The sequence below is a fragment of the Photinus pyralis genome, unplaced genomic scaffold (genome assembly GCF_008802855.1).
Source record: "Photinus pyralis isolate 1611_PpyrPB1 unplaced genomic scaffold, Ppyr1.3 Ppyr1.4_LG2, whole genome shotgun sequence".
Lineage (NCBI taxonomy): Eukaryota > Metazoa > Arthropoda > Insecta > Coleoptera > Lampyridae > Photinus > Photinus pyralis.
Window position 1 is genome coordinate 31,551,323 of NW_022170403.1, and position 144,179 is coordinate 31,695,501.

The window sequence follows — 144,179 nt, forward strand, 5'->3', positions numbered from 1 at the left end:
GATTTACGTTACCGCTTATTTCTTATTTCGTACCTCATACCGTTACGGAACTCTGAATCGGCCTTAAGAGCTGGCTACGGAAAAAAGTGACTTATCGCTACATGGCTGATTTTTTGTAAAGTATGCTGATATATAGTGAAGTAGAAAAAGTCACGTTTGTCAGCGAGATCCCGTGGTTTAAGGTTGGGAGGGGCGGTCAAATATGTAAAATTTTAATAAAACTGCCGATTTTCCGACTATATCTACGTCTGGCCTCTTTATTTGTATATCTGACGCAAAAAATGGATGAGACTTCTTTGTACAACTCATCAAGGCACATCTTTTTATATTTAACATTTTTCGCTATGAGGCTTACTTTCTGCGAAAAGTGCAAATTTAGAAAAATTATAAAATGAATAGTTTAACTGTTCAATTTAAAATTTCTCAAAAACTAAGAAACTCACAAAATAATGTTTATGGACTTTTTTGTAGAGTTCCTTGTGCCACATTAGCACTATTCTCGAAAAGTAAGCACGATAGCGAAAAATGTTAAATACAAAAAAGATGTGCCTTGAAAAGCTGTACAAAAAAGTTTTATCAATTTTTTGCGTCGGATTCCAAATAAAGGCGCCAGAAGTAGATATAGTCGGAAAATGGGTAGTTTTATTAAAATTTGACATATTTGACCACTCCTCCCAACCTTAAGCCACGCGATCTCGCTGGCAGATATGACTTTTTCTACTCCACTATGTATCAGCATACTTTACACAAAAAAATCACCCATGTAGCGATCAGTCACTTTTTTCCGTAGCCAGCTCTCCGTCTATAAGCGACTGCCTATCCTAGAAGGGTGAGGTGTGGGGTGTGCTGCCTAACCGTAGTGTTAGATGACATACTCTACTCATTATCTTGCCACGAAGCCTAATGGTATCATTTTCAAAAATTCCCGTTTCATCTAAAAAAACAAATTGACACAATCTTGTTTTATTGCCATGTCCCGTTTCAAAAAGCAAACTCTTTGTTGTCGCCAATTCTATTCAGTCTCTTCGTGGATCATCCTTTTTCATTTAAACCTAATTTCTCCTAATATTGTATACAGCTCGGCTACGTCAAAAATTGTATCTAATCAACTTTATTGTGGACAGATGATAGCCATGACTTTATCGCGTATGCATAATTCAGGTCTGCCAACCGGTACGGCTAAAGATTACTATAGGGTTTTCGCTATAAAAAGCGTTGCACGTCATCAACGGAAGAAAATGGCATGCCAATTTAAATCAATATTTGGCGGATTTATATTCATTATTATTTAGTTACTTTTTGGGAGAATAAGTTGGCAGATTCGGAATTTTTTTTACAATGTTGTCAAACGTTATTTGGTGACATTTGACACTTTAGTTCGGTTTTTGCGTGCGAAAGTTTTCGGTTATTCTTGTGGTTGTTGTTATTATTCATCTTCGCTCTTAGTGCAAAAAAATGTGTTCTTTTCAGAACAAAATTGCTGTTTGTTAGGTACATTCTACCGTTATTTGCATTCGTACTCGCCACAATGCCGAAACATTTGAACAGTAAAGCGAAGGAACTCCTTGCCTCTTTAATTCAATATTTTGAACAGGAACGAGATAATGGGGGTTCCTTATTACCATTAGGTTCAGTTCGAGAGGTAAGAATGGTTTCAATTACTTCTGACTACTTCTACTATAATTGTGATTACCTTCAGCGCGTTGCGGCAGTATTACGTTTAAACATTTCTACAGTCAGCAGAATTTCCCAAGCTGTTAAACAAAACGAAGCTTTGATATCGCAGATCTCGTTATTTGCATCTAAAACTACTGGCGATTACCATGGAGAAATGAATCGTGAAAACTTTTTACATTGGTTTGAAAAACAATTATCAGTAAATTTAGAAGAACCTAGTGTTATCGTATTGGACAATGCTTCTTACCACACCTTATTGACATAAAATCCGAACAACACGTGGAGATTTTCAAGATTGGTTACACAATAAACTTAAACTTGTAGAAGGAAGCACTTGAGATTGTAACCTCATAAATGTGGAAAAATTCAATTAATCACACCGAAAAGATAATAAAGGAATGGTATGAACGCGAAAAACAAGTGGATATTGCAGAAATGGCCCCAATCATTATAAACTGGGTGAAAATGATAGTTGAGTGATGAAAATAAAACTGAAATTACCTAAGTCACGAGAACTGTGTATTAAAATTTATTTTCTTTTATGTTAACAAAATGGAATGTTACGTAGTCTGAAAAGTATCTTTCACCTTTTTGCGATCATATCAGCTTATGCTGATTATCATTTTATGTAGTTCAATAAAATTTCTGTGTTTTAGTCTCGGTTGAACTTACTAGTCTCAAATTACACTACGGCAAGAGTTGGCCAAATAACGTAGAATCAGTCAAGATTTCAAGCAAGCATTAACTTGATATTTATTTGTTGATGGCCTATGCAATGGGTTATAACTTCCGAAACATTTACATAATGCCGCAAAGCCCACATTCCTCATCTTTCTGCTCACAACGGCAGCGATACGTTATACACAAAATGCTAATAGTACTACACACTTAGTAAACTGCACTTTCCTTGAACCCGTCACTGCACGGTAGGAATGGGTTTTATTTATGCACAATAGGTTGGTTTCACACAGAGAGTCCAAAAAATTATCTCTGAATTTTCTAGTTCCTCTGGATGGTAGAAACATAACCTAAAAGTGTTTCCTAAATAAAAGATTTATATATTAGCATACCTTAGAAATATTTGGCAATGTCGTGTATTGTTGACGTCACCAAATCAATGAAGTACAACGCTTTTTATAGCGAAAACCCTATATATCCACTATATCATAAATAATAATTAATAATAAACATATAAAATAGTTTTGCCGAGAAAAAAAAAATAAAATAAAATAAAAAAAAAATAAACTGCAAAATATTTTAAATTTGGTATTTCAATTTAGTTAAGCGAAATAAAAATTTCATATTTTTAAATGTGTAGCGTCGGAACCTGGTAGTGTAGCTTAAGTGAGAACGCATTCATTTTAAAACATGAAATTTTTTAAAACGACACTGCAACGCGGCATGGCTTCGCATCAGCGAGCTGAGTGCTGCGCAAGTGAGAATCGACCTTTATTTTTCAGCAAAAGTTGTCAATCGCAACAGAAACTTTATAATCATGATGCTAGTCCAAGTGTTAGTCAGTCACAATATTTTACTTTTTTTTGGAAAGTGGGATTGAACAGTAAAATGGTGGCAGAGTAGTAAAATAATTTATTCGAAAATAGCCAACCGCTAAGACTATGTAAAGCAATGGTATAGTTATTTTAGATTATGCATATTCCAATACCGCATTAAGTAGGTAGCGTTAGGGCTTCGAATGGGAACACTTCTGTAGTCGAACTTGAAACATAAACTTGCAAATTGCTTGTTTAACTCAAAGGTTGCGTGTGTATATGGGAACATCAAAGTATTTCCAATATCAAACTTGAGCCAATTTCAACCCGATATAAGAGCACCCGCTCTGATATTATGTTTATTAGACCCGCAAAGTTAATGTTAAAGATCAATTATTAGTGACTTTGTGTATATTGAGAGGTATTTATTTAACTATCACCGTAACCATTTAGCAGCGAAACATTTTATTATGGGTATGTAAACAAGCTCAAATCCTCCCTTTGCAGCTTATATTTTCTCTACATCTAAAAGCCTCTTGTGAGTACCAATTAATGTAAATAGGGCCAGCTTATGTTTTGTAATACTGGTCAGAGGAACTGAAAAATGGATGCATAATATAGGTAATAATATCAATTTGTCGTGCATTTTTGGAATTTTTTTTTTAATAAATAATTAAGTTTGATAATACTTGGATTGCACATACATAGGTGTGTCAAATACATAGTGATTTCAATAATCGAAAGTGGCGCGTTGTTATGTTTGTTGTAGTTTGTTTTGCGTTGTTTAAAAATAATTGAAGTTTGAGTATTGTTGCTTTGGCTTCTGTATTTTTATCATCGTTCGTATGCGATGTATGCAACTGAAGAAAAAGTTGATGTTGTCGCTTGGTATAGTGTCGGTAACACTAACAGTTTAAGGAGCCTAAGAGATTGATTTTCTGTTTCAAAGCAAAAATATTCAAACTAATTAATGACAACCAGATGTTTATTTGTTTAAAAAAGTTATTTTGGATGTTTAAAGTTAGGCGCCCTTCAGAAGATATTTTGTCTTTTGAAAGTAGACATAGGGAAAAACAAAATACATAAATACTACTGTATATGCAAGTGTAGATCTAGGTAGGTACCTACTTAAAACTGAAAAGGTAGTAGGTATATTTACCGTTCAATAAACACCACACTCAAAATTTTTGATCAAATGCACAATAAAGAATTGCATTGGCATTGCTTTGCGTATAGTAAGTAAATCTCAACTACTATAATACATAATTGAGTAGATCTTCGGGCTGGTACCTAATCACGGCATTTTATTTTTGTACCTACCTATTTTTTTAAACGCATTTTTTATTAAACTGTTCCAAGGAAGCTTATATTTTTAGAATACGTACGAATGTGGCTTTGTAATTATATTTTTTGTAGGCGATATCGGCACTAGTTCAAAGTTTATGGTCATTTGAAGAATTTTGTTGTAAATAAAATTCTAGATTTTTGACCGTAATTCGATATTTTGTCCGTAAAGATAATTTTTTTGTTTCAGAAAATGATTGGCCATCTTTTATTTATGCGAAAATGATACCACACTTGTCCTAGTAGTTATAATTTAGCAGTTATGACGACCAATAGCGCGCGCGGCGTAAGAAGAGTTTACCCCCTCCCCCTCCCTCACAGCAGCGTGTCTCCCGCTGCCTCCCGGGCGATTTCCATTCGGGTCTACTTAAGTAACAAGTGTACTAAGTCTGGTACTTTAATGACAAAAATATTGGTTCCCATATATTAAGTGCACATAACAACCCAACTAACAGAAATGTCCAAGTTGCTTGATGAATTCCTTGTTTCGAAATTCTTCAAAAAATGACAGGATTTTTTGACAATTGTAGAAAAACTCATTTTGAGTTTCATTTTAATAATTTAATAATTATAAAAGAAACCCTTTTTTGGAGGTTTGGGCCGTTTTTGAGTTTTTTTGAGTCGAAAAACAATACCGTCCTTTATTATATCCCGAAGAACATGTGTATCAATTTTCAAAGCGATCGGACGTCTCTACATATAGTTATCGTGCACACGGACAGACAGACGGACAGGTAGACGGAGAGATAGACGGACGGACGGACGGACGGACGGACGGACGGACAGACATACGGACGAACAGACAGACGGACGAACAGGCGGACGGACAGACAAACGGGCAGGCGGACGAGCGGACGGACAGGCACTAGGCAGACAGACGGACAGGCGGACGGACAGACAGATAGCAATACAAAAGTATAAAACGATCTCGTGGATCGTTAATAAACACATATTAAAACGCTTAGGAAAATATTCACCAAGTTTGACTAAATATTACCTAATAAAGACAAGGTTGCAATATGTCACAATAAATAAACGCATATTTGATATTTAATATGTGTTCAGATAGGTAAGTATCCAAATTACACATAATCAAAACTGGGAAGCGATATACCTTTTTCGATCGATAATTATTTACTTTATTGCTCAGATGCAAATATTTACGGAAAGTTGCCTAACATACATCAAGAATTTCTGAAGCAATTTGGCCACGGACATGAGATTTAGAAGCATTTCAAAATCACGGACAATGATTGATGACCATCAGAGTATTTATTGTTATTCATTTGATGTAATTTTAGATAAAAATATGGATTCCGCGTACTTCCGCTGTCTGTGAATCTAGAACAGGAAATATGGCTGTCGTATGTTTACAAAAGGTCCCATTTTAAGGAAACCATGAAACTTTTATTTCATCTTTTAACATGAATATCTTGGCGATATGTATTTCTCTTAATAGAATAACTCTTTTATAGGACAACGAATGAATCTCTGTATTAAAGAGCTCTTAGCTCTGTGCGGTGTCTGTCCGTCCGTCCGTCAGCACGATATCTCGTAAACGAATGGACCAATTACAATTAAATTTTGTAGGTGGATTCTTTATCAAATTTGTAGATTGGAGTTCATGAATTGGCAATGTAGACCAAAAAATAAAGAAGGTCCTTTTGACATCTCTGTTAATTATGAACCGAATTGCATGAATTCAATATGCGCATAGCTTTAGCCATATCAAACGCAATTCCAAAGGATGAGCCTAATCGATCAACATGCACAGTGCTCTTTTCGCATCTCGACAATTTATAAACCGAATTGCAAGGTAAGGTAATGAAATTTGATACTTATTTATGGAGGGATTTAAATGAAATTTGACGAACGACCTTGGGGAAAACCTGTTGTCAAAGTCCAAGGCCACGAGCTTGTTTATGTGAACTTTTAGTTATAGTATAGCCCCCAATTTGTCAGTGATTTTTGCCATTTCCAGGTTATTTATTTTTACCATACATTTTATTTGATTTAAATTGTAGGAGATGGATATTGTTTCATAATAATCCCTATATCTTTGATATTTAACGATCTTCGAGATCGTTTCTAATTTTGTATTGCTGTCTGTCTGTCCGTATGCACAATAACTTTGTGTAGAAATGTCCGATCGCTTTGAAAATTGATACACATGTTCTTCAGGAATCAGGATATATGAAAGGTCGCTATTGTTTTTCGGCTACGTAGACCAACGGGCCAAAAAGTTACAGCCTCCAAAAAGGGTTTCTCTTGTTACAACGAACATATGAATGTCCGGTTTTCTCTATTAAGCCCCCCATTCACACGCGAGCGCGGTTCGCCAACATGGTTGGCATTTTTTGGCGCGTGTTGACCGTCTCGGGAACACACGTACGAGCTATATTAGCGAACATTCACTGTTTTCACTTCCTTCAGTCAATATGCGCGTATCACAAAAAAACGTTGCAGCGGCCGTACTTATTATAATAAATAATGAAAAGAAAACCGAAAGAAAACGGAAGAAATTTTGGATGAAAACGTGGTTAAAACAAAGAGAAAGATATTCAGATATGAATTTGTTAAATGAATTAAGAACGTCAAGTCCTGATGACTATAGGAATTATTTGCGGATGGATGAAAATTCATTTCAAAAGTTATTAGAAATGGTTAGACCATACATTGAAAGAAAGAATACAATATTCCGCCAAGCTGTGTCCGCAGAAGCCAGATTAATTGCTACTTTAAGGTAAGCAGATATTTTAAACGAGCTAGTAAATCACTAACAATTTAATATCAGTTTCACGTTTGTGAAGTCCGTTAAAAATTCGACCTCATTATTAATTTTTTGAGCCATTTTATTCGAATTTGTAATAGAAGTTCGCTGTTGCCACCACACACGTAACAACAAGTGATGAGCCTACTGAAAGCACAACAAGGATTTCAAGTTGGACAGAAAACCGCCGAGCATGGTTGCGCTCATGTTGGCTCCAGCCACACACCAACGAATATACAGCGAGCGCAACCATGTTGGCGGACAGCGCTCGCGTATGAATGGGGGGGTTTAGTCAGGCAACTGTTCAGATGCAAAAAATACTGCGCATGCGCATTCCAACTTTTGTATTTGCGCAATCCTAATTTTTAGCGCATTTTTTAAGAATTAAAAACAATGTGCTATTGTTTGCGTTTTGTCCGTCCGTCCGGACCCACTTCTACCGTTTTGAACTACTTCTAGGGGAGTGGTCCTAGAGTCCTGGAATTTTTTGCAGTAGGTAGCCTATAGCTTGAATGTGTGCCAAACGGATATCAAATTTTGCTGTCTAAAAGGGAGGCCCCCCCACGAATTATTTCCTGAGATGCTGTATTTGAAAGTAAAACGTGCATAACTTTTACGACACCCAATTGGTCTCAGATTTTGCATCGCATGCCTTTAGTGGTGGTGGTGCCAAGTTAAACTTTAGAGAATAAAGGGAGGGGTAATCACATGTTCAACCCTTCATGGTATTCTAATGAAAGGTCTCATCGAAATAAATTGGTTTGTGCTCTTATCAAAGTACGGGGTGGAGGGGAAGGGGGGGGAGGAGTGGAAATAAGTTTATCCTTCATGGTACTCTAATGAAAGGTCTCAACGAAAGGAATAAATTTATACTCACCATAGTCCTCCTCCTCGATCCCTTGTCGTGATCGGTTATAATTCCTTATATCTTAAGAGTGAATTGTCAAAGGAAAGTACCTACAAGGGCGATTGGGACGTTTGGAAGAAATATAACCATTGGGCATTTAAATAAAATTTGATACATAGCCACTTGGAATAAAGGCAAATATAACGCCAGTTTCAAAATTTGGTTTTGCGCATGCGCAGTGTTAACTTTCTTATTTATGGAGGGATTTAAATGAAATTTCATACATAGCCACTTAGAATAAAAGCAAATGTAGCGCCATTTTCCAAATTTGGTTTTGTGTAGGATATGCACTGCCAACTTTCTTATTTATGGAGGAAATTTCGTAGGGGTGTTTAAAAAATGCGCTTTACCTGCACAAGGGTTGTGCACAATTTGCACTTGTTTTATTTGTTAATATATTTAAATGAAATTTTGTATACCTATAGGCAAGTAAAACTAATGCCGCTTCCAAAAATTTGTTTTACAAGCTATGCTGATCTGGTGGTATAGAATCAACTTCTTAACGTACTTATATTGTAAACATGATATATTATGTGTGAAAAATTGAAAACCTCGAGGATCGTTCGGTATTCAGTTGTATCGGATTTTTAAAAGCGCAAATTTTAGTTTTCAAACATTCATACATTTTATTAAAATAATTTGTATAATCACATATGAGAAATCCGTAAGGTGCGTCAATCAAATCACCACGAGTATGGAGTTACGTGTTTGTATTGTGTTACTTAATTTCACTTTGAGAGCTTAATCTAGTTTTATAAACTAGAAATTCTAGTCGCCTTCCAGTGCATTGCTAGCTACATGCACATTGCACGCTCCTCCTTCAAATCCACGTCAATTAAAGTACCACGTACATTTAGAGAATGCTTTTTATAATGCCAGTGAAACGGGGATGCAGCAAAAAAAAATCCCGTTTTAAAGTATAACTAGTCAGGCAGCCCATTTTAGAAGCTCATTCTTATTTCTCCCCCTATATAAACCCTCGATATTAGATTTAGAAGCGCGCCCAACTAACGATCCACAAAATATTCGGTGGAGCGTCGCGTATTTTATTTTTAACAAACAAACATAGTTAAAGTTAGAGTATGTTCCCGAGACCGCAATAAAGAACTGTGCCTAGCAGAGCGCTTTGTTTCATCAAAGTGTAAAATTTAATAAAAAGTAGACGACACCGACATCGTAATTTTGAATTATGACTTGAAATTCTATCTCAAATAAAGTTTTAATTAAAAATTTAGAGATTTATTTTTCCTACCCGTTATTTAATTTATTTGGCCGTTTTCAAAGCCATTCCAAAAAGATTTTCCGTTTCCAGACTTACTGGGGAGCATTAATCACGAATTTTAAATGCAAACCAATTACATTCACAACTTTTTATGAGAATAGACCAATTCCTTACTTACATCACGCCTTTGTTTCACACTAAACATAACATTCCTTTAATACTTACCGGCCCACCTTCGCGATGATCTACGGATAGGGAAAAAGCAAGATCTCTTCGTTACAAATACTTTATTTTATTTTCTTTCTTTAAGTAACAAAATTTAATCTTTTCACGTTCTCTCAAAAAAGTACTTTTAAATAAATTTTTCCTAACTGTAAAAGTCAGAAATGATCACCTACAAATAAAAACCATAGAGGTAACACCACCAGCAACGTAAAACATGAATAGGGGTTTTCTGTCTGGGCTCACAATAATAAATTAACAATCGTGAAGGATTAGTTTATCATTAAACGAAACGATTTATTTACCTACTTTCATTTGCAAGGATTTTGTACACATTTTTGTAAACATTTACAAATGATAAAAACATGTAACAGAGTTGCGAATATGTAATCCAGGCTTTTCAGAAATCAATCAATTATATGTACCAGCCTAATTTTTTTGAAAAAAATGACCTGCCCAGTGTCCACTCTAAGGCTGATTTGTATTTATTTTATGAGGTGATATCAAATCATTTAAGGAATTAGTTACCATTGTTTGCCCTTTCAAAGTAAAACTCTATTTTCTTCGTCACGTTCATGTCAAGGCAGCTCCGATCGTTTTAGTTGTAGAGTTTTATACAGAGTGGTACAAATTCGTGGCCCATCATTGGGAACTCCGTAACGTCGAGGGATACAGTGTATGTTAAATGGCGGCATCGTTGCCCATTTCTGGGATGAAAAAAACCCAATTTTTGTAAAAATTTTGAAAATAACTCATATATCAACGAGAATCTGAATATGTTACCTCATAATTGGGACACTACGTGTGCGTATCTACATGGCGAGTTATACCCCTGCCTACAAGCAACCACCTGAAGTTTGTGAGGATGGTACCGACCACGTGTGTGTTTTACTTAGACCATATAGTAGTACATGGACTGCTATTAGCCCTATGCTTTCAATACAAAATGGGTGGTCACGGATAGAGGGCACCGTAGTCTTAAATATACTCTTGATCATCTTCTATACGTCCACAAATAAGAAGAGGTTTGTGAATTTATAGGTTAACAGTGTCAAATCGTTTCTAATCGGACAGCTTCGTACAGATTCGTTTACCCTGAAACTCACATACCCAGGCGATGTCCTTGACCATATTTTAGTTACAATTAGCAGTCCGGTCTAAGGTGTTTTACGAAAGGTATTTAAGGGATTAAAAAATGCATGTCGTAGGTTGGTGTCAAAAGCTGTCCGATTTATTATTATATTTATTACTTATTAGACTGTCAAGCATCGGAAGTAGATCGTTGTGTATTTACTTACCGTATGGAAAGGTAGCAGTCTAATAATCAGTGGCATCTGGGTAGGTGACTTAGTTGTCATCAGCAATTACTCTATTCTAGAAAACATGCGCTTTTGTATGTAATGTAATTTCGCTATGTTCGATTAAAAAAAAAACGCATCATTCTATGAGGTGTGCGCGGTTCACATTCCCACCAGCAAAACGCGCAACTTGCATGACTGAACAGCAACGGTTTCTATAGTCTTGCCCCTAATCATGTTATACACTTGATTTAACGACGCCTAGAGAGCCTAAATTAACAGATAATTGTTTGTGTCTAGGTTTAAGTCATATATATATTAATATATTGGTAAGTATTATGATTCATAATTTCAACAGTTCTTCGGCGATTAATATGGGTTAGGCAAAACCGAGCCGCTGAATATTTATATTGCTGTGTTTATTTTGTCTGGCAGGATGAAATTTTCGGACATCTTAATTAAGATGGACAAGGGCGGTCTCCTTTTTATGTAATTAACTTTTGTAATTAAATTTTATTAATTTGTTGTTGGTCTATGTAACGGCATGGAGATTATTATGGTATACGAGAAAGCGGTCAAGGTTGATTTTGTTTACATTTTTATTTTATTTAACGTAGAATTTCCGGCAATTTTGTTCGGTTTATGTCTGTTATCAAATGTAAAAACTTAATTTAATTGACAGGTGGATGCGATTTATCACCTTTTCTGTGTAGTTAAGAGAGATGAAATTTTATTTTTCCTAGAATTTTTGTTTGGATTTTGCAACGGGAGGAATTACAAAATCTACAAATAAGGGACAAGGACAATCCGAGGGATCTTGATCTAAAGTAACTGTTACTCCCCAAGCTAGCAGGTATGGGTTTAATTATAGGGTGGAAAGGATCAGGGCGCCAAGAGCGTACAATATCGAGTAATTCAGTTATCGTGGTGACTGTCTCCGCTCTAAAAACAATTGTTTGTAGGACAACTCGGTTATTACAAACAAGAAATAAAACAACAATACACGGGAGGGTTTTTATATTGGCAAATAAATTCCCTAGTTTAAATGAGGAGTGATAAAATAAAACAACAATACACGGGAGGGTTTTTATATTGGCAAATAAATTCCCTAGTTTAAATGAGGAGTGATACATCAGGAGGCAACGGGCTACACAAGGTTCTATAAAAAATAGTTACTGTACTGCAAGGGCACAAGGGGATACGAGAAAGATCTTTCTTTTATCTTTGCTACCCAATATGTCACCTAACCTAGGGTATGCTAATGCAAAGCAAAACTCTTGTTGACGCTTCACAAGTAGGTGATTTGACTATTATACGTTCGAATGAGTCGCAGTAGTTCAGACGGATGACTATATAAAAGTTGTAGTTTTGTGTACCTTGACACAACCTCTTAAAAACAGGTACGTTATAATTGAAATTTACATAAACATTAACATTGGTAAATAGGAAGACACGAAATGGGAACAATAGACGACACAAACAGGAAACTTCTGACCTTTATTGGCTGATCACCTTAGCAGATGGTACTAAATCGAGGGGTAAGCTTTATCTGCAGCCTCCTACTCTTCTTATCAAATGTTGTAGCGGCCAGATAGAGGATCAGATATGCCTAAGGGTTTGTTGATCAGCCGAGAGATGTTAAATGTCGTTGGATATTCAGCGTATAAAAAAGAAGCTAAAAGGTAAGTCAACTAAATGTGGAACAGGTTATTAAATATTTACCTCGCAGGTGTTACGAGCTTCTTAACATGTGCACCGATATTTAATCCGTCGAAGCGAAATATAGCTCTACCAAAAATACTACTAAAGGGTAGCAACTACTGAGCCAACTTTCCAAAATTATTAATCCTTAATCAAGGTATTCAATGCAAGTTTATAATAATTGCGAAAAGTGGCAAAAATCGTGTGCTTGATTCTAATACTTAATGCAGAATGCTCTTGACCCACGGGCAAAAATGTGACACAGATAAGGGGAAAGGAATGTGACCGGGATTTATCAAATGGATTAGGGGTAAACTTCACGAAACATTCAAAATAGGAAAGGGACAACACAATTAACATACAAGGATTTAATGAGATTAACGTTACAATTTATCTCTTAATGTCTGATAACAAATCGAATACTAAAAATTATTGGACCTCTATTTTTTCAGTTATTATCGTACGTTGAGGGAGGTCTTTGTTGTCAACTGCGTATGATTGGTTGTTATATTTTTGATTTTTAGAAGAAGGGTTTCTTCTTAAATAGGACGTCCAGAAAAAAGCGCCTCCTTTTGCCACGTTGAAAGTGGAACTACGTTTAGTTGAAGTTTTTAAAATCGGCTTTACACCAAGTTTAGGGCCAAAGTGCGGCCAATTTAATTCATTTTTGATCGCAAGTTTGCCTATACCGACAAGGTTAATTCCGGTGACGTCGTGACGTGTAACCTATTACTTTAAAAACCTGCATTTTGACACACTAATAATACAAATAAATAGTACAAGTAAAATGCCAGCGACTGCGCTGCTTCTTACTTTATTAAGCGAATGCTACATCGAGTGTTGGGTACAACGTGAAGTGTACTGTACGGGCGTACACACAACAACATCAATGCATTAGACCGCGGCCTGGACAATCTTATAATGATAACTTAAACGTTCTACTTTCTACTACTATAGGTTCGTGTTTATAATTCAAATAAATTCCTTGAATGATTGGGCATCCCTCATATTTATATAGGCGAATAAAGATCTTTCATAAACGTATTCGGTCAATCAAATATTTGGGCAATACGGATATCGCAATAAAGCACATAGGCATAATTCACATAGTCGGAGATTTTGGGATATTTTCGTTTCGTCCCATTGTAGTTTATTTTTTCTCACGGACAGTTTAGTTTAACATATTTGTATTGAGTGTGTTATCAAAGAGTATTCTTTGGTTATCAAAGAGTATACTACGTTATATACTCTGTGGTGTTATTAAGAATTGATTCACAGAGTAGGGAAATAGATCATAGTATTGCAGTATTTTTGCAACAGGGTACGAGTATAACGTTTTGGTAAAAATAGATTCAAAATATTGTGATAAAACAATAAAAGAAAGATTCTCTTTTCTTCCCTAATTGAAAGTGAACCCTAAGCTAACCCCAGTTCATGTTACGCCTTAACAAAATAATAACGATTTATAAATTTTTCTAATATAATGTGCTTGTCTCTAATCATCTTAATCACAATGGCTGAATATTCGATGTGTTATAATGGGCAGTCGTACAACGATCTACATAAAAATTTAAATAAACTTAAGCACGAAACATAACCGTATTGTTAAAGAATACTTTTCGGCAATGGCTTCATATATCACATGAAAACAACTCACATATTTCATATTCGTAGCACCTTCACACGGGATGGTATTTAAAAAAGTTCATTTTTATTGTACACTAAAACTCTAACTTCCGCGTCGATTCTCAGGTTACGTATTTGGCTTTCTTGGGGTAGTGTAGAGGCGGACCAAGTGCCGGGGGATACTTCGCCGAATTGCTGTTAGCTGCGATATCATCTCGAAATGCTAAGAATCCTAGCTGGGCGTGCGATGCCTCGTTCAGTGCTCTGGAACGGATGCAAGCTCGATACTGGTCGGCCGTTAGCTTTTGTCCTCCCGGACTTCCGGAACATACCTTCAAGAAAAATAAATATTGTTACTTTTCTCATATAGAACTGGAGATAATTGTATTTACTTGGCTAAAATAGCCGTGAGCCACGCTAAATTGCAATCACAAACTGTGGACGTAGGAAATCGCATTTATATGGTCCCTGTAGGGAATGGCCTCAAACTAACATCCATTCAGTATTGATTAATCTCGATTACTTAATTTTTAGCTTGGGGTTTTCGTTCGTTACATTAGTTTACTTCAAAAAAGAAATGTGAAGTTTTGGTGTATATGTTATGCACAAATATCGAAAACGCCAATGAGCGAAAATAACACACACAACGCGTTATGACCAAAGCCACGGTCGTATACACAGGTCGGGAAATTCTGTTGTTTTAGATGAGGCTCTACGTGTCGTCAAACTCGTAGTCCTTCGCTTAGCTGCTACCTACAGGTGGCGTATGGATCTAGGGATGGTGATTATTTTGAAACCGCTTATATCCGTATAAGTATACGTAAACATATGTCCCGTTGGCATTTAAGCATTCCGTATATGTATTTCGCACCTAGGGTGATGCAATTGGTCAATTTCAAGTCTGCAGCCAATCAACATCAAGAGTGCGAGACGGATATACGGAATGCCATTTGGTGCGAAACACAGGCACATAATGCTCAGGAATATGATGTTTTGATTTTTCAAATCTTCAATTATATGAGTAAAAAATATGGCTTCATAGGAAGCTTAAATTAAAAAAAAATTCAAACGTAAAGAAACCTTATTTAATAATTATTATCTATCATATTTCTTTGTTTATACACATTTAGTTACCTCACACCTCACCTCAGTAAATAATAATAAGTATTTAAGTATAGTATTGTGTGTCATGTTTAATGGCATTGGGCTTATTGACTTTTACGTTTGCCGTCAAATTTCGCGCTCGTTTCTGTTCTCACTCACTCACTTTCAAGGTTTTAAGCAAAGTCATTTTTGAGAACTTAGCAGCTTATAATATTCACATAAACAGTGACTGATAACAAGAATCATGCTCATTTTGCGCTTGAGCATTCCGTGTCTGAGTTTCGCACTGAATGGCATTCCGTATGTGCGTTTCGCACTCTTGGCGCTGATTAGCCGCAGACTTGAAATTGATCAATCGCATCACCCTAGGTGTGAAATACATACGGAATGCTTAAATGCGCCCCTTGGCGCAGATGGTGTAACCGTTGGCTTACATCGCGACAACCCAGGTTCAAATCCGAACGTGTATGCTTTTTTTTTCTATCGTTCATTAAATTGATGCGACTTTTTGCATTATTTATTTGAATTCAGAGGAAGGATAATAGTTATAATGTCACAATGGAAAAGATACTACGGGAGGCTTAATATAATACAGTAGATAGAATAGGTACATTCAATTGAGAAAATTTGATTCGAATTATTCTCTATCTGATTCAAAATGCGCTGTCAAAACTTCGGGCGCGGTTAACGGCAGTTTTTTACCCAGCAAATCTGAAGAACGGCTACGCTAATAATCCGCATTTTGGCCAGCAGCTGTACGCAATATAACGCGCAAGCAGCAAAATGCAAGGCACTACAAAAATACCATGTGCTTCATAAATAAAACACACGCCGCTGACCGGCCAGCTAGCTCTGTTGACCAAATAGCAAACAGCGGAGAGAGAAAGACTAATGTACAGGGTTGTGGGTAACAGAATTAACTTAATTGGTAATTTGCACTTATAACTCCTCGGTCCAGCCTAGGTCGTCAGTACTTCCTTTTGGTCGCTTCACTTAAAATCTCTTGGGCGCCACCTAATTCCAAGTTAAGTTTCGCTTGCCACTACCGGAACTAGGAAAGGTAGCTTTAGCTTTAAAGTAGGCAACTGATAACCCACAAAAATAAGTGTTTATTGTGTGCAATTGCACCTGCATACGTAACCACAACACAGAAGTTATGTTCCCCAAATGGGAATCAAAAATCAATAAAGTATAATAAACACGTTATGTAAAAACTAAACAACCCCAAGTATAAGTGTTGAAATAATTATCCCAAATTCCAAGGTTTACATAAAATTCCCCCAATGAAATATTACATAAATTTAGTAGCTGAAACTAGTTCACACCAAAAATCCTGAAAGTAGGTATAGAACACCCACTACCGTTGCACAGTGATTGAGTTTAATGGGTTAAATTGACAGTGGATTGAATACCTTGATTGGTAGCTTGTAGGGTATCGAAGTTTAAATCATAGTATAGAGCTCTGTCCTTCACAGGTGATTTACTTCACATGAGTAAATGCAGTTAATTAAAGCAAATTAATCCCTTTCAATTTCAAGCGTACTAATTAAGAGTAATATGGGTGGCTCTAGTGTTCGGCCAGTTAACATTTACCACATAAGTATGGGTTAAACGAAATGCAAATACACAAAGGCAATAGTTTAAACAATAATAAGATATCACCACTACGATAGGTAGGTCTCTGGTTCCTAAGATTCCTGGTGTACGTGTAAACGGCTAACGGTTTTCTATGTACCGCAACAGGTGTCAAAAGGGTTGGTGTCCGCAGTATCTGTTTGGCTGCGCCTTAGAGATAGTAACGTTTCGATGGCAGATTTTACAGTACACGGAACTCCTGCATGTTGTCGTTTAACGTAGATGTGTTTCGCTTAGAGAGTAAGTAGAAGCTACGGAATCGTTGGACTTCAACTCCTTACAAGGACTCTAAAATATAATGTAATTATGGCCACGGTTAACCAAATATAATGCGCTAACCTCTTAAAGCAGAGAGTACACAAAAAAAAAAGAACTTCGTTAAAGTAAGGTAGCCTTCTTATACCATAAATACGATGGATTCCCCCTAGAAATAGAAAGAAGGTAAAGTGGATTCGATCACACGGAGTATAACTTACGATTAAGGTGGCTTGAAATTTCTCCAGTACAAAAAAAAATTCCTTACAGAAGTTTGTCCCCAAGCATTAAAACGAAACTGCTTAGTGCAAACATTAATTTGGGTTGACTTGGTTAAAAGATGCTTTCACAAGGGTGTTCGATCCAAAATCAACCACTGGAAGATATAACAAGCACCCCCAACTCGGGATCATAAATCGACCGTCTTTCTAAAGCAGATGGCGAGAAAAAAAGACGCTAACTTTCTTGTTTCCGGTCACGATGCAACCGACGACGAATAATTCCAACCAACCACGAGAGCCGATGGATATGTCAATACCATAAATGGTAATATCTAAATGCTTATCGATAAAGGAAACGAATTTAAAACCAATGACAGCAAGGTATCGAATTACAGTAAACTGACGTCATTGATCGGTAGATCGAGAAACTAAAACGGGCAGGCGACACAAAAATATAAAAGTAACTAGAGAATTGACATATTGGTTGCACTCAACGATGCGCGAACATGTAATACAGGGTAATGGAAATAGAAATATGACTACAAAGGTTAATACTATTTTAAACTGTTACAGCAATTTACTCAACGGAAATTTCTTGTGCTTATGATGTGTCGCTGTCCTGGTCGCTGTTGTCCGCTCACCGCGCTAAACGTTCAAACAACTTTTTAGAATCGCATTCATCGCAAGCATCCACTTTTCACGCATTTCTGCATCTTTCGGCACTTTAAAAACAGAAGGTTTTGTTTAACACTTTTGTACCCCGTTTTACATTTCGACACAATGCACTGTTTCCTCATTTTTGTCAAAGCAGCGGTTTTTGGCGTAGCTGTAGAGGTTCAAGGCGGCGGTAGTCCTTGTGTTTACAATTACAGATGATTACATTACAAGTCAGCCATGACAGTTGTCAACGAACATCCCTCGACTCATGCTCCGCCCGTGACGGCTTTACGGTACTCCTCGATCAACGACGCGTAAGAGCCTCACTTCCCATATAGAAAATAGGCTCGAGTTTCCAGACCTGTACCTATTATACGGCCGTGGCCAAAGCTAAATGACCAAACACCGAAATTAAATATGTTGACGTGTTATGGTCGTTAACTTACGCCCACAACGCGTTGTGGTCATTTTAAAAGCGACCAAAACGCATTTTGTTCGTTTGAATAATAATAATAATAATAATAATAATAATAGCATTTATTCCCCATAGGTACATTATCTCATGTTACATACACATATAAAAATATAAAAGACGATTATAATTCTAACTTAAACCATTGAATAAGTATTATTCAATGCATAAACTTAAATTCTGAGATGTGAGGTAGGCGTCAGAACCAGAATGACCATAATACATTGAATTATTTATTAAATGACAACATATTTAGAAAATATAATATATTTTGAAAATAACCGTCATCTACACGTTGTTTCGGTCCAAACACCAAAAATTATAACGGGCCATCCTGTATATTCACACTTATGCGCTTTGTGAGAAAGCGGCATCCGACACCGCGCGTGCCTTCATTCAACCGTTAAGTGAAACCATTGAATAAGTAATGATTACTTATTCAATGATCTTACCGATGGTGGAGTCAAAAGTTCAAACCCGAACTGCGGGTGAACGGGACGTCGGAAGTGAGGATCGACAAAGGGAATGTGGTAGTCTTCAACAAGATCTTATTGATGGTGAAGTCAAAACTGGCTAATGGAATACTGATCTGCCACACCAGGACTGATCATTTTTTATATCATTCTCCAACCATCTTCCGAAGAAATATTGAATTTTTCTTTGTCTCTGTTCATTTTCTATATAAACACATACTAAAATATACTTAATTTCAGTAGCTCAAGGAAAAGCATATTATTATTCATGACCGACTGGATTTGAGAAAATTTTAAGTACAAGGGGAAAAATTAAATTTTTTTAATTTTCTTTGAAATATAAGAGTGTAATTAACATTTACTTATAATAAAAGTTTGTGCCCAATCGCACTTATTTCGAAATTAATTAATTGAGTGTAAAATGCAATTCCACTACCGACTTTCCTGAAACCCTTAAAGTATCCAACTTGATTATCTAATATCTTATAATTAATATTCAATTGACAATTATAATTAACTTCTGAAAGGTGAGTATTTGACACACATTTCATTCAACATGAGAATTTCATAGGTTTGTATAATAAATATTGGTTTTGCCTTATAATAGGTACACGATAGGACTCTAGCGTAGAGTGTGTTGCCGATACGTCAGGTGTGATATTATGTGTAACCGTTGAGTGAAAAAATATCGTTATTCAATGGTGTAACAAAATCAGTTTCAGAGAATGTGGTATCCCCCGACAAGATCTTGCCATTGAATAAGTAATATTATACTTATTCAATGGTAAGATCTTGTAGCAACAAAGGGAATGTGGTAGTCGGCGACAAGATCTTGCCATTGAGTAAGTAATATTATACTTATTCAATGGTAAGATCTTGTCGGCGACTACCACATTCCCTTTGTTGCTACCCAGGTCCGACGTCCCGTTCACCCACAATTCGCATTTTAGTGGATTTCACTAAATACTCGCCACAAAATAGTACTCACTTTTTGGGTACTTCTCATAGCTTGGCGACACGAGAAGAGAGACCGCGATTAGAACTCTAAGAAACTTTTGGCCGCCCAAAGTCGTACCCCTCGAAGACGCGTCCGAGGAGGACAAAATGTGGCAAATTGATATTATAATAGACGCACGTAGTACCAAAGTGGTAAACGACTCGACATTGACAGATTAAATGCAACATTTTGCTCCCTTATGCTGCAGACCCGTCGAGTCCGTCCTGCTTCACAGAAAGTGTATATCAAATCTTCGTGTAAACAAGTTATTCCTGTTAAAAGTATTCCGGACACCGGACAAACACATTTTTGGCTGGATACGTATTTGATCAGCTGCTCAGGAGACTTCTTAAGTTGTAACGAATCTTCGTTTATACCGCAGTCCACATATAAATTTGGGAGAAAATTTGAATACTCACTTGTGAGCAGAGTTGGACTGGGTCACTGGGTCAACTGGGTCACTGGGTAACGTCATACTCACTTCAGTTTGACCCAGTTTGCCCCAGTTTGACCCAGTGATCCATTTTGACCTAGTGACCTAGATTGACCCAGTGACTCAGTTTGACCCAGCGACTCAATTTCACCCGGGCACCCAATTTGACCCAGCAACCTAGTTTGATCGAATAACGCAGTTAAGTCAGTGACCTCGGTTCAAGTGTACAGATTATGAAATAAATGAAACCGAAGACTGGTTTGTTGAAAATAATACTTGGTTGCTTGACAACTGCCATATCTGATGTGTTGTTTGCTTTAATACTGCCGTATAAAAATGTCCATGTCCCGAATGGTATTGTAGTAATCTTATTTCTAAACAGTGCCCTCCTTCATTTCTTTGCTTCAGAGCTTACCAGTTGCTTACAGGTGTTCATTCACATTTAATTCTCTTTTACTAGTTAGCTTAATCCAAATAAATCTATTCTCTAAATACTTTCATTGACTACTTGACTACAAACTATAAACAATTAATGCAGTTGATTTTTTAGGTATTAGTTCTCTTGCATGAAATCGATCAATAATAATATTTCGTGTGGGGGCTGTGCAATGAAACACTACAAAATAATAGTATATTAAGATACAAGTGTATAATCAAGTCTTTAAAGCACGCGCAACGAGTTTAAAGGCACGACGCAAAGCGGAGTGCCTTTAACGTTGCAAGTGCTTTAAAGACCAATTATACACGTGTATCTTATAGTATTTTTATTATACCTGCAGTATAATTTAAAAATAGGAAATACAATGAAATCATATTGACGTTATACTCGAATACATGTCTAATTAAGTGGGCTGGGTGTTCGTAATTTCACGATTGCCATGGAAATGTCACTTGACGTTTTGCTTATAAAAATCATTGTCTTTGTGAATAAAACGATTTCCGTTGAAAAAGATAATACACCGTCCATTAAATCGCTTGTTGTAAAATCTAAACAAACGTTGGTAGGTGTAAAATCTCAATCCAGTAAAGCTTATTATCAAGAATATGAAAAGTTGTTTCCATGGATGAATAGGAAGTTACTTACGAATAAAGTCTTAAATGCATCGATAATGCTGGCATATATGAAGGAAATGTCAAAGGTATTTAAATATTCTATCTTTTGGTGCATTCATTGAAAACTTCACTTATTGCTGGGACTAAAAAGTGGAACAGATTTGGAAGCATACCCTAAATTACGCGCGTTTGTAAAAGCTTCAACCAAAGGATAGGTACAAGCCAAAGAAATGTTCTGCATTTATAGAAAGCGACCTAAGAGGATTTTTTATTTCAGCCTCAGATGACAGTTTCAAAAGTCATACTTGAAGTATCGTTACTTAGCAACTTTAAAGCACGTGTGTTTTAAAGGCCTTTTTTCGCACGCATTTGAGTGTTTAAAACGGAGATTGTGATTCAGGTATAATAAAAACATTATTCTGACTACTTCCAAGAATGGTTAAAAACTGCGCTGTAAACAATAATGCCTGCAGCTTATTGTATATGTAAGTGATCTTTAAATGAGTGTAGGTATCTATACCCAATTTATTTTTACAGAAGTCATAGATTAAAAAACAAAATCTATGCAGCAGTGTATGTAATTGCTTCTTCGCAGTGCTTTGTATTAAAGAGAACAAGATAACCATTGCTTGAAAGCCATAAAGCTGAAAACTATAAAAATTCATTTTATTCTTAACAAGCTACGTAGTGAGAACCTTTTGCTCATTGAAATCGAAAGTGTGTAAGTAGGTATGTACGTGGATTGTGCCCATATTTCAGAAGCAGCGAAATATTTTGAGTTTTGAGAAAACTGGCTGTTCAATCCTGAAAAGACAATTATTCTTACGCCCTACTGTGAATGATAGCACACGCATGTTTCCTCTGCGCTGACAAATCTTAACATTACCTAAATGATAAATTCGGGCGATTAACCTTCGGGGACACACGGGCAGATTGACACAGCAGTGTGTTTTTTATATGGATATTTTCCAAACGCGAAGGGGACGGGATTGCCCCGGTGCAATAGCTGTTCGTTTCTGCACACCGAGGCTTATAGTCCAGGAGGCAGCGACATTTTTTGTGCACTCATTTCTACAAAGCTGATATTCTGCCATTTTATTGTTTTTATAGTACAAGTAAACAAAACGGTAGTCTACCGCGTCGGCGGTGTTGCCTAAATTTGCATCAATGTTCTGAACATGTTAATAAATAATATGTATATACATGCCTCATTTCTACAAGGAAGAAAGTTTGTACAGTAATTAAGTATACCTAAAAATGAAGTATGGTAATAGTCCACCGAGATGGAAGCGTTGCTATCACAAGTCTACCACCCACGCAAGATGCATAAAAAATTATTCGATTGAACTTATTTCTACAAAGATGAAATTTTTGTTGGAAAAAGTTTATGTCATAAGAAACAAAAAAAAATGGTCTACACCGATCGCGTGAAGTTGCTAAGGTCTCGGTAGACACGCTGGAAGGTACGATTTTCCGAGCGCAGCTGCTGCACTGCTCTGCTAAAGGTACCTCTAAATTATTATATACACGGGCATAAAATAAAAATATTTCAAAAACGAACACAGGCAATTAACATGGGAGAAGGTTTTTTGCAGATCGTTGCTCCCCATGATAATTTAGGTCTTGGTGGGTTTATAATGACACTAAACCAAAGAAGATTCTTTTTCTTTATCTAATGATATACGAATTAGTTCATTTTCAGTTGTACTTCTCATTATTAACGATCCTCGAGATTGTTTATAATTTTGTGTTGCTGTCTGTCTCTCCGTCTGTCTGTTCGTCTGTCCGTGTGCACGATAACCCATAACTGAATAATATCATTGACATTCGCTATTTTGTGTCAAAATGTAATGCTACTGTTCATAGAAATTCGTGAACAAAAGTACCAGTTTCCATACAATTTTTTGACAAAAAAAGCCCGGTAATTTGATAACTATGCAAAAAATTTAATTGACTAACCTGTTGAGGAGCGAGATGTTTTCAGTCTCAATTTGAACGTTTTTCCTATTTAGCTTTTTTCTCACAGTCACTTGTATGTAATACTCATTATTTCTAGGTAATTTTTGTGGTGATGGCATTTTCAAAATTTCTGCACATAAAGTCGAATTTGTGGTTGAATTGGAGTATTCGTAAAAAATGTCTGAATGGGGTGGAATACTTCTCGTTTCTTGGAACGTTTGATTGCAGTATGAGGTAATCTTCTTTGTAATTTAAATTTTGAAAAATGTATCAGTCATTTTATCGACAAAAAATAACATGGTTACCTTGTTTTGAGTAAGGCAAAGGAATTGAATTGATTCTCAATAACTTTCGATTGCCGCTTTTCATAAACTGATATTCATTTCCAATTGAATAACGAATAACGAATTTTTGATAAAAAAATACGATACAACTGAACACCGAACTATTCTCGAGATCTTCACGCATCAATCATTTTTACAACGCGCCTTAAGGGGTTGATTCTGTCCCACCAGATCGGAATAGCTTGTAAAACAAATTGTTTGAAACGGAGTTAGTTTTACTTTTATTCGAGGTGGCTAGATACAAAATTTCGCTTAAAAATCTTAACAAAAAAAACATGATTCACACGGACAGACGAACAGACAGACGGAGAGACAGGCAGCAATACAAAATTATAAACAATCTCGAGGATCGTTAATAATAAGAAATACAACTGAAAATGAACTAATTCGTATATCATTAGATAAATCTTCCGATTGGTGTCATTATAAACCGTTAAGACCTAAATTATCATGGGGAGCAACGATCTGCAAAAAAACCTTTTTCTCATGTTAATTGCCTATGTTCGTTTTTGAAATATTTTTATTTTATGCCCGTGTATATAATAATTTAGAATTACTTTTAGCACAGCAGCGCAGCAGCTGCGCTCGGAAAATCGTACCTTCTAGCGTGTCTACCGAGACGTTAGCAACATCACGCGATCGGTAGACCATTTTTTTTGTTTCTTATGACATCAACCTTTTCCAACAAAAATTTCATCTTTGTAGAAATATGTTCAATCAAATAATTTTTTATGCATCTAAATGACGATATTGAAGCATTCATTGACATCCCATGCCAGTTGTCGCTGCCAATAAAACCAATCAACCTTTCTGAAGTTAAAACAGAAATATCGAAACTAAAACATCATAAAGCCCCGGGATACGATCTAATCACCAGCCAAATCTTAAAAAAGTTGCCACACAAAGCTCTTGTCCTCCTAACGACTATCTTCAATCGAATACTAAGCCTCTGCTACTTTCCTACTGCATGGAAATACGCTGAAATCATCATGGTGCACAAACCCGGTAAACCTCCACATGAAACATCTTCATTCAGACCTATTAGCCTGCTGCCTATCCCGTCTAAGCTAATTGAGAAACTAATACTTAAACGAATTCAATCAGACCAAGACCTAACAACCTTACTGCCTGATTATCAGTTTGGTTTTCGAGAAAGTATGTCAACACTCCACCAAGTCCACCGCATAGTGAATCAGATATCCAAGAGTTTAGAAGAAAAACTATACTGCAATGGGGTCTTTTTGGATGTCTCTCAAGCATTTGATAAAGTTTGGCACATAGGTCTTCTCTACAAGCTCAAAAATGTGGTTAGTAGCAACTATTACCTTCTCCTGAAATCTTACCTCACTGATAGGAACTTCTCTGTTAAACTCAATGGCTCTATCTCTCCCCACTATCCTATACATTCTGGGGTCCCTCAGGGAAGTGCGCTCGGCCCGCTCCTTTACCTATTATATACTGCCGACCTACCCGTCTTGCATAACATAACCGTTGCGGCATTTGCGGATGACGTTGCTATTCTCTCCTCTGACCACGATCCGGTTACCTCCTCCGTAAACATGCAATCCCAACTCGACATGCTCAGTGAATGGTATTCCAAATGGCGAATCAAGATTAATCAAGCCAAATCAGTTCAAGTCACTTTTACCCAACGCAGAGAAATCTGTCCGGCCGTATCAATCAACGGTTCTCCCATACCTGTAAACACTGTAGTAAAATACTTAGGACTCCATTTAGACCAACGACTGACGTGGCAGAAACACATCCAAACGAAAAGGAAGCAGTTGGATCACAAAATCAAACAAATGTACTGGCTCATGGGACGTAAATCTAAACATTCTCTCAGAAATAAACTCCTGCTGTACAAAACCATGGTGAAACCCATCTGGTCTTACGGTATCCAGCTTTGGGGCTGTGCCAAACCCACTCGTTTAAAACCAATCCAAAACAAAACACTCCGAGCAATCGTTAACGCTCCATGGTACGTTAGCAACTTCATACTCCATCAAGACCTCCAAATTCCATATGTCACGGACGTAATCACCACTGTCTCTGCCGCCTACCAACAACGAGTTACAGGTAATCCAAACGTCCTCATAGAAATCCTCTACAGGGATGGACCACCCATCAGAAGATTAAACAAAACCTGGCCTGCTGACCTACCCCCCTAACACTAAGTGATAGTGAACTATAAGGTGAATTGTCAGTGGACACTTCCCCTTCCAAGTCAAAGTCATATATCACATTTACTTAATACTCTAAATGAAGTAGATTGTAAATTTGCAATAAAGATAAAAAAAAAAAAAAAAAAAATCTTGCGTGGGTGGTAGACTTGTGATAGCAACGCTTCCATCTCAGTGGACTATTACCATACTTCATTTTTAGGTATACTTAATTACTGTACAAACTTTCATTCTTGTAGAAATGAGGTATGTAGGTACAGTTTCTGACTTATTAAATGTCCCTCGAATGCCTCATACCTGTCACATAGGCAACCAACATTACATACTTAATTCATTCGTTTGACTTCGGTTTTTAAGTGGAAGGGATGCCGTTATTTGTAATTTATCCGCACACCTTTCTGCGAAAACGGGGAGCAAAATATTCGATTTACCTGCTAGAGAACTTACGCACAGGTAACCTCGCTTCATGGCATATTTATCAAATTGGCGCGTCTAAAATTAGAAAAAGGCGATTCATTTGACAAATACCTATTAAAAACAAAATCTTGTTGCAATATGCGACAATAATAACCCCCCCGCCGTATTTTAATTCAATTCTTCCAAGTACAATTTTTGAATTAATTAATCAAAATTGTAATGTCTAATTGTTCAACAATCCTACTTTTAATTTTTATGGGGAGAACATATACAGCTCTCTGCGTCTCAAAGCAGTCGGGATAAGATAACATATTTAACCAATTCAACCTTGGGTCTCTTTTCAGGATTGCTTGAAAACAGGTTTATTAATTACTTAGTAATTAACGGTTACCTACTCATGTTATAATAGCCGTAGAGGTATTGTAAGATTACTATATAAATGCGGGTGGAAAAATTTTCGATTATTCGCAAGTCTGTAACCTTCTCATGGAACATTTATTTCAATTGGCACATCTAAAATTGGGAAGGGTAATTTACTTCAACTTGATTAAAAAATTAATTTTTTTCAGTTCAATTTTTCGAGCGTTAATGTTAAATTAATTAACTAATTCTTAAATTCACAAAGTTGCTTAAAAATAATATTTTTTACTTATACTGCGAACATAACTTGTGTCCTTCCTTGGAAAATAAACTTTTAAAATAAGTAAATTCTAACTTTATCTAACGAAACACGATGGATTAATGCGAATTAATGATTTGAGGTCTATACCTTCAATCAGTTGCAATCAAGATATAATGAACTAATAAAAGAAAAAGAACTGCTGGAGAAAGTCCTAAAGGACATTAATTAAAATTTGAGCACTCATTCAATATAGCAATATGCAATTCCTGAATCATATCTTCAGATTGGTTTCATCGGGACCTTATCAAAGTTGTTACCTGAATTCCACCAAAACTCCAACTAAGGATTACAGAACTGACCCCGCATGTTAAAACAATTTCCGAAATCAAAAACCTAAGTAATTAGATTTTTATGGAAACCAAAACAATTCTTTCCAATTAGAAGGCATTTCAATTTTGTTAGGTTAATCAGATAGAGAAAGCGATTTATAGGAACCCAGAAGAAAAATGAGGTAAATCATTTATAATGACTTTTTCGGTCAGGAAATACATAATTTGTAATGTGCCAACATATTTATACTTACTAAAAAACCTTTTTTCCAATATTGCATAGTAAGTGACGATTTACGAAACTAGCAAAGTAGATTAAAACTGCCTTGGTTACCATTTCGGTTGACTTGACACTAAGACTATACCTACCTATATAGATTAAATTAAAAAAAAATATGTTTAATTACATCGATGAGACAACATTACGAATTCTTTTATCAGGTAGAAACTTCAAAATATTGGATGGAACGTTGTATGGCATACGTGAGTAAGGCTCTAAAATAATCTACTGATACAATAAAATACTAAAAATCAGAGTTTATTTATTTTACATAAGATCGCTTAATCGCTCCCTCAACATTTAAAAACAATGTGTAGGTAACTGTTAATTACTAAGTAATAAATAAACCTGTTTTGACGCAACCCTGCAAGGAATGTTGCCGAAATTGAAATGGTTAAATAGGTTATTAATGTTCTTATCTTATCCCAACTGCTTTGAGACGTAAGGAACTGTATAAATCCGCCATATGAAAATAAGCGCTTTTTTGTATTAACTATGCATTACAAATTTGGCAAATTAAAATCTGTAACTTAGGAGAATTGAATTAAAAGACGGCGGACGGTTTACTATTGTGACATATTGGAACAAGAGTTTATTTTTTGTCAAATGAATCACATTTCCTAATTTTAGACGTGTCAATTTTGATAAATATGCCATGAAGCGAGGTTACATATGCGTAAGTTCCCTAGCAGGTAAATCGAAGATTTTGTAGCCCGCTTTCGCAAAAAGGTGTGCGGAATTACAACTAACGGCATCCCTTCCACTTAAAAACCGAAGTCAAACGAATTAATAAGTAAATGGAATGTTGGTTGCCTATGTGACAGGTATGAGGCATTCGAGGAACATTTTTAATAAGTCAGAAACTGTAGGTACATATTATTTATTAACATGTTCAGAACATTGTTGCAAATTTAGGCAACACCACCGATGCGGTAGACTACCGTTTTGTTTACTTGTACTATCAAAACAATAAAATGGCAGAATATCAGCTTTGTAGAAATGAGTGGACAAAAAATGTCGCTCTCAAAAATTTTTACTTTTGAGCCCTGTTACCTAAGCGCTGACTCCGTTGACTTGAATGTCAAAAAGTTTTCCTAAATCAACAATCTTGATTTGATACTACATGAGAATTATTTTACAATTGCTAAAGCATCATTTTGTTTACCTAAAAATTGAGAAAATCAAATTGAAACAAATGGTAACAAACAATCGATTGGCGAAGGTTCGTGATCGCTGTCTCTTTTCGTTCGCGATTAGACGAGCAAGAGACAGACATACGGACGGATAAAATCATCACTTTAAGGAATTTTCCAAAGAATTGCCCTGAAAATCGAACGTCTGCACTATAAATTCTGTTTTGCTATACTATACGCTGTCTCAGGATATCTACACGTCATGATACACAAATTGTGCAGACTCCCGTTTCTAATCCATAAGAGAGAACACATAAAACTATGACTTGCACGAAATGACGCGTATTTTGTTACAAATCCTGTAAGTTTGTGACAGCTGGTGAGAGACATGAACAATTTTTGAATATAAACTGCCACTAGCTAAATGATTTTGTTTCTCTATCTATCTCTAAAGTGAAACCATTTCCTCCATAATCCAAATTTCAATTTGGTATTTTATTATTCTGCAAAAGTAGGTATAAAGCAAGAGTAGGTACAACCTATGCGGAATGTTGTAATATCGTATCATATAAATCCCGAATCAAACAAAATGGGCGAGGTTATTTCGGAATAGGTATATAAGCGATGAAACTTATTGAATATTCTAAACGTAACTTCTAAATTTGTCAGGTAACATCTACGAAACTACCACGGGAATAAATGACTGACCTTAGGGTGCCAGATGTGGAAAATGCCAGGATCGGTAGCGCGTATCACTTTCATATGGCTCCGCACGTACTTGCGGTATAGCATAACGTCTTCGCCACCCCATCCGACAATTTCTTCGTCGAACCCGCGAACACGCAAAAAATCCGACCTGAAACAAAAAAAAATTAAGGCTGTAAGATAAATTTACTTATAACCATATATCAAAATATATAAGGCAGAAAATTGCGGGTTCATTATTATTTATGTACCAGTTTATTAGTTTCTCTATAAATACGTTGTAAATGGGGTGTATATCAGTGAAAGTAACACTTTAATAATTTTATCAGTTAATTTATTGCCTTATACTATGCATAAAATATGCCGTAAGTCGATATTTTTTCCTTAATTTTAACACGATTAGCGCTATACTTTTTTTTAATTCAGACGGGAATTTATTATCCTTTTCACTAATGTTATGCACACAATTTTCTGAATTTACTGACCGCAACTGTGAAAAATATAATACAATACAGAACAAAACATTCACCTTTATAAAAAGAAACTGATTTTTTACAGCCATTCAACAGCTCCAGAAAGCACTCTTAAGGTGCAGATACACTAGCAAGTTACTTGCGACAATCTCGCGCGAGAAAGTTCCACATGTATTTACACTGTGAGCAATAAGTGTCGCGATAAACTGCCGGGCCAGTTGGGTGAGCAATTGTGTTTACACTAGCACCTCTTTTCACTTCCGCAAATGCGGCGTTTTAGCGCCAATAAGACATCGGTGTGTTTTCGCGGCTGTAGTAGCTTTATGCAATAATGTGAAACACAAAAGAAGTGTTGGGTGAGAGAGTGTATCTCCAGAAGAGAAAAGTATGGGGCCTACCATAAATTAATTATTTGATTTGAGGTTGATACCTGAGAATCGGAGAATCAATCCCAACAATTTAAACATTTTATTCGTATGTCAACGGTAGACCTTGAGGAAGTATTATAATAAGTGGGTAGCAAAATTAAAAAGCAGGATACTCATTCACGTACGTGGCACAATATAAATAAACTCGCACGTTTACTTGCCGAAATATCGAAACGAAATGGAGAGTTTGCGAGAACTTGGTGAGCTGCCCTTTTGCCTGTTTAGACTGCCGAGAAAAGTGTCGCAAGAATTCTTCCGCGAGTTCTGTCAAATGCTATTTACACTTGCGACAATAGGTAGTGTCCCACAGCAAATCGCGCGAGTATTCTCGCTAGTCCAAAGGCACCAGTAGAAGCCTCTTCTATAACTAGATCACATGAAAACAGCTTACCTACTCGATACGGGTCAGCGAAAAAAGTAGGACGCATGTTTATTAGCGCTGGAGTGGTGATTAACATGCACTATAGCTACTGTAGTAGCTACTACCTTGTACAATTGTACATATTAAACAATGCTATTAGGTATAAATAGGACATCGTCGCATGTGCTTGCCCAATATATTTAATCCTCTAATTGTTACAGAATTATCAATTAATCAAGCAAAACTTAAACGGTATAACAAGCTACGAACATGTGAAACTGGTAGATCACCTGTTACATTATAACAAGTCAATATCATTGTGGCATTTGAGTTTCATTATATTATTGAAATTAATTACGTACGTCAAATTTCTAGTTAAATTACTTTTTTTGTCCGAATTTAATAGAGTACTATGGCGCCTATGAACTGAATCTGAAATGACGAATAAATGGACAAAATATTTTTTATAAAGATTACGGTTTTACAATTGCTTTGAAAATTAAGTCGATATTGGATATAGTAGGAAATATGGTACAGATTATTCGATTCAATATTTATCATAATTTTGGCCGTTGGTAAAATGAATATAAAGGATTACTGGAGTTCTATTTGCACGATCTACATGGTTCTAAATCGAGGTTACGCAGCTTAGGTTTAGTGGACCTTAATTCATTTTTCAAGGAATCTTTTGATTTAGTGTTATGGTGTCACCCTGTATTTGACCGAGTATGTATAATTTCACTTAGAACATTGAATAAAAAATTATATTCAATGCTTAGAATTTGTGAAGGCCAGTTCCCCCTCCGGGAAACGTCCGTTCCTTACTCTTTCCTTTAAGTTTGAGCCAGCGTTGCGGAAGGTTGTTATAAGAATTATGTGTGTTAAATTTATTATGCAAGAGAAAGGCATCACGCAAGAGAACATTCGCTAATACCGGCCGGCACACGTGTTCACTTCTCCTACGGCGAGTTCGTGATAAACAAGGCCACCAGCCGCAGCCACAGGCCACCAGATCAAAGACAAACCGCCACCAAATCGAAAGATGAACCGCCACCTCAGTAATTAGTCCAACAAGAAGCCGCTGAAAGGTTTGCGTAAGAAAGCTCCAAGCACGACGTCACTCTCCGTTCAACATCCTACCTTATTTGCATTTTCCTCCCAATAAACCCCCCCCCCCCCATATATTATTAAGTAAACTGTAGTATTAGTTATTTGGGTATTTTCGAGTTTATCCGTTTATGTAATAAATAGAATTTCATTGTTATTCTCTTTTAAATTTATGCAAGAGAAAGGTGAATTGTAACCGCGGCCCTTCAGACCCAGGATCTCATGACAGCCTGCTTCAATGCAGAATCTCACTAAATTTATTTTAAATTTTCCAAAGGTCTAAATTTTTCGGAACCCGGCTTTTTTTTAATTTCACGCTTCCACGTGAAGCCGGTTTCCTTAGGTAATTACTTTCGTAGCTCCAATAATCAATAGCGGTTCCACTTTATTTTTTTATTAAATAAAATATAAGTTTATATATTAAAACTTTGGAATATCTTGGGTTTCACCGCGTGCGACGTCTTCAAAAAGTGCACTAGGGAAGCCTCTCATGCAGTTCCGATGCCAGTAGGTTAGTTTTGTTATCACAAATGAATTCCCTGACCCCAAAAACATATGTCTAGACACCTTACACGACCCGGTGTGCCTTAGAAATATAATTCGATCAAAAGTCTGTCATTTTATAAAAATGGCGGCTTTTCACGGACTTCCTGTATCCGGATTACATTTTTGGCGCTACCATTGGATTCCTCGGGTTAAAATCATACGCAATCGACACCCAGATCTCGTCTCTAGGCCATATTTAGTTTTTAAAAAAATGTTACAATAAATCACACCCACCCCCTCTAAAATCTACCCACACGGAAAATGTCACGTGTTCTTCGGGCCAAATTGTCTAAATGGCTCTAAGGAACAGCTGTACCAAATGGCACCTTGGTATAAGAAAATGCAGTATCTTTTGGTATACCGCTAGTACTATAGATGTTGGCATTTCACACAACGAAACCAAGTGTATTCTATGTAGTTCCCTGCCCGGAAGCTCCCGGAACAAAACCAAGAAAAAAATGGAAAAATGCGGTTTTTTTCGCATTTGACTTCCAATTATCTCGTCAACTATTGCTCGAGCTCATAGAAATGAATTTGTTTAGAATCGAATTTTCAGTTGGTACAGAACCGTTCATTTTTAAATGTTATTGTTTTTTAACATTTGTTTTTGTTGATACGCCCTTCTCGATGCTTTGTCTTTCAAACTGGATGACTCCCAGAGCGTTTTCAATATTTTTATGGATGGTGGAACCGTAAAACAACCTATTCCAACAATTGTTGTCCCGATGAGTTTTGCAAATCGACGGACTGTGGAATTAGAATTAGTTTAGTGGAGACTCCAGAAATAGAACAAGAAAGTAACTTTATAATAGGCCCTTGGCACTCTGTTTAATAAAAATCATACCAACTGTATCTGATAGAAAAATCGATTCTAAACAAATCGTTCTCTTCATTTTTTCCGTAAGAGGAATAGTTAACGAGATACCTAATTAATTCAAATGCGAAAAAACGATATTTTCCCATTTTTCCTTCGCTTTCTTGTGTATAGCAATATGTTCCCGGAGTTTCCGGTCAGCTAAACTGTCATTTACGGATTCAGGGGATTTTTTTGCATATAATACACATGGTTTCGTTGAGTGAAGTGACAACACACTAAACCGGCAGACAGTAATAGATACAAAACTATAAACCATCTCGAGGATCGCTATTAAAACTTTGCTTTGTAACAATTTTCGTAGGTAATTGCACAAGTGCATCAAAATGCTCTTTTAACAAATTGTGAAGTGTAACTTCAGCGCATTTCCCATAAATTGATCAATACTTCCCCACACGCCATACCTATGTGCGCTACGTTTTTGATTACTAGACGCATATATGGTTGAAATTTTAAGAAATCTCTATATATAAAAATGAACCCCTGTTTTTTCTGGTCACGCAATAACTTTAGAACGACTTTACCGATTTCATTCATCTTTTTTTTTTAAGTTTTCTAATACTGTGTAGAAGGTTCTTATGGCAAGAAAAACTAACAAAATCGCGCAGAAAATTGGAAAATTGGAGAAAACTTATCGACTATTTAAACATCGCGCGTTTGACCGTGCGACGGCAATTGTTTTAACAGCTACAGCCATTGAATTTTACCTCCTCAAATGAGAGAGTTGGCACCGCGCATGCGCAAAACGAAATTTTGAAACGGTCGTTAAATTTGCATTTGTTCCAAGTGGCCGAGTGTCAGGTTTATTCAATGCTACAGCGATCGGCAATGGATCGGCATATCCGTCAAAAAATTAATTTATTCATATCATAGTGTGCTGTCAATTCGATCGGATAGTAGATTTCAGTGAGTTTTTTTAGCAGTTTCGAGGTTATTTTACCGCAATCACGCCTTTTATATTAAAAGTTTGATATACCTAATATCCATTTTTGGTAAGTGTTGAATGTTGATAGACTATAAAATAAATACGCGGTATACATAGTTATACAGAAATACTAGGGAGCCAATTTCTATTTTCAGTTGAATTTTAGTTTTTTCAAGATGCTACTAATTAGACGTACCAACATGGTACCAACTTAAGTCGTAGAATTCGTAATCCTACAAGTCAAACATATATACGAGTACTTAAGTCTAACTGGCGAGAAAAGCGAAACGCGAAACGAAGTTAACGGAATCGATATGAACAACACAGAAATGTCCCCTTTAATCCCTATCGAGTTAGCATTTAATTATAACGTAGCAATCGATTACAGTTTTCAGTAAATCGTTGCTATTAGACCAAAGGATTTTGTGTGTCCACATTGCAAGGCTTCTAAGATTAAAACTACGCCCCGGGATTGTGTTGCATCAGTGGCCAAGTGAAATTGACGCCATTGGTACCGCTACCAGAACCACTATATTCTTTGGTTTCCGGAAATGGGCCAGATTCTATACATTTTTTTACTCATATCCAGGAATACAATAATTGCTTTAAAATTACGGCATTTGGCGCAACAAAAAAAAACGTTGCTAGGTCTCAATCGGCAAAAGCAACTAGAAATGAGTGCGTTTATTTTTTATTACTTTGGGGAGAGATGGGGAGATTTTGGGGCAAGTGTGTCAAAAGCTCTTTTCCGGCTAAACGGTTGAACCGATTTAAACCAAATTTGCTACACATATTCTTAGATATAAAAGGGCAGATCGCGCATGCGTAGGTGGGGCGGGTGGTACCTGTGCTAGCCACAGCAAATTTTTTGAAATAATTTTTTGTAATTATTTATTCCAATCCGAATTGAATAGGTATTCATAGCTAAGAAAGACGAAAGCGTCCGTCGGGTCAGCTAGTATCTTCATAAGTAAGGAAGTTGACACTTACTGCGCAGTTGATATTGCGCGTCCTGCGCATGCACTTATTAATCTGATATTTACAATATGCAATATGTTTGCTTTTACTATAAGTATCTTTGGTTAAAATTTAATTTCAAAGAAATATCTCCATAAATAAGAAAGTTTGCATTGCGCACATCTGATTTTTACTATATGCGATATATTTGCCTTTACTACAAGTATCTGTGATTAAAATTTCAACAAAATATATTAATAAATAAAAAAAGTTAACATTGCGCAGCCTGCGCATGCGCAGTTCAATCGTCAAGATTTTCTTTGACTCAGGTGCCAGAGCGATACGCTACCGAATGCAAAAAGAACGAATTAAATATCTTGAAAACTGTAGGAGTAGTTAATGCCTCGGACAGACGGACGGACAGAGAAAGTGGCTGCAATAGCGCACCCAACTTCGTTGGAAAATGCGCTAAAAATTATCAGGTTTATATTTTGATGCACGATTGTAATTCGGGGGAATATTTCCCGAATAAACATTACAAACTCACCTTACCTACTTATACATGAAATGTGCAATTATCGCAGGGCTGTTTCGTTTTCTACAATTCCCGCTGTAATTGACCGATAATTGCACACCTCAAATGGGATTTATTACATATGAGGCAAATATTCATTCGAAAATTTGCTTACGTTTAGGTTTTCTTTATCCAAGTTAAATGAAGTTAAATTGCTGATTGCAAGATTTATTCCACAAACGGAGAGACAAGTAGGCAAGTCTGGCAGGTAGAGTACCTAGATATATAAACAAACACGGAGATTACACTTTTTTCGAGAATACGAAAAGTACCTAATTGCGAATATGAAGTGATATTTGCTTTGTATGTGTACCTGCAAAGATTATCAGCACTTCGCCCAGATGTAAATTATGGGGATTTCTTGTAGGACAGCTTTCTAACAATAAGTATCAATACTTCTTTCCCTAGACAATTTGCAAAACCATTCCAATAAAAGAAATCTGTAGAAGAACCAACACATTGTTGTATGCGCTAATAGATGGAGCAAAATAGAGGGATAGCAGGTTTTTAAATAAGGGGACATATGAAACAAAACTAGCGTGCTTTTTCCCCTTAAGATTGACCGTCTGTAGTATATTTTGTCTGTGCCTAATCAAATAATAACATTAAAAATATGAAACTTTTGAAACCGTAAAATATCATTGTTCTCTATTACGTTAGTTTTGAATAAAAAATGTACCTTTAGTACGTTTGGAGAAAAATATCCATACTTGAAAAACTCATAGATTCCTTTCATTAAAAAAGCAAATACGTAAACTAATGAAATTTTAATTCCCAGTAGGGTGTGGATTTATAATATCAATAGAAAAACCTCATTCAGAAAGTGTCATTACAGTCCTCGCGTTGATACTTGATACTTTGACATATGCCTGGCGTCGCCGCCTCTACCAGGATTTAGTCGACTGTCGTGGGATGAGTCCCTGCCATGCGCAATGCACAACAAAGCTGCATCCAACACAGATTTCTAGAATATGTGCTACAAGCTACAATATTTCCATACAAAGACTTACTACTAAAGTCTTTATAAACAATCGACGAGTGCGGCATGTTGTTTATAACAATAACGGTAACCTCTGTATAAAAGGAAACTGGCGATTGCGTCATTAAGTTATCTCTATTTAATTGATATAGCAATGATGGAGCTATAATATAATATAAAATAAAGCATGGAAAGGTACAAACTTTGATAGAGTACGGTCAAGGGAAAGAAAAATCACGTGGTACCTAAAAGAACTATCATTAGTGTACAGTACATGTATTGTAGGACTAAGGGCATGTTAGAAAAGCACGACTGTGTAGATTGTACCTATTGTCTGAGTAGTACAGAGCTCCGCAAACACGTGCGAACAGCAAGGATGACTCCAGCAGAAGGATATATCTACAAGACAGTGGATAAATTTAAAATACGTGCTTCAAATATAAATTGATTTTCGTTGCAGTCATTTCATATGCACCTCTTGTAAGTGCAATTTAATTCATCGTTTCGCATTCCGTGACCGTTACACTTTTTCCAATATATACCTATGCGCTCTTATTCCCATGTGTTTTCATGTAGTTTAGCGTTTCAAATCGAGTCTTTAATACCGCAATATTGACTATCAGTAAATATTTATCATGACATTTTCGTTTTCATTGAGTGATTCAGAGTAAAATTCACACTATGCTTTATGACAGTACTAGCATTGAATAAAAATCGTGTTTTTATTCAATGGTACTAGTTTGTGATGTGGATTGTAAAATAACGATTTGTAAGTTACCTACATAAAAACGATTATATTACATGTAACTTGCAAAAGGTCGATTTTTTTATAAAATTTATAGTCCAATCAAGATGTACATGTGTGCTTGCAAAAGGTCCCGTCGTTCTGAATTGTTTGTATGTTGTTAGTACCTAAACCAACAATAAAAAACCAGATTTGTAATTTCCAAAGTATTGTGCGATCGGCGGTGTATCCAAAAAACCATGCAATTTTCGGCCTTTTTTCGGTTTTTACCAGGGTTTTTACTCAATATCTTGGTAAAGGAAGGGTCTGATCTGTATAGTCATTCTATAATCTTTTAAAGTAGACTAAATTTGACACAATTTGAGACTAGGGCGAGGTCTGTACAGCAATTGGTTCCCAAGATACAGTTCTTCGAAAATAGGAATTTTTTTTTAAAATTATTTTTTTTTCAAAATGACCATTTTTTTAGAAATATCTTCTAAAACACGAATCCCCGTCAAATATTATATGAATTAAATGTCATGCCCTTTCATTTGAGACCAGACTGGTGACTGTAGGCCTAGCCGTTTTCTCAAAAACGGCAGATAAAACATAAGTCATATGTGGGTTTTGAGGGGAAATGCAAATAAACAGTTCTCACGTCCTTTTATGCTTTTATTTATTGAGCAACTACATTTACGTCGACCTGCTCGTTCTTCTCAATGGTTTAGGCGCTGAAGAGACAAAGGTCTACCTTCAGAAGAACACGAATGGCGAAGATGGTTGCTCTCACTACTCTACGACCTCCTACAAGCACCAGGACTCCCACCGATCACCAGGCACGGTACCCGCTCACGCGTTTATCGGCTGCGATACCACCTCAGCACCGTTTGGCTAAGGAAAGACCAAAATCAGCACTCTCCTGAGCAAGATCGAACTACTTGCTGAGCAAGTGGAGGCCTTCCTTCGACCAGGCTCCAACTCAAAAGCCGTGAGAGAAGCAGGCATCAAGTGTTTTGTGGCTCTGTATGGGGGTGACATCGCGAGGAATACTTTGGATTTCCTAAGGTATAAGACGTTTGTCACTTCAAAGAGCACAAATCTCGCCCGTTTGCCACCGACGGAAGATGCAGCAGCAGCAGCTCATGTGCAGAAGTGGCGGGGAGTCATGTAAATATAAAACCATAAAAGGACGTGAGAACTGTTTATTTGGATTTCCCCTCAAAACCCACATAATATGACTTATGCTTTATTTGCCGTTTTTGAGAAAACGGCTGGGCCGACAGTCACCAGTCTGGTCTCAAATGAAAGGGAATGCTACAACTTAATTTGATATAATATTTGACGTGGGATTCGTATTTTAGAAGACATTTTGCAAAAAAGTAGGCATTTTGAAAAAAAAATAATTAAAAAAAATTCTATTTCCGAAGACCTGTATCTCGGGAACCAAAAGCTGTATAGACCTGCAAATCTGGTTTTTTATTGTTGGTTTAGGTCCTAACAACATATAAGAAATTCAGAACGACCGGACCTTTTGCAAGCACGACCCCTTTCTCATGTTTAAATTTACAGGACTATTATCATATTATGCCTTTTATAAAATTTACGTAACTTACGTTTTTTTATTTAAAAAACCGTAATTTTTGTAAATTTACATAAGTGTAATACCTATTTGATACATTTTGATCGGTACTACCACCGACCATCAACGGTACTACCAACGTAAACGATTCGCCGTTGGTTTAATGAAGATGCTACAGCATCTATTTGGCGATCTGGAACTTCTTCTTCCAAACGACGCGTGATGGCGAAATACCTACTGCTTGGGTATTTTATTTAATACACCAAAATATATAATTTAACAAGTGTTTTTGTTTTCAAACACTCACAAAATTCAAAAAGGTTTATGGAATATTAAAAAAAAACCACAAATGACAGGTAATTTTACAAGAATATTTGTAAATTACGTAAAAAACATAAATTACTGGTAATTTTACTGTAAAATTACCCTCTACAGATATGAGTGAGTATTATTCTTAACACGTAATTTGTTTAGGGCTTTCTGTTCTCTCACGTTTTTGCGTAAGTTCTCATCGTGTTCTCTTTTGAATTACTTTTTTGTTATTACCTACCTGACTATTTTGCCTTACACCGACGCAGTATCTGGATGACTTCCCATTTTTACCTGGACCCGCCGTCTTATTGAGATTGACATTTGGCGATACTTCTCTTTTTTTGTACGTTATACTTTTGTCACTCAGAAGATTCATTTGTACCAGCTTAACTACAATATATATACAATCCTGTCGAAATCTCATGAAGCAACCGAAAAGTTGGTTCCTAAGAAGTCGGCCGCAAGGTATGAAAAAGAGTACTAAGTGTTTTGTCAATTGAGGAACGAAGATGGGGCGAAACAAGTAGAGGAAAACGTCATGTTGGCATACTGTTTGGATGCAGTAAGTTTTTGAATTGAGATTTTTTTGTCTGGGTTTCGGTGTTAAAGCGTCATGGGGCATGGAAAAGCTCATCGACGGCAGAAAAATACATCGAAGGCTCGGTAGAAGGAAAAGTTAAGATTGCCCGTATGATACAACTGATACAAGGCGGCGAAAATTTCATTGAGGTTCTACAGCAGAAGGAATCAAACATTACTAACTCGACATCCAGTAATAACCCAGGCGTTAGTGTTGAGGGCAATACAAATTGTTTCATTACAATCAATGTTAATGTTTGAAATAAAGAATTACAGCCAAATTTATGTTGGGGTTTTTAATTAATTGTGTGAAGATGTCAAATTTGATGTATACAAATAACAGTCCGGTAAGTGTTGCTTAGCGACACTTACCGGCTCTGATGCTGTAATAACTCGCCTACCGGACTCAAAATGATAGTGTAATCGAACATCTACCGGACAGTATGAAATAAAGTAGTTTTCTTGAATTAAAGGTACAATTATTTTGTGATCGCCGATTTGTACGGACGATTCACGGTCGAAAAAAATATTGCTTTGGTTTAGTTAACGTAAATTGAAATATTGATTCTTATTGAGTGTTTTACGATTGTAGTTTTCGAGTTACCCTAGTGTCAGACGTTAAACATTGCTACCGCAACATTTATTTGCGCCGCTATTCACTATCCTTCTTGTTTTTTTGTTTGTGTTGTTATCTGTTGCAGTTAAGGCAGACAAAAATCCTCCTGAGCTCAAAAGAACGTTAGGACCAGAGTTTCAAAGATAATCTTTTATTTTCAACGACTCCTTGCTAGAACGTTTGATTATACATATTGGTTTTCGATACACTCGCATTATAATTACTACATTTGTTTGATAGTTAACAATTATAGCTCCGTTGTTTTCTGTGGAAACCTGTTTTAATATATATAATATATAATTTTCCAAACTGCAAAGTGATCCTTTTTGCTAAATTTGAGTTAAATTTAAACATTGTTCAATTTGTAATGTTTTGAAATTATTTATTAAATCACCCTCTCGATTGTAACAACATGTCGGTGTACTTACTCGGCCCTTAAAGTTTGTGGAAAAGGGTTTAATCCCAAGGGAGCAGCGTGATTATTTCGAATAGCCTATTATAGCGTTGCAAGGATAAATTCGATGATGTCAGTCTGAGGGAGGGGCGTATACAATTTTTAAAGCGAATATATTTTTTTAAAAACATTTATAATAGGAACGTATAAAAATAGAACATTTTTGGCATAATTCATAATATATTGAACAAATAACTAATCCTTCATAAACTAAGAAAAGAACAAACCAAAAGATGGCTAAATGGTCGAGCTTTCTTTTTGTCGGTGCAAATCGAGTTTTTTCCACTTTCCACGAATTCCTACACGATTAGGACATTGTTCACAGGTACAATGCTACTCAATATAGTATCTACTTTTTTTACGGGCCTTGTAAAAAAGTAAAGTTGATAATGATTTTTCCGATGAAACTTCTCAACGTCTCTTGTAAAACTCAATAAGTGGCAATGAGAAAAAGTTTTTTTTTGTATCTGCTCAAATAACACCAGAAAAGAATAAAAACGAAATCAACAAATTTCTTCCCTATTTATATGACCACCTTCATATCTTCTATGGTTTCTGAAATCCCCATGATAGACATCCTCATCTGGGACACTGGTACCTATAGCTGCACTTCACCCAAAAGTTGTGCTAACGACGCCTTATCCGTACTCGTTTATCAATTAAAATGTTATCATCTGCAGCTGCCAGAAGAGCATTAGGTATTATTATGTTTAAGTTGAAATTTGATAATTTTTTCACTAAAACGGTTTTTTAAGTCCGTTATTAAATGATCAAGAATTGGAATATGTGTCACTCTTTTCCAATAGTCACTAGGTGACCGCCTGTGTCATTTCCACTGTCTAGGAGTGTCTAGGAGGGGGGGCGCACCCTCTGTGCCCCCCCCCCCTTTAAATTAACAAAGGTTAAGAATATTTCACTGACAATCTATAACAATATGGAAAACGAAGAGTCGCAAGAAGGTACTCTCACAACGAAAATAAAAGGTCTGGACGAGACGTATCTCTCCTCGTATCTCTCTGTGGGGTCAACTAAAATAATGATTTTCGAAATATTACATTTTAAATAAATGACTTTATAAATGAATTATTTTGACGGAAATTAATTTCTTAAGGCCATCCAGTATATTACTAGCGAACATTTAAATTTGTCACTGCATTGGTTCTACCTCTCTCATTTAGTTCAATGTACCATTTACGTTTCATAATATTATAGTTGGTTGGCTATCCTTCATTTGTCAAAACAATATCTCGTTTTTGGGTTCTATTTGTAAATCTGTCATTTTGACTTCAACAATTTAGAGCTTTATAAAACCAACAAAACATTTGATTTAAACACACCTTGACAGATTCTCGTTAAAAAGTGGCGGCAACGTAACAGCAGACAATTGTTGTGACAGTGCATTATTTTCTTTCATGGCTAGATGGATCTAATTTTAATCTCCCCTCGTAAATGAAAATACCTTTCCTCTCGTTGTTTGAGAAATTCGGTTTTCACCATTAAAAGCATTTCCTATTTTCAATTGTTATGCAAACACAATTTCGATGTTTCGCATCTTTTCAAACACGCGTGTTTGCCATATTGCTAAATAAAAGATGTCCCATAAATGATTTTCAGTAAAAATGATTAGATGGCTCATAAAATACATCCCCCTTTTCAAATATCTTCCTCTGCCGTCGCTTTTATAGTTTTATTTCAATTCGCCAGGATTCCTCAATTTAGTGAATTGCTGCGACCTCGCATTTGGGTTTATTTAAACATTGGGGGTAGGAAAATCATTTACTGCGGATATGAGAGAGATAGGTATTTTAAGTATTTTCTATTTTGAACAAATTTATTACGTTTTCGGTTTCTTTTTACCAATACATAAATTCACAAAATTCTGCTATTATTTAATTTCACAAAAAGCCGTGCAATTTTCTGACTGTGACTACGAGGCAAGGTCGAATTAGAACTTCGAAATGAAAGAGTCTTAATTATTAGTCCAGGCGAGATCAATATGAACAGTGAGACCCAAAATAATATACTTGAATCGAATCGTACGTCCGAATTTCAAATCCTCTGTACCCGACGTGTTACTTTGCAACGTTGCGTAACATGTTCGTTGTTACGATACGAGTCTTTTGTTACAAATGGATACCCGACTAAATGAATGCAACAGTATGATACGGCAACCGTCCCAAATAATCCCCGCGTGTAAACTTTGTCATTTCTTTGGTGCGACGAGTAACCGAGAAATGGTGGTTCGGCTGCGGTTACGGCCTTACGGGTTAATAAGCATCAGTCGCCGTCTCCGTATCGTAACATTTTCGTACTTACGTTACGCGTCATTTGTTACAAATAGATACTCAGCGTTACTCGATATAGTCCATCCGTTATTACTATTCCGATATGTAATTAACCCCACTAACTGCAGCGTTAACTTTTTTTCTTCACGTCGTCGATTTAATATACATAATTCTCTCAAACAAACTGCAAAGCGTTATTGTTGACGTGCAGAATAAGAATAAACATCGTAAGGTACCGCACCGGTTAAGCGATTCTAGCTCGTATCGCTTACGTTAATAGTTATTTGTATACTTAGGCCGCGAAGTCATTCTTTAACGTACCGAAAAGAAGATTGGCGCCGAGGCCGCTTGCGGCCGAGGCAAGGCAACTTTGAGGACGTTAAAGAATGACGCGGCCGTGGTATACACAACATTTTTTGTGCAATTGTGTAGAATCGTCAATACATAAAAATGAGATTTCAAAAATAATAATTTTCGTCACAAATAGAAAGACGGCCAGTTTTCATTTTACCATGGAAATGAGATAAACAATGAATAATTTTTCGTGAAAGAAAAGTCAAAATGTGTGCCTCCGAAAGTGATTCTTCGATATCCGGAACCTTGTCTGAAAATGTACTATTAGCGTACCTTATGGAAAAATCGAAGACCTTAAAAAGTTCAAGCTTATGGAGTGTGTATTCGATGCTAAAGTGAATGCTTAATATAAACGAGTGTATAAAAAAGTGTACCTGTCAGTTTGAGTTCTAATGAAAATCAAAATGTTACAGTTTCAAAGTATAACGCTTCTAACACTTTAGACTTTCTTTCAGGAGTAAGTATAAGTAACAATACGAACTGTACGATTAATATTAACATTTATCCAAAAGATTTGTAATTACCTACATGCTGATTGTCAAAATATATGTGACATTGTTTTACTTTAACGGCCGTCACTATGACAGCGGCCGCGAAAATGAATTTCGCGGCCGCCATGGCGAACGCGAAGTTGTTGTTTCTCGTCCAATTGCACAAAAAGAATGTTTATTGAAGCGAATTTCGCTTGCATGGCATGGTATCAAGTAGGTGTAAGCAACATTGCTGTAAACAAAAACTGGATGCCCACGAAATTCAGTTCAATTAATATTATTTGACGTAAGCAGTACGATCTAGAATCGATTAACCGTTTCGGATGCGTACTTTGTTCATTCTTATTCTGCACGTCAACAATAGCGCGTTGCAGTTTGTTTGAGAGAATTATTTATATTAAATCGACAACGTGAAGTAAAAAAAAGTTAACGCTGCATTTAGTGGGGTTAATTACATATCGGAAAAGTAATAACAAATGGACTATAGTTGTTACATATTATTCAGTAACGCATAATGTCTTATTTATACTAATTATAACGTAGCGGGAGAACCGGATGGGCGTATCGAGTTGCGGTTTTGTGCGTTGGCCTCGCATCAGTTCGATTGCCCTTCCAATGCGTCGGGTCGAACCCCTTCACGCCTCCCACATTGCTTATAGATGGCAATTTTGCCGTTTATTTGAAAACAACGGGGGCTAGAAGCTTGCCGTTTTTTACGTTGGATTCATAGATCGCTCGGTCGCGTTCTAGAATCGACGGAGATTTGAGTAAATGTGGGAGGCGGTGCAGTCCCCGACGCCTAAAGATGTCTCTTTGAGTGTTTTAATGTGCGAAGCAAAGTCGAGCAATGTGTGAACGGTCCTATACCAGCGTGAGACTCATTTGGGGTTTGTAACAGGTCTTAAACATATCATTTTAAAACAGTCCACTTTTAATAATGTGATTCAATGTATTAATAGGGCAAGGTGAAGCCGAGGAATGAAAAAATCTTTAATCGAAGCGAGGCAAGGCGGCGAATCCGCAGGAGCCGAGCGTGTGTCTTATGAAAACTTAATTAATAATTCGTGAGTGCAAATGTTTGACAGGGATTTGATGGCTCTAGGCAAGTAGAATCTCAAAATCCATTATGTGCACATACAGTGACTACGATTTGAATCGAAATTACCAAAAAAGTTACTGTATAAGTGATGTCCAAAAAACAAAAATACACCCCTTAAAAATTCAAAAACATTACCCATTTGATCTACCCACATCTTGTACGTTGCAATTTATGACGAAGAACAGGTTACAGAAGGTTTCGTCGAAATACGAAGCCTACTTCAAAAAGCTATACGACGAAATTTAAAACAATAAAATTTCCTATAGTCTTGTCACGGAAAAATCGCTGAAAAAAATTGTCAAAAATCGTCGCTTTTTTATGTCATCTTATACATTTGGCCACGGGGATTGCAAAAATGAAAAAAAAATTATAAAATCAACGGCAAAATGGGCACTTGCCGGTGGAATTTTTGGACTTCTTATTCCTAAACGATTACTTAGAGACTGATGTACATACTTACCATCCCTACAACACAATCGCAAGTTCGTTAAATCAGAATCGATATGAATACGTCGACTTGTTCTAGAATTTTCATGAAAAATTTAGTAATTCTGTATTTTGCTAAAATCGACGTTAAACTACAAGATAAAATAAATGCAAAACTTTGGCGGAGATTTCAGGTCCCTAAGTGATCATTTTGGGGACTCAAACATTGATATTGGTCAAGAGTTGCACAATTTTTGAATGATAGGAAATTGAAGATAGTTTGACGGAAATAATCAATCGTAAAATAACCAACGCAATTATGTGCAGATACGGAGACAGTTATATGCCAGCACCCCTAATCACGTACACGCCACTGGAGGGATCCCATTCCACATTGATAAAACCAGAAGAACCTCTAAGTTGCACTTTTCTCGCATCTAATCTTTTTTCGCCAAATGTTATATAAGTGTGATAAATAACGGTGTTCCGCATAATTGCACTTTTTCCATACTTTCATATTTAGATATTTTACGAAAACTGTTAAATAAGTAATTATCAAACTTTATCTTTTCATTCCAATAATTACCTCTTAAATAGTATATAAGCTTACTTATTTGAAGGAAGAGAATTTTTTTCTAAGCTTCAGACCTGCGTTGCTTCATTAATAAACGTATTAAAGCAAATGAGTAATTAATTCGGAGTTGGAAGAACGTCAAACACGTAATTAGACAACGATTTGAATCGAAATTTTTATAAAAAATCACTTTATATAGGTGATATTTTCAAGAAACAAAAACACCCCTTCAAAATTCAAAAAAATTGCCTATACGATTGACTGATATATCGGACGTTACAATTTATTCAAACAACACGTTACAGAAGGTTTCGTCGAAATACGAAGCCTACTTCAAAAGTTATACAAAAAAATTGAAATCGATAAAATTTCCATATTGCCTTGCCACGAAAAAATCGAAGAAAAAATTGTCAAAAATCGTTGATTTTTCGATGTTATTTAAAATATTTGGCCACGGGATTGCAAAAATAAAAAAAATTAACGGTTTTGATCGCAGGCGCCGATTTTGATTTTTCGAATTTTGCATACATTTACAAAAAAAAATTAATAATTGTGCTAATATTTAAGGTATTCGAACGGTTGTCAAGGCGATCCAACGAGATTAAGTGCGTGTAAAAGTTTGGCGTAGATTTGACGTCCTTAAGTGACCTTTTTAGGGCCTCAAACACCGATAATTTCTAAAAATGGCATTAATCTTTAAATGATCGCAAATTGAAAATAGTTTGATGCAAATAATTATTACGATCAACACATGTTATCAAAATTAAATAACCTTATCAATATCACATTAACATAGTTTATTACATTAAATGCGTAAAACGCGTAAGTAATAAAGAATTGGAGTAAAATTGAAACTGTCGTCGAGTCGTCGTATGCCATTTATAGCATGGAACAAAACGAGATAGCACACAGTAGCCTATCACAAGCGGCTTAACGAATTGTTTTGTACTAGTAAGTATCATGGATCTTAGAACGAATAAATAAGGGAATGTTTAGAAATTTTATATGGCAATATGTTTACTAAAGGCGTTACCGGACAAATGAATTTGCTTTATTTACTAACAACGCCACGTGCAAGATAACAAAGGCAGAGGTTTATCAATACGGGTGACGAAGCGGTATTTCGAGAATCGTCGGTGATCAACGATATGGAACGGATGAGTGGAGGTGACTTGACCTTTAAAGTACGAAGAATGGGAAATAAACGAACCTAAGACGGATGTCTCGCCGTTATCCTGATTGCGGATCGTTTGAAAAAGCGTATGTCATTATTACGGACAAGTTTTCGCCGATTACAGAAGTTGAAGTTTTACGCATGCCATTCCATAATTGAGAAAATAAAGCCATTGTCCAGTTTCTGGTAAAGTGTTGTTAATTAAAAGTCTTATCTCTCGAACAGCCATCATAATTATTATTCGTTAACTATATCCAACAAGTTATTGGATTATGTGTTAAACAAAAGTGAGATTTAAAAGCTGCCAGCTTCGTGTAAAGTGTTTGGTTTGTCGCTCATCGTATTCCCATTGTCCAGACGGGTTGTGTGTGTACAAAAGGGAGTTTTTAGCCTTAACGTTTTCTTACAGGTTTTTGTAGGTATTTGTTTTTTTTAATCATGTGTTTTAGAATAAATTCTTGTAATTTCTTGGTATTAATCAATTCTGTGTCAATTGGAATCCCGATTTGAAATGCACATAAAGCATACTCTTCTCTGCTTGATTTCACGACTTCTTTTAATCTGACTATTAATTTCAATTCAAAATTTCAGTAATTTCATTGGAATTTACGGAATTTGATTGATGCATTCGTGTCTATTTTATAAGAATTTTAAGGTCAATGTTAAGATTTTTGTTTGTGTCGAAACCCAGCCATGCTGTGAGAGAAATTTTGAAAAGAACAGAAAGTGATAGTACTTTGAGCTAGTTAGGTAGGTGTCTGCTGGGGGTGGTATTGGGGCCGCGTATACTACTATTACATACAACAATATTCATTTTGTTGCGGGTTTGAAATGTAATTTTATTATGATTTACCATACGCAAATGAATTATTGTTCATTTATTCACATACCTAATAATTATATAAATATACAAATCATTTTACCAGTGACATTGATCAGAACATATAGCAGGAAAGCAATGTGTCATTAAAAATACATTAGAAAATGTTAGTGATCGTAGCTAATTTTGTCCACTAATGCCATTGGAACCAACTAATATACAGAAGAACATGTCAACATAAAAAAATGCGATAAAAGGGATGATTTAACACCGACTGCTACCCACATTCGAAAATGCCGCGAAACGTCCATCGTTTTGACATAAAAGTAACGGCGGTTCTGCTCGTGAGTATGGAGTAAGTCAAGATTGCAGTTGCTTCTCGACTTCTGCTGCTAAATACTGCGAGCGTTGTCAGTACGAAAAAACAATTAAAATGATTTTTTTTAATTTTTCCTTTACGTCCAACTGGAACTGGAAATAATGATGTTCACCTTGTTACTAAAAGAGCGCGACATAGACAACCTGTTACAAATAACTACCAAAACATTTTTTTAGTAATTGTCCAGTAGAGGTCGTTGATGTATTGGGTATCCTACCCACAATGCAGTACTGTTTGTATGGCTGCCTATATACATATTCTCTTCCATTGATTGCGTGGTGCTATGTAAACATACTGAGTGCTGACGTCATACACCGATGACGTACGCGTAAACTATGAAAAATCCTACTATATCGTAGGTATCTTTGCTTAGCATTTAAGTTTGGCATCAAAGAATGAATGGAAAGACTTTACGTTAAAATTCTTATACACATACTAACCTATACTGACACGTCATTCCATATCCGAAATCTCTCCAAAATCCCGTGTCTCTCGATATTACTAATTGGTCCGTTTCGGGTGGAACTTCTCTCCCTTGAAGCGTGTAGACCACATGCGGATTGTATAAACTAAACACAACGGGATAGTATACTTTCTTTCCCGGCCAAGTGTTCCATCTGCAGCGATCCAAAAAACGCGCACTGAACACCACATCAACGTCGCACATAAACAAAAGCACGTCTTTAGTTTCAGAACGACCCTCTGGCCCCCATACTCGTTCAGCACCAACGCGCAACCCCTTTCCCCTAGAGAAAGTTTCGTTAAGCGCCAGTAGCCTAAGGTTATTTGCGTTACCGCCGCTGTTCTTTGTGATCAACACCCGCGACATAATGGTTCGCGCCTCCGACAACCCCTCCTCGCCAAAATATACGACCGTTAGATGCACGCGTCTATCGTTCTTTAAACCTATTTTAACAAATTTGTCCATAAAGCTTTGAAACGTAGTCGTACGTCCCGATAATGGAAGAATTATGTGTATAAGTTCTTTTTCGCGCACATTGGCAAGCGCTTCCGTTTGAATCGTTTGCACAGGTGCGAACGGTCGCATTAGCACAACTTTGGTAAACCCACTCGCATGCGAATGATGATTTGTGGTAGTTTTATTTACACTTTTAGTCCTAAAATATAATTCATACTGAGTACCTGTCGTCGGCTCCGTGCGATATAGACCTTCAAGGAAATCGTCCAAAGTATACTTCAGAGTTTTCCGAGTCAGGGAGTCGGGTGTGCTCAAACTTAGATTCTTGTTGAGGGTTTCCACTGCTTTCATGAGAACTTCTAACAAATCTTTTCGTTTAAAACCGATCGGTTTTTCTACCACGCGCTTCCCTAAACCAAGATCTATGGGATACACGCGGCTGAACGTAAAATGATTGAATGGAATTAATTCGTACTCGTTGTTGAGAGGAATTCCTTTGAAAACTTCGGCGGACATTATTTGTTTTCGTATGTAGTTGACACACTCCCCATTTGGGCTAGCTGGTAACGGAGCCGATGACGACGAATTAGGATTTACGTTTATGGCGATAGATGCGGATTCCTTCTGCTGTGTTTGGCCTCCATTACCTGAAATAAGATTTATGTATAAGTACATGCTCCGCAGTTCATCAAGATTGCTGGCGTAAAGGTGAGAGTCATTTTGTGTCTACAAACACCGTAGGCGCAAAGTTATTCACGTGAATACAACAACATTTGAATATTCTACCCTTAATTTATTACAAGTTGGCGAATTTGCGTGAATACATACCCACGCGAGCGAAAGGCGTAATTATGAAAATGAAAATCTCAGTCTTGCTATGCTAACCTTCGAAAGGGGTGGCACAAAAAGGAATTCAAGGGTGTTAATATTATATTAACTAAGTAAGATTTCTCGTATGAAATATCGAGAAAATTAAAACTGCCACTCTTTTGTGTATACTTGTTGCTACCCGTCAACAGCTAATTAAGGTTCAGATTAAATTCTCGTGCGAGATATTTTGATGGGTATAAAAGACGAACTACATCTAAAAGCCATAAATCAGTGGAACAGTGTAAATCCACAGCTGTATTATACAGCAACCTATTATTAGTTGGAGCGCATCTTAATTAACATCAAAAGCCCTTCCAACTTTTAACATCTCTGTATAGATTACACGCATCAGGATAAGTTATGCCTTATTTGTCGCTAGTTGGTAAGCTAATTTAATCCATTTAAACCTTCCTCTGTATGGATTCTTTGAGGTCGTCTTAGCTTGGGGAAAGTACTGCGTAGATGCTCCATATAACGCGCAAGCAACAAAATGCAAGGCACTACAAAAATACCATGTGCTTCATAAATAAAACACACGCCGCTGACCGGCCAGCTAGCTCTGTTGACCAAATAGCAAACAGCGGAGAGAGAAAGACTAATGTACAGGGTTGTGGGTAACAGAATTAACTCAATTGGTAATTGGCACTTATAACTCCTCGATCCAGCCTAGGTCGTCAGTACTTACTTTTGGTCGCTTCAATTAAAATCTCTATGGGCGCCACCTAATTCGAAGTTAAGTTTCGCTTGCCACTACCGGAACTAGGAAAGGTAGCTTTAGCTTTAAAGTAGGCAACTGATAACCCACAAAAAAAATGTTTATTGGGTGCAATTGCACCTGCATACGTAACACCAACACAAAAGTTATGTTCCCCAAATGGGAATCAAAAATCAATAAAGTATAATAAACACGTTATGTAAAAAAACTAAACAACCCCAAGTATAAGTGTTGAAATAATTATCCCAAATTCCAAGGTTTACATAAAATTCCCCCAATGAAATATTACATAAATTTAGTAGCTAAAACTAGTTCACACCAAAAATCCTGAAAGTAGGTATAGAACACCCACTACCGTTGCACAGTGATTGAGTTTAATGGGTTAAATTGACAGTGGATTGAATACCTTGATGGGTAGCTTGGGTATCGAAGTTTAAATCATAGTATAGAGCTCTGTACTTCACAGGTGATTTACTTCACATGAGTAAATGCAGTTAATTAAAGCAAATTATTCCCTTTCAAGTTCAAGCGTACTAATTAAGAGTAATATGGGTGGCTCTAGTGTTCGGCCAGTTAACATTTACCACATAAGTATGGGTTAAATGAAATGCAAATACACAAAGGCAATAGTTTAAACAATAATAAGATATCACCACTATGATAGGTAGGTCTCTGGTTCCTAAGATTCCTGGTGTACGTGTAAACGGCTAACGGTTTTCTATGTACCGCAACAGGTGTCAAAAGGGTTGGTGTCCGCAGTATCTGTTTGGCTGCGCCTTAGAGATAGTAACGTTTCAATGGCAGTTTTTACAGTACACGGAACTCCTGCATGTTGTCGTTTAACGTAGATGTGTTTCGCTTAGAGAGTAAGTAGAAGCTACGGAATCGTTGGACTTTGACTCCTTAGAGAATATTATTTCCACTGCTACTGGAATCGGGGTGGGAAAATTGAGAGTTCACAAGTGCTGGTTCGGGTAGCTCAATTCGCAGCAGGGTTCGGTAGTAAAACCAGTTGAAAGCGGAGATCGCTTAATACATATATTGGTTCCAATAATAAAACAAAATAAAATTAAAATAATGTACACAAAAGCACGCCTCTGTGGACTGCCTCCGCACGTCACTGGCTCGGACTGAAGTGGAACGGTCAGTGCGACACTTCCAGTGGATGCTGGGCGTCGATTCCCGAAGATGTGCTTTGTTCACATCGACTGACCTTGATGTGAACATGAATGTCACTGCATTCTCGAACCTACCACATCGAGCGAAAAGTTGATCGAACGCAACGACTGGTCTAGACCACTCGTTGCGTGAAAGTCATGCGCAGTTGCAGCTACAGGACGGATCTTGCAGCTGTTTTGCTATAGAGGTTATTCAGTGCCCTAACCTATAAATTCACATATTTTCTGTGAAATAAAACATGGAATTGTTCGAGGATTTTCTGGTTAAATAACAGTATCCTTAATGCAAAAACGAAACAAAATACAAAACTGACAAATGACAGTTCAATTCTTGTCTGTGATTGGTTAGCGCATACAGTTTGTTCGCGATTCGGGAATGCAGCTAAACTTGAACTTATCCCTATCGTATACGATCATGACGTCATGGCAGCCGGTCACATCACATGCACATCACGGAGCATATCGACTAACTTCGGGAATCGATACCCTGGACACGGTGTGTTTCCTCTTAGGTTTGTTATATTCCTTTAACAATCGGAAGTATAATTAACACAAATAAATTCAGAGTAATTAAGTGATTGTTTAAACAATAGGTGAGTGACCTTATTGATTATTATTTAATGTAATACTATGGGGGAATTCTACCTAGACAGAATTCCAAAAAAAAATGAAACGGGTTCTAAACAAAATTGACTGGACGTAATAAAATGAAAAGGGGTTCTTTAATTAACTCAACAAAAGTATCTGGATGTGGATTATTATTAAACAGGATGGTTTTCAGGACTTAGGTACAAAGTACCGCCCTAAGTTACCAAGAGTTCGGGGAAGGTTTAGAATAACAGGTGTGAAAGTTGACCAGGTACACAGTACCAGCCGTGAGCTTCGGGAAGTAGTTATCGGGAGTTAGACCGTAGGTGCAAAGCACCGGCCTAAGCTTCTGGATCAGGTAAGAGATAACAGGGTTCGAAATTTAGGCCTTTGGTACAAAGCACCGGCCTAAGCTTCAGGGAGAGCAGGAGATCTGGAGGGTGGTTCTGGTAGAAGGTTTTGAGCTATAGGAAGGTGATCTCAATTAGTTCTCTCACAGACGGGACACTCGCTTTTATATTCAACGGCCGGTTATGTTTGGGGGAATATTTGGAAATGGTAATCGGGAAGGGATTAACGGGAAGTGGTATTTGATATGATCGGAAAGGTAGGTGGCGACATCTCACGGAACTTCAGGAAAATAGTTTTTCATCATTGCTTCCTAAAATGATTATAAAAAGTATCATAGTTGGATTCCTTACATATCACCCCTCCTTCGGAAGCCGGTACCTTGGTGTCCTCTGCCCGACTCATCCCTAATGCGGCCGCTTCTTTCCTCGTCATTTTAATAAATTTCCTATTTCCGATGGGGATAGTAATACGCCTTTTATTCCTCTTTACCCTGCGGCGAGCTTGTCGGCTTGACATGGGGGCCTCCCCCCTATCCATGTTTAACAGATTGGCCATGGCCTTTAATTTGTCGGAGGTGACAGCGGCCCCCGGCAGTGGTTGTATACCTATTCTCTGAGATGTGTTGAGAGCTTCCGTGTGGGTTGCATCTTGTGGTATCGGTTCCCAACAAATCCTCATTATTTCTTCATCTGGAGTGGATAAAATTGGCAAACCACTGATGGGTGACGGGGTTGTTATCATTACCTCCTGTACCTCTGGAGACATGTTTTCCGATAGTATTGGACTAGTTATTGTCTTCACAAATGTCGGTGTATTTTCCGGTGCTGCTATTCCAATCACGTCCGGACTTCCAAATAATCTTTCCAGTCTACTTGTTAGGTCCTCCATTACCTTGGTTGGAAGCGGAGTTTTCGGTGGCTGGGTACCTCTGGATATGTAGATCTTAGGTATATTGTGGTCCTGGTTAAACCTCCTGGGCGCCCACGGATAAATTTTCCTTTTGGCTTGTCGGGATCTTTGCTTTACTGGAGCCATCTCACTAATACTGTCTAATGGGCTGTGTGTTTCCCTTATATGGGACCTCTCTGAGCAGGTTTCCCATTCCACACTTTTTGGAGATGGCAGGGTGTTAAGGCGGTCTTTAGACTGGATTTCAATCTCATCCTGGAGGTCAACTGGCTTTATATCCTTTACGTGGACATTCTTCTTTTGTGACCTCCTGTCCCCTGTTTTGATTTCCACTATCACAGGAGATATAATTCGTGTTATTTCATGTGGCCCTGAAAATTTTGGGGATAACTTGCTGGAAATTCCCTTACCTTTATCAGACAATATATGCATTCGACAATAAACTTGTTCTCCCACCCGGGGTTGATATGGCCTTCTACGGAGGTTATAATATTTTTTCTGAGTTTCAAATGCCTGTGCAAGAGCTTCTCTTGCGAGTTGTCGGAATTCCTCTAATTTGTCTAGTTTTGTTCCATACTCTTGTGGTTGCACCATTTCCCCATCTGCCTCCGGTTGAACTTCCCTTATGAGAGTGTTGGTGGGTAACATTTCCCTGCCAAAATTCAAAAATGCTGGAGTGTATTGTGTAGAATCGTGCTTAACACTATTAATAGCGAAAGCTATTTCTGGTAGATGTTGGTCCCAGTTTCTTGGTACTGCATTGGTGTTTTGTGCAATCATCATACCAATTACTTTATTTGCCCTCTCTACTGGATTGGCCTGGGGAGTGTATGGTGGAGTTAACTGGTGCTGGATACCCCATTCCCGTAGAGTGGTTTTAAATGTGCGGCTAATAAACTGAGATCCATTATCTGAAACTACCTTTCTCGAAGTTCCAAATCTACAAATAATATTTTCCTGGAATGTTTTAATTAAAACAGCGCTGGTAGCCTTGCGTATTGCTTTTATCTCTACCCACTTGGTGAACCTATCCTGAAATACAATTGCATAACAGTTTCCTTTACTGGAGCGGGGAAGTGGTCCTATAAAGTCAATACTAACTATCTCCCATGGTTGATTTACTCTTGAAAAGTGCATTTCTCCCATAGGTTTCTGGGTGGTGCTCTTGTATTGTAAACAATTTTTACAATTTTTAACGTATTTAATTACATCCTGTGTGCTTCTAGGCCAGTAATAATTTTGGAACACCCTGGAAAATGTTTTTGCCACTCCTAAATGTCCTGCGGTTGGTTGATCATGGCATTCTTTCAACACCCGGGAACGTTGGTGTTTTGGAACACACAATTTCCATGAATTGCCAAAACCCTCAGCGGCGGCAGGAGATGATAACGGAAAAGCACGATACAGTTCGCCCTGCTGGATTTTATATTCCGGATACTCTTCTGGGTGAGTTTGAACTTTTTCTTTTAATTTGTCGTACCACTTACATGTTTCATTTTCAGAATGTTCGTTATCTTCTACAGCTGCTATGGCTTCTGGATTTCCATCTTCTTCGTATGAACGTGATAACGCATCAGCAACTTTATTCCATTCTCCTTTGCGGTAGATTACCTCGAAGTCGTATGGTTGAAGGTGCATTATCCATCTTGCCAGTCTAGCAGTAGGTTTTTCCATGGACGTCAGCCACTTCAAACTTCGGTGATCTGTAATCACTTTAAAATGGTAACCTTCAAGATACCCTTTCCATTTGTCAATCGCCCAGACTACCGCCAAACATTCTTGTTCTATTGTAGAATAATTCCTCTCTGCAGAATTGAGTGCTCGGCTAATGTAAGCAATGACTTTTTCGGCACCATCTTGAATTTGTGATAGAACTGCTCCAATTCCTGTGTTGCTGGCATCTGTTTGCAGTATAAATTGTTGAGCAAAATCTGGGCAGGTTAGTATCGGTGCGGAAGTGAGAGCTTCCTTTAATTTATTAAATGCTCCCTGTTGCTCTGCTTTCCAACTAAATCTTATACCTTTTTTCAGAAGCTGAGTTAACGGTTGAGCTATTAGAGAGAATTGTGGAATAAACTTACGATACCATGAGGCCATTCCCAGGAATCTCCTGACAGCTTTAACATTACCCGGTGGTTCCATCTTTACAATGGCTTCAACTTTTTCCGGATCTGGTTTGATACCACCTTGTGTAACCATATGACCCAGGTATTTTAACTCTGTACGGCAGAACATGCACTTCTCATTTTGCAACTGAAGACCATTTATACGGAGTCGACGTAAAACTTCTTGTAAGTTGTCTAAATGTTCCTCAAACGAGTTACCTATAATAATTATATCATCTAGGTAAGCGAAAGCTTTATGATTTTGTTTCTTTTTATAATTTTTAGTACCTTAGTTCCCATATACGTTCTAGCTGCTCCGGTATCAATTAATGCTAAAATGACCTGTTGGAAAATGTTCACCTTTAAAAACAATCTATGATCTCGCATTTGCTTGGTTTGCAGGACGGCTGATTCTGGAATCATTTCTGGTACGGGAATTTCTGTGGCTGATTCTGGAACACTTTCAGGGTTTTCGGCCAAGTTTTGTAAGGATCCCTGGTTTTCCCTTACTGGCGATGTCCGTTTCCCGACTCCCTGCATCCGCAGTCTTTGGAAAATACGCCTTCTCTATTACACCTTGAACAAAACTTTTTATAAGTACCTCTACATCTATTTCTGGTATGGCCAGGTTCGCCACACCGCCAGCACACTTCTTCCCTACGGTAAGTATCTGTGGGATTCGCTATATCTTGTGTAAAACTGTTTCTGTTTTCATATACCATGGGTTGCCTTATCGGAGGTTCCGGAGATGCGTTTCTTACGGGAGCTGCAGCTAGATTGTGATTGAATTGTACCCTCGGCCTACTTGGTATTCTGGATTCGGCGGCTGTAGAACGAGGCAGTCTTTCAAACTCACCTGCTACCTCAAGTAATTCTGGAAGGCTTCTAAAATCCCAGGGTCTGATGTAGTATTTGTATTCGGTCCGTAAATTTTCATAAATACGATCCAATTGGCTTTCTAGTGACAAACCTCCATGTCGACGAATCAACGTTAATATGTCTGTAATGTACTCGGATGCGGATTCTCTTGTACGTTGTAGTCGGTTTCGAATTTCTTCTTCAAGCTTATGCTGGTACCTATGCGGCGTGTAGTATAACTTGAAGCTTCTAATTACATCCTCCCAATTCAACCAGTATAGTTTGTTATTACGATACCATAAAAGTGCACGTCCTTTTAACATTTCCGGTAAAGTTTTTAATAAATCGGATTCCTGGTAACCATAGCATTCCCTTAATTCTTCTATTCTTTCTAGGAATGACATGGCATCTCCCGTACCATCGAATTTGATGCCCCATTTACGAACCTGGTCACACAATGCTGCTTCCTTTGTCGTTTTGTGTTCCGTATGCACAGCTTCTGGAGGATGACCCAGTTGTCGAGGTGCGTCGGAGGATACATCCCGGATCCTTGTTTTTGTTTTCCTTATTGCCCCACCACTAGCCATACCTTCAGGTGCAGTATGGACATTAGTAGTATCTTCATAAGGTACTTGTACTTTCGGTGTTGTAACAGGATTGCTTCTATAATGCAGTACCAATCTGGCTCTTAGTTCTTCTACGTTCCCATCTGCAGCTAACCCTTGCTTCGTAGCTTCTGCAATAAGTGCGTCTTTCTTCAATCCATATATCCAGCTAACCCTCACATCCGGGTCCTGGTATTCGGCTCCTTTACCCTCCATTATAATATAGGTGAGTATACAGTAATAACGTAAAACTAAAACAAATTTTTCAGGTTTCTAAAACTGGAATGAAAATTAAATTAAATGCTGGAAAATAAAAATTAATTCGGATAATACAAAATAAGCAACAATACTCCTGGAATTATAATTAAGTTTAGTTTTAATTAGTATAAGTTTATACCCGGTTCTGATGATTTTAACTACTCGGACTCGGGCGCCATATAACGCTCCCAATTTTCCACTGCTACTGGAATCGGGGTGGGAAAATTGAGAGTTCACAAGTGCTGGTTCGGGTAGCTCAATTCGCAGCAGGGTTCGGTAGTAAAACCAGTTGAAAGCGGAGATCGCTTAATACATATATTGGTTCCAATAATAAAACAAAATAAAATTAAAATAATGTACACAAAAGCACGCCTCTGTGGACTGCCTCCGCACGTCACTGGCTCGGACTGAAGTGGAACGGTCAGTGCGACACTTCCAGTGGAGGCTGGACACGGTGTGTTTCCTCTTAGGTTTGTTATATTCCTTTAACAATCGGAAGTATAATTAACACAAATAAATTCAGAGTAATTAAGTGATTGTTTAAACAATAGGTGAGTGACCTTATTGATTATTATTTAATGTAATACTATGGGGGAATTCTACCTAGACAGAATTCCAAAAAAAAATGAAACGGGTTCTAAACAAAATTGACTGGACGTAATAAAATGAAAAGGGGTTCTTTAATTAACTCAACAAAAGTATCTGGATGTGGATTATTATTAAACAGGATGGTTTTCAGGACTTAGGTACAAAGTACCGCCCTAAGTTACCAAGAGTTCGGGGAAGGTTTAGAATAACAGGTGTGAAAGTTGACCAGGTACACAGTACCAGCCGTGAGCTTCGGGAAGTAGTTATCGGGAGTTAGACCGTAGGTGCAAAGCACCGGCCTAAGCTTCTGGATCAGGTAAGAGATAACAGGGTTCGAAATTTAGGCCTTTGGTACAAAGCACCGGCCTAAGCTTCAGGGAGAGCAGGAGATCTGGAGGGTGGTTCTGGTAGAAGGTTTGGAGCTATAGGAAGGTGATCTCAATTAGTTCTCTCACAGACGGGACACTCGCTTTTATATTCAACGGCCGGTTACGTTTGGGGGAATATTTGGAAATGGTAATCGGGAAGGGATTAACGGGAAGTGGTATTTGATATGATCGGAACATAGATATATAAATACATAGATACAGCCATACCCCAACATAGTTCAAAAGGACGTACCATCTATTACCATCACTTTCGGCACATTAATTACGTATAGCGCTATCCTTTATAGAGGTTCCCTGAGCATGGAAGACAAGATTCGCATTATTTATTATAACTGTCAATCAAATTGTTAGCACAAATCACACAGAAAATTATCAGATTTGAAACTTTACAACATAAATAAACCGCCTTTTTATTTATTTAAATCGCATAGCAGCAAGAAATGTTACATTTAAAATGGAAGATGTTACTTAGAAAGCTGGAAAATGAAGAATTTGAAAAAATTACAGCTGACAAATGGAAGAAAGTGTGTGAACATGTGGAAAGTGATTAATTTAAAAGAGATGTTATATTGGTTGATGTTTCTGAACTTTATAATAAGTGTTAATAATGACAGTGATGATTCGGATTTGTCAATTTCATCTGACGATGATTCGGATTGTGAACTTTTATAAATGTAATGAATGTTCACTAAATGAGTATTATCACCAATTGGATATCATTGCTAAGATGTTGTATTTATTTTAAATAAATGTACACGTGTAGCTTACTTACTACAATTAGCACTATAATTTCAAAAAGAAACCCCACCGATTGGACATATGCCGAAATGTAGGCAAGACGCGTAGCGACCAAAATTTGATATTGCACGCACACACAGTCTATAAATCTCGTTTTCCTAAGAATATTGCACGGATCCTTCTTTGTGATCATGATACAAACGCACTGCATCAACATCATATAGGCCAAAATGATAATTGGAAACGAATTCACTTCCTGTCGCAACTTAATCTCCGTAACCATTACGCCTACAACCATGCAATTAAAATTAAATTGTTGAACATAAACTTTACTTACTTACGTTTTTTTTTGATATTCTGCAAGCCAGCAATGAATTCACTGCAGCACATCATGCCAAACAAGGTAAACATAGTCCCAAATTTGAATGGCGTAGCTCTATGTAATAAAACTATTTCAGGAATAACAATTATGGACGCGTCTATCATTATGGCAAGCACTAATGTTATTCGTATTCAATTGATAACGCAATAATCACATAATATTTAGGGAAAAAACCGCCCATCATGTTTAGGGCGAATATTTTTAGTTAGATTTGATTTCGCGCGATCGTGAAATGTGTCAACTGTCACATGACTTATGAGACGCGCTAAGTTTGTTTTAAGCGTCCGATTCGTGTACGACATAGTGGTTAATGCAATAAAAAGAGATAGAACATGTTTCTTCTTGGTTAGAAAGTAATGGAGAGATGTACAAATTTCTTTGATATGTTTTTTAAAAACCGAGGTACGTTTGTTAAGGATGGCTGTATCTAGGTATTTATATATCTATGGATCGGAAAGGTAGGTGGCGACATCTCACGGAACTTCAGGAAAATAGTTTTCATCATTGCTTCCTAAAATGATTATAAAAAGTATCATAGTTGGATTCCTTACAACAAGGACTCTAAAATATAATGTAATTATGGCCACGGTTAACCAAATATAATGCGCTAACCTCTTAAAGCAGAGAGTACACAAAAAAAAAGAACTTCGTTAAAGTAAGGTAGCCTTCTTATACCATAAATACGATGGATTCCCCCTAGAAATAGAAAGAAGGTAAAGTGGATTCGATCACACGGAGTATAACTTACGATTAAGGTGAAATTCCTCCAGTACAAAAAAAAATTCCTTACGGAAGTTTGTCCCCAGGCATTAAAACGAAACTGCTTGGTGCAAACATTAATTTGGGTTAACTTGGTTAAAAGATGCTTTCGCCAGGGTGTTCGATCCAAAATCAACCACTGGAAGATATAACAAGCACCCCCAACTCGGGATCACAAATCGACCGTCTCTCTAAAGCAGGTGGCGAGAAAAGAAGACGCTAACTTTTTTGTTTCCGGTCACGATGCAACCGACGACGAATAATTCCAACCAACCACGAGAGCCGATGGATATGTCAATACCATAAATGGTAATATCTAATGCTTATCGATAAAGGAAACGAATTTAAAACCAATGACAGCAAGGTATCGAATTACCGTAAACTGACGTCATTGATCGGTAGATCGAGAAACTAAAACGGGCAGGCAACACAAAAATATAAAAGTAACTAGAGAATTAACATATTGGTTGCATTCAACGATGCGCGAACATGTAATACAGGGTAATGGAAATAGAAATATGACTACAAAGGTTAATACTATTTTAAACTGTTACATCCACCATTGCGCAGCTTCGTGATATAATGTGTAGTCGCAATTTTGAGTTAGTGTGCTGGATTTTCTTGGGGGGCTTTCTGTTCTAGGGTAGTGTAGAACGCTATGGGGTCCTCTACCTGGTCGCCGCTGAAGTATGGGGCCTCTGGAGGGATGGTCTGGATTTTCTGTAGGGCGTCTACTATCGTCTTTACCATATCTGTAGTTTGTTGGGCGCCACTGGACTGGGTTTCCAGGTCCAGACCGGGATTGGTGGCAGCGAAGACCTGCTGCATAGCTGCCTTAGTTGTGCTGTCACCGGGGCTGGCGTCGGAGCGTGCGACGCTTCTGATATTAATTGTCATTAGCGGCACGTTGTGCCAATTGTTACTAGGGGACTGTAACACAAGCCGTACAAGTCCTACAATTGTTAGGATATATTTTACACTTGTAACTCTTTCATAACACAACTCATTTGCATATACCGTATTTAGTAGGACTGGTAGTTATAGTTACAGGCAGATTACTTGTAATTTGAAGACTTGTTACAATTGTATAGTTTATGTTATAGACCCCAGGTGGGAGCGCGACGTGACTGAATAAACACACCATAAAGAGGCCTACCCCCTGACGGTGACGCCGTGCGATGGTAGAGGGTTCCGCGCATCAGGCCTCAATCTACCTACTCTTGGCGGTTTGGAGATCTTGTGCTTAGCTGGACAGTCTCGGTTGTCTGCTAGGGGTAGAGGTGCTTGCCCAAATGCCCAAGCTCAAGTGGTTTTTTCATGCCAACCGGTGCTACCAGAATTCTATAGTCGGTCCGTGCAGAGTACAGCGGAATGGAAGAGAATTTTCATCTCTGCACAAACAATAAATGTATTTATAAAGAATTTGTTTTATCGCGTTGTAGTTCTGTCCCTTTCCTTCATTTTACCAGCTGCTGTTTGCCTCGTATATATGCACTAACGTCGTAATGGAGTAATTACAAACTTATTTAAGATAATTTTATGCTCAAACGCTACTTAATTTTGTATACTTATGTAAAGACGATTTAACCACCTACTTCCGTTTTATATTACGTTGTTGTTGGTGGACACAGAGTGCAGTCTAATTTCGACCTGCATCTGAAAATCTTTAACATATTAACGTATTGCAGTTCGATTTGTGGTTATTATATAGGGTGTTTATAAAATACAATTAATTTCATATTAGCACCTGACGGTCATTCATTTATAAATACAGTTGAATTTTTCCTATCAATGCGAAGTATGTTTTTGCAAATGAATGTGGTTTAACTATTTGCTTTGCAGGATTGTTTCGTCTCAAACCCTCATTTACTAAAATGTTAATTCGATTGCAGAAAAGGAATACCTTAAAGACAATAAGAACCGTTCATAATTTAATAAAGATTATTGAGTTATTAATTATCCCCTTACCCTTTCCGCAAGAGGCCAGAAGAAAATCAGTTCCATTACAGAGCTAAGTAGTATTTATCTTTTGCAAATTATAAATGAGACGAGACACTGTCAGCGTCTTTCCAAACTTATTTGACAGACACGTGGAAAACAAAATCACCATAAATGTATCTAGACGGATTTATAGTCACAATCAATCCCATAAATAAAAAGAAATAACCCACAAACCAACCCACTTTCACGTTCAGTAATTAATTACCTTACCAGAATAATAAATATAACACCTAAATGCGATAGTCTTTCTCCAACGTTTTCCAATATCTAGTTTTTCAAGTGATTATAAGGTATAAATCAACCGAAGGGCGTTTCTAGATCCGCGAAACCAGCTTCGTGTGAAATTTTATTGCTTGATATAAAAAACTCCTTGTGTGATTTATTTGCCAATATACAAAGCAACGCGGTATTGTATCAGCTAGACTGTTATGAGAAAGCCTGTTATTAGAGAACTATAAAAGTAAAGATATAACATGTCTGTTAATTTGTTTTCCGAAATATGAAATACGAGGAGGGGTAAATGCAAAATCAATATACTTTTTCTATTGTATTGTTACTGCTCTTTCATTGAAGCGCGATTTCTATTTATTATATCACCGTCAAATAAAAGACACCTTAGGTTAGTTCAATGGTGTTTGCCAGTCTGCTCTTGTGTTGGTTTTAATACACCTGGTGCAGTTTCTCTTCCACAATTTTCTATTTTCAACATTTCTTGCTGCTCTCCATTTCAACTACTTGTCCATTTCGAATTTATACATTGATTTTCTTCTGTTTTAAACTTTTTCTTCATCTTTTCATCTCTCAGATGTTCCCTTTGTATATTACCAGGTAAATGTATTCCGTACGTTACATGATAGGATACTTATTGTTTAATAGAATATGATGATATTGGAAAGTAAGCAATGCGAATAGATTGTTATGCAATGAACTCCTTTAGGCTTATATCCATAGTCCTATACAATATGTACCGAGATGAACACGTGCGTTTCCAGAGATAGCTATACGTATAAGCACAGATATACGTAAAGAATATCTGTGGTATAAGTAAGTATAGCGTGCTTTCAATATTTAAAATGTCTGGCAATAGATTCTGCCGATAGTATCTGACGGTATTCATTTCTAATTTTTTCAATAGGACTTAAAAGAGGACAGCAGTATGTGACAAACGAAACGCGCACGTGTTCTTAAAGTTTTACTACAGTTTCTTGGTGTTTTTGTTACTTCATGGCTATAAGAATCCCAGTGTTTCCTGTTCATCATGTCTATATTGATTGAGCTTGGATCGTTTTTTAAAGATAGACGTAGATGTATCCAAAACTTTTCCGTTACCAATCAATGTTGGAAACCACATTCACATTTCCTTCTCTATTATGTGCAATTAAAAAAAATAGATTGCGCATGCAGACCGAACTTGTATGTATTAGCTTTTTTTTAAATTGTAAGGGAGTGGTTTAAAAAAAATATAGACTGTGCATACGCAGACTTAAAAACACAATAAAAATATTACGCATCCACAAACTTACATTGCTTATTTGTGAATTTTCCTGAAATTTTAGCGGAAGATACTCTTATGAAAGAAAATTAATATCACGTGTCAAAACACCTTTCAATATTCAAACACCCATTCACACACACAAGATTATTTTAAATCGTGCATTCTTACTACTCTACTGGAAAATGTTCTGTACCTACCTATACGGAAACCCGATACAAGACGAAATTAGCGAGTATGTAATCGATAGATACATCCCAAAATGCCACATCTGAGATGTGGTTAAATAGTTAATGTAGATGTGTGTTATTAGATGCTTACACATCACCTATGTACCCCTTAAGTAGTATCTACTTACATATGAAATAACACATCAGTCTCGGTTCCCATTCGAACAAATCACTGTATGGAAACAAATATTACTAAATCAACGTACATTCGTTCTACATTCTGAAAAGTGGCTAAAAGCTATGAATTATTGTAGCTATTTTAGAAGCAGACAAGGCAAAAGAGTTTGCATAGAAAAATGTCATACGTTCGTAGGAACAATAATATGTTATAAACAAAATTGCGTGTTCCTACACATAAAGCTTAGAAATTGACAAAGATTTATAGAAATTAATAACGGCTCTTTGTAAATTTGTCTACATGATGTCCTTGTATCTGATTTGCTTTCGCAAATGCGCGTACCTACATTTGATATTTACATGCGATGATATCTCTAAAACAGGAAGCATTGCCAATCTGAATAAGTAGACTATAATAATATGTGACTCATACTACTTTACAAAAAGCAACTTCCTTCACTTAAATATTTCGAAATGGTCAATACAATACCATCCACGAGAGCTTAAGGTCTGAGTGCTGTTCTCTGCCAGGGCATTTTACATAGATATTGTTTTGTAAACAACTTCATGTAGATATTCTATCAGTCTAAACACCAAAAATAATGACGGGATACCCTGTATGTGAGAATATTTCAATTTATTAACTGTACATCTGGGGAAAACACAGAGTTATTTCGTGTGATCTGAACTTATCTCAGTGTTATTGTTCTTTTTACAATTGCGTATTATTTTTTTTTGTTTAAAATTGTTTTCGAAAAATCCTGGAGATTATTTTATTGTAGAAGCGGTGTTTCGTTAAATAGTAGAATCAACATTCGCGACGGACAGTTGGAAAGCATGTAACGTTTCTTTACGGTAGTTATTTTATTCGAGTTGACCACACGATTTGATTGGATAAAGACATATAGCTTGTTATAATTATTATAATTTTTGCAGATGCAAGATATATAAAGTTGTTGAAAAGTTTAAAACGGTTTTTTCGTTTTATGGAAAAAGTCTGTCGGGCTTGAAAAAAGCAGAGTTAGTGCACGTGAGGCGTTCTGTCAACGTTTTCTTGTTATAAAAGGTTAAAAGTTTGTCCGGCCTGAGCAACCATCGTCAATTTGTTATTTTTCGTACTTCTGGGACTAAAGTAAGAACTTCACTCCTTTATGTCAAGTACTGAAGTGTCACTTTTTGTCCCGCCGGGATTAAATTTAGACGAAAATCCCGGAAGGATGAAATTACTAACAAGGCAATTTCAGTAGGTTGTTCCACATTTTGTATGCGGCACTACTTCTTAAACGCATCGTACTGCTGCTCATATAGTTTTTTGGATTTCGGTGGTATCAATTCTATACCTAGTTTGGCTGCTTTTTATCAATATCAAATACACCTTTGTCACCCACCACCAAAATTATGACACTAGCAATGACAGTTTCCAAATTATTTTTGTTACCATAGCATAGGGATTGTCATACCAACGCAACGTTCCTATGGTAACTTGTTAAGCAGCAATTTTTTGAAAGAACCCGTTCTCTAACTCCATACATATTAAGTGTTTCTGTTTCGGAAGTACGAAAAATATTGTATATACCTTGCGACTGAAGTAGTGGTCTTAATCCCTCAGGTAAATTATGCTTAAGCTTTGCTTTCTTGCCATCTTGGAGTTAGAATTGAAAAAATTTTTGGCAAATCGGAAAGTTGCATTTTCGTAACCTAGGCACAACCTTTAATGAAAGATGGTAATAACGGACAAGGTATCAATATTTGAGAACAAGCAAAAGTAACAAACTGTTTCAAGATGTTGGCTTTCCCACCATCTTTTTTAAATGATGTCTAGTTGTCTCAAAGCTATCCACCCGTATTAGTTTACCACTGCCACCAAAATTGCGTTTGTAAATGCATATCGCGTGTATGTAGAAAAATTAATTACAAATTTAAATTGGAAGGGGTTAGTGATTAACATTTTTACATGCGCTAGTTTAACTACAGCCACCTAAGTTGATAGTGAATTTAAACGTGAATTTTTATCAAAGCAGCATTTTAAAATGAACCACGATACGTATAGGTACCGTAATTAGCGTTAATGTTTTCATATTATTGATGACCTGCACAGTGCACGTAAAATATAAACACACATTGCTTTGGTTTTATTGGTAAATTAATTAGCAATATAAATATGTACTCCGCAATTAATGTACCAAATTGCTTTCTAAATAATTGATATGCCTTTCACCAAATCTATTTACATTGTGTATCAGATTTATATTATTGGAAATTGCGTTAGCACAATACCACACAATTTTTATGCCTAATACTGACGCTGTAACGTTAATTCAAATTAACGTGGACAGAGAGTGTAGAATTGTAAATGAGGGCGTTTTATGGGATATTATTGCGGTAACAACGTTTTAGGAGGATTATCCTTTAATTGGCAGTTTTTGTGCGCAACGGAGTCTTATAATCATTAATTAGTAGACAAGGAAGCAATCGAAAACACAACTATTAAATCTCTAATAAATCTGGAATTAGTTGCGTTAGCCAACTATTCATTTGAATGTTACTATTTTCGCAACAATACTTTCCACCTTCTTGACATAGGTACCCGAATGTCATGTTTTTGGGAATGTACAGGTGTTTTGATGTAAATGCGTGGACTTTATGTTGTCCAATTTCGGTAATTTTTACTATTCACATAACTTGACAGATATGTCCTTGTATCGTCTGAATAAAAATTTAGCAACTTATTACTGTTTAAACCTTGTTACTGTTTAAATGATCATTAAACCAGTGACAAACTCGAACCTCGACGAAGGTACCTAATTGTTGTATAGAAGAAACGACATCTTCAGTTAAAACAATAGATCTGCCTGTTTGCCTCCTTTTGAAGAAGCAATGCTTGCTTTCGTATCGGAGTTTTTTCATTTTTCAGCTTTTTTTTATTAGATCCGTTCGCTTGGTAGCTAATTATCCACTTTTTCCTCCGTAATGTTGCTCGGGGATCTTCACGTTTTCGGTTGTCGTATATGCTGGGGAATTTGAAAAATGACATTGCTGCCACACATTGCAACATATAATAGTATATCATTGAATTTATACGTTATAAATTCAAGGGTCCAAACACTGGGTAAGTAAAAAAGTGGTTGGAGAAAAAATGTGTTCGTATATAACTATATATAAATAAATTATTGATACATCACAGAGGGGCCGATTCTCTCTATGCGGTAGATGATGTTAGTTCATTGTATAGACTAAAGTCACTAGATATAGAAAGTACCGCAATCCATTGGGCCCATGTGTTAGAGAGAGAACGCATGATTTTTGCCCAAAAATGGCGGAAGTTACCAGATTCTAGTAACTTTAATGTTAGGGATTGTTCCACCTGTTTGAAGAGATCTGTCAAGTATTTGAAATTTGAATATTCTTTTCCTTAATAAATCAAAAATATAGCGGGTGTTTCAGGTTGTAAAAAAAGTAATGTTAAAGGCGTGAGGTTGTTTCCTTTGCCAATGTGTGAAAGAAATGCGTAAAGGAACCAATTATGGTTAGACTTCCATAACCTTCCCGAACATGCGCCGTTTTGGAACGTACATACCATGGTGTAGTCTATTATACACCATGGTACATACCCACGGAGGACATGCAGACAGTCTGCAGTAGGTCGTTTAAAGGTGGGAATAGACCAAGCAAACATTGTTGTGCAACAGTTGAATAACAGGTAGGCAACTGTTGGTTAACTTGTTTCCCTGGGGAGAAACATTGTCGACAAATTGTTGGTCAACATCGACCAGCCTGCTTTCTCCGGTGTTTATCCAGTGTTCGTTCAGTAAAGTTGACCCGTATACGCGCCTACACTGAAGATGCTGGGTGGACACCGTAGGGCAACATCTCCTTTGAAGTACCGCCTCGTGAGCGAACACCGCGCAACAGTTCGGCAACAGCTGCACAACTGTTGCGCAACGCGTACTCACTGTGTAAACTTGTGTGTTGTTCAACTGTTGCACAACAATGTTTGCTTGGTCTATTCCCACCTTAATACATATTATAAAACGCATTTTACAGAATATTACATCCTGAAACGTCAAAAAAAAACGGACACAGTTTAAATCATGGGCAATATATTCCTGTAGAAATCACATTGTCCTGATAAAGGTCAACCTACTTCAACTACAACATAGTGAGTATTGTACTTGAAACGTTTTAGAAAAACCGCAAACATAAAATATTGTATAAGAATTGTTTAATCTTCTTTGAAATGCACCTATACATTTAAATGAAAGTTGCAAATGGAAAATCCCTGTTCTTAGTGCAGCTGCACCGTTTCCCTCTTCGGTGCGCTAAATAACCCTTCTATAGATGTTAAAATACAAAATACGCATTTCTATAAAAGCGGTTTAATTAGGGTTGAGTAGCGAAGAAATTGATGGAATTTCTTTAAATTACAAAACTGAAAATTAAACTTCGACTGAGACTGAGAATCCAATTACGAACTTGTAAAAGATGAAAATGCAAATCGAAAATATTTTCACAATTTACGCAGAAGCCAGTTTAAATATTATACCTAATGTCGCTACTAGCAAAACGTGTAAGTATCTACATAATATAATAAAAGTGAGTATATGGGAAAACTTTGTAGAAACGCATAAAACCCGAATAACATCGAATAAAGAATTCAATACGTGCTCATTAAGATCTAATCGTCTAAATGATTGCTTTAACTTGCAATTTAGTAACCTTTCAATGTATAAACTTAAACGTTCGAGGGAAGTTTACAATAACGTATTGTCTTCGAAATTATCAAGGTTCAGTTGTTTTTCTCAAAGTATTCGAACAAATACCAATATTCTAATATTATAGGTCATTAATTGGTAATGTTTGTGGTATATGAAGGCTTTCAACTAAAAACACAAAATGTTAGTAGTGTAGCGAAGATGCAGCATGTATTTTAAAATGAAAATTGTTAACGTTGAAGTCAGTCGTTATTATATGTACCTACACATTAGTTACATAGTTTTGCAAGGTACGAGTTCAACTAAGTATTTCATAGTAGTATATTGCAGATAACGAGAATATAATGAAACTTCAGTTTGTGTTTCAAACTTCATTCTCGAGCCGAAATAGATTTGACATGCCAGTGAGATGTATAAGAGTAGAATCAATCAATAAATTTAAGCGAGTTTCTTGTAAAAAGATATTTTTTAATTATGCTTTGCACTAACTATCAAAATCCAACAGTGTTATGTTGCACGTTATGTCAATTTTAGTTAATACTGTAGTTGCGCCCCTTTAGTTTACTGCATATAAACTGCACCTATAGATGATTTACTTTTCAATTTCCACTACAGTCAATAGTCGCGAATATCGAGGAAAAATTGAAATAACTATAGGTACTTGTGTAGGTGTTGTTTTATTCAAGATTGCAGGGTTTCAGCCAAATCTGCTCTACCAACCCAACCCACTATATATTTCTAAATATCCATGTCCGAACCCGTTTCCACTCCACTGTGCCAAACGGGTAGTTTGATTATCCCTTAATTCATTTTCCCTACAAGGCTACAGCCGTAAATAAATCATGACATGCATAAATAACGGTGAGTAGAATAGGGTACCTTTGGTGGCCGTCTTGGATTTTATCCGCGGGTCAATCAGGGTCAATTAAATTGATGTTCGGTTTCGCTCACGTAGAATAATTTTGATTATATTTTCTGTGAATGTTTAATAATTTCTTGGAATTTGGACTTTTGATTAGATCAATTAATAGATATACTTCGCGGTTTGGTGGAAAACTCATGGAACGTATATGCTCTGATTAGCTGATTAATTTCACGGTTTCACAGATTTAATTGAATTAATTGTAATTTTTTCTTTGAAATTAGACTCTAATAAGTGTGGTGCCTCGGCTAATGGCGAATCTATACACGAAACTCAAGATTCTAAGCATGTATCCCAGGGAAGGACGTTATTTTTAGGGAACAATCAAACTTACTGTCGGGAAGGCGCCACCTTGTTCAGGAATAATGAACAGTAATGTGATAGGAACACAGACCTTGAGATTAACAAGCTAAAAAAGTAATCGTAAACGATTTACATAAAGCGCATTTCCACTTGCATTCATTTCCCATTTGTAAGATGCAACTTCTGTTAAAATCGTAAAAATCCGGCCACAAATATGAAAGACAGCGTTTATAAGAAGAATTTCATTTCAATGCTTTCTTAACTAAGAAAGTTGGCACTGCGCATGCGCAAACCTAACTTTTGAAACTGGCGTTTGAATTATAATATAAATGAAAAAGTTTGCAATTCGGTTTATAAATGGTCGGGGGACTGTGAATTTTGAATCGATTCGACTCAACTTTTGGCATCGCGTATTATATGGCTGAACTAAAATGCCCATATTGAATTGCATGCAATTCAGTTCATAACTAACACAGATGCCAAAGCGATCGAACAAAGTTATCATTCACACGGACAGATAGAGGGACAGACAGACAAAGGAACAGACGGACAGACCAACAGACAGACGAACCAAATAGCGAAAAAAGTAGACAAATAGCTCTTAAGATAAAGAACTAGTAGCGTCTCAAAACTGGCGGACGGACGGACGGACGGACAAAGTGGCCACAATAGCTTTTTTTTATTTTTGTGGAAATGCGCTAAAAAGAGCAATCAATTTTCTGTATAATAACGTAAAATATGCATATGGTTGATATATAAAAAATGGAGAAGTTCGTGATTCAATATTTAGAAAATTGATTAAATTTAGCAAAAAAAAAGTAGAACAATAGTTCTTAAGATAAAGAACTAGTAGCGTCTCAACGAACGAGCGGACGGACGGACGGACGGACGGACGGACAGACGGACGGAAGGCAGGACGGACGGACAAGGTGGCCACAATAACGCACTTTTTTTTATGTTTGTATAATATATATATAATAATATAACCGATTACACTAATTATTATACCAATTTAAATTTAAATTTAGGCGTTGAGTGATAATCCTTCACTCAACGATTTAGGTACGACATAGCAGAATTTATAGCCGAATATTTGAAATGTATATGTTTTAGGCAGACTGTAATTCGTCATTCCACGGAAAGTTTAGTCATTGGCCGGATTGCCGGCAAAGACTGTAACCGAATAAATATTCCGTTGGTTAGCTGAAATTCTACGTCATTTCCGGGATTGTCTATTTAAGTCTCGTCAAATAGATTAAGCAGTCAAACGGTGCGCAAGTTATGGCTTTTGACGTTTGTTTGCTTTCTTTGTACTTTTTGGCCGGTATGGACAACCACAAGACTTCGTTTTATATAAAATTCTTGCGCCGTTTCACTGCTTACTATATATCTGACGGAACTCAAATAGGCAATCCCTGAAATGACGTAGAATTTCAGTCAAGCAAAGGAATTTATTCGATTATCGTCTTTGTCGGCAATCTGGCCAATGACTAAACTTTCTGTGTATTACAGTCAATGCCTTCGACATAATTATGATGGCAACAGATTCCTTTCAGTAAGTGAAACAAGTTTTACAACGAAATTTCAATAACAATTATTTATCTGTTAAATTCAATTTTGTCAAAGGTAGAGAGAAGTACAAAAGTTGTTAATATTTAGAATGTTAACACATGGAATGATTTCAAATTGGTTTAGTGAGAAATTACTGTTATCAAAGAGACGAAACTTGTCACCACCAAAACCCTTAACAATTCACAAGTTTATAAGCAACCGCAAGATTTTTTCAAGACTAACCGACATAGGACCCTCAACTCCATGAACAACAGGACAATTCATTTAATAATTTAGAGTATTACAACAAATGATACACCAATTTACACAAAATCTTACAGACATCCTTTAATTGATAAACAAGAAGTTTAATCCCTGATTAATAAAATGCTGAATTCAAATATAATTAAACACGGCAACTCTCCATGGTCACTGGCCATCCCCGATTTGGATAGTCCCAAAGAAAATTGCCGCATTCGGTAAACAAAAATGGCGTGTTGTAATCGACCATAGATGCCTAAATGACAAAACAGTTGACGACAAATATCCCTTACCAAACATTAACGACGTATTAGACAAACTACTTCTCCACAACTTAGACAGTGATTTCCGCCAATTTAAAATGGAACCAGAAGACAAATAAGTGAGAAAAACACATTTAGCACAGATAACGGGCAGATTGCATACTATTCAAGAACCTTAAACGACCAAGAATATATAGTTATCGAACAAGAATTGTTGGCGACAAGATATTTCCGACCTTATTTTTTTGGCAAATTTCTGACCAAACCGTTACAATGGCTATTTTCATTAAAGGATAAATATGATTTTAACACTATTTACAGTAAAGGCCAACAACACAAACACCGATGCCCTTTCTCGTGTGGAAATTCACACCTAAGATGCCGTTTTAGAATTTACTCGATGAGATTTTAAACGAATATTTCCAGATAGATATCAATTAGGTACAATTTGATCATCCCCAACATTCGAACACACTTCCTGACCAATTTCCGTCACTTAACACTCCAGTCAACCAAAAAGGATAGAAAGATTTCATTCCACATAATTATAGAACGCCTAACATTACATATTAGTGTATTAAAGTATAAGTGGATATTAAGATCTTTAAAACACGCGCAAGAGCAAGTGTTTTAAAGACCAGTTATCCACGAATACTTTACCCTATTTTTTTTTTTTACTACACTTTAAAATCGTCATAATTCCATAACAAGTTAAAAAGTAATCGTAAACGATTTACATAAAGCGCATTTCCACTTGCATTCATTTCCCATTTGTAAGATGCAACTTCTATTAAAATCGTAAAAATCCGGCCACAAATATGAAAGATAGCGTTGCACATGGGCAATCCATTTTTGTCGTGCTACTTCAATGCCAGTTTATGAGAAGAATTTCATTTCAATGCTTTTCTAAATAAGAAAGTTGGAACTGCGCATGCGCAAACCTAAATTTTGAAACTGGCGCTAGACTTTCCTTTATTCCAAGTGCCTACTTATGTATCAAATTTCATTTAAATTCTTCCATAAATAAAAAAGTTGGCACTGCGCATGCGCAAAACCAAATTTTGAAATTGGCGTTTGATTTTCCTTTATCCAAGTGCCTATGTATCAAATTTCGTTTAAATTCTTCCATAAATAAAAAAGTTGGCACTGCGCATGCGCAAAACCAAATTTTGAAATTGGCGTTTGATTTTCCTTTATTCCAAGTGCTTATGTATCAAATTTCATTCAAATGCTTTTATAAGTAAAAAATTTTGCAATTCGGTTTATAAATGGTCGAGATGCGAAAAGGGCACTGTGAATTTTGAATCGATTCGATTCAACTTTTGGCATTGCGTATTATATGGCTAAAGCTATGCCCATATTGAATTTCATGCAATTCAGTTCATAACTAACGGAGATGTAAAAGTGATCGAACATTTCTAAACAAAGTTATCGTTCACACGGACAGATAGATGGACAGACAGACAAAGGAACAGACGGACAGACCAACAGGCAGACAACAGATAGCAATGCAAAATTATAAACGATCTCTAGGATCGTTAATAAACGGCAAAAGTGTAAAATTATGGAACATGTAAAAAAACGGTTTTTTGTTTTTTTTTACAATAACTTTTTTTGTAAGCGGTACAGAAAAAATTCCTTCCTTGGTACAAGACTCGACACCATAACGAACCAAATAGCGAAAAAAGTAGAACAATACCTCTTAAGATAAAGAACTAGTAGCGTCGCAAAACGAGCGGACGGACGGACGGACAAAGTGGCCACAATAGCGCATTTTTTAGCGCATTTCCACAAAAATAAAAAAAAATGCGCTATTGTGGCCACTTTGTCCGTCCGTCCGTCCGTCCGTCCGTCCGCTAACTTTGCGACGCTACTAGTTTTTTATCTTAAGAGCTATTGTTCTACTTTTTCGCTATTTGGTTCGTTATGGTGTCGAGTCTTGTACCAAGGAAGGAATTTTTTCTGTACCGCTTACAAAAAAAGTTATTGTAAAAAAAACAAAAAAACCGTTTTTTACATGTTCCATAATTTTACCCTTTTGCCGTTTATTAACGATCCTAGAGATCGTTTATAATTTTGCATTGCTATCTGTCGCCTGCCGGTTGGTCTGTCCGTCTGTTCCTTTGTCTGTCTGTCCATCTATCTGTCCGTGTGAACGATAACCTTGTTTAGAAATGTTCGATCGCTTTTACATCTCCGTTAGTTATGAACTGAATTGCATGAAATTCAATATGGGCATAGCTTTAGCCATATAATACGCAATGCCAAAAATTGAATCGAATCGATTCAAAATTCACAGTGCCCTTTTCGCATCTCGACCATTTATAAACCGAATTGCAAACTTTTTTACTTATAAAAGTAATTGAATGAAATTTGATACATAGGCACTTGGAATAAAGGAAAATCAAACGCCAATTTCAAAATTTGGTTTTGCGCATGCGCAGTGCCAACTTTTTTATTTATGGAAGAATTTAAACGAAATTTGATACATAGGCACTTGGGATAAAGGAAAATCAAACGCCAATTTCAAAATTTGGTTTTGCGCATGCGCAGTGCCAACTTTTTTATTTATGGAAGAATTTAAATGAAATGTGATACATAGGCACTTGGAATAAAGGAAAATCTAGCGCCAGTTTCAAAATTTTATTTTGCGCATGCGCCGTGCCAACTTTTTTATCTATGGAACTATTTAAGTGAAATTTGATACTTAGGCGCTTGGAACAAAGGAAAATCTTAGTTTATTAGTTAGTTATAGTAAATTAGTTTTAAAATTTAGGTTTGCGCATGCGCAGTTCCAACTTTCTTATTTAGAAAAGCATTGAAATGAAATTCTTCTCATAAACTGAAATTGAAGTAGCACGTCAACAATGGATTGCCCATGTGCAACGCTATCTTTCATATTTGTGGCCGGATTTTTACGATTTTAACAGAAGTTGCATCTTACAAATGGGAAATGAATGCAAGTGGAAATGCGCTTTATGTAAATCGTTTACGATTACTTTTTAACTTGTTTTTTATTTTTGTGGAAATGCGCTAAAAATGGAAATAAGAACTAATACAAAATATGGTTTAATTAGTGATATAAAATCAGTATACCTTCCGTTGCTATGAAAATGAGAAAAACAAGAAATATTTTGAAATCTGTCACATCCTACATTATTGTTGTCATCACAGTTATATGTATGTACCTACTTATATAAATGCTTAAAAATGAATTCTAACATTGATTGCTTAAGTAGAAAAGCAGAATCGCGGTTGATACCGCAAAAATCAGAAGACGCATATAAACGAGAGTACAAGTTTGTGTATTTGAAAACATCTGTTAGTAATATTTGATTTGAAGTTGCAAAGTATTCCTGTCAGATCAGTAATTAAAAAGTTGACATTTACTTCAATTTTGATGTTGTCATGGTAACTTTAAAACACGCGCGTTTTTAAAAGTTTGATTTAAACACGCTGAGGCGTACTTTAAATAAGCAATATAGGGTACCAATAAAAAAAATTTTTTTTTGAATTTAAAAATTTTATTTAAACGAAATATTTAAAATTGTGTAACAAAGAAGAAAACAATAATTAACTATAACAAAAAATTTCGTCGAACTGTTTTTCAGTTGGGAGAGTGCCCAGGATACATGCCCTATTTCCACGTTGAATGGCCAAGGATATCCTTTGAAATAAAAATTGCTTAGCGCGTTTGTCGCCGGATTCCGCAATTAAGCTTTTGCCTATTTTATTCAGAAAATCTCGTGATTCCTTGCACCATGGTCCAAGTGGGTCGAAGGCAAGTCCCATAAATATATAATCTTTCTTTAGATCTCGATATTTGTTGTGTTTTTTTGAGCATGCCTCTGCTGCAGCATATAAATTATAAATTGGATAAAAAAACATTTGTAAAAAACGGTCAATATTGTTATTTTAAATTTCTTTCACTCAATGGATTCTGAATTCGCGTTAAAGTTTGTGATTCATTGGCTACCGGATACGGATGGTAACCGCTTAATGGCTTATTATCGCCAGTCTGACAGGCAGTAACACAATGTTAATGCCTTCTACGTGATCAAAACAGTTGTATCAGAATTACTCATAGTGATATCATGGAGCATCGTGACAAGCGCGAGCTAAGCGATCTGAAAACGTGGTGGGTTTTGATAGATGGCATTTATACACATTTGATTGGAACGTTGAGTGAAGGAATCAGCTAGAGACGCAACCTCTATAAAATAGATCGTGGTCACTTTTATCTTTTGCTGAGCATTTCCCTTCTCTATCCAGGGTATTGAAACGCCGCGCCGATTAAAAACTTGCCGTCTGGATCTGAGATTCCATAAGCGCGACGATTCAAGTATAGGCATTGCGCCTCTACCTCGATTTAAAGTGATTTTTTTTGTATAAATTTACCATGTTTAGCGACCATTTTGTATGGAAGCTTACATAAGAAGTTATGATACTTTAGGTTTTGTTTTCCATGTCATAAACAGTTGATCCCAAAATTTTCAGCTCATTATGAATTTCTAAATTTCTTGGGCTAATATAAATTGTGAAAAGTAGTCACCCAAAACCGTGACGAAGACATAATTAAGGAATTTCTAAACTGAAGCCTGCACTCCAATCTAACTTATTTCCGTTTCTGTAAGTAACTTTTAATTAGAGTATGTGGTAGACTGGTAGTTTTGTCTACACTTTCGTTATAGTTTCGCATAGTTTGCTGGTGTTCGTGCTCTAAAACCACATTACTTTTCTGATCTAGAATTTTCTCTTTACGCACGTTTACGTTAAGTCATTAATAAAAGGAAGGTTTGAATCATTAGATTGATTCTTACTGACTATTCAATTCATCTAACATTTGTCACATTTCAACCAGTGAAATGTCTCGATTTCAAATTGCTGCGCCAATGGGAACGAATTATAGTGATAATTGCACGTGTGGTATTTCAGCGATAATTTCACGTGTGGTATTTCAGCGACAATTCAATGCGATTATTCAATGACATTTTTGTCAAACTTCCACCAGTGAAATGACGCGAAATTTTGTCGTATTAACCGGAACATTCTTCTTAGTTTGTTAATCAATTTCGACAACCGACTTATCACCACATCTTTTAATTTAATCACTCATAACGAATTAGCTTGGAGCACAAAAGTTCGAATAGAATCAATAGCAAAATGAAAAGCAACTTCCATAATTTATTTTGACGTTTATTGTTGTCATGGAAATACATTCGCGTGGGTAATTATGCTTAATTTTTCTTTTGATTCGTTGAATAGTCCTCCGAATACCATTCGTAGTCGAAGTATTTGTAGATTATTTTTGAGCTGCTGCTCCACTCATGCTAGTTACGCTTTTTAATACCACTCGCGCAAGCGCTCGTGGTATTAATCAGCGTAACTAGCATTCGTGGCAGCACCTCAAAAATATTCGACAATACTTCGACTACTTATGGTATTATATATGAAAATTCATACACATGCTGAATTACTTCACAGTTCACAACTTTTTCTGATATCATCGAACTCCGGAAATCGGGTAACAAGAAGTGTCACACGTAGTTTTTAGGGGTTTAACATTTTCAAATGATCAAAATTTATTCCTCAGAATGTCGATTTATGAATATTTGTTTTATTTAAAGAAGCTTTCACTTACAAGCCTGAATCTACACATTTACAATAACTTGGTTATTCACTTGGTTTGCGCATATCCTTATAATCGCTATTTGCTAAATTTAAATTTTCAATGATGTACCTGATACTAATAGTTACTACTAGACGTATAACCGAGCGTATAACCTTCTTTTTATTTAACATTAGCATTTTTAAATATTCCTTTCGATGCTGCAGATAATACCATCAGTGTATTTCTAGTGTATGCTCCGTGTCGTTTTTATTTCATAGTTCTTTATTTTCCCAGTCGTGCCGATGTCATACAGTGACTGTATTGGGCAACTTATCATAATCCGCCATATTGGAGCTAAAAAATTGATTGTAGGATCAATTAACCTTGTCTTGTCAAATTGTGACTGGAGAATAATAAATGTCAGTTTCATTTAAAGATTCTCGTTCACAACTAACGGCACAGAAATGAACGTTTAAAACTTTGCAGGACAACTTACGGCTCCCAAATTCAAAAAGATATATGGAAAACGGTATAATAAGTATAAAATATGGTGCAATATCCAAAATGTAATCATTAATTAATTGTGTTTGACATTTTAGTTGTTCTGTCACTTCTTGTCCCTCGTCGCGCGGTTCCGGGACAAAAAGTATCACTTCAGTCCCTTAAATGGAGGACACAACACGTTGGTTTAGTCCACGGTGTACAAAAAAGCAATCATAGTAGTTGTGCTTCAACAATCAACAATGTTAAACTTTTAACCAATTCAAGCGTATTTATGATCACAATTGCGTCATCCAAAACCGCAATTGAATTTGTCGAGACATTTGGTATTTATTTTATTTTTATTCATTTTTTTAAAATAATATAACCAATTAAATTTTACCACTAGTAAGATTAGGTACAGTTTTACATCTAAAAAGACTTTAAGCGAATTACATACCCTATATTATAATATCGTACATCCTAGCTATATGGGTCTTGAAAAATAAGAGTTTATATAAAACTGGAGCCGGAAAACGTAAAATAAAGCAAATACAAGAAGCAAAGTGTAAACTAGTAACGTTAAGCCGTGAAGCATGAACTGTCAAAACAGTATAATTAATAATTATAGCACGGAGTGTACCGCGCCATTTGGGAGGTTTCCTATTGGCCAGTTTGGAATTTAGCTCCAATATGGCGACCGTAGCCAACGACCAATCATCGCGTTCCATTCTTCTTATGTAAATATCTCAAACATGGCGAATTTACAATTACTCCAAAATGCCAAAAGTTCTGTGTAGTATTAACAAAAGTATTATAATTACACTCAACACCCAAAAGTTAATTAAACATGACGACAATACCTATGACTTACATAGTAGTTTGAAATAACCGTCTTTTTTATACCTCAAACAGGGCCGACCGACCGACTTTAGAGTATACCCTATGACTTTATAGAGACATTGGCGACAATAGAAACCCAGCAGCCATGTTGCATCGAAAATTCAAATTGGAAAGTAGGCAACACACAATACAAGTGTTACATGTGTTACGTATAGGCGAGTAGCATGTTCGGATGTGGCGCCGTCTGGTGGCGAATCTAACATAAGATGTGGTGAAACAAGTTCATCGACCGTTTATTACTGTATTAATATTTATAAGCTTATTCCAAATAAAACAACAATTATTATGACTTTGAAAAACACTTTTCATTCGTCCAGAGTTTCTTGTTGTGTTGTTGGATGCAATAATTCGTACATAAATACGGACTCTTCAGTCAAATTCTATAGCTTTCCCAACAGAACATATGAGTTGCAAAGAAGAGAAAATTGGATAAAGAAAGTGAGAAGAGTGCAAGTACACATCTGTTTTGCTATTATATTACATAGTTTCGTCTCCAGAATGACCTTTTTTTTTGTAATTTTTCTTTTGTGTGCAATAATCCAATTTGAGGTTATGATCATGATATTAAAAGGGATCCTCGCGTTAAATGACTTGTAAAACGGCCCCTTGCTCCCGCCTTGTTGTCGAGATGGTTTCCTAATATTTTCCACTTTTCACCCACCAAAGGATATATTAAAAATGGTGTTTCTGGAGACAATTCTTGTCAGAAATAGAGTTTACTAACTAATTGCACGTTTGATTATTTTTATTGTTTCATATAATATTTACGTAAGTGTCGTAAGTCTCTATTTAGGAACGAAATTTAATATAATTAAACAATAATGCAACAAGAAAAGAAGCCTGATTTTTTAAATGGCTGGCTGTAACTACTACGAGTAAAATTTTAATGAGGTGCAAATCAAACGTGAAAAACTATACTCTAATCTCTTAAACCATACGGACTGCTACAAACCACTCATTAAGGCCGAATTTTTATTTAACATGCATGGTAAACAATGCGATCAAAGATTTATTTCACCTCACGAAATGTCAGAGTCGTTGTGTGGAGGCGCTGGAGTGCAATATTCGCTACTCGCCTATACTATAATACAATACAACTACCTTACTTACTTACAGACGGTGGCGTTACACCTACTGTGAATGAATATTTAATAAGCGTTTTATTAGTACAATTCGCGCTATATAAACAACACAACAATCATTTTTATTGTGCCACAAATAAGTTAGAGGCGCATGTTTTAAGTCCATGAAGCTTAACGAATCTAACCAATTACTTGTACGATATCTAATTAGTGGGTATACTAAATGATCAGCTATCCCACGTAGTTAGTTGTCTAGATTCTTTGACATCGTGTTGTAGAATAACAAGCTTAATACAGTTATCATTCTGTCCGACTACAAAGTGTTATTCAAAATGTGCATCTGAATTCAGTTCTAATTAAATCGGGGACGGCGCAATTATTCTGAATATTTAAAATAAGCGTTATTTAGACCTCGATATCCACAAACTGGGAGAAATGATGATAAATAAGATTTTAATTAAAACCTCTATAGGGCAAAGCCACGGTCACATCCGATTTCGCCACTTGGATCTGCTATTTCTAATGACCTTCATTAACTCGGCGTTATCATGTCCTTTTGTGTCCGTTTCATTAAAGTTCTTTTATGGTATCATTTCCTTACTACACCACGCTACCATTATTAGGCCTCTCCTTCTTTGTGAACTGCGTTTTTAGTACAAACGATTTGTCTTTGATTAAGAACTTTGAAAATATTTTTCAAGATGGAATTAGGTCGAACCACAAACTGTAAATTAACTTTCTCTGTCGGAGAGAAACCACTTTCCGTGGTACTTCGATCAATCTTACAACGGAAAATAAAATTTGCCGTTTGAAACGCTGAAAAGTGATTGACAATTTCATATCTGTTCCAATAAGCAAAACCAATTTTAAATCGCACATCCAAAAATATTGCCTGCGTTTTTCACAATACAAACATTTCTTTCATTTATAAAATATCCTCTAAACAGTACATCTGAAATTCTCATAAGAATTGGAATCGCTTTCGTAAAAATCATATATTTCTTGGAAAACAACGCCATTTAGAAAAATTAGCAAGGGTAAAATCACTTAAATTATTTAAATCTTTCTGCAATCTTGACCGTAATTACTTAAACGTGTGCATTGAATTTTTGCATCATTCAGTTTGTTAACAGCACAACAGGGACACTATGCGTCATCTTTTGTGACGTCAGAAGGTCGCGACCTTGAGATTTCCCCTCTTACGACACAAGGTCATGACCAATATTAAATAGTCGTTCAAACCGAAAACCAAGTCATTATAATTTACATATGTTTGGCCGTGTTGATCAACAATGTATATAACTTTTCGTACTTCCGAGAGTAAAGTGACAACTTCACTCCACTATGACAAGTACTGAAGTGTCACTTTTTGTCCCGCCGGCGCCGGGATTAAATTTGGACGAAAATCCCGGAAGGATGAAATTACTAACAAAGCAATTTCAGTAGGTTGTTCCACATTTTGTATGCGCGCACTACTTCTTAAATGCATCGTACTGCTGCTCATATATTTTTTATGGATTTCGGTGGTATCAATTCTTTACCTACTTTGGCTGCTTTTTATCAATATCAGATACACCTTTGTCACCCACGACCAAAATTATGACACTAGCAACGTTCCTATGGTAACTTGTTAAGCAGCGATTTTTTAAAGAACGCGTTCTCTGTGTTTCAGTTTCGGAAGTACGAAATTAGTACATTATATATCAAGGTAGAGAAGTCCACTATTATTGCCTGAGCACCAAGATTACATCTCGAGGCGCTTGCGCCGAGGGGTGTAAGGTGCGAAGGCAATAATAGACTTCTCTACCGTGGTTATATATACTATTTTTTCACTACTAGCACTTGAAGTCCTCTAAATTAACATATTATATTGATAAGAAAGTGAACGGTTGGACAGAATTTTTTGTTTATTAATTTAACAGGTCAATCAAGTACGTGGAAGTATAAGTCAAACAGGCCGTATTTTGTTCTGTCATTGAGATATTTTCAAAGAGTAATTTCGTTCGAATTTTTTCAAAATGTGATAATTTTAGGTATGTAATTTCTCTGGAAATGGCTGATGGTGGCAACTATTCTTTTTAGAGAACTTGTCTAAACGTTTATTGAGCGAAATTTCGGGTTGTGTTTTCTAAAAGTGACAGCGTGACAGTTCTCATTATTGACTACTAGTTAATAATGTCCACATTATTAACCACTTTGAACAAATGCCGAGAAAGCCTACTTTACAAGTGGAAAAAAGGTTAATAATCATGTCATCAGACGCTAGTAGTGAAAAAAATATCGTATATACCTTGCGACTGAAGTAGTAGTCTTAATCCCTCACGTAAATTATAACCCTCCCTTCCATAAACTTTACCTTCGGGATTAAAAGTGCTACTTCAGTGCCGCGGTATATAATAAACTATTATTCCTAAAATCCTTAAACGAAAATCGTTGATTTCCAAACTTTCCATCTTTGGCCTTAAAAACTATTTTATAACAAATAGGTAGTTTCTGCAGCTTACAATTCTCAAATTTACTTCAGAATATATGCTGTTTTGGTTTTTCAAAATAAGTTTTGCTGCTTAATCACATATATCAAAGTGAACGTACTCTTCTTCCAAAAAATTTGAAATTTCTCGGTCACATTTTCAATGATATCTTCTAGTTTACCCACAAATTCAGTAAATGTACTGGTAAAAAGTATATTCCGGGCACGACCTTGCACTGTAAAACTAGGTCACTCTTTAGTGAGGTATAGATATTTGCAAGAGTATGTGATATTTTATTTAAGAGACAAAAAGATTTCATATTGTGTACAAACGTAGATCAAATTTCAGTTCTCCTCAGTTCAAAAGCTTCAAATTTAACACGTTCCAACAGTTTCGAGTTATCTCACCCCATTTCGTTATAATGCCCATGTGCTTGTAATTGTTTGTTATTTGCGACACTAACTGCATGCAAAATTAGATGACTCGCTAGGTAGCGGGGGATACTTTTGAGTAGATATCTTTTGTTTGAAAACTGTTCGACAATTTTGTTCTTTTTACTCATCAAGTACGAGTATGTACAAAACAGAGTTCGTGAACTTCTCTCCATTTTCGTTGACCGGCCAAGAATCACAGTAAAATTTTTTTATTTGCAAAAATTAATTTCACATTTGTGATTTTCATATTTAAAAAACCCTCAGATACCAAATTTCGTCGAAACAGAATTTTTGTTCGCACTCCCATTTAGGTGTGCGCTCTTTTGTGGGTGAAATTTTGGGAAATTATAAGGTTCAACAATTTTATACGAGTATAATAATGATATATAATGATTAATGATTCTATGCGATTCCTTAAAAAATTTTTTTTCTAGTATTTGCCGCATCCGTTGGAAGCGGGATTGCCCTAAATTAATTAACTTATCTATCAACGTCAGTTTGTGGAGTTGAGGGAAGACAAATATTCGTCCATGCAGGCGAATGGTTGAGCTTCCCCCTACGATTGCAGCGTTAGGTGGCTTATAGTGCACACCACGCGCTACTCCATCGCTTTAGAATACGATAGCGCCTACCTGGTGTTTTTTTATATTTTTTTTTGTTATAGGTTTAATGTAAGTAGTGTTGGGGAACGTTGGGTTGAATTATAGATTAAAAAGATTTCTAATTGTTTATGTAAATTTTATGGCGTGTGTTCACAAACCCAGCAAATTTAGAGTCTTGTGTAATTTGGGCAAACCGATTGTGATTTAAAAATTGTGACTCTTAAATCTGGTTCTAACAGCGACAAGTATACAATTGGATAGCGGCAGTACAAATAAGTAAAAAATGAATGCAAAATAACTGAGTTAACTTATTTAACACACTTTTTATTAGGGTCGCCATAAATGCCGGTGGAACTAGGAATAAAAAGTTGAAAAGCCCTCCTATGTTTTCGTTTAATTAATGCAATGTACGGTCTGCATCACGTATGTATAGGTAATAAATTATTGACTTGAAACAGAAGAGAATAGGCAGCAAATTGTTCAAAATATAAAACCACGAAAAACGTTTACATTATACAGTAAAGGAAGATGATAATAAAAATATGCTTATATAGAAATAAATTTGGAAAAGAGCAACCATAAATCTCCAATATTGTTCCCTTTGGAATGAAATATCATAGCTTTTAGGTCAGTATTCAATTTGCAATAACTGTATATCATATTATGGCTGTCGTTTATACATTTCTGGGTCTCTATATTGCTCAAAGTAGTTGTTTCCTAAATGCAATAAATGTGTTCTCGATACATACCATAGATTTAGAGGAACCGAAATACTTTCTAATTGCCGAAAGTGCGAAAAAATTCATTTCAAAATCGCCGTTAGATAGGTACTTAATATAAAATAAGGACCACTTCAGAAAGGTTAAATAAATTCCAGACGCAGGATGCTCTTACAAATTGCTTCCGATTTTACTTTTATTTACCTTTAATTTTTAGGTTACCTCGGCACTAAAATTGAGAAATATATCGTGTTTATGGTTCCGTATAGTGATTCTAGAAGTCCTAACTAAATTATGTGGCAAAGTGTTTATTGCAGACTATTTGCTCAATATTATTTAGGTCTATTTGTAGATTAATCGCGAAATCTTGCAGAAACTGGAAACAGCGAAATTTAGATGCACATTGGGATTGGGTGATATAATTTATTTTCTTATTCGGAGAAAGAGCTTCCCGTTTTAAAAAGTTGCCTACGTTAACTCTAAATTTTATGATAGGCGGAAAGTCAAAGGATTAGTGTAAATTTATGTCTGAAGCTCGAGAATCCTCTATAAAAATTTATTCCAAGATAACCTCGGTGTAATGATTAATTTGAGTTTTATACTTTGTTCCTGTTCAAAAATTCACAACATTGTGCACTTTGCATAGCGCTGAATAGAATAAAGCTAGCAATAAAGTCAAAGCGGTTTGGTTTGGAGAATATAAAAACTACAAATTAGATGTGATGAATTCCTTCGGGACGAAGGAAAAGTTTCGTCTCGTCCAGGGCCTCGATTCTTGAGTACAGTAGAATAGAACGTTCCCCGACGATTATTCCCTCGTTTTGTTCTCTCCTCAACCTTACACGCTATTCTGTACTTTTGGGGAGTAGAGCTTTTCGATAGAACGCACAATGCAGCGTTGCCAAGGTTCTCAACCAATCACATGTTGGCATTTACGTAAACAACTACCTAACCTCTATTGTACGTACTTTAATGTGTATTACATTTTTGGTTTTATTTTCTATTCATAACGTTTACGTGTGCTTACAACTATAGACTTTATTATGGATGCAAGTGATACGACTCAAAAAAAATGCGGCAGTATAAATGCTGCTCAAAAGCAGACATTAACAGATTTTGTGTTCGAACACAAGGAAATGTATGTGGGAAAATTTACAGCTACATACACAAAGGCGGTAAGCGAAAAACTATGGCAAGAAGTAACGGTCCTGTTAAACAGTATACCCGGAGGTCCAAGTAAAGATTGGAAACTTTGGCGTAAGGTAAAAACTGTGTTTATAAAATGCTTTATAATTTATGTACGTTACTTTTAGACCTGGATTGATTTAAAAAAAATACCAAGGCCAAATTGTCTCGGGCTAGGAACTACGCTGCAGGTACAGGGGGTGGTCCGCCCCTACCTGAGATTGATACATCCACTGATTCCAAAATATTGGAAATTTTATCCCCCGTGTGCGTAACTGGTGATAAAGACATCGTGGAATCGCAGGTGATTTTGGATGATGAAATGGTTAGTATAATCATCGTGTTTAAGTGCAATTTTGCATAGTTATATTATTGTAGCACCCTGTGATGGATGTGGATATGGAAAATAAATATATAGAGGTTCCATCAGTCACAATTGATGTTCCATGCGCCTCCACATCAACAGCCAATGATGTACCTACCTGTACACATGTGCATGAGAGAAATACTCCAAGAATGAAAAAAAGTTCAAAATCGGCAAGACTTCACTCTTCGATTGCAAACCACGATAAATTACTCAAACTAAACCAAGAAAAATTGGCTATGGAAAGCGACTACAAAAAACGGAAGCTGGAAATTTTAGAACAAATGATGAAGGATAAAAGAAGTTACCAAGAAAAAAAATTGGATATTCTTGAGGTAGCCTCAGACGCAATTATAAAAATTGCAGATAATTTAAGTGCAATGCAGGATTAATGTAATTTTATTGAATATTAGGTTTAACATTTTTGTATTAAAGATGATTTTGTATTATATTTTGCTGTAATCTCCTTACTGCTATAAGATCAGGGTTTATCCCACCGGGTTGACCTCTCACTTCTGCTGCAAAAATCCCGTAATCGGGATGATCTATAAACTGGTCGTAACGGAGCTCCGGGACAGCATATGCAATACACATATTGTGTAACACAACACAAGCATTGACAATACGTGCAGCTACTGTCGGAGTATAATGTAACACTCTGTGCCGTAACAAACATCGGAAACGATTCTTTAACACCCCATTACACCTCTCAATTAAACTGCGAATACTGCATATCCTATCATTGAAACGTTCTTCCCCACCTGCTTGTGGGTTCGGGATAGGTGTCAGCAACCAAGGACGTGTAGGATATCCTATAATGATATTTTTGGAATTTATTATTTACTTTGTACAAAATGTACCTGAATCGCCTAAAAGGTAAAAAACATTACGCGCATCTCGACGGTACATTGCTTCCATGACTTGAGACACTGCGGAATGTCTCCAAATATAAGCATCATGAGTGCTCCCCGGAAACCTAGCATTCACATTCATGATACGTAATGATTCATCACATATCTACAAAACATGTCACATCATTTACATATTCAAGGCCTGGCCTACCTTCTGTCAATGAAAAGGTACTACATGCATTATTAAATCAGCACTACATATTACCAATTGAACATTTAAAGAATGGTAATTTTTCCTATTAATGTAAGCTCTCTCGGCATGTTCTGCATCTTCTACGAAAGGGGCAATTATTGCAATGTGGGTGCAATCGATGCAGCCGATTACACCTGGGAAATGATATTTGTCATAAAACCTAAAATAAATGTACCTATATAGCTCTATCTATAGGTTAAATGCCGTAGACAATCACCTGCGCCTTAAACTTTCAAAGTCTGCCAGATTTCGAGGAAAATGTACCCATGCATTAAATACCTCTGGTGCATTTAGGGCTTCGCAAACTTCAGAAATGCACCTACTCATGCTGGCTTGACTGATACCAACATATTCACTTGACCCTGTTAGTTCCTGATAACTGCCCGTAGCCAGAAATCGTACTGTTGCTAGTACCTTAAAATATGTTAGATATATGAGAAACATGATAGTCGCAATTTCTATTCACCTTTGTTTCTACACTTAAAGCAGACCTACGAGTAGGCTGTTGTAAATGAGGAGTTAATGTCTCTATTACATCTCGCATCAATGGTTTCGTTAACCTGAACAACTTCACAAATTTTTGGTCAGACAGCAAGAATGGATTTTTTCTAATGAAGGTTTCTCTTTCCAATTGTTGTTCTTGTTCGGCATCCTGAATATTATTGATTATCTGATCCCACAAAATTACAACCTCTAACTCCATTACAGCAAACACTATGAAGTTTAGAAACAATCAAATATAGTAAAATCTGAGGGAATCCTTCACTCGACGGTAAAATAGATAGGTTATGCGAGGTTCACTACTAAACTCCCTACAAATTGGTAATAGAACAGTTTTCATCCCCGGGGAAACGCGTGGGAGTAGAAAGAACAGTCAAGAATACAAATTTGCGACAGTGAGAGAACCACGCCCACTTTCTCTCGGTAGTTCTACTCCCCGAAAATCAAGAATCAGGGCCCAGTAGACAGGGATGGTTTATCGATTGTTAGAGTACGATCTCTATTCTTTTAGTTCACACTTTGCGCGTCTTCTATTCGTTACCCCTCAATGTCACATATATCAGGACGCATTATATATACAGGGAATTTTTCTTAAATGTATATATTTTGCTGTCTGCACCGGTCCGTAGGACAAAAAGACCGATACACAAACACAAACAAACCTAGCTAGCTCAAACCCTTATATTTCTCGGAACAAAACTTCCCCCCAGCACAGAGGAGGAATTCGACTCTTTTCTCAGATAGTGGGTTAGACCAAAGACCTTAAATTCCAAATCGATCCTAAGAATTTTGATTAAATAAAATGGACCTTGGGCAAGTATCCAAAGAAAACAGTAAATGAAAGGAAATGAAATCGTTCGAAAGACAAACACAGAAATTAATGTGAGAATTACAAATTTCAGTTTTAATGGTTACACAATAAATAAAAAAAAACAACAAGAAAAACAAACAATTATTTCAAAGAAAAAAACTACAATTAAAACTTAATCTTACATACATTCGGTACATGTCGAAACTGCTAATCCCAATACGTTACACACAAAAAAAAACAAAATTCAAATTTACACAAAACAACACTCAAGTCGGCGCCGACACACCTTGGTGACGCACTTTAATGAAGGTCTAAACTTCCAAAAACTGCCGCAACTCGGCTTGTTACTCCGTAAAACGGAAACTCCACAAACTTCCAAAACTGCTGGCCTCTACACAAATCCAAACCACTGCGGTAACTCGCCGAAGCGAAATAAACAATCTTCACTCAAACCAAAAACTGCCCTGACTGGCAACAAAATGACGATAAAAACTTCAAAACTCCCAAAAAAAACTTCAACAAAATGCTGAATTCAAAACAAAGAAACGTAGTTCTGCGTTGACTCTGGCAAAAAGCCCATCCTCTTCTCAGTCCGTTCGATTTAAGGTGGAAACCCTTCTTCCAAAATTACAAATTAAACTAGCCAATGATAAGCAGTTGACAACAGAAAATCTCCCCACTAAGTTAAACTAGAGGTAGAAATTATTTTTATAACCAATTTTTAACCGACACTAAGAGATAACACAAAATTAAAATACTAGGAAAAATAGAATTTTCTATCTTTTAAATACAATGAAAAGGCGATAAATAACATCCACCTGTGAATTAAATTAAGCGTTTACAATGATAACAGAATAACAGCGATATAAAATTCTCAGAAATCTACGTTAAATAAAATCAAAAATGAGATTAAAATGTAAACAATACAAACCTTGACCTCTTTTTCGTAACAATAATTTCTGTTGATGTACTTAACGAACGATACAAAACAAAAATTTAGATTAAGAAAATTAATTACATGGAAACCGCCCTTGTCCATTCTAGTTAAGACCCCAAAATTTCGTCCTGCCAGACAAAATACCACAGCAATATATATATGGGCTATGTATACTTTAAAAAAACGGATCAAATGTATGGAATAGATTGCTATAGTAGGCAACCAACCCTATACGAATTTATTTAAAACGATAACATGAAGTCTGTTACAGTAATTTGATTATTTAATGTGAAATTAGGGTTAGTTATGAGTGTTTTATTATTAGCCTCAAATTGTGAAACAACACAAATATGGGCGACGATAAGGTTGAAATATTAACATAGTTCAGGGTGGCAAAAGTTTAAGACGTAAAAACACTCCCAGTGTGTCGCGTGTAATGTTGGTTGCCTGTAGTCTTCTATTCCAGTATCATGATTCTCATGCATTTGATCCATTCTTTGTAAAGTATACATAGTCCATATATATACATTTAAGAAAAATTCCCTGTATATTAATTTTGTTACATGTAGAATCGTGTCAAAGTAAACCACTTCATTAGCCTCATCTTATCTGTACCTACACGTAGCAACCCATTGCCTTTCGCCGTCAATTTGGGCAGTTTGGCGGGTCCGTTAACTTGGCCCCCCCCCCACTGTTAGATTTGATAGTAGTATTATTTTTAAATGAATGCGCTCGTTATGCGCCACCGATAATAACTCTTGCGGCATTATCGTTTTTTAGAAATCCGGAAAAACAATGGGGGGGGGCAAGTTAACGTAGCCCCCCCTCCCTCCCAGTACGTATTTTGTCGCTTGTAACTAGGTCACCTGATACATTTGGTTATGCGCTCAATTGCGCCCCTTCAATTAAAGCTAGCGCCATTAGGGTTAAGCCGTGACAAATTTTGAAAAAGTGATGGGGCCAACTTAACGTTTTTAAAAGTGACTTTTTTTAACATCTTTTCATACGAAGTTGTACTCCCACATATGCGTTAAAATGCGCCGTGAAAATATATCTTTGCGCCATTCTTGTTTTTTGGTTATCCTTAAATATATTTGGGAGGGGCCAAGTGAACGGAACCCCCATAACGCATTTTGCTACCGGTATTTGTGCCACTCAATACATCTGGTTATGCACTCAATTGCGCCGCTTGAATTAAAGCTAGCGCCATTACGGTTAAGCCATAAAATTTTTTTTAAAAGAGGGGGGTACTTTTCCTCATGCGCCGTAAACAAAAATCTTTGCGCCATTACAAACACTATATAGGGTGTTTTTGGGAGCTTTAGTTAAACGTTTCTGGGAAAGTAAAATAGGTAGGTTTTTGAAAAGTTGAACTTAGGAGTTACTCTGAAGGCCGAATCGATGTAAAATATTTTCAAAATGGCCGCACTTCCGGAAACACCGGAAGTAGATAGTAACTTCGTTATTTTAAATGCAACCCCTATTTTTTATTGCATTTTTGGATTCTACGTGAAATTTCAGTTCTTTTGATACCCATATGTCGATATCTGCCATTTATGGTTTTTAAGTTATTTTGACTTTAAGAAAAAAAATTGCGGATGCAGATGGTACCTTGATAATTGATTACTTGAAAACGGTTGTAGTCATGGCAACCCATTTTTATCAGTGCATAAGAGAATGAATAGGGCTTTCTTTTGGTGCACTTAAAAAAAAGTTAAGTTGCGGACAACCGACCGATATACTGCATTCATTATAAGTAGATGGCACTGTGTTTGAAGATCGACACACACAGGAGAAATATAAAACGGCACAAAATTTGAAAAATATAAATATAAGTGCTTGTTTACAATGAACGTATGCGTAACAAATACATAAGACTTAAAAATTTCCAAAAGTTGAACTGTATAGAAACATACGAAGGTGTTTACAATGAATGTAATTTTTACGTACCTACGTATACGTAAGCGGTATGGAAGTCTTGCGCATATTCGCAAAAGTTGAAAATTTTTCAAAGTTACGTACGGTCAAAGATTATACTACTTGTAATATGATCTTTGGTTTATTGTAAACAGCGAAGTAAATTTACGGAAACGATACGGATATATACGAGTGACGGTTTATGAAATATTTACGTATAGGTACGTTCATTGTAAACAAACACTAAATCGAACGATATAACGCTTGGATCTTTGAAATTGACAGCTAATGACAGTTCGACAGTTTAGTTCATAATTGAAACTTCTAACAGACAGAATTCGTCACTCGTTTTTCAGGGTAATACTGACTCGTTTTTTAACCAATCACAGTGAAGGTTAAACTGTCCCTATGCTTTCTACCGATTCCTTCTTAAAATGAATAGCGTTACAGTTCTATAGGTACTACAAAAGGTTCACAAAAACTATAATAGCACAAAGATTTATGTTCACGGTCCATTTTAGCGCATGATGAAAGGTACGATGTAGTAGAAAAAACATGCTAAAAACGTAACTTTTGAAAACGCTAAGTTAGCCCCTCCACTTTTTAAAAATTTTTAATGGCTTAACCGTAAAGGCGCTAGCTTTAATTCAAGTGGCGGAATTGAGCGCATAACCAGATGTATCGAGTGGAACAAATACCGGTAGCAAAATGCGTTATGGGGGGTTCCGTTCGCTTGGCCCCTCCCAAATATATTTAAGAATGGCGCAAAGATATCTTTTTACGGCGCATTTTAGTGCATACCTGGGAGTACAATTTCGTATAGAAAGATGTTAAAAAAAGTAACTTTTAAAAACGTTAAGTTGGCCCCCCACTTTTTGAAAATTTGTCACGGCTTAACCGTAATAGCGCTAGCTTTCATTCAAGTGGCGCAATTGAGCGCATAACCAAATGTATCAGGTGACCTAGTTACAAGCGACAAAATACGTACTGGGAGGGGGGGGGATACGTTCACTTGGCCCCTCCCAAATGTTTTTTCGGATTTCTAAAAAACGATAAAGGCAACTAGTAAAGATAATTTCCTGGTATATAAGAAGGATAACACCCCCAACGTTCCCTTATCTTCAACATTTTGCACGGAGTCTACAATTGCAAGGAGAGTTTAATCAACATCAATCCAGTGGGCATCTAATAACCGTAAAGAGATTTCTATTATACAACAAAACGGTCCTTCCGGAATCCTTCGGCAAACGTCCATTCCAAGAAACATTGAACGTATGGTGACCATTTATACCTATCTATAAAATCACTGTAACTGCTTGGTTTGGTCGGTTTTGTAAAGCAAATTACGAAAAATAAAAAAATTTCATTCATTGTTGCGATTTAATAAAGTGTATATTTTGAGTTTTTTTCACAGAACAAAGCCAATTTAAGTACCTAGCTTATTTCTTGCAAATATTTCATGATTATGTACCTGTTCTGTTCATTTAATAAAAAAAACTAAACGAGATTATGGATTCAAAAAATTTTGTGAAAACTGTTAACTTTGGAGAGATTTATGGCCGTTTGCACCGACAAATTTAAGTGGAGCTTAGCTTAAGCGTAGCTTAAAATCCATGATAACCATTGTCTCAATAATCGTGGCCTTGGATTTTAAGCTATGCTTAAGCTAAGCTCTGCTTAAATTTGTCGGTGCAAACGGCCATTTAATCAAATTAATCTGGAAAGTGGAGGGGAAAGTGGAGCTGGACAGAGTTTGATTTTATCTACATATTTGCGTGAATATCATGTTAGAATTTCTATTAATTCTTATCCAGGAAATTGCAATCAAACCAAATACCTACAAGTCAAGTAAAAGGGAAATGAGATGTTTCTCAATCAGTTTTCTTTCACTAATTGATTTAATTTCATTTCATGCTATTTATTGAGAAAATCCAGAAGAAAGTGGATTAACGTAGGTAAAAAACGAACTAAGAGTTTCAACCCCATAAAATAGGAAAGTCTACTTCAAAACATAACATTGCCAGATAAATTTATGACGTCTCAAAATCGTAATTAATAAATAATTGGTCCTATTATCTATGCAAGTTATTATATTTGTCCGATATCAAATTTTACTCTAGTGTAGGTACTTTTTTGTGCACTTATACACTCTTGGGAAACAGTGCTGCTTATTTGAACGGCATTTTTGTTACGATATAAAAGCACCGGGGATTTTAGATTTTTGATTTGGTTATGTAGCCAAATAAGCACTTCCGTAGAATTTTGAAGTATGTGCCAGTATAGTTTACGTGAAAATGTACATGCATTTTTTGTTTTGCAGGCTAACTTAACGCACGTTAAAGTTAAAATCTCTATTACACACAAGAAATTTTCTGAATACAACACGCGAAAAAGAGGATATGTTAGAACAGATAATAGAGGAAGAAAAACTGAAGGAATTAAGTAAGTCGCGTTGTAAAAATACAACTCTAATTAGCTAGAAAATTAAGAAAGGACAAATTCTGTTTAAGATTTTTCCGCTTGTTTATTTTCGAGTTTAAGCTTTAAATATTTAATTAAATTTCTTGTCGGATGAGAGTTAATTTTAATACGTTTTACCCCTCTTAAAATTCATAGCGGGTTTTACAAATTGTTGAGCGCAGTTTCACGCGAACGATTAATCAGTATGATATTCGTCCGTCAGGAATGCATTATCTCCGCTAAAATTCATAATATTGCCGGGAAATACCATTGCGGGATTCTAAATCAGTCTTAATGGGAATATAGTAGACCTAATACAATACGCCTGTCGCCCATTTTATTTATCGGCTTAAATTTCAGTTTTTCTTGGGAGCTGCATTTTTCATCTCTCGAAAAGCCAACTTCTTTTACGTCAGCTCGAGTTGCGAAATTTTAAAAGCCTTGCATATCCCGAGTTACTCACTTGTAAGTTGTAAAAGTTGAAGCTTAAGTGCTCGTATTTCTGCAGTCAGCCGTTCCACCTCTTGTCGGTTTTCTTCTTCTCTTTGTTGTAAAAGTAGCTGATATCCTTGGCCGCTCTCTTGTTGGTTTGAATCCTGTTGGGACGCAGTAGAACCTGAAATTTAAATTGCACGTTTATTGCGATGCGAATTATCTTAACATATTGAGTTATTAATACTTTTAATATATGATTACAGATACAGAGTTTCTAAGATATTAAGGCAGAATTCAAGGTCAGGATTTCATAGTATTTATGAGAAAGGTAAATCCTAGTGAGATCGTTACCATGAAATGAAGTTCTATTTAAAAAAATCTATGGTTACCCGTAGTAGGAAATCATGTATTGATAATAACCCAACCTTCAAATACTAAATCACCTCAGACTGAATTTCACCGATTACTTGCTATGTGTATCTTATTACGAGAATGATCGGTTCAGGTTGAATCGATGCAAAAGACGAACTTTATCTATGTCTTATCTTGCCATGGGCCATAATATTGTGTTTGATTTCAACAACTTTCCGATAGTTACGATATGTACGGGTTTGAAATTTGGAGGTAACATAACCTGTTTTATGATAAAACAGAAGATAATTGTTTGGGCCCATAAAGTTGAAACGTTTTCAAGATCATTTCAGAGTTATTTAGCCTGGACTAAATCAGGGTAGTCATAATCGTGGTTGTTGTCAAAACTAACTAGGACTCGTGTCTAAACTATCCGTCGTTTCAAGGTCATTTCCTTATTACCCATGATCAACGGAACAGATAAACAAAACAAGGGAAAAGATAACAGCGGTCTGATTCTCAATAAAGCTGTTAAGCTGTTAAAGATATTTATTTGGAACTGATCAATAAACACGTTTTAACGGTATTATACAGTATTCCAAACCTGGTGAACAGGGTAAATAAATAAACGAACAGATCTGTTTCTCAATAAAGCGTTCTGAAACACGTTTTGACGATATTATATAGAGATCGAAACTTTTCCTGAAACGAACGTTTTGCACATCCGCATCCATATTTATTACCATAAAGCCATACGGATTTCGCCAACTTTCGGAGCACATCTCTCGGAACAATTGCATGGTTATTAAGAGGGTGACTTAATCTTCATAATCTTCTTCTTTATATATAAAAATGAACCCCTGTTTCTTCTGGTCACGCAATAACTTTAGAACGACTTGACCGATTCCATTCATCTTTTTTTAAAGTTTTCTAATACTGTGTAAAAGGTTCTTACGGCAAGAAAAACTAAGAAAATCGCCCAGAAAATTGAAGGAAATTTAACGACTATTTAAACATCGCGCGTTTGACGGTGCGACGGCAATTGTTTTAACATCTACATCGATCGGCAATGGATCGGCATAGTATATCCGTCAAAAAATTAATTTATTCATATCATAGTGTGCTGTCAATTCGATCGGATAGTTTATCCAGATTTCAGTGAGTATTTTTAGAAGTTTCGAAGTTATTTCACCGCAATCGCGCCTTTTATATTAAAAGTTTGATATACCTAACATCCATTTTTGGTAAGTGTTGATAGACTAAACGCGTGGTATACATAGTTAGGTATACAGAAACACTAAGGGAGACAATTTCTATTTTCAGTTGAATTTTAGTTTTTGTAAAATCCTACTTATGAGATGTATCAACATATGGTACCAACTGAGGTCACAGAATTCGTAATCCTACAAGTCAAACATATACCGGGTTGTACTCGGTAAGTAAAAGTAAGAGTTTACAGTTGTTCAGAATTAAAAGGTGCATGCAAAACTGTTTTTACATGTTTTATTAAGCTTTTGCTATACCCGCAGATTTTAAAATAACCATGACTTTTGTTGTTTTATGAATTGCTACTAATAACAGAAATGTTGTAATTTATTTTTAAATTTGGGGGTATACCAAAAGCTTAATAAAAACATGTAAAAACAGTTTTGTATGCACCTTTTAATTCTGAACAACTTTAAACTCTACAGTTTTTTCTGTAAAATGTACAGGAGAGCAGGATATTGCATAAAACTAATTTCCCATGTTAAATCCCCATTTCCCATGTTAAATCCCAATGTTCCTATTTACCGTGCACAACCCTGTATACGAGTAAGTCAAACTGGCGAGCAAAGCGAAGCGCGAAACAAAGTTAATGGAATCGATATGAACAACGCAGAAATGTCCCCTTTAATCCCTATCGAGCTGCATTTGATTATAACGTAACAATCGATTATAGTTTTACTTTACATTAAATCGTTGCTATTAGACCAAAGAACTTTGTGTGTCCACATTGCAAGGCTACTGAAGCCGCTGGATTATGTTGCGCCAGTGGCCAAGTGAAATTGATGCCATTGGTACGGCCACCAGAGCCACTACATTCCTTGGTTTCCGGAAATGGGCCAGATTCTATACATTTTTTTACTCATATCCTGAAATACAATAATAGCCTCGATAATTGCTTTCAAATTACGGCATTTGGCGCAAAAAAAAGGTACGTTGCTCGCTCTGAATCACCAAAAGCAACTATAGAAGTGAGTGTGTTTATTTTTTATTATTTTTGGGAGAGATGGGGAGATTTTGGGGCAAGTGTGTCAAAATCTCTTTTCCGGCTAAACAGTTGAACCGATTTAAACCAAATTTGCTACACATATTCTTAGACATAAAAGGGCAGAATCGCGCGCATGCACAGGTGGGGCGGTTTGTACTTGTGCTAGCCACAGCAAATTTTTTGTTATTATTTATTCATATTTATTCATAGCTAAGAAAGAGGACAACGTCCGTCGGGTCAGCTAGTGTGTTATAAATTCAAGTCGTTGAGAAGTACACTCTAATGTTATTCTGTTTTTGACAAGCGATGTCGCCAAATAAAAATTGAATTATGTTTAGCAGCATCGTGTTCCATAATGGCGTTCTCGCTAAATGTAAAGAAGCCAATATCCTTCATAGCCTGAAAAATTTTCCCCAAAAGTCTATATTTGTCCTGACTCGGCGATTTGGAATAAAGGTATACGTGTTTGAAGCGTAGTTAGCAGACTGGGCATTTTATTCGCAATTGGGCGGTCCACAGATTAACCATTTTACACTGTTTGGAAGTAACTCGCCATGTGTTGTTTTTGCGTTCCATATTTCTGCATCACTACCTTCATTTTTGGGGGTTTAAATAAGACTTCGAACATTTTTATCATTACATTTTATTTATACAAAAATACAAATCATAGTTTCTTCACTTCCTCAGTCAGAGGATTGTATTGAATTACAATAAGCAACTGTTCTCGCCTCGGGAGCTTCAGAGATTCATTTTGTTTTGAACAGTCCAGCACAAATATTGGACAATTTTTAAAATACAAATAGTCAAACAGAGCGTCTTGCTCATTTTTCGAGTAATAATCGTGTCGAAAGTTTACATAGTTTTGATATACCATGATGTATTTGTTGATAATAAAATTTTCGCACGGATAACTTTCGAGGATCAGATACAGTTTTAAACTTCGAATATTGATGATGACGGAATGACATTGTGATTATTGCATCCTTACTGATTCGTTCCTATAGACCAATTTGTACCTTACCGCTAATGGTCACGTGAGACACTTTCCGATGAATTTTTGTATCGTCGGCTGTGCCGGTGTTGCAATTGGCGTCGCTTCTAGCACGAATTAGTACCAATTCTTGACGCATGTTTACAATAACCTGTCGATAATTCTTCGTGCTCCCGAATATGTGCTGGGAGCAAACGCGAAATTAGTTAAACACCGGTTAACGCTCACTTCGACCTTGAGTTCTGCGCATGAGCCAAGTTCAAGGTCATAATTCTATTCGGTTATATTTATCGACGGGTCGGTTAAAAGAACCTGATGCTGTTAAAAGGCCAAATTTTTACTGAGTAGACCTGACCCTGTTTAACTGGCCTGTTTTCGTCGACTAACAGAGCCTAATCGAATGGCCTTGAACTTGGCGCGTGCGCAGAACTCATCTGCTTCTTGCTACTTGTCACTATAAAAGAGGGAACTCTAAACAAATCGGCAAGTTGCCCCTCTACTAGGGTTGCCTCTTGTCCAAACTGAACTACGATTTTTTTTTATCACTATCTTCCGTAAACCGTATTCATTCAATCAGATTCGTATTTCATTGGATCGTTACACCAGTGCGAATATCATTTACTTCATATGGCCTGCAGTACTTCTAAATTATTTCAGACTTATATGCTTAGTTTCTATATGCAGTTCACGATTGTGTAATTACCGGTCGGAAGGGATTTCCTGAGTACAAGTATTTAGCAAAATTCAGAAAATTCGACTACCTCGTATTCGGTGGACTTATACTTGAGTAAAAGAGTGTTTGCTACGCTGTAATCCCGGAGCAATGAGTGAGTTATTTCCAAAAAGTTGTTAGAAATAAGGCACAAATCAGGGCACAAATTCAAACACCTAATATTTTAATTACAGCGTTCACGAGAACCTTTAATTTAACTATAGTTTCTAATTTTAGGAAGATATTTTAAATATGTTTCAGTACCTGTAAAAATGTTCGAGTTTAATTTTATCGCCTAAGAGTAATAGTTTCTTTAGAAATTAGTAATTAGTCATTTAAGGACATTCTTAAAAAATACACCAACGATGCAACGAAGCCGAAACCTGCTGGAGGTGTGATTATAGAGTACTTACGTACGTATATATGTGTACATTTGAAATGTAAATTAAACACATCTGATATTTTTTTTTAATGGCATGTAAGGTTATCCATTTTTTGCCACAAGATTATATAAGTTTATATAATTGTTATTATATAATTATATATAATATATAAGTTGATTATATAAGCTGGTCAACTTTGTACAAGAAGTTGCATAGTAACTCAAATATTATTTTTTGGTAAAGGGAAAGTACGTGAGCAACATTAACCGGTAATTGAACGTTATTAAATAATAAACCCTTGTAAAGTAGTTCAATTTCATCATTATTTTTTGAGCACTTAAAGAAGATATGGTTCATGTCGCATATAGAAGCATTATCGCATGAACACACAGCAGATGGAATAATGTGCAGCTTCGCGAGGTGAGCTGGGAATCTACCGTGGTTACATTTTAAGCGTGATATAGTAGCAGCTGACTTTTTGGAGAAGTTGAAGGTGAATATATGTGGGATGTCTTTTGGTAAGGAAGGATGAAGGAGGAAGTATTGGTTATAAGAACTATGGGAATTTTCCACCCATTTCTGTTGCCACTTGTCCTGAATGCTTGCCTGATGCCACCTAATTAAATCAGATGCTGTTGAAATGTTTTCAGTTTTTCCAGTTCTAATGGAATCTTTTGCAAGACGGTCGACCATCTCATTGCCCCGTATACCTGTATGACTTTTGGTCCAAATAAATGTGATATCTTTACTTGCTACTTTGTTTTTTATATCACATAATAGACTACATCTTTTTGGATTTTCCGTAATATTTTTTAAACCCTCTAAAACTGATTTTGAGTCTGATACAATCACTGCTTCTTGTATATTATTATCCTCCAACCAATGTAGCGCTCTATCAATTGCCACAGCTTCTGCAGTAAATATAGAACAGACTGAAGGAAGTTTAATTTTCAAGGACTGATTAGTGTGAGGCATATATACTGCACATCCAGTGCTGCCATCTTCCTGTTTTGACCCATCCGTATATAATATTGTTTTCTCCAAGTGGTCACTTAATATGGATTTTAATATAATGTTGTTTAGTATAGAGCAATCCGAGTATTGGGGAGTAATGATTTTGGTAATTGATATCAAGGATCTATAATCCATGTTGTAAGCAGGCATTTTTTTGCTATTGTATCTTCGTTCTTATTACACTGCCATATTCTATTATCAACACATGTATTACTGTAGATTCTTATATAATCGCACACCACTTGTAATTACGACTACATGTTTGACAGTTGACGCCTTTTAATTACTTGTGTTAGATACAAACGTAATAAATTACATAACTAAAAGTACCTAATAGATACTAATGCGTTTTCCTATAAATTTCTCATTAATTTAGATAGTTAATTAGTTAGCTAAATATAGATGAAATTCGTTTGTCAGTCAATAGGTCTTTGAGTTCAATTCGCTCCAATAGATACGTAGCGTCACTAATTAAAGCTTCTGGGATTGATGTTTGCTTTTATTGATAACAGTTGCCATAGTTATAAGTTCCAATCCAAAGTAGAGAGCATTTGCGGTTGTGTCTGAAGACAAAGTTCGGCAATTATTACATGACGTAATCATTCAAAGTTTGATTTTCGTAAGGTACGACACCGCACTTACAACTCGTCGTTCAATGAGACAGAAAGCAAACGCAATTAGTTAAATTAATTATGTTACATGTTTGAATACAAGTAAATCCAACGTCACTCTGAAAGTCCCAGTGACATATTCAATTGTATGGTGGAAGATTGATCTACAATTTAAGCGAAAGCGCCAGCACATATATATTCCGGAACCCATTTTATGCGAACCTTAATATTATCCAAACACGATTCTTGTAACCCACTTCAAATAAAGAGGTCGTCAGTTCGACATGTGTATTTAGTTTCCTTTCTTTTCAACGAGGTATAAACTTTCAACATTACATCACACAATATCACGTGGGTGTAGAGTAAACCGTTTTCGGTACGGTTAAATAGAAAAATGGAAAATTTTCGATGAAATGCGGAAAGCGCAAATTGAACATCTGCTTCTGTGGGTAGGTACTCCAGTTATAGATTAAACTGAAAACGCCCTCTTTACATTTTTATTGAAAAATGCATTGATGTTGATTAATTTTGGACCAGTTCCTTTCGTTTGTATTTTAAATTATACTCAGTGTCCAGTGACATGAAAATTAAACAGAAAGGCTGTGGAATTGTTAAACTAAACTTACCCGAGGTAGTGCAGTAATGAATTAGTTCTATGCATTCCGTACATTACGGATAGGGAGCATTGTAGTCGTGGGTTGGGATCTCAGGGTAAACTAAGGTTATGTAAATACCTACCATTCGAATGGGGTAAGTTCTTTTATTACATTTTCTTTCTAGTTAATGTCTAAATCGTGTTCCCAGAACCATGTCACTATCATGTAACAGCATCGTCGAAAGGACGAAAACGAACAAATTAAGTAAAAGACTGCTATCTGATACCTATGGCAATAAAGTCCCAATTCTCGAGTAGCAGATCAATCGCTAATCAATTGTTGGCTAATCAAGGGCGTTCTTCTCTTCGAACTAATCGATTCAGAAGTTTTGGCTTGCAATTCCATGGGCCGCGTCTGAATGTCGAACAGCGTTTGACCGGGCGTAGGTTGCGAGTGAACTGGAACATAAAGTAGCATAGAATTTCTGTTGGGGAACAGGGGGGAGGGGGCCATAATGGCCGTATCAAGGTCAGACGAAGGCGTGTGGAACGGGGTTATGTCCCAAGTTAGCGACTCACTGCCGACTTTATGGTATAGAGTGCTACATATACAGCCTATGGGAACAGATATCTTTTCTTCATATTGAGGAAAAAGGTTCACTGACTCTCTTAAAAAAATACGCTTCGTAATTACACAAAACTTTTACGATGTTCTATCGCAAAGCTCGCAAATTCCCTCAAAATCAGCTCAACTAATTAAAAAAAAAACACCTTGAACCGGTTAGCCGAATATTTCCTTTAAAACACTGCCGACTTTGTGGTTCAATGGTAGAACGTTGGACTATAAAGTCGGAGGTCGGGTGTTCGAACCTGGACTGAAGTAAGAATTTTTCATCTGTAACAGAAATGGGAATTTCCTTACACCAGTTTCGAGCATTCTGCAGACTACTCCGAATTAGGTTTTCCTGCAGTTTTCCTAATTCGTAAGGTAAATACCGGTGTAGTATAGAACAACTGCGGGTCACTCTGTAATTGGACGCAAGCCTGTTGAGGGCCCAGAACAAGACAGGGATAATAAATAAAACAATTGTTAGTTTAGAAGTTATGTCGCATTAAAATGGCTCCAAAAATTAGTTAAACCCCTAAGAAGTATGCATGTTATGTATAAAAAAAACTAAGTCTTCCAAGCGGTTGAAAACTTTCATTAGGAAGTAGTGTAATTATACGCGGCCCTGTACGCTGGTTTTGTACATGCGATCAAAAGTTTCTTGTATAGGCTATAAGCTTTGTTGCAGCGGCTGCACCGCCATCTCGCAAGGATACATCATTGTGTCTGCTCGTCTTATGGTGGGTTTATTATACAATTATTATCATTAGTTCACTATCATTAAGTCATTAATAAATAACCAATAGAAATAAAGGTTTAAACCTTTAATTCTATTGGATATTTCTTAATAATCTAATGATAGTAATGATTATATAATCATTTTGTCTCATTGTAAAGAAATACATAGAATATAGAAAATAGTAGTAATTATCATTTGCGTGCTTTTATGAATTCATAAGAACACTAGTGCTTTTATAAAAGCCGTAATGGCATCCGATTGGCCATGCTAAATCTGTCATAATGACACCGTTATAGATTAGGTAAAATAGTTAATTATCGATTACATCTTTGGGCATTTGGGAAAAATAGTATTGCCAAAGACATTCCATTAAGAGGTAGGATACGTAGATAATATTTCAGGTTATTCGAAAAAGTGACAAATTCTCTATTCTAAGTTGTTACAGGGATTGGTTTACAATACTTACTTAGTGTCAACCGTCAATCAGTGTCAACGGAAAATCTAAACGAACGCTTTAATATTCCAATCAGCACAAGCCAAAACCATCAAAAGAAAACTACAGAATATGTTTTTGTATTAAAAGAAGTATACATAATAAAATAATACTAAAATAACTTATATCGCCTACTTCGAACGAGACAAAACTAACGCTATTCAACATTGTCGGCAAATAGAACAGACAACAGCAATCACAAATCTTTCCAGCTTATAAATTTAAGTGTCCCTAAATTTCGTTTCACGAAAATGTTCTATTCAACGTGAACAAAAGATACTAAATTAAATGCAGGGTGCAGACTACAAGATATCTATATTTATATATAGAAGTAATGGCCTCTTTAATTTGATCATTGTTTCAGTCTTTCAGATTTCGAGAACGCAAGACGATTCTCTAAAAGTTGGCGCCTTCTACTGCTCTTTAGCTTGACACTAAATTACCTGCTCGCTTAAGATAACGTGAATTACTCGACTATTATCTAAAGATAACGTCTGACACATGCTGTGACAAAGGGGTGCTAAACACCCAAAACGGACACAATCCGCCAGCTGGAGATTGTATGCTTCCTGTTGTAGATTGTAGTTTCTGAAATTTCATGCTTCGAAGTATTCGTAAGTTGATGACAATAAACAGATGCACTCATTTAACTAATTGGAAATGTAGGAGGTGCAACTATGATTGCTATCACGAGTTTCACTACGATTTCAGAATTTCCAATCTGGAGATGCAATCGGATTTGTACGTAGGTAATACCCGCGCATAAAAAGTCTAATTCACCGTACCATAAACCAGCAGCTTTAACGTAACTTTACTACAATTGAATATTAGTGATGACAAGTTTGAACGTATTGCAGCTTTAACGCGAGAGAACTAAACTGGTACAAAATGTAAGTTGGCCAGTCGCCAAAAATAAGCGTTTTGTAAAACGCTTTTGTAAATAGGATTTGTCCAATTATAATTAGAAATTCTTGTTGAATAATTATTCATGCTAGTCAAACACACAACACTGGAGTATTTTGAGGGATTTTATGATCCATCGCTATTCGAATACACGACGCTCGGTATCAGCGTGTTGCTAATATGTATTTTACAACGAACTATTATGAAACACGAGAGAAACCACAATATCTCGATTGCAACGAGAAACGTGATCTGAATAATGTCCAAAAACTGATAATGAAATTGTGACAGATGTGCCTAATTAAGTCGCTTGGAATGTGGCACGTATTTTGATATTTTGTAAAGAGGTACTGTGTCGATATCGTTAATACATAAATAATGAGCTTTTGTTTTAAAAAACTATTGATCACAGACCATTTTTAAGGGCTTTAAGAATAAAGTACGAAAACTTGTAACGGAAGTTTTGTATAGTAAGTTTTTGGAGAACCATACGCGAATGATCACAACTATTTACTACGCCAGTGGTTATTGATTTAATCCGAACTCATAGCCATCGTCGAGTCCATGGTATATTAATTCTACGAGTTTTAATCGTAGGTCTAATCGTTGTAGCGGCAACGCGGGCGATCCGGGTTCAATTCCCGGTCCATGCAGATTTTTTTTAATTTTATATATTATTTAGCATTTATAATTATTAATTATATATTTCGCCAGACTAATGGCCTATTTACACATATCAGTCACGTCGTCTCAGTCCCGTTCCGTCAGACAGTCTCAGTTCCGATAAAAACGATATATCGTTGCCTTTAACTTAAAATCTAAAATTGTACAATGTTTAATTCAGGAGTTTAAAATACAACTACCCTACAACACAGCCTCGCTCTACCATATGTTATCTATCGTATTTTACATCATAAGTGGAATGTACCCAAGTAGTTAATTATTAGCATATGAGGCAAAAAATATTTTTAAAAAATGTCTAAAGAATCTCCGCGCCGCGACAGTACCGAGTTAGAAAAAAGTGTACTTGTGTGAGATGGAAAGCGATACATCACCCTTCAGAAGACTATATGACAAACAGGAGTTTGAATTTTGATTTATTTAGAGCAAAAGTTAGCCGAAATCGTAACTAGTAGCACAGACCACAGACCATTGATGTTGTCTGTGCTAGTAGGAAACAATTTTCGTTTTTATCCCTCGTGTGAGTATTCACCCACATTTACACTTTCCAACCACGCCTTATGTACCCAGTTCCTCTTCGGGCGCCCAAAAGTTTCTTAAAGCTCGAAAAAAGCTCTCTTTCTCGCGAGTCGAGCTATAAGAAGTTCCTCGAAAATTGCGGACTATTTTCTGGAAAGTTTTTAGCGAAATCCACTAAAATGCGAATCGCGGGCGAACGGCAACGGGACGTCGGAAGTGGCTATCGATAAAGGGAATGTAGTAGAGTAGCCCCCGACAAGATCTTATTATGGCGGAGTCAAAACTAGCAATAATACTGATCAGTGATCACACACCAAAAGGCGCCCTTCGATTTCACGCGAGGTTTTGATATGTTTTAAAAAAAAATGCGCTATTGTGGCCACTTTGTCCGTCCGTCCGTCCGCCCGCCCGTCCGTCCGCTCGTACTACTAGTTCTTTATCTTACGAGCTATTGTTCTATTTTTTCGCTATTTGGTTCGTTATGGTGTCGAGGCTTGCACCAAGGAAAGAATTTTTTCTGCGTTTATTACTAAAAAAGTTATTGTAAAAAAACCAATAAACCGTTTTTTACATGTTCCATAATTTTACACTTTTGCCGTTTATTAACGATCCTAGAGATCATTTATAATTTTGTATTGCTGTCTGTCGTCTGTCTGTTGGGCTGTCCGTCTGTTCCTTTGTCTGCCTGTCTGTCCCTCTATCTGTCCGTGTGAACGATAACTTTGTCCGATGTCTGATCGCTTTGACATCTCCGTTAGTTATGAACTGAATTGCATGAAATTCAATACGGGCATAGCTTCAGTCATATAATACGGAATGCCAAAAGAATCGATTCAAAATTCACAGTGCCCTTTTCGCATCTCGACCAATTTTCATGCATATATACTTTAAATAAAAGCAAAACTAACATCAGGTTTAAAAGTTGGTTTTGCACATGCTATAGCCAAACCCAGGAACTCGTTTTTTATATTTTTTAGTTTATTTCATACTGCAACTCGTATATCGACGCAACATGATATCCTTATCGCCTGTGTCTAGCAACTTGCATGTCTAAAGGCAATATATTTAGAGTAGTTTAGCAATATCTAGGGTAGATTTTTGCAAATTTATTTGTGAAACGTAGCTTTTGACCTCACTTTGGTCGGCTGGCTGGCTGGCTGGCAGCAAATGAGAACCCGTAAAAGTATGCTTGTAGAAAGACGAGGAGTGTACGTGTACCTACCGGACCACGTAATTAACAACTCTCTCTACTGCATTATGTGGGGTCGGCGACATCTGGGCGCCATCCCCGAGCGTGGTTTACTAACGTGGTTCAGTCTTTTCTTATCTTCTTCTATAACTTTGCTCCGATTGTTTTCAAACTGGTGTCGTCTGAAATACATTTATAAACCTGAACCTGAAAATCTGAAGTCAGATACACGATGCTATGTCAGGAGGACATCCAGGAGCGGCGAAAACCCTGGTTAAGGTACGGAAACGATTCTACTGGGTGAACTGCAAACAATATGTGAAGAAATGATGCAGAAAATGTGCAGTGTGTGCCACAAGCAACGAACCAGTAGGAAAGACGAAAGCACCTATGAGGAATGCAATGTGGGTAGTCCATTTGAAAGAATAGTCACTGCATACTGTACTGATATCGCATGCCCCGCTTCAGATACTGTTGCTGGAAACAAATAGATTTTGTTGGCTATGGACTATTTCAGTAAATGAACAGAAGCATATGCTCTATAAAATCAAAAAGCGACAACTGTGGCAGACCTTCTGTTAAAAGAACTACTGCTTTACACCACACAGGGAAGCGGGAGAAAGTTTAGGGTTTCAACTCCGTTAATTAGGTATTAGCAAATTTTAGATTCCCTGTGTTGATTTACACGTAGATAAACCTGATAGTGACCTGTTGCGTAATACCAAGGTTCCGGAATGCGATCGGTTTTAATTGAACTGCCGAATTTCAACCGGGCCATTTAGTTATAATTAACTGTAATAGTTAATTTGTATTGCAGAAACCTAATCTGATAGGATTGTATCAAGTATCAAATGAAGCTCACTTAATCGGCATGCATTTTAAGGTGGGTCCTGGGTCTTTAGTGGGTGATTGAATAGTTAATTTCGTAAGTTTTAATTTTTCGACGTTACCACCCGAGTACGCCAGTTTTGGCTTTGTGTTCAATTTTGCATTATACCGTATCGTTTAATTTCAGGTAAGCGCTTGATATTTTAATTCCGTTGCCTATAATGGGGGTTTGCCTTCGTTTTGTTTCCCGCTAGATACCGATAGTTACATTGTACATCCGTTCCTGTTTTTCGAATGTGACATCAATGACAAAAATGTGCTATTGTTTGCGTTTTGTCCGTCCGTTCGGACCCACTTCTACCGTTTTGAACTACTTCTAGGAGAATGGCCCTAGAGTCCTGGAATTGTTTGCAGTACGTAGCCTATACCTTGAAGGTGTGCCAGACGGCCATCAAATTTCGCTGTCTAAAAGGGGGACTCCCCCACGAATTATTTCCCGAGATGCTGTTTTTGAAAGTAAAACGTTTTCTACCAACTACTGCCCTTCTCTCTGTCCTCTTATCACACGGGGTACAGGATGGAGGGGAAGGGGGGGGGGAGTGGAACTAGTTTTATCATTCTTGTTACTCTAATGAAAGGTTTCAACGAAAGGAATTAATTTCTACCAACCATAGTCCTCCTCCTCGACCTCTTATCGTGATCGGGTATATTCCCTTATACCTCAAGATCGGATTGTCGGAAGAGGATACTCACAAAGGGCGATTGCGACGTCTGCAAGAAATATATCCATTGGTGATGTCAAAACAAAAGCTATTTCGGTTTAAAAAAATGCGCTTTATCTGCACAAGAGTTGATGTGCACAATTTACACTTGTTTTTATTATATCGAACGGCAAAGTTCGTCGCAGCGAAGTTATAACGCTCCATCTTTTTCAATCGCTCGGGATATTTGACTCAGACCTCCTTGTCGTAAGTTTTCATTTTCAATTCTACCAAATTTACAGGGGCGAAGTTAATTCGATTTACACACTGTATATAGTGTATGCAGTATGTTCCAATCAAAAGAGGAAAGCTTTAAAGTTTTTTTGCAAAACCAGGAAATTATTTTCTAGTTATTTATGGAAGTTTAAAAAACAAATAGACATAAAGTAGAATATACGATAAGGGCGTTGTAAAATATAAATTACTATATCGTGTGTAAAATTCATTTACGTGACAGAAACATTTTACACAGATTTCCGCAGACAATAAACTGTTAGGTTAATACTCACTCTACTTATTTAGGCGTTTATGAATCAAATGCAATTTTGAAAATATATCAAATAAGCAATATGTTGTGTTTAACCTTCCAAGTTCTACCGCCATATTTCTAACAACCCCGCACTTGTTTGTTAGATAGATGGAAGACAAACAAAACTATATCAATATTTGGTGTACGATTTCATTTTCTAATATAGAACGCACACATATACCATTTTTCAACGCCTGTTTTTCCGGATTAGATATGTACCTACTGAAGCAATGAAGGTAAGATTAATGAAAGCCTTTGTTATTACCTAAGCAGCGGAGAGGGTCGATGAACTAAATAAAAGCCTTCATACGTTACGGGATCAGTTTGTGGGCTTTCGATAAACTGGCCCCATCCGTACATTTTACTAATTCTTTTATTAACTAGGCCGCTTACGGCGTATTTATGGTTGAATTAACGTATCCCCATAATCTTTATTAATGTTTGTATTAAGCTACTGCACACAATCTAACTAAATAAAACTAGGTAAACAATTTAATGGATATTCAATAAACACACCGGGAAGTTTTATCGATTAAAGAGAAAATTTAATGAAATAAACGTATTTTGCTAAAAGCAGATTCTGGTAGTATTTTATACAACATGCCTTCGTGTTCTGTTTATTCTAGTCACGTTAATCTTTTCTATCTGCGTCGTATCTAGTATAGCTATTACTACACAAACGGGTACCGCACACGTACAGTATTTTTCAAATTTCATTAAGCGTACATATGGGAAAGTCTTTGGGTCTATAATAAAATATAATTCTGAATCATGGAGATTGCGCCCATTCCCTTGCGTCCATACTCCATTATTAATAAAGGTGAGATAATTAAGCTCCACAAAAAAAGTGACTTTGATGAAAGATTACTTATAAAACATTTAATTAATTCATTCATTAATTGTATTTTCGAAAAAATACGTAGGTAATTCATTTGAAAGACAGTCATATACAAGGTTTTCCTATATGATGTACAGGGTGAGTCAATGATTGCGCGGACTAACTTATCCTGGAAGATAAAATTTTTCGATGCTTTTATTTTACGATACAGTTAAATATTCTCCAAATTTAAAATTATATTTAATTATAAGTACAGGGTACGTTCACAAAGTAGGGCTCTAAAAAGGTACATTTTTTAAAAATCGAACCTCCTGTATTTAACTGTATTTTTAAATTCTACATGGACACCATTTCCATTATATGGTTAATATACGAAGAACTTGTATGTTTCAAAGATACTTAATTAGATTTAAAAGAAAAATTTGGCGTTTGCTAGCTGATGTTTAAATAAATTAATCTGTCAAAAATGTAAAATATCAGCTGTATTGGTGGGTTATTTGAAATTGAACATTCCCTCTCACCAGTAGAAAAGCGCGGGGAGGTGGTCATCTATCAACAATCGCTGACGATAAAAAGACATATGCCGACATAGTCAAGGGAACGAGAAATGTATCGGCGTGAGAAGAGAAAATAGCATTGAAACCACAAAAAAAAACAAAAGAGGGTCAACTAAAAATACGTCTTGAACCGAAGAGAAAGAAAAACGAATTGGGGACGGGGCTCCATAATATAACGAGAAAAATCAGATAAAGCCGCCTACTCTATACGGAAGATAGCTGAAATCACTAAAGAGGACGAAATTAAAGAGACGGTAAAGGCGGAAACACATTACTGTCACGTCACGTGAGCTCACGTGCTATCACGCAAACTCACGTTACCTGCGCAAAATGTGCAAACTCCATTGACGTATATAAGTTTATGACGTTTTATGTCTTTAGAATCATACTACTGTCACCTCACGCATTCACGACGTGCTGTTCTGATCTCGCATGATATCACGCCTCCGTTATCCCGCAAAATTACATTTTGTAGTAAAACGTGACATCACGTCAAGTGTTTTCCGAAGTGGTTTCGTCAAGAACAGATGGACGAACATTTAATTGAACTGGTGAGACAGCACGAAGGGCTATACAATCACTCCTCTGCTGAGTACGGTGATCAGAGGGTTTGACAAGAAGCTTGGGAGGAAATTGGTAGAATCTTAATTCAATAATTCGTGGACTAATTGAGGAAATTCCCCCACTTCTTCTCTTCGATGATTTATGTGGTGAATCCAAACACTGCGCTGTAGCCACTGTAAAAGCAGCCACGTATTTTCTATATCCTCTTCCTCATCTAAAGAACTTGACGAAGAAGAATCTCTACTTTGCTTCATCGCTACTAATGACGCGAAGGTATGCTTGATGTGATAGCACGTGACGTGGCAGTAATGTGTTTCCGCCTTAATAAACGCACTAGGCGATGAAGCTAACGAAATGGTCGAGGTGTCAGAGATTAGAGTTGCAGCGAACGGGACTAGGTCGGAAATGATTCGCATACCGAAGAAGATGGAAACTAACATGAACAGCATAAGAAGGTTGTGGGTGGAAATCACCCGATGCATCAAGAGGGTGGAGGTGAATAAGTGAGGTCTGTGTTGGGGTTGGCATCCGAGAGGCGGTGAAAGACAAGTGTCTTAACTGCGGGCAGAAGGGCTACTACAAAAACAAGTGCGAAAAAATAAGAAGTGTTTCGTGCATAACATTGAAGGCCACGCCCCGTGAACAGTAGCGTGTCCAGAATATAAAACAGTCATAAGGGTCGCTGAGAGGGACAAGCAACCGACTAGGTTGATAAATAGCAAAGATGCAGTGTCTTGTTTTACACTAATTTTAATTTGTACGGCCGCCCAGCTGATATTTTTACTTTTAAGTATATTTCAACCTTTAAGTGTACCGTGTGTTCTATTTTGCTTGGGACTGCAGCTGATTTTAAAGATAAACACTTACAGTTTTCAAAACATCTAATACCACAAACAGAATCAATTTAGCTACGCTTGTTTCTGAGATACAGGGTGTTATCATATCTTACTACCCATGTAAAATTTAAAAAAAGGGGAAAACCGCCTATTAGCTAATTTTACGTAGAATCCGGTGGCTTAAATTTTTGGACCACCTTTTCTTAAATTTGACCCAAAGTTGGTATTTTTTAAATGCGCACCCTGGTATATCTAATTGCCAATTTTTTGAATTCTTTTGTGAATTCATTGATGTATTACAATGTAAGTATATTTTTTCCGCACTCAAAGAAATGTAGTAACGTGTTTTATTTATTACAACTATTAACAATAAATTTATATGCCTTGAAATGAGTTAATTTAGAACAGTAAAATACTATTTATAACTTACAATTTATGTCAACTTATATCAATATAATCAATCAATGCAAACGCTTCAAAATAAGAACTGAACTCGAAACACAATTCGATTTGCTTATATAGTAAACAACATTCTTTCTAGAATGTTCTTACAATGTTCTCGACTTCTCAAAGTTGTTTCATAATATTCCCACACAAACACGTAATATTTCTTATCTCCGATGACTCATGTTTCATGGCGCCTCGCTGTCTATAGAAATTACTGGAATGTTCGCTACAATATTGTAATTTGAGCAAAAGCAGTTGAAGTATTGAATTAATTCTATAGGAATAAATTCTTTGAGTTATTTTTATTACGTACAACTTGAAGGGAGTTTCAGGAGGAGTGACACGCAATCAGCCCTGTGACGTATCAGAAACGTCGAACTTAACGTGCAGGTTAACTGTCAAAAAACGTTATTTTGCGTTATATAGCATAGGCAAAATAACGTTCAACGTTCTTTACAGATAGCCTGCACATTAACTTTAACGGTAGCGATGCCTGAATATCTGCGGTTCCAACATGAATGAACCTATACATTTTGCGTACAATTTTGAATAGCTTACATACTCCTACTAGCCGGCTGTAGATAATTTGTATGGGCGACTACTCATTTGAATATAAGAGTCACTGAATACAAAGTAAAAGCTACTGAATTACTTCATTCTTGAAACATTTACGTTACTGCGTTTCATAATAATTGATTTAAACCGCGAGTTGTGGATCAATTATTTACACAGCATAGCATTTTTCAAAATTAATAGTTCCGTTCACGTAAAGCCGCATTAACGGTGTTGAATCGCATATCGTATAATCAATCATTCACATATTAATTTTTTCAATCGTATCAAGCAATTTGTTCCAAACACAAATTGAAATTATTACTCTTCGATATGTTCATTATAAATGCATAACAAATACCTAACGCAAGTTTTCAATTTCTTTTGCGGAATTGTTTCCGACTGACAACCGTATCATTAACACGACAAACGCTTTGTTAGGATTACTTTGAATTACACTTTAACGATTCCCTGAATTATTCAACGTCGATAATATAGAGACAAAGCCAATTTTCATCTTCATTTTAAATCCTCGAATTCCGACAGACAACCTGTCTTGCGAGGAGCGCTAGTTGGAACCTACATTCCTTGGGGAATTTTGTGGGTGTTCCTCGTCATCCTTCTTGTGCCTTTCGTAGTCAGCAAAACATCAACTTCCATTTCGCTCATCTTTTATCCAATCAGCGCTGATTACCTTATCAAGGCATCTTCATTTCTGAGATGCTACCCTTGTAATTAGTGGAGCAGAAGGCCTATTTTACTCCCCGGCATTAAGTATGTAAACGAGTCATTAAACGGTATACGCTTTTAGTTTGCTAATGCGTCCCCGTAGTTGTTTACACTGACGATGACGTTATTTCCTTTACAATTTAGGAAAAGGAACATCACACTAGGCGTTTAGTGTACTTTTTAATGAAAAACACCGAGAACTCGGTGGGAATTATGTCCATTTATCCATTTAAACTTCAAGATATATCTAATAAATTAACTATACCTAAATTAACTAAATACCTGTAATGATGGTAAATCTAAGTTTCTTTTGAATTTGCACATGCGATCGTGTGAAAAATGAGCTAGCATATTCGAGAACGGAGAGATATAACAAAGTGTCGAAAGATGCCATGTTGGAACTCATCTAAAATTTTTAACGTTGGGACTTTATTGGGGTTTATGACTTCGGCATCGACGTTAAGACTAAAACTAAGCACAATCCAATTTGCCAATATGGCAAAGAAATAGTCTTTAGAGAAGTCTCGAATCAACATATCATATATCATGAAAGAAATCACCCGCTTTCATTCCTAACCGCCGGTACCAATATTTTTGTCGACTTGATGGCTCCCGGATATCGCTCATTAAAATTTGCTGCATTACTGTGTATGCGATTATAATAATTATGGGAGCATTTTTAATGAACGCAAGAATTTGGGATAAGCACTATACATAGCAGATATTACAAAGAGAGTCTTTTAGCATTGGAAATGCTTATTATTATTATTATTATTATTATTATTATTATTATTATTATTATTATTATTATTATATATTATTATTGTCATTCATTCATAATCTTTACAGGTCATAGAGCTGAAAAAAAATTTCTGCGCGACTGTTTCGAGAGCTCAAGATACTTTATTCCCTATTCGAGATCGGATTATAGCTGAAGTATTGGACATACAAAAAAATATTAATATACTTTTTTATGGGCAATTTAATAAACTATATTTTTTATCTAAACTATTTTTCCGTATCAGTAATTGTTGCCGATATATAGGCAAGAAACTGAAAAAGTGCACCTTCTTTCCATGATGGCGCCTCGAGCGCAACAGATTTTGACGGGGTCTTTTAGTATGTCCAATAGGGAACACTAATAAACATGTGTACCAAAATTCAGATCTTTACCGATTAATGTTTTTATTTTTTCTTATTTGACTGGACTATATGTTTTGTATGGGTATGAATTTACCAGGTTTGCCGAGTAGAAAATAAGACAGGGTGTCGCGTCTAGTGTTGATTGTACCGTACTCGACTGCAATCGGTAGATTCAGGAAAAGTCGGGGATACTGCCGATACGGTACTTACTTAACAGTGCGCAGTGGTTTTGTTAATTCGAATTGAAAATTCTCGCACATCGCCCGTGGTAGTATTACAAGCATGTTACGCCGCTTATTATTATTATACGTGTGAAGGGTTATTTATGACTTTATGGTTATACGGTTATCATTTCCAATGTCTCCGATGGTTGCAAGGATTGCGAAATCTGTGAATTTTTAAGGTCTATTCGTTAAGGTCGAATTTTCCTGATCGTGAATTATCCTTGGATCGTGGTCCTGGGGAGAGAGTAGTTTGACGGGAGCGAATTTTCCATGCACGAATATTCTAGGGTACATACTTCGACGGCGAATAAAGCTAGTACAATTAATTAATTATTCTTTTTTAGTCCTACTTTATTAAAACGTAAAAATCATTAATTTACTTATCTTTTCTTTCTATGTTTAGTATATAAATTTCGAAAACTAGCCTCTTAGTCACTATAGAAGCGATTAAATGGGGAAACTATTGTCGTCTTTCGCGCTCACATGAATGCTCGTTCTGATTTTCGGAAATAATGCATGGTTATTTGGTAAACGATATAAAGTATAATACATTTTTGTAGTTGTTGTCGTGTATCGTGGGAGAGTTGGCAACGCAGCGCAGGGAATTATGGGTAGAAGACCACGCGTCTCGGCTGCGATATATTTTGTGACATGTGTTTATTTTATGTAATCAGTTTTTCCATTAAACGAATACTTCGTAGTCTGACAATTGTAAATACATTTCATCTGGCGACGAGGATGGGATCCGAATTATAAAGGGAAATTGGATCGTGAAGATTAACAAGTGTAATTTCGAAGACAAGATGGCTACCCTGGGTACCATTGAACCGTTCAACGCGAGTGACCCATCGGGATGGGAACCGTACCAGGAACGAATTGAGTTCTTCTTGGCGGCAAATGATATTAAAGACGCAGAAAAAAAGAAAGCAGTTTTTTTGAGCCTCTGCGGGCCGTCGACCTATGAGATCATCATCCGCTCGTTGATAGCACCGGCGAAAGTTAAGGACAAAACCTACGACGACGTTATCCAAGTATTAACGGAGCACTTTGCACCCCGGACATCGGAAATCGTCAACCGTTTCCGTTTCTATAGACGCGACCAACAGCCGGGCGAAAGTTTTGCAGTGTACCTAAAAGAACTGAGACAGCTGGCAGAAAGGTGCGCTTTTAACAATTTAGAAACCATGTTAAGAGATCGCATTGTTTGTGGAATCCGGGATGATTCCCTCCAAAGACGTCTACTGGCGGAAGAAAAAATTACCTTTTCTAAAGCCCAAGACATGTGCCTTGCACAAGAAGTAGCGGCGCACAGCCTAGCGACGATCAAGGAAGCCGTCACGGAATCGAATGCAACCGGCGCGGTAAACAAAGTTGGCAACAACGAAAGTAGGCCAAGTGCAAAGAAGCAATCAGCTGATTCGTTGTGAATGGGAACATTCTCCGGACACTTGCAAGTTCAAGGGGGTTAAGTGCCGGTTTTGTGATAAAGAAGGACACATAGAAAGGGCCTGTTTCGCGAAGAAAAGGCAAATTGCTAGGAAAAGAGTCAATAACATTGAAGAACTTTCGGACACAGACGATACCTATGGCGAGGTAAAGGTCGTGAACGGTGGCCGCGATGGAGGTGGTGCCGTTAAGGGAGTCGTTTTAAATAACGTGCATACAGACACCTTAACTGGGAAAATCACGATTGATGGGGTAATGAATCGAAAAACAGTACGGATGGAGATAGATTCGGGTGCGGCGTACAGTGTGATGGGACAGTCAAGTTTTCGGGACATTTTCGCGGGAAATCTACCGGTGATTCGTGCTTCAAATACACTGTTACGAGATTACCAAAATTCACTGATTTCCGTTCTAGGTGAAGCGACTATTCCAGTTGAGTATGGCGGGAAGAAGGCAGAACTACCACTCATTGTTATTGAAGCTAATCGGGCCAGCCTCTTAGGCCGAAACTGGTTAAAGCATTGGGTTTGTCAATCGCTGGAGTAAGTCACGTTTCACATTTACGTAACTACCTCCTAGAATACCCGGAGGTATTCGAAACTAATCTGGGGAGATACAAAGGACCGCCTGTGTCGTTGGAATTAGATCCTACTGTGAAACCGATTGCGCTGAAAGCTAGAAAGGTGCCGTTTGCGGTAAAAGACAAAGTAGACATTGAATTAGATAGACTTGTTGGACAAGGAGTGCTGGAACCGGTGGCATATCCAAAATGGGCTACACCAATTGTTGTCGTTCCCAAAAATCAGAATGAAGTGCGTATATGTGGCGATTATCGGAGCACAATAAACCGGGCTTTACGCGTAGACACATATCCAGTACCGTCAGTGACAAACATTTTAGCAGCGTTGACAGGGGGGAAATTGTTCGCCAAACTGGACATGGCCCAGGCGTATTTACAGTTAAGTGTAGACCGTAGTTCCGCGGACGTGCAAACTATTATAACACATAGAGGTGCATTTCGTTGTAACAGACTTCAATTCGGGGTTTCGGGTGCCCCTCAAATATTTCAAAGGTTCATCGACATGAGACTTGCCGGGATATCAGGGGTGTTACCCTATTACGACGACATATTGATAGTAGGTAGTTCGGAAGAGGATTTAGAAAATAAAGTATGTGCTGTACTTACGCGTTTCCGCGAGGATGGGCTCCAGTTAAGGAAAGATAAATGTATCTTTCGGGCTGAAACAATTACATTTTTGGGGTTTGAAATAAGTGCGGAGGGTATTAGACCCACGAGGGATAAAATAAAAGCGATTATTCACGCACCTGCACCTACAGACAAAACAGAATTGCAAGCATTTCTGGGTCTTATAAATTTTTACCACATATTTATGAAGGACAAGGCCTCGTTAGCGGAACCTTTACATAAACTGTTGCACAAGGACGTACCTTTCCAGTGGCGTGCGGAACAAAATAAGGCATTTGAGAAACTTAAAAGCATAATCGCGAGTGAACCGGTTCTGGGACACTACGACGAAAGCAAGCCTTTAATACTTACTTGTGATGCAAGTCCGTACGGGGTCGGCTGTGTGTTGGGACAACAGGACGAGCAGGGAAACGAAATTCCTGTGGCGTTCCATTCGAGAACTCTATCGTCTAGCGAGAGGAACTTTGCGCAAATTGACCGAGAGGCATTAGCTGTGATCGTCGGCGTTAAAAAATTTCACGATTATGTCTACGGTAGGCATATCATCATCCGAACCGACCATAAACCTTTATTAGGAATCCTGAGCCATCACAAAAGCACACCGGATGTGCTTTCGCCGAGAATGCTGCGGTGGACAATTTTTTTAAATGCGTATGACTACGAACTCCATTATACCCCGGGGAAACAAATCGGGAATGCTGATGCTCTAAGTCGTTTACCGCTGAAGCTCTATGTACCACAAGCACCAGTTTCTGAGGATGTCCTGATGCTAGAGAACATTCCGGAGAGGATTTTGTCAGCGAGGGACGTAGCTTCGGAGACCAAAAAGGACCCCGTTTTATCAAAAGTTATACAATGGGCATGGAAGGGGTGGCCAAGTAAGGATGATACATTTTCAGATGAATATATACCGTACTTACGACGGAAGACTGAGATCAGCTGCTATCAGGATTGTTTGTTATGGGGTACCAGGGTTGTAATACCACCGTTAGGGAGGAAAAGGATACTAGACATCTTACACTCAGCGCATCCAGGTATGGTCAAAATGAAGAGTTTAGCTCGATCCTATGTGTGGTGGCCAAATATGGATAAACAAATTGAAGATTTGGTTAGTACTTGCGCCGAATGTCAGGAGTCCCGCAAGATGCCGAAGAAGGCGCCAGTACATCCATGGGAATGGTCACGTGCTCCATGGACACGTATACACGTAGATTTCGCTGGTCCAATGGAAGGAAAGCTTTTCTTGATAGTAATTGACTCATATTCAAAATGGCTGGAAGTAAGACAGGTGCCCTCGACATCCAGCGCAGCAACTCTTAAAGTTTTGAGGGAGCTGTTTGCCACACATGGATTACCGATGTGTGCGTATCTGATAACGGAACAGCATTCACATCGGTGGAGTTCCAAGAATTTTTACGCAGTAACGGAATCAGACAAGCCCTTGTAGCGCCCTACCATCCATCCAGCAACGGACAGGCGGAAAGGATGGTGCAGAATGTGAAGGATGCACTGAAGAAGATGGCGAGTGGGGATGTAGCGACAAAATTGGCAAGATATTTATTGACACAACATATTTCACCTCACTGCAGTACGGGAAGATCACCAGCGGAAGTTCAGATGGGGAGAAGGTTAACCACCCTGCTGGACAAGGTTTTTCCCGATTTCTCGAAGGATATGGTGAGGAAACAAGAAATTCAAATGAACAGCCATGCTCCAGTCCGAAAATTTGAGGAAAAGGACACGGTTTACGCTAGATCATTCGTGCCTGGTCAAAAATGGATACCCTCTACAGTCATAGAAACTACACGTCCTCTGAGCTATAAGATAGCTACACCTGAGGGAAAAATAATACGAAGACACGTAGACCAGATAAGGAACAGAGTAGAAACGTCAAGGCAGGAAAGTCCGTCCGAATCAGAAACCGGCAGTGAAATAGAGGTGGAGGTTACAGGACAACAACCGCCGGAGGATTTTTCGATAAAGACACCAAGCCGACCTACTCGTTTGAGACAGCCACCAAAGTATCTTGAAGAGTACACCACATAGACTCGTTTCATCTAGGGAGGAGGAGTGTCGTGTATCGTGGGAGAGTTGGCAACGCAGCGCAGGGAATTATGGGTAGAAGACTACGCGTCTCGGCTGCGATATATTTTGTGACATGTGTTTATTTTATGTAATCAGTTTTTCCATTAAACGAATACTTCGTAGTCTGACAATTGTAAATACATTTCAGTTGTATACTACACGATTTTGTAACGTTGTCATAAATGGAAATTCCATAAAGGTTTTTGTCTTTATACAAAAATTGTATAGCCTCTAGAAATATTTGGCTGTTTTTTCCTTTTAATGACATAATTGTCTGCAACTTTTCCGCTGCAGTCAATAATAACAAAGCTATAAAAAAATCCCAGATTTCGCAATCCTTGTAACCATGGGAGACATTGGCAATGATAACCGTATAATCCCATATGTAAAACACAACCCTTACTCACCCCCACTCGCTCGAAAGCTCGCTAGTGTCGCAAACGTAAACTTTATGAATATGACTCATCATAACATGCTCGTAATCCTATTAAAGGAGGTGTGCGAGAATTTTAGACTGGAATTAACAAAACAATTACCCAATATCCGACAGTATCCGCGACTTTTCCTTAACCTACCAATTGCGGCCGAGTGAGATGCAATAATCACTTGATGCGGCACCGTGTCATTTTTGCTTGAACGAAACTAGTAACTTCGTACCTATATACAAAACAAGCATTTCCAACGCTAAAACATTTTTTCGTACTTCCGGGACTAAAGTAACAACTTCACTCCATTATGACAAGTACTGAAGTGTCACTTTTTATCCCGCCGGGATTAAATTTAGACGAAAATCCCGGAAGGATGAAATTACTAACAAGGCAATTTCAGTAGGTTGTTCCACATTTTATATGCGGCACTACTTCTTAAACGCATCGTACTGCTGCTCATATAGTTTTTTGGATTTGGGTGGTATCAATTCTATACCTACTTTGGCTGCTTTTTATCAATATCAAATACACCTTTGTCATCCACCACCAAAATTATGACACTAGCAATGACAGTTTCCAATTTATTTTTGTTACCATAGCATAGGGATTGTCATACCAACGCAACGTTCCTATGGTAACTTGTTAAGCAGCGATTTTTTGAAAGAACGCGTTCTCTAACTCCATACATAAGTGTTTCGGTTTCGGAAGTACGAAAAATATCGTATATACCTTGCGACTGAAGTAGTGGTCTTAATCCCTCAGGTAAATTACCTTCGGGATTAAAAGTACTACTTCAGTCCCGCGGTATATAATATACTATTTTTTATAGTCAGCGTTCAATTTTTTCAGAAACCAAAATGGATATTTGGGTTGTAAAACTGATGCAATTCTTTCCCACTTTAACCGTCAGTATCATTCCTACCTTTCGAGATCCTCATACATCTGACATCAATGAAAAACTCACTCTTATAATGTAAATATCAGATATTACACCTATTTCAAACCTTCGACTTTCTTTGGTGAGCACTCCTTTCCGAAAGGTTGTTTTAACATTTCAAGTTTTCCCACTCGCCAAAAATATCGTTGTTGATTGATAGTAAAATTTAGTTTGTGTATCACTTGTTTCGTAAAGAACTGAACGAGAGTCCTGCAATTCCGATCGTCTTTTGTTCCCCAATCAAGAATTGCAGCTGCAGTAATATACATTTGTTGTATTTGTTTTTAGAATGTCCATTTTGCAGTCTTCCGAGATAGCAAATTTCATAGAGATCGTGGACTTGTACTAGGAATTCTGTACAAATGCCATAAAGCCACTACGAACATCTATCTATCCGTGAGGTTGTTGAGAAAAAAGTCAAAGCATAAATAATCCAAATTTTCGAATTTTTGAAACCATTGCTTATAAATGTTTTCGATCCTCGGTCGATGTAGAAAACATGTCTTGTGTTGAGCCCATCTACCGCTCAATTTGTTGATTTACTGCTACACCGAATATGCAGACGTTATTTTGACCTTAACACCAACAGTGATAATGGCGCACCATGTATTGATTTCAATTTTTAAGTACAAATATGGTGTTATGGGGTTAGGTAGGAACAATCAACAATTGAAAATATATAATTATCAGCCTGCTTAATATACTTTAGCTGCTTGTTGCGAGATCTCACATTACAAAAGGGCAGTAATTATAATGGTTTATCATGGTGTCACCTTTCTTTATTTTGATTGTATTCTTTTTTTATATATGGATAATGATAAGGGGCGACGCAAGAGGGGAAATACAAACAATTTGTTTAGTAACAGTACCAATACTTGCTGTTTATGTTGCTGGGTCCTCAGGCGATGTTAAGGGTAACGTTATAGCGTAGGGGACGGTAGAGAACAAGGAGAAAATAGGGTGAAGAATAGTGAACGAACGAAACTTAAGCGGTCGCGGAAGTACAGAATAGAAAAAGGAACAATTAAATAGGGAAACTGAAACGATGGCGCAAACAGCGTCTTCTTATCTTCGGAGCCGGCTGATGGTGGTCGTCCAGGGAAAATTGTAGGTAGACACCAGTACAGTAAATTAAAAAAAGAAGGCCCTAAAAGGGGAACGAAAAATAACAGCACGAAAAACGACAAGGAAACCAAAAAAAATACTTACAAAGTGTTGGAGGCCTTAAAGAAGTCATCCGGTGTCCGACGAACTACCGGAATTTAATGACAATTCTACAAAAAAATATACAGGATGTAAGAACAAAATAATCACAAGGGTGTACTTACAGACGATGAAACGGAAGCGCACACCGAAGGATTGTAATAATAATCGTGGAACAATTAAACTACGTGATTTGAGAAATCGATAAATCCCCCAAAATATGGGCGGCCGCAATAATGAAACTTCTTGGAGCTTCTGGTGATTTCAAAAAAAGAGGCTGAATCCCAATTAGGCTTGGATCAAAAATTATAAAACTTTTCTGCACCTCATGCACGCACAACAGAACGATAATTATTAGAATAATATCAGAAGACGAACACGCAATCAAGGACGAAATTTGGGGAAAAATCAAAAAGTAGCGGACACTAACCGGAAATAACAAAAAGGCGGGAAAATTAATACAACAAACAAACGATAGAGGACGCTACAGAGAAAACCAAAAACCGAGAACGTAGAAAGTAGGGTGAAAGATAAACGAGCATAAAATCATAGGCAAAAGATTAAAGAACCAAAAGAAATAGGAAGAGGGTAAAAAGGGCATAATAAGGAAAAAATGCAGCGAATTTCAAACGTAATTTATATTCCCAAAAGAGATAAAAGGAATACTAGAGAATGGTACGCCACTGGTATACAACCACCAACAAAACCCAAAAGAAAATCCCTAATTCTAAAATTAAATATGAACCCTAACCTAAATTAAAACCAAAATAAAATTTCTAAATCGGTTTCGAAGGCGACAAAACTAAATAAAAACTAAAAGAGAAAAAGGAACGTAACAACACATAAACAATAGGAAGAAAAACTATCCACTAAACGACGATCTGTTCAAATACGTCATGAAAAATTAATCACACACCAACGTAGAGGGCGTAGTGATTGAGTTTTTTTTCATTTCCACTATGGGGATCTCGTAAACCATGAGATATAAAGCCGGTTTGATGGACAAAGTTATGTAAAATTTTATGCTAATTAATTATCCTACTGACAGTCTCTTGTAGCTCTACAAACAGCGAAATTATGCCCAAAAAACGAAAAAATGTCATTTTCGAAATTGGGCTGGTGTTAATTTATTTTCAAAGGTAGGTATTAAGAAATACTTTTAAAAACTCGTAGTGATTTTTTCTTAGCTTTCTGATGGTACTAAAATAAAATTTTTATGACTTGCGGGTTTCGGATAAATCAAATCAACTTATTCTTATTTCTAATGGACACCATATTGGATTTTTATGTCACTCGATAGAGAAAAAAATTACAAAATCGACAGTACCAAATAGTTAGTATTTTATAAATAGAAATTATACCTTGAATTTTTGCTTTGAAATTTAGAATGTATTTCTTATGGCAATAATTCCATGGACAATTGTGATTGAAAACAAATTCATTTGTTTATTGTCTAGCATAGTCGCCGTCAACATGGCCATGCAATTATTGCCATAAGAAATACATTGTAAACACAGACATAAGTATTTATTAAATCATAGCGCACCATCCGTTTGTGACGGGTGCCAGGCATCAATAACCGTCAACCACGTACTAACAGAGTGTGCTAAACATTGTAAACACCCCCAAAAACCTAAAATAAACAATAACGTAACTAAATTAATTAAGGTTACCTCACAGGTTTAAGTACACATGTACCAAATTTATACTTAAATTTTACGTGCTAACAACCGTAAGGTGGATATGGTTTATTGGTGATTGGTGAATTAATGTGCGTTTTTGAACGTACTGTAGGGGTTTCAAATAATGTGAATTTTCTTCTCGTTCTATGATCGTATACATTGATATAGAACTCTCCAAACGTTCCCACGCCTTCACATGAAACGCGCAATTCTTCGTAATACCTTATACCGTATTAGCACAAGATGTGCATTTCCTTGAAATTAATTAACTTTTGCTTATATCTGTTATAAAGTACGCAAACTTGACCAGATCTTATCTAAATTGAACAATTTTAAAATCGAAAAAAAATTAAAACGAAAACTGCGCAATTACAAACAATTCTAAAAGAAAAAAACAAACACCGAGATACGAATTCAAATGAAAGGAACTAACTTTGCCTTTATTTCGTAAATAATCCCCCAGATTTACTTAATAAATTGAAATATTCTCATATATATTGTATCCTGTCATTATTTTTTCTGGTTAGGCCGAACCAACGTCCACATGATGTTACATTACACAACAATAAATAGTAGAGATCCAATATTGGAACCTTGAGGTACTCCTGATGTGCCCATGTAATCTTTAGACGCAACACAATTGAACGTGATGCGCTGAACTCTATTCGAGAGGTACGACGACCAAAGATCCAATAGAGATTCGCTAGATTCAATATAGTGGAGCTTTTATATCACTAGGCACAGGCACGGGCGCGATGCGAACGACCCCCACAGCCGTCATGGAGGCCTTTCTGGGTCTGCCTCCACTTGATCTCTACGAGAGGGAGCAGGCCATTCCGGCATCCCTGCGTCTAAAAAATAAGGGGTTGTTGAATAGCAGAGGCATTGAGGTGGACTACTTCCGAATTCTAATCAACCGGCGATCAACCGACTGCCTATCCCAGAAGGGAGATCGGACTCGCTCACTCCTCAATTCAAATTAGGGAAAACTACCACACCTTCTTTGATGAGAATATGGCATCCCAACCAGACATATTCATCTTTACGATGGATCTAAGACAATGGAAGGAGCAGGCACTGGTATTTACTCCACAGAACTGAACTTTTATATGACCCAACCACTTGGCAAACTTCCTACTGTATTCCAGTCAGAGCTGGTAGGATTAACGCTTAGTGCAAGAACAATTGTTAATACTTAACCAAAGAAAATTGGTTAATGGCAAAATTCCCCCTCTTACTTGTTTACCTGTATTACACAAAATAATGTAAATTTTAGTGTCTAACTGAATCTGTCTCAGAGCAGTTGAGTTGTGCGAGTAATAAACCTTACATTACAATAAGGTATTTTTATTCAGTTTAATAGGCACTCGATAAGTAACTAAATCTTGAGCAATCGTTGATTAGTTAAATTAACAACAGTTCTTATGCACAACATAAAGAACAAAACTATTAGAAGCCCAAGTGACAGCAGGGCTGCCCTGCATTCACTTGGTCACTGCAAAATTACCTCTATACTGAGGTAGACTGAGGAGAAGGTAGCGGTAGAAAGCATAGGGAAGCTTTGCCCTTCACTTTGATTGGTTAAAACACGAGTCAGTATTACAATAAAACATAAAACGACTGGTGAATTTTGTAAGGTGGTAGTTTATGTTGCCAATTAAACTACCGAAGTATCATTAGTTGTTATCCTCAAAGATTTATTTCTGTTCGCAGTGCTGAATATTTCTACTTTACAATAATTTGGTGCCGTTTTATATTTTTCCTGTGTGTACTTATCTTCAAACACAGCGCCATCAACTACCTTCTTATAATGAATGCAGTATAGAATGGTTTCCGCATGTCACCATGCGCTAGAGCAAGTAGCAATCAGCAACACCCTTCAGTTTGTATGGGTCAAAGGGCATGCTGGAACGGAAGGTAATGAGAAAGCCGATAAATTAGCCCAACTGGCTTCAAAACAAGCGTTTTATGGTCCAGAGCCGGGCCTTCCACTGACAGTTACAACTGTAAACAACCTAATAACTCAAGACACCCAAACCCAGCACAGGGCTAGGCGGAACTTGATGTTAGATTGTCACCATGCGAAAGAAGCCTTCAGAGGACCATTTCGTAGTTTCGCGCGTTTTTGTACAGGGCTATCAAGGAAGAACCTGAGGTGAGTCGTACTTTCTGGGCGCTGTAAACTAAACAAGCATGGATGGAATCACCATCTTGTAGGTAGAGGATGTTAACAGACAACGAGGCGGAACACCACATACTTTGTCAATGTCCCGCTCTAGTCCAACTGAGACGATCCATGTTGGGGGAATCCTGGTTGGATACGGCTACGATTAGAGCAGCCTCCCCTTCCAACGCCATCGTCCTAAGGTTCACCTCAAGTGTGGAATGGCGTGAGTGATGTTGAGGAGTCGGACGACCCTAGTCAGGGAGGTAGTACAAAGAGCCTGAATTTGAGGCCTAAGTATGCGTGGACCCTACCCACCCTCCCACTTTTATGAACTGGGTTTTGGATTAGGTTACTTTTCCTTACAGTGGAAAAAGATGACGTTTTAAGTATAACCATTCAATGGTATAACGTTAAAAAGCAATTAGAGTGGATAGCTAAAAACTGGTGCACAGCTTGTCATCCCCATCGGTTTTAGTGTTTTGAAGAGTAGGTAATACATATTATTGAGTGATCCATTTAAAAAATCGTAAATTTGTTTTGCGACGTCTCTTTACCCGACTATTTATGTTGGTCTGATAGTTAGTAAAGCCCATAAACTTTTGTATTTGCCATTTTATGAAAACTGTCTTATTTAAGCAAATAATGGATATTTTCCAAACAGTATTTGGACGCCATAATAGCAAAATTTGAGTAATTTATTCTATCAAAATAACCCTTTACTCAGGATTTATTAATGTTTCAAAGCTTTCATTTTTGAACATTTGTTGACTGAAAGCTACAAAAAGAACGACACAAGTAATGGTGAGCTGCACGAACTGTGAAAAACCTTTTCAACTGATCATGTTTAGAGAGATAGAGAAATACAAATCCGATTGCTTAGGATTAGGGAAGTAAGTTAAATTATCAAGTGGAAAGGTAACGCTTATTGCGTTTCATAGGATTCGTATTGAAAAATACCGAAATGCAATTCCTGTAAATCTTATTCCCTATCTCTTTAGGAATAAACGCGAACGTCTTGACTTTGCCTATAATTAATTTGAAGCTAAATTGCTCTAACGTGGAAAGATAGGTAAGGGAATTGTTACACCAACTGTTTCCGTGAAGTGATGTCATTTCGCTATGAGATTTACCCCGACAGTTACGCAAACCGCTTCAAGGAAAATTTGTTATTTTATACAAACTGTTATTAGTAAGTGTCATTATGGCACCGAGCAGTTTGTGGAAATTTGATTGTTAGACTTCTCCAATTGTGTTACCGAAGTAAATGGCGGACGGGGAAATGACTCATATTTTCTCTGCGTGTAGGTGCAAGGCTGCCTAGGACGATGAAGAGGACATCCGGCGCGCAAATTAAGTACCTACTTACGTAACGTTACCGATTTTATTAAATTTAAGATTAAATTAATGCACGCCACAAATGTTTGTTGTGCCTTGATGTGGCAAGGAAGACCATTTAATCAGATTAAATGACTTGATATGGTAGTATGGGGTATTTGTTTTTGTAATGACTGCGCTAAGAATATTTCCCGTTTTAATTTTCTTGCTGATACTTACCGCACAGAGTTTTAAAAACAAGTTAAAGAATCATTATGCAAACTAAGCAAACATAAATGACGCGAGCGTATTTTCCTCCTAATAATATTAATGCTAGAACCGGGAAAAAATACCGGTAGGCAAGATATCCTTACCCCATTCTCTTTCAAATGAGCCGCCTATCGTCGAAGTCTATATTTAATGATAAATAGTGGAGCGCATACAAATACAAACAAATTTTTTCTATTTCGGTGTTACAATGATGATTTTGTACGGCCGAAAACAGTTGTACAAAGACAGTGATTATAGTCGTTTTTTTTTGGTAACTCATCTCTTAAGTTGGCAGTTACTAGTTAGTACAAGTAGGTACTTCGTTGGGTACTTCCATGTTTGAACTTCAAAATGTCAGTTTTACTACTCTGCCAACCTAAAACTTAACGGCATAAAAAGTGTTCCCAACAAAAACATGTTAGTTCTAATGTTCGCTATAGTTTCTGATAAGTAATGATTTTTTTAATTAAATTAAAGCACCGAAATAGAAAAAATAGTATGAAAAACGCGTGTTACAATGCTTTATTGTAATACTCCTATCTTGCGGACACTCGTGGCTACGCTTCGCGTCGCCACTCGTGCCACAAGATAGTCGTATTACAATAGGTCGCATTGTAACACTTGTCTTTCAATATACTATTGAAATGGGCATTACTTTTATTCGAAGTCGAAGTGTCTACATACGAAACTTTTTTAAATGCTTTCGTAAATAGCATTGCGTAGTGTCTACATTAGAAATTACATTGAATACCTTTCTTTCTCTTTTTTTTTCTTTATTAAGGATTAGGCGAAGCCAATTAAGGCCAATTTAACCCCCCTCTACATATTAATATGATACACATTCAGTCGGTACAAAACATACAAAAAAAGTGATAAATGTAACGTAAATTGACTTTCGTTCAAATTAAAAAATATAATATTAGTCCATGTCCAATGTGTTTAAGAATCGTAGACAGCCTCGCGAAAAAACTAAGCTCGACGACGAACTACGTAGTTCCACTGGCAACTTGTTCCACAGTTTCGCGGCTTGCACGTGGAAGGATGATGCACCCATACTTGTAGCTGCCTTTGGGATCAACAAGTTTGAGTTTCGCGTAGAGTACCGGTGAAAACTTTTCAAGGACGAAAATTGTGTAAATAGGTACGACGGCTTCTGATTCACAATGATTTTGTGCATCATTTTTAGCATGTGGTATAGACGGGCGTGAGTCATGTTAAGTATGTTGTGGTAGTTAAGAACGGGCGTTATATGTTCATGCCTTTTAATGTCACATGCGAATCGCACACAGTGGTTTTGGATTTTTTGTATTTTTTGGCTAAGTTGCTTTGTTAGTCCGTGGTAGCACACATCACCGTAATTTACATAAGGAAATATTAACTGTTTAATTAAGTTTAATTTAATATTTGTAGGTAAAAGATTTTTGGCTTTATATAAACTTCTAAGCTTATGTATGGATCTTCTGCATATAAGTTTAACATGTGGTTCCCACGACAAATTTTGGTCAACAGTCATACCAAGAACTTTAGCAGAAGTTGCAAAGTCCACAGTGGTACCTCCCACTTCCACCTTTTGCCTCTGTCGTTGAAGAAACTTCTGGATGCCTTTTCGTGTCCCCACTGGTATAACCACTGTTTTGGACGGGTTAAGCTTTAAATTGTTTGTAGTTGCCCACTGAGAGATTGATTGTAGATCGATGTTGAGTTGTTCAATCTCTTGATTAACATTATCGAGGGAAATACCTTCATAAATTAAACATACAGTATGCGTAAACAGTAATTTTGAAACCTGTATTAAGCTGGATTCACATGAATACGAAATCCGACGATACGGTCATCCGAAATGCTTATGATTGGTCAATAGTTTGAAATGTCAAGCACATTTAAAATTATTGACCAATCATAAGCATTTCGGATGATCGTATCGTCGGATTTCGTATTCATGTGAATCCAGCTTAAGTTTTAGTTTCATTCAAAGTGCCTACATATGATATTTCATTTAATTACTTTCACAAATAAGAAAGTTGCCTATGCGCATGCGCAAAACCTAATTTTAAAACTGGTGTTAGATTTGCTTGTATCTATGTATTAAACATTTTGAAAACGTTAATTTTATTTTATTTATTTTACTTTATCTTTGTTTAACAGACTACTTTCAACATTATCAATGATTATCAATAGGAAATCAGTTACCTAGCTAATCAAACGAATGTTATTCTCTTTGAAATATACGAAACGATTCGTGGTTGTTGTAACGTATGCACAACCAAACAAGGCAAACGCTGGAATCAAACTGTTTATTTAGAACCAATACAATATTACAATACAGTATTTCACAGTTGTAAGATAAAGCGCTTATGAGGTCGACAAATAAAATGCGGTAAGTATAAATATAAGTGAAAATAGTGGATATGGATCACTCGTATAAGGGCGTCGCGCAGTGAAAAATCTATGCCGGTCATTGTCGCGGAGTGTACTGCGCAATCTTGAACCAATCGCCCCATTAGGTGGATCCCGTAAACAGAAATTAAGCCAAGAGTAAGCCATCGTCTGTATTAAGTTATCGTCAAGCAGCGAACGAAGAATTTTCTAGCACTTCCAAAGAAGAAAGCAAGAAGTTTCCGTATTTTCTTAATTTCCCTCGGCTCTTGAGGGCGGACGGTGGCTTCCTGTATCGGCCCGCGTTGCGTTGCTGGACACATCCAACAACTTCGCACGTAATCCCGAACGGGGTTGCCTATCTTCGGCCAGTGATATTGGGTGAGGATGGAACGAGTTGTTTCTTCAGCGCCCGGTTATCCGGCTGTGACACTGGCAAGGTCGTGGTAAGTTTGCATGACGTCCTCGTCCACGTGTTGCGTACGATGTATTGTTTTTGTAACCGTGCCTGTGTTGGTGTTGAAGAACCTTCCTGAAGAATTCGCTCCCACACGTTCAGCAGCTGTTGGGCGTGTGAGTTTTCCTTCTGGCTTGCCTTTACGCGATCGGGTAGTACCGCAGCGATGATGGGCTAGTTCCTGTACGTCTTTTTGGCTGGCGCTGGCGGTGCTATACCATCCTGTCCGTATATTCGAGTGTATGTTCTTCGGTCGCGGTGTCGGAGGGGGTGCAAAAAATGTGTTCGGGGAGCTCGTTCGTTGTTCCCGGGCAGTGCGCCACGTCAAACGAGAATTCATGTAGCCTGAATGCCATGGCAGTGCTGGCATATCCGTTTTCAGTGTAAAGTAGCGGTCATCCAGGTACGGGCAGAAACGTTTAACCACCCAGACTACCGCGAGGCACTCTTGCTCATTGACGTGGTACGAGTTTCGTGCAGGGTTCAGCTTCGCATGGTCATATCTGAGGATGTTCTCCTGTCCGGGCGTAGCGTCGGTTCTTGATATAGGACAGCGGCGATATCCTTACTGCTGGCGTCGGTCTATAGCGTGAAGGGTTGTTCGAAGTTAGGCCGACTTAGCTTGAGGGGTCCGATGATGGCGTGTTTGAGGATTGGAAAGCCTGTTTAGCATCTTCGGTTCGCCTGAATAGAGAAGGTTGTTCAACGGGCGGCGCAGCGTATTATGTATTCCCGTAACCAGTTGGCGAGGCCTAAAAGCTACGACGCTGTTTCCGAGAGGTCGGTTTTTCTGCCGCGCGGATTCTATGTGGTCAGGTTCTATGTAATCGTCCAGGTAGAGCAATGCCTTAGGAATGCGGTCAGGACCTGCGTCATTAATTTTGGAAGGTGGCCGGAGCATTTTTTTAACCCAAATGGCATCACTCTGAACGGTAGGAGGCACCGTCGGGATTTGAAAAGTCTGTCAGCGGTCTTGACTCTCTTCCAAATTCACTTGTTAGTAGCCGGATTTGAGGTCGATCACCTAGAATTTCTTTGCGGTCCCCAACTTTCGGGGAGTTCCCTGGATGTGTCTTTGGTTGTGGCATTGAGGCGTCGGTAATCTACGCAAAATCTAGGCTTGTCGTCTTTCTTTGTTACCAGAACGTTAGGTGAACTGTATTCTGATGTGCTCATTGTTTCGACTTCATCGGTGATTATTCTTTTTTTCTCTGGCGAATACAAATGGACTTGGAATGGGACGTCCAGACGTAATTGGATCTTGTGTTTGGCAGTATCGGTCGTGGATGGCGTCGCTTGCTCGTCGAGAGTGATGTGGAAAGTTCTAAATACGTCGTTTAGTTACTAGACCAGATGAGGCGGCATTTCGTGGCGGTGATCGCGTTTAGTTATTTGGGTGGCCTGGATTTTCGGAGTCAATGTACGCAGCCTCTTTCGTAATCCAGGACGGCTTTGTATTTACGGAGTCTTAGTTATCCCTGTACGGTTGGAGATACGAGGGCGAATGCAACCATGAAAACGTCTTCTTCTGTCTGGTTGCCGAGAGAGTAACTTTCTGACGCCCCACCTTTACGTTGTCCCATTACAGCGACGAGTGGTCTTGGGATCCGATTTCGGAGCTAATTCGTCTGGAGTCGTAAAGAATGCTGCGAGATCCTCTAGTTGTCCACCGGTGAAGGAGGGTAACTCGGGTTGAATGCCTTGCGTTTTTTGAAGAGCATCCACCAACGCTATTGTTGGGCACCACCGGAGTCCGGAGTTGTTAGTGGGAACATCCATAATAGTGCCACTATCTTGTTCTGGGCCAGCGTTGGTGATTCCTCCACTTGTCGGTTGTATGGGTGTGGGTGTCGTCGAGGCGCGTTGCTCTCGATAGTCCACACGTACAGGGTGCCAATTACCGTACCGTAGTACCGAACATTTAGCAGTGTTTATTAACAATGAAATGTAAGATTACAATACATTATACATCATATACAAATATACACAAGTAGGCGTTGGTACAGTGATAAGCCGATAAGGAGAACCTTGAACACGGGAAGGGTTGGACTAGAGCCAAACGACCAGTCTCAGTCACTTGTAGAAGTAGTGGATGACTGGCTCAACGGCAGTGTCTTCTTGGCGTTTGGGTTTTCGTACCTATACCCTGCCGATCCTTTGTTGCGGAAGTTCCGCCAGTGGTAGGTCACAGCCAGAAATTTATAAGATGTATCTTTTTGGATAGGTTGGTTTTGTATGGATTTGTTCGAGGCTGGAGGCCGGCTTTGGTGATTACGGGATCTGACATAGTTTGTCTTGTTTTGATTTGAGTGAATTGCTACTGAATCACTCCCGGATTCTACCTAGGTTGGTATTGCACGACTCCTGAAGGAGGTCATTGTCTTTATGTGAGATTAGTATACCTAGAAGTATCATCAGCCTATAGCACATATTAATTAATTCGTTACTAAAACATGATGTTATATGAATAATATGTAGCGTTTTATTACAAAATACAGGAATAGGAACTATTTTTATTTTGAAACATGAACAGAATTCGCTTGTCGATTTGTTTGATTGGAAGCCAAACTGGGCAGGTGAAAGTAATTAATATTTCGATATGTATATTGTAATCTGTATAGGTAATGGTATTTGAATATTGTGGAGAAACATAATACGATAGGATAATTTTCCATGCGATCAAGTTCGTCTTTCTAGTATATTGGAACAATGTTTTAAGGCAGCTAGAAAATTTGCCGGTTGTAAAAGACAAGTTCACAAGAATTATTAAGGGAGTACTTATTGAGCAGTGCATATATAGTGAACATATTTACGAACATTTTCAGAATGGAAAACTCATGGAAATATATGAGAATGCATTTTTCCAAAGTAAACGTAGGTAAATTTCTTACGTATGAAAATATAAGAGCAATGGAGAATACATAATAGCTCTCCGTATTTATACCTTACTTTTTCATTTAAAACGCTACCCTCGAGACTGAACTAGATTCTATACTTCAATCCATCAAATTTACATATGAAACAGAACTTATAACAATATTCTACCGTTGCTTGATATTGTTTGGAGAAGCGATTTGAGTTAGTATAAGAATACTACCTACCACAATTAGCGGTTATATAATATGTGGGGATGAGTATGTTAAATAATTCCCGCTATAAAGCAGCTGTACAATGTGTTGTAACTAAGACCGGCACTACTGCTACCTTTCTTATTGCTGGACCTTTTTTTTTTAAATGGCATGGAAGGTTATCCATTTGCCACAAAATTATATAAGTTTATATAATTATTATTATATAATTATATATATTATATTATTTATATAAGTTTGTTTGTATTTATATTATGCTCCACTATTTTTCATTAAATTAGACTTCGACGATAGGCGGCTCATTTGAAAGAGAATGGGGTAAGGATCTCGTGCCTACCGGTATTTTTTCCTGGTCCTAGCATTAATATTATTAGGAGGAAAATACGCTCTCGTCATTTATGTTTGCATAATGACTTTTTAACCTTGTTTTGGTGGTATTTGAACAGCTGATACAACAAAAATAAAAAACACTTTCTCATTGCCACCGTTTAAGTCCTACAAAATACCGTCGCGTCGAGAGAGATTTTCAACACAACGTTTGGTTTCGGACAATTCATCATCAAATTATTTTTTTTATATGGCCCGTAAAAAAAGTACATAGGTAGTATATTGAATAGCATTTTTTATTACAAACATCTATCCCACACATTTCCTGGAAGATATCAATCCCATTAAATATATATGGGGAATTTGGGAAACAACATTATAACGGACACATTGACGAAAAACGTTCTGCCAGAGAAGAGTGTTTAGATATGTGACAACAAGCCATTGATGAAGTTACACCTGATACGTGGAAACGCGCTGTAGAGCATATCAACCAAAGTATTTTAGATTGGTGGCACAGAGTGTTGTGAAGTTTGACCCAAAAGATGTAGCCCCACTAATAATTAATTTTTTCTACAATCGATATCCAAAGTAGGCATTTTCGCTCGTATTTGACAACGCAAACGTCATCTTTTTCGAGGAATGTCACTTTGTCGCTTATAAGCGACAAAATAGAAAAAACGCTCGCTCTCCCAATTATTAACTATAAATCAAATATGCATTGCTCAGAGTATCCAATGACAACGAGTAAATAACATCTTTCATTTGGGCATAAGATTAAAATAATTAAGTGAACAATTTTAATTTTTGGAAATATGTGAACTGCTCGATTGTAGAAAAAATCTTGTGTGTAATTCGAGCGCAAATTGATTGTCGATTTCAAGAGATTGTCGCGCTCCTTCGTCGCGCGTCAACTGTCTCTTTCAATCGACAATATATCATTTTGCGCTCTTAATACACAAATAGCTATGGTAGATGATTCAGATGAATGTTTTCCGGTTTATTCAGATCTATCAACCTCAAGATTTGAAGTCAACAAAATAGCTGGTGAATGGCGAATGCGGTGTTCATGGAGAGATCCACGTCTCCGGTAAAAAGACTATGGTTAGATTTTTACCAAAATTAAAACGGAAAGATAGGCGACGTTCAACAACCAGGTGGAACGACGCACGTTGATGATTTTGGAAAAAATATGACGTTCCTATAATCTTGAAATTCGTGACTTGATTTTTATTGTTACACAATTTGAAATATTCTGTGGATTTTCTTTTGCTTTTGTGGTCTTTGTTAATTTAGTTCGTGCATTTGTGTGGACTATGCCTGTGTTTTGTCCCGAAGAAGGTTTCACTGATATCACCTGGTTGTGTGCGTAATATATATTTTATCTCCGCGCGCTACCGAAAGCTAGAGTTTGCACCCTCAGTTGTGGGAGCAAAGTGTGCGTTTACTTTTTGCAGGAGGTAATGTAATCAAAAATTCCCTACGGGAGATAAAGAAATTTCCATGGAAACGTACGACTTAAATCGTTATTTGCAACATTTTCAATTAACTACATGCGAAATTAGATCACTCACTAGTAGGCGGGGGACACTTTGTAACCCGAAGGCGCAATCAAAAGTTATTTTAAAAAACTGTTCGACAGTTTTGTTCCTTAACTCATCAAGTATGTACAAAACAAACTTCATGGAATATTCTCTCCATTTTCGTTGTCCGGGCAAGAATTGGAATGGAAGTTTTTTTTCGAATTTTCCAAAACTAATACCAGATTCGTCATTTTCATGTTCAAAAACCCCCAGATACCAAATTTCGTCGAAATCAAAATTTTTTTGCGCCTCCAAGTAGGGGTGCGCCCTTTAGTGGTAGGAATTTTGAAAACAGGATGAAATTTTCGGACATCCTAATTAAGATGGAGAAGGGCGGTTTCCTTCTTATGTAATGAACATTTATAATTCATTTTATTAATTTGTCGTTAGTTTATGTAACGGTACGGAAATTATTATTGCATACGAGAAAGTGGTGAAGGTTGTTTTTGTTTACATTTTTATTTTATTTAACGTAAAAATGTCTGGGAATTTTGTTTGGTCTTTATCTGTTATCAATTGTAAATGCTTAATTTAATTGACAGGTGGATGTGATTTATCGCCTTTTCTGTGTAGTTAATTTTATTTTTTCCTAGAATTTAAGTCTCTTAATGTCTGATAACAAATTGATTTATAAAAATTATTCGACCTCTATTTTCTGGTCTATTAACGTACGTTAAGGCGATAGTCTTTGTTGTCAATGGTGTATGATTGATTGTTATAATTTTGATTTTCGGCAGAAGGGTTTTCGCCTTAAAAAGGACGTGAAGAAGGAAAGCGTCGTTTTTAGCCGGAATACTACGTCTCGTTGAAGATTTAAATCAGCTTTTAAAATTGGCTTTACTCCAAGTTTAGGGCCAAAGTGCGGCCAATTTAATTAATCTCTTTGCTACTTCAGCACCGAGTTACGTTTCGTAGAAGAATTTGTTTCGCTTTTTGCGAGTTCTATCGTAGATTATTTGTGTTGAAGCGACAGCCAGCACTGAAAATATCGCCTAATGTGAGTTTAAAGTTCGTAGAAGTTCTGTTTGCGTAGCCGTAAGCGGAATTCGCGGCTAGTTTTTGTTCAACGTTTTGAAGCTTTGGCCATCAGACGTGCTGCAGGGAGAGGTGTTTGTCGGCGCCCCCATAAGTGTGTTGTCAAAGTGACTCAGTTTGAAGTTGAGTTTTTATTTATTGGAACGTCCTTGTCTGCCCGAGGAGAGGATGCTGCGATTACCCGGTCGTTTTTTAGCGCATTTCCACAAAAATTAAAAAAAATGCGCTATTGTGGCCACTTTGTCCGCCCGTCCGTCCGTCCGTCCGCTCGTTTTGCGACGCTACTAGTTCTTTATCTTAAGGGCTATTGTTCTACTTTTTTCGCTATTTGGTTCGTTATGGTGTCGAGTCTTGTACCAAGGAAGGAATTTTTTCTGTACCGCTTACAAAAAAAGTTATTGTAAAAAAAAACAAAAAAACCGTTTTTTACATGTTCCATAATTTTACACTTTTGCCGTTTATTAACGATCCTAGAGATCGTTTATAATTTTGCATTGCTATCTGTCGCCTGCCGGTTGGTCTCTCCGTCTGTTCCTGTGTCTGTCTGTCCATCTATCTGTCCGTGTGAACGATAACTTTGTTTAGAAATGTTCGATCGCTTTTACATCTCCGTTAGTTATGAACTGAATTGCATGAAATTCAATATGGGCATAACTTTAGCCATATAATACGCAATGCCAAAAGTTGAATCGAATCGATTCAAAATTCACAGTGCCCTTTTCGCATCTCGACCATTTATAAACAGAATTGCAAACTTTTTTACTTATAAAAGTATTTGAATGAAATTTGATACATAGGCACTTCGAATAAAGGAAAATCAAACGCCAATTTCAAAATTTGGTTTTGCGCATGCGCAGTGCCAACTTTTTTATTTATGGAACCATTTAAGTGAAGTTTGATACTTAGGCGCTTGGAACAAAGGAAAATCTAACATTAGTTTTAAAATTTAGGTTTGCACATGCGCAGTTCCAACTTTCTTATTTAGAAAAGCATTGAAATGAAATTCTTCTCATAAACTGAAATTGAAGTAGCACGTCAACAATGGATTGCCCATGTGCAACGCTATCTTTCATATTTGTGGTCGGATTTTTACGATTTTAACAGAAGTTGAATCTTACAATGGGAAATGAATGCAAGTGGAAATGCGCTTTATGTAAATCGTTTACGATTACTTTTTAACTTGTTGTTTCTGTGTACGGATACCTTTTCATTTGGATTACAATTCCTGGGCAAGTAATGTAAGTAGTTAAGAGCGCGCTGCCAGAGTGGTGGGGGAGCTTATTGCCTTTAGTTTATATTGTTACCATTTCAAAATCAGAAGGATAACGGCAGATGGCGCTAATGTTGTCTGAAAGCACTGTTAAGTATCTTGTTTTTATCCCGAAAATTCGCCGCGTCCTTCGGAAACTTTCGGAGACTTTCGCTATATTTACAACAAGCACGTACTTTTAGTCAGGATATAAATAAAGAAAACAAGATTATGCTAGTTGGTGCATGACGCCACGCAGTACTTTAAAATCGGGATTCTGAATTTGTGTTTTTATGATTTAGGTGAAAAAAATTTATAGAACATAACGCAAAATATGCCAAAAAATTTGAAGAAATCGTTAGACCACCTTTAAAAATGCTATAAACTATAATTGAGTGCACTATAACAAGAGCAAGTGCAAGCGTTTTTCAAAATATGGTAGATACCTACTTATGCTAGAGCATCTAAAAATTTTGGAGTAGATTACTACATAAAATCTAGCATAAAATATTGATTTATGTAGGTACACAAGTTATAATTAATTGGATGAAAAATGGATTCGATATATTCTTTTCAATAGTAGACTGGTTTGTAATTACATCCCTACTTCTAAAATGAACTATTTTTAAAGGAAAAAAAGAAAAATTGCAGGCCGCAAGAAACAATTTACTAAGCTATGTGTACCATAAACCTGCGAAATCCTAAAGCACAGTTATTTTTAGAACAAAGGGCTACTGTGTATTGTCATATTGTGTTGCTGTTATTCACAAGCTCCGACCTTGTGTGGGTGTTGATTGTGATGCGATTTCTTTGACTGTCTACCTTTTATAGTCCAGGAGGCAGCGAAATTTTTTATGCACTCATTTCTATAAAGTTGATATTCTGCCATTTTGATAGTACGAGTAAACACAAAGTCTACCACTCACGCAAGGATGCATAAAAATTTATTCAATTGAACTTATTTCTCCAAAGATGAAATTTTTGTTTCAAAAAGTTAATGTCATTTCAGACACACAAAAAATTGGTCTACTGATCGCCGATTTAAAATACTTTTTGCGCGATCGGTCATTTCTGACTATTTACCATGGGTGTTTCCATGACAGTACGTAGAATTTACCAGTTGCTATGAATAGCGTTGGGCAAAAAAATCGATTAATCGATTATAATCAAACGATAATCGATAATCGGGTTTGATTATTCTATTAAATTAATCGATTAATCGATTATTTGATTAATCGATTATTTGATTAATCGATTGTTTGATTAATCGATTATTTGATTAATCGATTGTTTGATTAATCAATTATTAAGTAAATTTTAATTGATTATTATTAGCTGGATCATCAGTTTACGCAAAAAGGAGCACTCACAGCTCACAAGTATTATTTTATTTTATAGCGGATGTTAAAACGTCAATTTAAGCAGCTAAAATGAATTAAGATTGTATCATCAAAACTAAAGCACACCTCATCGGAGAGTAAGCTGCCTAATCATTTATTTTTATTTATTTATTTTTATTTTTGACCTTCATTTTCAAATGGACAGGGTTTCAGCCAAGGCTGTTCTACCAACCAACCCACTATGCATTTGCAAATATCCATGCCCGAACCCGGATTCGAACCAGGGACACTTTTTTGATTATTGATTAATCGATCTGCCTAGTAATGAACGATTTGATGAAAAGAGTAATGGAATTATTTTTTATTTTTATTATTAAATAATTAACGTATTAATGCATACAAACAGATATTTATCACTCCTTGTATGTGACAATCGACTTTTGATTAAACGATTAGGTGATTAATCGATTATTTGATTAATCGATGATTTGATTAATCGATGATTTGATTAATCGATTATTTGATTAATCGATTATTTGATTAAACGATTATTTGATTAATCGATTATTTGATTAATCGATTAATCAGTGTAATCGATTATATTTCATAATCGATTATCGATTATTCAAACCCGTAATCGCCCAGCCCTAGCTATGATTACGACGACGCCAAAATTACTTACCGATCTAAAAACAGAACAGCAAAAATACTTACCGACGCCTTTTTAAAAATCAATAATCTTACATTACATTTAATCTTTAATTATTGTTAGGTACATTAATCGTACAATTTGTGCTGTTGTTTCCTATAGCAAGACGCTCATAAAGTCATAAAGGTAGTGCAAAGCTAGTAAACTACATCAGACACATGCACATTTTTATGAAATTATTAATTTCAATTTTGACATTTAAACTGGTTGCCTAGTGATGTACACCATACCACTTCGATCATTTCGATTTATTCTGCTCGTTAATTTCTTAGTGCATAGTTATATTGGTTGGATAATTTTAATTTCGATCGCGCAAAAAATGTTATAAGCACGTCGAACGTTAAGGGTTACCGTTCTCAGACAATAATTGGAGTCGTCGCTTCGCTCCTCCAAACAATTGTCTTCGAACGGTAAAAATCCCTTACCGTTCTCCATACTTAATATACTATTAGATAGAAATGTGGCGTTTGCTTTTTTGGGACGCCCACCATCCCTACTGACAGGGGCGAACCGTAAGGCATCCCCTCACATATCGTATTTGGCATAATATGGAACCGACTTGGGACTGGGAAATATCATACTAAATTACTAAGTAAATTGTGGAACATAAGTTTATTTTCATAATATCGCGTGCAGTGGGATGTCATATCATATTTAATTGCTTTCATTGCGAACTATTAGATTTCGCATTGAATGCATACCTATCTCGCTGAGAAATGAATGAAGGATTAAGCAGCAATGCCGACTTGCTACATCATAGCACAGGAATAATAAATCTGTGATCATAGGTAGTAAAGCCATGCCATTTTGACCCAGTCTCAGTCTTGGATTTTGCGTGTTGTGGCGTTTCTTTAGCATTTGAATTTCGAAAGTTGGAAAATTTTAACATTCCCCCCTGTAAGAAACTGCTCCCTTCGTCCCTTCCTACTACTGAATTAACGGTTCTGAAAAAACGAAAACGATCCCGAAATCTTTACATTTACCCTGACCTACAGCGTCGCGCTCACGGGTTCTTTTTGCCTTATGAACGAACGAGAGCGGTATCTTCACTACCGTGGTCATGTATTTAAATTCAAATGAGAACCCGCCATATTTCTCCGCCATCTACGGGCGAACCACTGCACTTACGTTTCGCTTTCGATCTAAATATGGTGGGAAACACAACTAGGGTCATTTTATAATGAAGAAGTTTCGTACAAATTTCCTTTAATTGACCATAAAATCACTTGAAACTTATGTGTTATCTTTGTAATAACCCCAAGAAGGCAATGACGAAAATTCATGGAGATTTGATTTCATAAAAAATTAAAATTGCCCATTTTCAAAAATGTAATTAACCTATTTATAGCCAATGTAGATCGATGAAAATTCCTTACCTCCTGCGCTGGTCCTTGCTGATTAATATTTAAAAAAATTGGGCCGATACCACAAACGGTTTTTAAAAATTGTACAAAAATCTAAAGGCATGTTTTAAGTGTGTTTTCTACGCTGATCCCCACCACTCCGGCAGCGCGCTCTTAAGTCTTTATTTTAGTCTTTTTGTAATAATTGTTTGTGTGTTTGTACCATTTTCCTTGTGTGCGTGAAAATTAAATCGCACTTTTGTAATTGTCACATTAATTTTCTGTGTGTTTCATTATAACGACTTCATTTCTAATTTACCTGTGTTTTTATTGGATGCTTGCCCAAGGTCCATTTTATTCAAAACTTTGCAGTTCAGTTTGAAGTTTAAGGTATTTGGTCTGACCCACTATCTGTTAGGAGTTAACAGGTTAACTGAGAGCAGAGTCGAATCTCTCCTCTTTGCGGGGGAGAAGTTTTGTGCCGTGTTAAAAAGTAAAGGGAAAGGGCTAGCTAGTTTTGGTGTTTTGTGTACGGTCTTTCTGGCTTACGGATCAGTGCACACAGCATTCTTAATTGGCGCCCAACGTGGGACTCACATAGTAGCTATATACTTAGTGATTACGTAATAATATACGGATGACGCCCGTGCAAGCTAATGAAATTTGGAGTACACAATGTTCCATTCCAAACGATCAAGAAAAATATGCTTGCTGGAAAATGCATTACCTATATGCTGTTATTGAAATAATTTTAGAAAAAGCACAATGAAGTACTAAATATCAAATTCTCCCATTCATTATTATTACATGTATTTCGTGGAGATCTTCTCAATTTTCTTTACAAAGGAGTAACTTCCTGCAGTCAATTTAAAATTTAAGCGCACGGTTAGCGCGAATAAATAAAATGAAACATTTCGAAACTCCGTTAAGATCACGAACGCAAATTGTTAACCTTTGGATTACAGTTCATGAGTATGAATTAATTAAATACCAATTAGGATTAGAAGATTGTTTAATCCTGTTAGAAGACTGGAGAACATCATTAAATTCCTGGATTTGCCACTACTGTAAGTTTTTAATCGCGATAAACTTGACGTCTAGTTCCTCTTGACAGGGAAATTCTCGTAATTCGAAATTTCAAAATTGTTGACAATGATATAATTATTATAATACAGCTTTTGTGTTATTCAATACATCTAATTAGCTTTATGAGCTATTGTTAAATAAGGGCGCAGATAGTATATTCCCTAAGGAGAAGGATGATTTATTAGACGGTTCTATAGAGCATTTCACTCTAAATGCTGTTATTATGTCGCTGAAATTTTGAGTTAGTAAATTTGTCATATCAGTGTTGTAGCTATTATGTTTCACGTCGGGAGACACGCGTTTTACAAATTTATTATTAATAAATGGTTACCGAACGTAATTGTAAATGTTGGAAAGAGGAGTGGTGTACTATAACAAATTCTCCCTTCAATTAATATATACCTATGTGGCAACATTTGCAGAAATACATTTTCCGAAGTTTTCCGAATCATTATATTTTTGTATAGACTTAACAAAGCCTTTCTGTTTTTGTAAGAGAAAAGTTTTGAAAGCGAAAACGTTTTGCGTCACTAAAGTTTGATAAACTTCAACATTGCAGCATTATAACTTACAAAATTACTACTTGTTATTCAGAAATCCTTTTTGTTGTAGTCCATACGACAATGCCATTTTAAATTTCAAGAGCTCACTATAAAGTTTCTCTCTTTTGGCAGTATCATTTAGTAAGAATCACGTCGCCACGCAGTATTCTAGTACAGGGCATTCATGTCGAAACGAACCAAAAATTGTACTTAATAAAAAAAACACGTCTATTTTGATATAGTTCTGAAGAGGGGGGGGGGGTAATTCTTTTTATGGACGTGTTTTTGAAATATTCGATTCTTTTTAAATTAGAATTACAGATTACAATCGCTGCTTCTTTTTCAAAAAAAAACCCTCAACATTTTTGACCACCGAATGTGTATCTATATTATTAATTTTGTGATGTTTCACGATGGGTTAAAAATGTCACCTTTGACGTTGGTACGCCAATGGTATTGATTTTACTTACTAACCCATTGACTTATAGTTGCTCCGTAGGTTATAACCCGTGTATACAACTCACCCTTTTTCTTACGTGGTATGGATTATGTGGGTTGATACAGTAAAAAACGTGTAGACAAATATAGCAAACGGGCTCCTGGATATGGCGATAGCATGCGCAAAACGAAATTTGAATGAATATTCTAATGAAAAATTCGACTATAATGCACCCTAAAATCTTACGCGCAAACAAATATCAACGATTGTTCAGAGAAACGCAGCGCAATTCAGTTTATTAAATACGTGGTGCAAATTGCAAACATACCTTATCTTGAACCGGCCGGTATGATAGCACAGAGAAACATGTAGGTAATACGACCCAAGTTTCCAACAATTTCGAAAAAGTAGAATAATACAAGCAGTATTATCACAACGGAGACCTCCTTTCAATCTTACACTCTTTTCATAGCAAAGTTCAGTCTAAACAGCAATTGCTTCATTGGCAAACGAAAGCGGTACATGTGTAATTGCTGAGTTCATCTTTTAGCACGTGAAGTGGGATGTATGTCAACGCATTTTACCTTGTCTAAACTGCTTGATTGGTGTTGCAAATGCTTCTACACGTTCATCGTCAGTTGATGTGTATGGAAAAGCACTTGTGGGAAAATAGTAAGCACTTTTTCCACAAAATATTAATAATTAACGCCACATACAAATATGGCACGCACGTCTTGCGCAAGCGTCCTCGCGCATCTCTTTCTCGATTCTGAATGAGCGCATTGGTTCTAGATCACCTCCAGAAACACCGAAAAAGCGCGTTCTACTTCATTTAAATTTTAAATCAACAAATGAAAAATTACCTATTCATTGTAATGTGCGATATTGGAATTTCTATATACAGGGTGTTTACATATAAGTATGTCAAAAAATTGAGTAGTGGAGGGAATCAAAACAAATACTTTTTTCAAGCAAACCCTGGGTCCAACGTGTTTCGTTTGGGAGCCAACCTCAAAATAGTGGCAAAACTTGCATTTCTTCTTTAATTCCTTTCTCAGCAACCATAAGGGGTCGCCACATTGAACGCAGTCTGCCGCGCGGCAACCGCTGGTG

The 144,179-nt window shown here is 36.8% G+C and overlaps 1 protein-coding gene and 4 long non-coding RNA genes across 5 annotated transcripts; 2 read left to right on the top strand and 3 right to left on the bottom strand.

Annotated features, from left to right (window-relative positions):
• Nucleotides 1–9,748: 9,748 nt before the first annotated feature.
• LOC116163942 (chondroitin sulfate N-acetylgalactosaminyltransferase 1) lies at nucleotides 9,749–95,522 on the bottom strand. Its single transcript, XM_031478071.1, has 5 exons — nucleotides 95,519–95,522; nucleotides 94,734–94,886; nucleotides 49,066–50,191; nucleotides 29,536–29,683; nucleotides 9,749–14,592 (listed from the first exon to the last, which is right to left on the bottom strand). Exons 1-5 carry the CDS (start codon nucleotides 95,520–95,522, stop codon nucleotides 14,383–14,385), a joined length of 1,641 nt encoding a protein of 546 aa, XP_031333931.1. The 3' UTR covers nucleotides 9,749–14,382.
• Nucleotides 52,795–55,410, top strand: LOC116163213. Its single transcript, XR_004143693.1, has 3 exons — nucleotides 52,795–52,900; nucleotides 53,089–53,253; nucleotides 55,382–55,410. It is a non-coding gene; the product is annotated as an uncharacterized LOC116163213 (long non-coding RNA).
• On the top strand, nucleotides 55,588–56,521 carry LOC116163212. The gene is made up of 4 exons (XR_004143692.1): nucleotides 55,588–55,601; nucleotides 55,658–56,094; nucleotides 56,187–56,446; nucleotides 56,502–56,521. It is a non-coding gene; the product is annotated as an uncharacterized LOC116163212 (long non-coding RNA).
• LOC116163215 lies at nucleotides 86,930–87,693 on the bottom strand. The gene is made up of 3 exons (XR_004143695.1): nucleotides 87,603–87,693; nucleotides 87,401–87,557; nucleotides 86,930–87,352 (listed from the first exon to the last, which is right to left on the bottom strand). It is a non-coding gene; the product is annotated as an uncharacterized LOC116163215 (long non-coding RNA).
• LOC116163214 lies at nucleotides 87,718–88,326 on the bottom strand. Its single transcript, XR_004143694.1, has 3 exons — nucleotides 88,111–88,326; nucleotides 87,862–88,058; nucleotides 87,718–87,804 (listed from the first exon to the last, which is right to left on the bottom strand). It is a non-coding gene; the product is annotated as an uncharacterized LOC116163214 (long non-coding RNA).
• Nucleotides 95,523–144,179: the final 48,657 nt, after the last annotated feature.

Coding starts and splice junctions, on each gene's coding strand:
- LOC116163942 (XM_031478071.1), bottom strand. Junction 50,192..94,733: donor TCAACTTTTACAACTTACAA/GTGAGTAACTCG, acceptor ATCTTATTTCAG/GTAATGGAGGCCAAACACAG. Junction 29,684..49,065: donor GGAATGACGTGTCAGTATAG/GTTAGTATGTGT, acceptor TTTTTGTTTCAG/GTCGGATTTTTTGCGTGTTC.